This window comes from Dendropsophus ebraccatus, chromosome 7, assembly GCF_027789765.1.
Source record: "Dendropsophus ebraccatus isolate aDenEbr1 chromosome 7, aDenEbr1.pat, whole genome shotgun sequence".
In the NCBI taxonomy this organism is placed as follows: domain Eukaryota; kingdom Metazoa; phylum Chordata; class Amphibia; order Anura; family Hylidae; genus Dendropsophus; species Dendropsophus ebraccatus.
In genome coordinates, this window is record NC_091460.1 from 115,602,562 (window position 1) to 115,736,471 (window position 133,910).

The 133,910-nt window shown below is 40.9% G+C and overlaps 92 non-coding genes across 92 annotated transcripts; all 92 read left to right on the forward strand.

Annotated features, from left to right (window-relative positions):
* The first annotated feature begins 28,571 nt into the window (after positions 1-28,571).
* On the forward strand, positions 28,572-28,644 carry TRNAK-UUU (transfer RNA lysine (anticodon UUU)). Its single transcript has one exon. It is a non-coding gene; the product is annotated as a tRNA-Lys (tRNA).
* Positions 28,645-31,362: 2,718 nt separating this feature from the next.
* On the forward strand, positions 31,363-31,435 carry TRNAK-UUU (transfer RNA lysine (anticodon UUU)). Its single transcript has one exon. It is a non-coding gene; the product is annotated as a tRNA-Lys (tRNA).
* A 760-nt stretch (positions 31,436-32,195) lies between these two features.
* Positions 32,196-32,268, forward strand: TRNAK-UUU (transfer RNA lysine (anticodon UUU)). Its single transcript has one exon. It is a non-coding gene; the product is annotated as a tRNA-Lys (tRNA).
* Positions 32,269-33,248: 980 nt separating this feature from the next.
* On the forward strand, positions 33,249-33,321 carry TRNAK-UUU (transfer RNA lysine (anticodon UUU)). The gene has a single exon. It is a non-coding gene; the product is annotated as a tRNA-Lys (tRNA).
* Positions 33,322-33,860: 539 nt separating this feature from the next.
* TRNAK-UUU (transfer RNA lysine (anticodon UUU)) lies at positions 33,861-33,933 on the forward strand. The gene has a single exon. It is a non-coding gene; the product is annotated as a tRNA-Lys (tRNA).
* Positions 33,934-34,081: 148 nt separating this feature from the next.
* TRNAK-UUU (transfer RNA lysine (anticodon UUU)) lies at positions 34,082-34,154 on the forward strand. Its single transcript has one exon. It is a non-coding gene; the product is annotated as a tRNA-Lys (tRNA).
* Positions 34,155-34,693: 539 nt separating this feature from the next.
* On the forward strand, positions 34,694-34,766 carry TRNAK-UUU (transfer RNA lysine (anticodon UUU)). Its single transcript has one exon. It is a non-coding gene; the product is annotated as a tRNA-Lys (tRNA).
* Positions 34,767-35,746: 980 nt separating this feature from the next.
* TRNAK-UUU (transfer RNA lysine (anticodon UUU)) lies at positions 35,747-35,819 on the forward strand. Its single transcript has one exon. It is a non-coding gene; the product is annotated as a tRNA-Lys (tRNA).
* A 148-nt stretch (positions 35,820-35,967) lies between these two features.
* TRNAK-UUU (transfer RNA lysine (anticodon UUU)) lies at positions 35,968-36,040 on the forward strand. Its single transcript has one exon. It is a non-coding gene; the product is annotated as a tRNA-Lys (tRNA).
* Positions 36,041-36,800: 760 nt separating this feature from the next.
* On the forward strand, positions 36,801-36,873 carry TRNAK-UUU (transfer RNA lysine (anticodon UUU)). Its single transcript has one exon. It is a non-coding gene; the product is annotated as a tRNA-Lys (tRNA).
* Positions 36,874-37,221: 348 nt separating this feature from the next.
* Positions 37,222-37,294, forward strand: TRNAK-UUU (transfer RNA lysine (anticodon UUU)). Its single transcript has one exon. It is a non-coding gene; the product is annotated as a tRNA-Lys (tRNA).
* A 2,939-nt stretch (positions 37,295-40,233) lies between these two features.
* TRNAK-UUU (transfer RNA lysine (anticodon UUU)) lies at positions 40,234-40,306 on the forward strand. The gene has a single exon. It is a non-coding gene; the product is annotated as a tRNA-Lys (tRNA).
* A 760-nt stretch (positions 40,307-41,066) lies between these two features.
* On the forward strand, positions 41,067-41,139 carry TRNAK-UUU (transfer RNA lysine (anticodon UUU)). The gene has a single exon. It is a non-coding gene; the product is annotated as a tRNA-Lys (tRNA).
* Positions 41,140-42,119: 980 nt separating this feature from the next.
* On the forward strand, positions 42,120-42,192 carry TRNAK-UUU (transfer RNA lysine (anticodon UUU)). The gene has a single exon. It is a non-coding gene; the product is annotated as a tRNA-Lys (tRNA).
* Positions 42,193-42,731: 539 nt separating this feature from the next.
* Positions 42,732-42,804, forward strand: TRNAK-UUU (transfer RNA lysine (anticodon UUU)). The gene has a single exon. It is a non-coding gene; the product is annotated as a tRNA-Lys (tRNA).
* A 149-nt stretch (positions 42,805-42,953) lies between these two features.
* On the forward strand, positions 42,954-43,026 carry TRNAK-UUU (transfer RNA lysine (anticodon UUU)). The gene has a single exon. It is a non-coding gene; the product is annotated as a tRNA-Lys (tRNA).
* A 5,044-nt stretch (positions 43,027-48,070) lies between these two features.
* Positions 48,071-48,143, forward strand: TRNAK-UUU (transfer RNA lysine (anticodon UUU)). The gene has a single exon. It is a non-coding gene; the product is annotated as a tRNA-Lys (tRNA).
* A 385-nt stretch (positions 48,144-48,528) lies between these two features.
* On the forward strand, positions 48,529-48,601 carry TRNAK-UUU (transfer RNA lysine (anticodon UUU)). Its single transcript has one exon. It is a non-coding gene; the product is annotated as a tRNA-Lys (tRNA).
* A 3,975-nt stretch (positions 48,602-52,576) lies between these two features.
* Positions 52,577-52,649, forward strand: TRNAK-UUU (transfer RNA lysine (anticodon UUU)). Its single transcript has one exon. It is a non-coding gene; the product is annotated as a tRNA-Lys (tRNA).
* A 540-nt stretch (positions 52,650-53,189) lies between these two features.
* TRNAK-UUU (transfer RNA lysine (anticodon UUU)) lies at positions 53,190-53,262 on the forward strand. The gene has a single exon. It is a non-coding gene; the product is annotated as a tRNA-Lys (tRNA).
* A 148-nt stretch (positions 53,263-53,410) lies between these two features.
* On the forward strand, positions 53,411-53,483 carry TRNAK-UUU (transfer RNA lysine (anticodon UUU)). Its single transcript has one exon. It is a non-coding gene; the product is annotated as a tRNA-Lys (tRNA).
* A 583-nt stretch (positions 53,484-54,066) lies between these two features.
* TRNAK-UUU (transfer RNA lysine (anticodon UUU)) lies at positions 54,067-54,139 on the forward strand. The gene has a single exon. It is a non-coding gene; the product is annotated as a tRNA-Lys (tRNA).
* A 150-nt stretch (positions 54,140-54,289) lies between these two features.
* Positions 54,290-54,362, forward strand: TRNAK-UUU (transfer RNA lysine (anticodon UUU)). The gene has a single exon. It is a non-coding gene; the product is annotated as a tRNA-Lys (tRNA).
* A 148-nt stretch (positions 54,363-54,510) lies between these two features.
* TRNAK-UUU (transfer RNA lysine (anticodon UUU)) lies at positions 54,511-54,583 on the forward strand. The gene has a single exon. It is a non-coding gene; the product is annotated as a tRNA-Lys (tRNA).
* A 619-nt stretch (positions 54,584-55,202) lies between these two features.
* TRNAK-UUU (transfer RNA lysine (anticodon UUU)) lies at positions 55,203-55,275 on the forward strand. The gene has a single exon. It is a non-coding gene; the product is annotated as a tRNA-Lys (tRNA).
* A 1,594-nt stretch (positions 55,276-56,869) lies between these two features.
* On the forward strand, positions 56,870-56,942 carry TRNAK-UUU (transfer RNA lysine (anticodon UUU)). The gene has a single exon. It is a non-coding gene; the product is annotated as a tRNA-Lys (tRNA).
* Positions 56,943-57,090: 148 nt separating this feature from the next.
* TRNAK-UUU (transfer RNA lysine (anticodon UUU)) lies at positions 57,091-57,163 on the forward strand. Its single transcript has one exon. It is a non-coding gene; the product is annotated as a tRNA-Lys (tRNA).
* Positions 57,164-57,900: 737 nt separating this feature from the next.
* TRNAK-UUU (transfer RNA lysine (anticodon UUU)) lies at positions 57,901-57,973 on the forward strand. Its single transcript has one exon. It is a non-coding gene; the product is annotated as a tRNA-Lys (tRNA).
* A 464-nt stretch (positions 57,974-58,437) lies between these two features.
* TRNAK-UUU (transfer RNA lysine (anticodon UUU)) lies at positions 58,438-58,510 on the forward strand. The gene has a single exon. It is a non-coding gene; the product is annotated as a tRNA-Lys (tRNA).
* Positions 58,511-58,658: 148 nt separating this feature from the next.
* Positions 58,659-58,731, forward strand: TRNAK-UUU (transfer RNA lysine (anticodon UUU)). The gene has a single exon. It is a non-coding gene; the product is annotated as a tRNA-Lys (tRNA).
* Positions 58,732-60,086: 1,355 nt separating this feature from the next.
* Positions 60,087-60,159, forward strand: TRNAK-UUU (transfer RNA lysine (anticodon UUU)). The gene has a single exon. It is a non-coding gene; the product is annotated as a tRNA-Lys (tRNA).
* Positions 60,160-60,307: 148 nt separating this feature from the next.
* TRNAK-UUU (transfer RNA lysine (anticodon UUU)) lies at positions 60,308-60,380 on the forward strand. The gene has a single exon. It is a non-coding gene; the product is annotated as a tRNA-Lys (tRNA).
* A 747-nt stretch (positions 60,381-61,127) lies between these two features.
* Positions 61,128-61,200, forward strand: TRNAK-UUU (transfer RNA lysine (anticodon UUU)). The gene has a single exon. It is a non-coding gene; the product is annotated as a tRNA-Lys (tRNA).
* Positions 61,201-61,961: 761 nt separating this feature from the next.
* Positions 61,962-62,035, forward strand: TRNAK-UUU (transfer RNA lysine (anticodon UUU)). Its single transcript has one exon. It is a non-coding gene; the product is annotated as a tRNA-Lys (tRNA).
* Positions 62,036-62,575: 540 nt separating this feature from the next.
* TRNAK-UUU (transfer RNA lysine (anticodon UUU)) lies at positions 62,576-62,649 on the forward strand. The gene has a single exon. It is a non-coding gene; the product is annotated as a tRNA-Lys (tRNA).
* A 757-nt stretch (positions 62,650-63,406) lies between these two features.
* Positions 63,407-63,481, forward strand: TRNAK-UUU (transfer RNA lysine (anticodon UUU)). Its single transcript has one exon. It is a non-coding gene; the product is annotated as a tRNA-Lys (tRNA).
* Positions 63,482-64,243: 762 nt separating this feature from the next.
* Positions 64,244-64,316, forward strand: TRNAK-UUU (transfer RNA lysine (anticodon UUU)). The gene has a single exon. It is a non-coding gene; the product is annotated as a tRNA-Lys (tRNA).
* Positions 64,317-64,462: 146 nt separating this feature from the next.
* On the forward strand, positions 64,463-64,535 carry TRNAK-UUU (transfer RNA lysine (anticodon UUU)). The gene has a single exon. It is a non-coding gene; the product is annotated as a tRNA-Lys (tRNA).
* Positions 64,536-65,298: 763 nt separating this feature from the next.
* On the forward strand, positions 65,299-65,371 carry TRNAK-UUU (transfer RNA lysine (anticodon UUU)). The gene has a single exon. It is a non-coding gene; the product is annotated as a tRNA-Lys (tRNA).
* Positions 65,372-65,910: 539 nt separating this feature from the next.
* Positions 65,911-65,984, forward strand: TRNAK-UUU (transfer RNA lysine (anticodon UUU)). Its single transcript has one exon. It is a non-coding gene; the product is annotated as a tRNA-Lys (tRNA).
* A 758-nt stretch (positions 65,985-66,742) lies between these two features.
* TRNAK-UUU (transfer RNA lysine (anticodon UUU)) lies at positions 66,743-66,816 on the forward strand. Its single transcript has one exon. It is a non-coding gene; the product is annotated as a tRNA-Lys (tRNA).
* A 147-nt stretch (positions 66,817-66,963) lies between these two features.
* On the forward strand, positions 66,964-67,036 carry TRNAK-UUU (transfer RNA lysine (anticodon UUU)). The gene has a single exon. It is a non-coding gene; the product is annotated as a tRNA-Lys (tRNA).
* Positions 67,037-67,574: 538 nt separating this feature from the next.
* Positions 67,575-67,647, forward strand: TRNAR-UCU (transfer RNA arginine (anticodon UCU)). Its single transcript has one exon. It is a non-coding gene; the product is annotated as a tRNA-Arg (tRNA).
* Positions 67,648-68,713: 1,066 nt separating this feature from the next.
* TRNAK-UUU (transfer RNA lysine (anticodon UUU)) lies at positions 68,714-68,786 on the forward strand. The gene has a single exon. It is a non-coding gene; the product is annotated as a tRNA-Lys (tRNA).
* A 759-nt stretch (positions 68,787-69,545) lies between these two features.
* TRNAK-UUU (transfer RNA lysine (anticodon UUU)) lies at positions 69,546-69,618 on the forward strand. Its single transcript has one exon. It is a non-coding gene; the product is annotated as a tRNA-Lys (tRNA).
* A 1,231-nt stretch (positions 69,619-70,849) lies between these two features.
* Positions 70,850-70,922, forward strand: TRNAK-UUU (transfer RNA lysine (anticodon UUU)). The gene has a single exon. It is a non-coding gene; the product is annotated as a tRNA-Lys (tRNA).
* A 148-nt stretch (positions 70,923-71,070) lies between these two features.
* Positions 71,071-71,143, forward strand: TRNAK-UUU (transfer RNA lysine (anticodon UUU)). Its single transcript has one exon. It is a non-coding gene; the product is annotated as a tRNA-Lys (tRNA).
* Positions 71,144-71,529: 386 nt separating this feature from the next.
* Positions 71,530-71,603, forward strand: TRNAK-UUU (transfer RNA lysine (anticodon UUU)). The gene has a single exon. It is a non-coding gene; the product is annotated as a tRNA-Lys (tRNA).
* Positions 71,604-71,752: 149 nt separating this feature from the next.
* Positions 71,753-71,825, forward strand: TRNAK-UUU (transfer RNA lysine (anticodon UUU)). The gene has a single exon. It is a non-coding gene; the product is annotated as a tRNA-Lys (tRNA).
* A 1,524-nt stretch (positions 71,826-73,349) lies between these two features.
* On the forward strand, positions 73,350-73,422 carry TRNAK-UUU (transfer RNA lysine (anticodon UUU)). The gene has a single exon. It is a non-coding gene; the product is annotated as a tRNA-Lys (tRNA).
* A 762-nt stretch (positions 73,423-74,184) lies between these two features.
* TRNAK-UUU (transfer RNA lysine (anticodon UUU)) lies at positions 74,185-74,257 on the forward strand. The gene has a single exon. It is a non-coding gene; the product is annotated as a tRNA-Lys (tRNA).
* A 914-nt stretch (positions 74,258-75,171) lies between these two features.
* TRNAK-UUU (transfer RNA lysine (anticodon UUU)) lies at positions 75,172-75,244 on the forward strand. The gene has a single exon. It is a non-coding gene; the product is annotated as a tRNA-Lys (tRNA).
* Positions 75,245-76,004: 760 nt separating this feature from the next.
* Positions 76,005-76,077, forward strand: TRNAK-UUU (transfer RNA lysine (anticodon UUU)). The gene has a single exon. It is a non-coding gene; the product is annotated as a tRNA-Lys (tRNA).
* Positions 76,078-76,992: 915 nt separating this feature from the next.
* TRNAK-UUU (transfer RNA lysine (anticodon UUU)) lies at positions 76,993-77,065 on the forward strand. The gene has a single exon. It is a non-coding gene; the product is annotated as a tRNA-Lys (tRNA).
* Positions 77,066-77,978: 913 nt separating this feature from the next.
* TRNAK-UUU (transfer RNA lysine (anticodon UUU)) lies at positions 77,979-78,051 on the forward strand. Its single transcript has one exon. It is a non-coding gene; the product is annotated as a tRNA-Lys (tRNA).
* A 981-nt stretch (positions 78,052-79,032) lies between these two features.
* TRNAK-UUU (transfer RNA lysine (anticodon UUU)) lies at positions 79,033-79,105 on the forward strand. The gene has a single exon. It is a non-coding gene; the product is annotated as a tRNA-Lys (tRNA).
* A 1,525-nt stretch (positions 79,106-80,630) lies between these two features.
* TRNAK-UUU (transfer RNA lysine (anticodon UUU)) lies at positions 80,631-80,703 on the forward strand. The gene has a single exon. It is a non-coding gene; the product is annotated as a tRNA-Lys (tRNA).
* Positions 80,704-80,851: 148 nt separating this feature from the next.
* Positions 80,852-80,924, forward strand: TRNAK-UUU (transfer RNA lysine (anticodon UUU)). Its single transcript has one exon. It is a non-coding gene; the product is annotated as a tRNA-Lys (tRNA).
* Positions 80,925-81,464: 540 nt separating this feature from the next.
* Positions 81,465-81,537, forward strand: TRNAK-UUU (transfer RNA lysine (anticodon UUU)). Its single transcript has one exon. It is a non-coding gene; the product is annotated as a tRNA-Lys (tRNA).
* Positions 81,538-83,117: 1,580 nt separating this feature from the next.
* TRNAK-UUU (transfer RNA lysine (anticodon UUU)) lies at positions 83,118-83,190 on the forward strand. Its single transcript has one exon. It is a non-coding gene; the product is annotated as a tRNA-Lys (tRNA).
* Positions 83,191-83,337: 147 nt separating this feature from the next.
* Positions 83,338-83,410, forward strand: TRNAK-UUU (transfer RNA lysine (anticodon UUU)). The gene has a single exon. It is a non-coding gene; the product is annotated as a tRNA-Lys (tRNA).
* Positions 83,411-84,171: 761 nt separating this feature from the next.
* Positions 84,172-84,244, forward strand: TRNAK-UUU (transfer RNA lysine (anticodon UUU)). The gene has a single exon. It is a non-coding gene; the product is annotated as a tRNA-Lys (tRNA).
* Positions 84,245-85,771: 1,527 nt separating this feature from the next.
* Positions 85,772-85,844, forward strand: TRNAK-UUU (transfer RNA lysine (anticodon UUU)). Its single transcript has one exon. It is a non-coding gene; the product is annotated as a tRNA-Lys (tRNA).
* Positions 85,845-85,992: 148 nt separating this feature from the next.
* TRNAK-UUU (transfer RNA lysine (anticodon UUU)) lies at positions 85,993-86,065 on the forward strand. The gene has a single exon. It is a non-coding gene; the product is annotated as a tRNA-Lys (tRNA).
* A 539-nt stretch (positions 86,066-86,604) lies between these two features.
* Positions 86,605-86,677, forward strand: TRNAK-UUU (transfer RNA lysine (anticodon UUU)). The gene has a single exon. It is a non-coding gene; the product is annotated as a tRNA-Lys (tRNA).
* Positions 86,678-88,257: 1,580 nt separating this feature from the next.
* Positions 88,258-88,330, forward strand: TRNAK-UUU (transfer RNA lysine (anticodon UUU)). The gene has a single exon. It is a non-coding gene; the product is annotated as a tRNA-Lys (tRNA).
* A 148-nt stretch (positions 88,331-88,478) lies between these two features.
* TRNAK-UUU (transfer RNA lysine (anticodon UUU)) lies at positions 88,479-88,551 on the forward strand. Its single transcript has one exon. It is a non-coding gene; the product is annotated as a tRNA-Lys (tRNA).
* A 539-nt stretch (positions 88,552-89,090) lies between these two features.
* Positions 89,091-89,163, forward strand: TRNAK-UUU (transfer RNA lysine (anticodon UUU)). Its single transcript has one exon. It is a non-coding gene; the product is annotated as a tRNA-Lys (tRNA).
* Positions 89,164-89,311: 148 nt separating this feature from the next.
* Positions 89,312-89,384, forward strand: TRNAK-UUU (transfer RNA lysine (anticodon UUU)). Its single transcript has one exon. It is a non-coding gene; the product is annotated as a tRNA-Lys (tRNA).
* An 846-nt stretch (positions 89,385-90,230) lies between these two features.
* On the forward strand, positions 90,231-90,303 carry TRNAR-UCU (transfer RNA arginine (anticodon UCU)). Its single transcript has one exon. It is a non-coding gene; the product is annotated as a tRNA-Arg (tRNA).
* A 148-nt stretch (positions 90,304-90,451) lies between these two features.
* Positions 90,452-90,524, forward strand: TRNAK-UUU (transfer RNA lysine (anticodon UUU)). Its single transcript has one exon. It is a non-coding gene; the product is annotated as a tRNA-Lys (tRNA).
* A 539-nt stretch (positions 90,525-91,063) lies between these two features.
* TRNAK-UUU (transfer RNA lysine (anticodon UUU)) lies at positions 91,064-91,136 on the forward strand. Its single transcript has one exon. It is a non-coding gene; the product is annotated as a tRNA-Lys (tRNA).
* Positions 91,137-91,284: 148 nt separating this feature from the next.
* On the forward strand, positions 91,285-91,357 carry TRNAK-UUU (transfer RNA lysine (anticodon UUU)). The gene has a single exon. It is a non-coding gene; the product is annotated as a tRNA-Lys (tRNA).
* A 914-nt stretch (positions 91,358-92,271) lies between these two features.
* TRNAK-UUU (transfer RNA lysine (anticodon UUU)) lies at positions 92,272-92,344 on the forward strand. The gene has a single exon. It is a non-coding gene; the product is annotated as a tRNA-Lys (tRNA).
* A 693-nt stretch (positions 92,345-93,037) lies between these two features.
* TRNAK-UUU (transfer RNA lysine (anticodon UUU)) lies at positions 93,038-93,110 on the forward strand. Its single transcript has one exon. It is a non-coding gene; the product is annotated as a tRNA-Lys (tRNA).
* Positions 93,111-93,258: 148 nt separating this feature from the next.
* TRNAK-UUU (transfer RNA lysine (anticodon UUU)) lies at positions 93,259-93,331 on the forward strand. Its single transcript has one exon. It is a non-coding gene; the product is annotated as a tRNA-Lys (tRNA).
* Positions 93,332-94,090: 759 nt separating this feature from the next.
* TRNAK-UUU (transfer RNA lysine (anticodon UUU)) lies at positions 94,091-94,163 on the forward strand. Its single transcript has one exon. It is a non-coding gene; the product is annotated as a tRNA-Lys (tRNA).
* A 538-nt stretch (positions 94,164-94,701) lies between these two features.
* On the forward strand, positions 94,702-94,774 carry TRNAK-UUU (transfer RNA lysine (anticodon UUU)). Its single transcript has one exon. It is a non-coding gene; the product is annotated as a tRNA-Lys (tRNA).
* Positions 94,775-95,753: 979 nt separating this feature from the next.
* Positions 95,754-95,826, forward strand: TRNAK-UUU (transfer RNA lysine (anticodon UUU)). Its single transcript has one exon. It is a non-coding gene; the product is annotated as a tRNA-Lys (tRNA).
* Positions 95,827-96,364: 538 nt separating this feature from the next.
* Positions 96,365-96,437, forward strand: TRNAR-UCU (transfer RNA arginine (anticodon UCU)). The gene has a single exon. It is a non-coding gene; the product is annotated as a tRNA-Arg (tRNA).
* Positions 96,438-96,585: 148 nt separating this feature from the next.
* Positions 96,586-96,658, forward strand: TRNAK-UUU (transfer RNA lysine (anticodon UUU)). The gene has a single exon. It is a non-coding gene; the product is annotated as a tRNA-Lys (tRNA).
* Positions 96,659-97,504: 846 nt separating this feature from the next.
* Positions 97,505-97,577, forward strand: TRNAK-UUU (transfer RNA lysine (anticodon UUU)). Its single transcript has one exon. It is a non-coding gene; the product is annotated as a tRNA-Lys (tRNA).
* A 148-nt stretch (positions 97,578-97,725) lies between these two features.
* On the forward strand, positions 97,726-97,798 carry TRNAK-UUU (transfer RNA lysine (anticodon UUU)). Its single transcript has one exon. It is a non-coding gene; the product is annotated as a tRNA-Lys (tRNA).
* Positions 97,799-98,338: 540 nt separating this feature from the next.
* On the forward strand, positions 98,339-98,411 carry TRNAK-UUU (transfer RNA lysine (anticodon UUU)). Its single transcript has one exon. It is a non-coding gene; the product is annotated as a tRNA-Lys (tRNA).
* A 1,385-nt stretch (positions 98,412-99,796) lies between these two features.
* Positions 99,797-99,869, forward strand: TRNAK-UUU (transfer RNA lysine (anticodon UUU)). Its single transcript has one exon. It is a non-coding gene; the product is annotated as a tRNA-Lys (tRNA).
* A 148-nt stretch (positions 99,870-100,017) lies between these two features.
* TRNAK-UUU (transfer RNA lysine (anticodon UUU)) lies at positions 100,018-100,090 on the forward strand. The gene has a single exon. It is a non-coding gene; the product is annotated as a tRNA-Lys (tRNA).
* Positions 100,091-100,476: 386 nt separating this feature from the next.
* Positions 100,477-100,549, forward strand: TRNAK-UUU (transfer RNA lysine (anticodon UUU)). Its single transcript has one exon. It is a non-coding gene; the product is annotated as a tRNA-Lys (tRNA).
* A 148-nt stretch (positions 100,550-100,697) lies between these two features.
* TRNAK-UUU (transfer RNA lysine (anticodon UUU)) lies at positions 100,698-100,770 on the forward strand. The gene has a single exon. It is a non-coding gene; the product is annotated as a tRNA-Lys (tRNA).
* Positions 100,771-101,528: 758 nt separating this feature from the next.
* On the forward strand, positions 101,529-101,601 carry TRNAK-UUU (transfer RNA lysine (anticodon UUU)). The gene has a single exon. It is a non-coding gene; the product is annotated as a tRNA-Lys (tRNA).
* A 694-nt stretch (positions 101,602-102,295) lies between these two features.
* On the forward strand, positions 102,296-102,368 carry TRNAK-UUU (transfer RNA lysine (anticodon UUU)). The gene has a single exon. It is a non-coding gene; the product is annotated as a tRNA-Lys (tRNA).
* A 148-nt stretch (positions 102,369-102,516) lies between these two features.
* Positions 102,517-102,589, forward strand: TRNAK-UUU (transfer RNA lysine (anticodon UUU)). The gene has a single exon. It is a non-coding gene; the product is annotated as a tRNA-Lys (tRNA).
* A 1,137-nt stretch (positions 102,590-103,726) lies between these two features.
* On the forward strand, positions 103,727-103,799 carry TRNAK-UUU (transfer RNA lysine (anticodon UUU)). The gene has a single exon. It is a non-coding gene; the product is annotated as a tRNA-Lys (tRNA).
* Positions 103,800-133,910: the final 30,111 nt, after the last annotated feature.

Here is a 133,910-nt window from a genome sequence, read left to right on the forward strand (position 1 = left end):
TAATATCAGCAGCTCTAAACATCCACACAACCAACACGGCAGTGTCATACAAGGCAAAACAGAAGGCATAATAAATGTCATGCAGGTTATAAAAGAGAGAAGAGAAAGAGAAGAGAAGGAGAAACCGGAGTAAAGAGCAGGAGAATAAGAGAAGCGCAGAGGAGGCAGGCAGGGGGCAGACCATGAAATCGAACACTGCAGTAGTTACAGTGTCTTAAAAGTATAAGGGTCCCATACCTAACGGAGGAGAGCAGGAAAGGCCTCTGAGTCCATAAACAAACGCCATGGAAACAACACTTTTTCAAATTTACTAGACTGATCATGAGCCTCTGCAACCGGTTCCTCCATTCTACCCAGATCCCAGGCACTACAGGTGTTTTCCAGTGTCAGGGGATAACCATACGTGCCGCAGTCAGAAAATGTCTCAACATCGGACAGCTGTCGGACAGAGCGAGAATTCCAAATCTACCCACCGTTTAGAGCCCCGGCTATGCACCCAATCCAGAACCCCATGCAGGACAGCCACCTCATGATAAAGATGCAAGTCAGGTAAACCCATACCTCCCATAGATTTAAATTGGGTCAGGGTAGAGTACGCAATCCTGGGTTTGCTGTCTCCCCAAATGAATTTTGAGATAGCCCTGCGCAGGGTTCTGAAGAAGGCAACGGGGACTACTATAGGAATAGTTTGAAAAATGTACAATAGCTTAGGGAGGATGTCCATCTTTATAATGGCCATCCTGCCAAACCATGAGGTCGGTTTCAGAAAGTAAGAGGTCATGTCCATTAGGACCCTGTTCAACATAGGGGTATAGTTCAGATCAAAAAGAGAGCTAAGAGCAGGCAGGAGTTTTATTCCCAGGTAGACAATGAAATCTGTGTGCCACTGGAAAGGGAAGGAAGCTCTGACCGCATCAAACACAGCCTGCGGGACTGAGATGTTAAGCCCCTCAGTCTTTGTCAAGTTGACCCTAAAATTACTAAGGTCGCCAAACTGTTGAAACTCCTGCAGAATAGAAGGAAGTGACATGGTGGGGGATGAGAGATAGAGCAGGAGATCATCTGCATATAATGCAAGCTTGTGGTGGTCCCGACCAAGGGCGACCGCCAGGTGTTCCATTGTTAATATGTAGAGCATGGGGGACAAGGGACAACCTTGGCGTGTACCATTGTAAATTTCGAAGGAGCTGGACAGCAGGCCATTAGCTCGTACACGTGCCGAGGGACAAGAATACAATGCCATTATTCTGTCCACTATAAGCGGACCAAGTCCCACTCCTCGCAAGACCAGCCGCAGGAATCCCCAATGCAGTTGATCAAAAGCCTTCTCTGCATCGATGTAAAGCAATCACAAAGGGGATCCCGAACGGCCAGCCCACGAAATCAGTGTGAGAGTCCGCAGCGTGTTGTCCCTTGCCTCCCTGCCAGGAACAAATCCCACCTGGTCGGTATGAATGAGTTGAGAGATATAGCCATTCAAACGAGTGGCCAGCATTTTGGAATAGAGTTTGAGATCACAGTTAATGAGCGAGATGGGACGATAATTCTTGCAGTATTTAGGGTCATGCCCCGGTTTAGGCAGGACCACCACATGTGCTTCCAGCGACTGACAAAGAAAGGGGCACGTCACAGAGATGCTATTAAAGCACTTAGTCTTAACCGGCACCAAGAGGTCCTTGAAAGTTTTGAAAAAGCATGTGGTGAAACCATCCGGCCCCGGGCTTTTCCCCCCCTTAGTATCAGCAATAGCACTCTGGAGTTCATGATCAGTAAAGGGAGACTCCAGATCCTCAACAGAGTCCTTAGGCACCTTAGGTAGTTCTGTTTCTGACAAGTACGCAAATATCCTAGACTCCAAGGCTGACTGTCATGATCGCGCCTGAAAAGGCATCAGTGCCACCCTCTGCTGCGAAGATTAGATCTCTGCGCCAAAGACTGCGATTTTGGCCATAATCTTCCATTTATTCTGTGTTTAGTTTGCCTTGTTTTTGCCCTGTCTGAACTGTGTCTTATTCCTTCTGGTCTGCTAATTTTTTTCCCTGCCACACCCGTGTCTGTTCTGCTAAGTTTCTTCTGGTCTTGTAACAGTTAACCTGCCTTTGCCTCAGTGATTGACAGCTGGTCCCTCCTATCAGTTTCTGGACATGGTTCCTGGTCTCCTATTTAAGATTTCTGTTTCTGCCTATGCCTTGCCGGTTATTGACTTAGTCTCTGCCTGCTTGTGTGTTCTGTTTTCTCCTGATTCCTGCTTTGTATCTCTGACCTCCTTTGCTTGCTGCCTGCCCCCAACCATATTGCCTGTTATTTGACTACTCTTTTGGATCCTGATTTTGTACTTTTGCTGCCAGACTGTTGTGACCCGGATTGCTGACCATTCTTATTGTGTTTGTTCGTTTTGTCTTGTCTATTGTTTCACGTATCCAGGCCAGGGATCGCCACCAAGTTGTCCGCTGCCATTTTAGGGCAGATTGCGGCAATTAGGTAGGGACAGTGGGAGGGGCTGAGCTCAGGGCTCACTGTCTCTTTGTGTTTGGTGTGACTGGTCCTGACATAATAACCGGCCATACAAAATTTTTTACTCCTTACCTGAAGCCAGTATGGATTCAGCACAGGAGTTTTCTGCCCGTTTTGAGGGTCTTGCTACCCTTGTTTTTGAGCTGGCCAAACAAGTCCAGATATTAGCCCAGCAACTACCTGCTACCACGCCTGCCTCCGCAGTGGTCACGCTCAAGGAGCCTGACAAGTGTTCAGGGGACCTGAACACATTTTTGACCTTTAAAGAGGCTTGGCTTAGTCACCCCACCCCTAGCTCCTTTGAACAGGCCATTGCTCTAGCGATTTCTATTGATCGCACGCAGGGGCTGGCTGGCAAATTTTAGCACACAGCACTGGCCCATAAGTAGCAGGCTGGCGGCCCATCCTTTAAGGACCACTCTGGCCCTTACCTATAACATCTTCGTCATTTGTGACCAAATATCCTACTGTGCCCTGTGAAGGGATCAGAAGTCACTTTCCTGTATAAGTCTATGGGGCGGCTCAGCGATGACACGGAACGTACCCATAGACAGATGCAAGGAATGCTGGGTGACCTCTATCGTACTGAGTATATGATGCTGGAAAGCTGGTTGACCTTCATCAAACTGAGTATAAGATGCTGTGAAAGCTGGGTGATCTCCATCATACTGAGTATAAGATGCTGGAAAGCTGGGTGACCTCCATCCTACTGACTATAAGATGCTGGGAAAGCTGGGTGACCTCCATCAAATGCAGTATAAGATGGTGGAAAAGCTGGGTGATCTCCATCATACTGAGTATAAGATGGTGAGAAAGCTGGGTGACCTCCATCCTACTGACTATAAGATGCTGGGAAAGCTGGGTGACCTCCATCATACTGAGTATAAGATGGTGGAAAAGCTGGGTGACCTCCATTATACTGACTACAAATACAAGATGCTGGGAAAGCTGGGGTTTCTGTATTTTTTTTTTTACAATAGTTTATATCACTGCTGTGGTCCTGTGGGTATAGGCATTCCTCTTTTTAGAACACCCCCCTCGTGTGTGCACCCCCCATTAGTAAAAATAATAATAAACAAAACAACAAACACACATACTTATATGTATCCTCTATGTACTCCTGTATATATGTATCCTCTATGTACTGCTGTGTAGGTCTCCTCCTGTGTGTGCGTATATACATATATGTATATATATATATAATATATATATACATATATATTCACGAGGGAATATGCAATGCAGGAAAATTTGGATCAGTGTAACTATATATATATATATATATATATATATATACACACACACACAGGAGGAGACCTACACAGCAGTACATAGAGGATGCATATATACAGGAGTACATAGAGGAGACATATATACAGCAGTACATAGAGGAGACATATATACAGCAGTACAGAGGAGACATATATACAGCAGTACATAGAGGATGCATATATACAGGAGTACATAGAGGATATATGATGTATCCTCTATGTACTCCTGTATATATGTATCATCTATATACTTCTGTATATATGTCTCCTCTATGTACTACTGTATATACTGTATGTATCATCTATATACTTCTGTATATATGTCTTCTCTATGTACTCCTGTATATATGCATACCCCCCAACTTTTGCTGGGGGGAAAGAGGGACATAGCCACGCCCATAACTGCGCTCTATGACCCCATAGCCACATCATCTATTACCATTATATAAGTAACAAATATTATCACCACTCCTTCACCACATAGTTACTTATACCACCATACTACTGGTGCCTCCATCTAGGTAGGGTGTAGTAGTGGAGGTATAGTGAATAAGTGGTGTAGTAGTACAGGTAAAGATGAGGGGTGAGGTAGTATAGGTATAGATATGGGGGGTATTAGTAATACAGATGAGGGGCATTAGTAGTAGTAGTACAGGTAAAGATGAGGGGTATGGTAGTACAGGTTTAAACGAGGGGTGTATTAGTAGTACAGATGAGGGGGATTAGTAGTACAGGTACAGATGTGGGCTGTAGTAGTACAGGTAAAGATGAGGGGTGTAGTAGTAATACGGGTATAGCTGAGGGGTCACTGGGGGAAACTGGGGCAGCTGGGGGTGACTGGGAGAGCTGGGGGTGTATGGGGCAAACTGGGGGAGCTGGGGGTGACTGGGAGAGCTGGGGGTGTACGGGGCAAACTGGGGGAGCTGGGGGTGACTGGGAGAGCTGGGGGTGTATGGGGCAAACTGGGGGAGCTGAGGGTGACTGGGGGTGTATGGGGCAAACTGGGGTTGACTGAAGGGGGACTGGGGACAGTTGGAGTTGACTGAAGGGGGACTGGGGCAGACTGGGGATGACGGAGGGGAAATGGGAAAGACTGGGGGTGACTGAGGGGGACTGGGGCAGACTGGGGGTGATTGAGGGGCACTGAGGCAGACTGGGGGTGACTCTAGGGGGACTAGGGCAGCTGGAGGTGATTGGGGCAGGAGTGCACATAGCCCTCCTCCTCTTCCTCTCACCCTGGCACACAAGTTCCCCTCCCCGCCACACATGCAGGTCCCCAGTCTTTGAAGGAGGCAGCAGGGACTGTAGTGGTGATATCACCACTACAGTCCCTGCGGCCTGCTCCAGAGACCGGGGACCTGCATGTGTGGCCAGGAGGGGAGCAGGACGTGATATGTATAGCTCGGGCAGGTCAGTTGCGGCTCTGTTAGGCGGACTGCCCGACCGCCTTGCACCTCACCTCCAGCCCAACACTCCACGCACCGCCATAAGCCCGCCATGCACCTCACCTCTGCGCCGCCTGCTTGACCTGCACCTCTTGCCCGGCCGCCAACCCGACAATCCATGCTGCTCCGCCTGCAATGATTTTTTGTGAAAATTTAATTTAAGATTTTTACAAAAATCTAATCGATTCTAACCTTCTGGGCGAATTAATTTGTTTACTCACCCAGCCCTAACTCCTCTGTATGTCTCCTCTTGTATATATGTATCCTCCATGTACCCCTGTATATATGTCTCCTCCTGTATATATGTATCCTCTATATACTCCTCTGTATGTATCCTCCTGTATATATGTATCCTCTATATACTCCTCTGTATGTCTCCTCCTGTATATATGTATCCTCTATATACTCCTCTGTATGTCTCCTCCTGTATATATGTATCCTCTATATACTCCTCTGTATGTCTCCTCCTGTATATATGTATCCTCCTGTGTAGGTCTCCTGTATATATGTATCCTCCTGTGTAGGTCTCCTGTGTATATGTATCCTCTATGTCAGGGATAGGGAACCTTGGCTCTTCAGCTGTTGCAAAACTACAACTCCCATCATGCATGGACAGCCTATGGCTGCCCAGGTATGATGGTAGTAGTAGTTCTGCAACAGCTGGAGAGCCTTGGTTCCCTCCCCCTGCCCTATGGCCTGCTGTGTAGATGTCCAGCTGTGTAGGTACCTGGCTTCCTGCAGACACCATCTTCTCTGTCTTCAGGCTCTTCTAGCCCAGACACAGGAGAACCAGGAGGAGAGAGCGGCCTCTGGTGGCCGGAGGAAGATACTGCGTACAGCAGTTTGCTTTTTACCATAAGCCTCATAGGCTTATAGAAAGCATAATGGCCATAAAGGGGGTGGGGCTTGCCGTCATGGGGGCGGGGCTTCAGCGGCCGCTTCCAGCACAGACCGGATCCACAGCACAGCCACAGGTAAATATGACTGAAGAGGGCGGGGGCTGTAAGCAGGGGAGGCACTGAGGACTCCAGCCAGCTGTCAGCAGCCAGGCGGCCCTGACAACTGGGGGAAGAGCGGCCCGGGGGGCATGTGCACCACTGCCCCCCGGCCCAGCCCGCCCCTGATCGCACGCTCAGGGAACATAAAAATAAATCAAACCAAAATTCCCCCTGTGTCATTGATGTGCCTTCCTCTGTCCCCGCTAAACCTTTGCCTTCTATAACTTGTCCTCTGGTCACCCTGGAGGAACCTTCGAAACTGGACAAAGTTAAAAGCTCCCTGGTACACAAAGAACACAGAAGAAGGAATGGACTCTGTTTTTACTGCGGTGACAGTGGACATTTTATCAGCTTTTTACCAAGCGTCCTGCAAGGCCAGATCATCAGCATCCAGATGACTACCAGGAGGGTCATCTGGGCGCGCAGGTGGGTGGAGTTTGTGTGCATTGTCCTGTTGATGATGCCATCTCTATGAATTTGTGTAATGTGGAAGTTGGTTCTGTGCATCCCGCTGAGGTTGCCATATCTTTAAGTTCATGTAATGCGGAACTTGGCTCTGTGACTGGTACTAATTTGAGTAGTGATGAGAGATTTGTCAGGAGACCAGCTATCCGTCACCTGGATTCTGACTCTGATGAGTGGGAGACGGACGATGACATTTCCAGTGACATCGAGACATGCATTGTAAGAGGTCCTTTCCCTCCTAGGTCTGGTGAGGGTCCAGAGGCCCCTCATAAAAGGGGGGGTAATGTCATGATCGCGCCTGAAAAGGCATCAGTGCCACCCTCTGCTGCGAAGATTAGACCTCTGCGCCAAAGACTGCGATTTTGGCCATAATCTTCCATTTATTCTGTGTTTAGTTTGCCTTGTTTTTGCCCTGTCTGAACTGTGTCTTATTCCTTCTGGTCTGCTAATTTTTTTCCCTGCCACACCCGTGTCTGTTCTGCTAAGTTTCTTCTGGTCTTGTAACAGTTAACCTGCCTTTGCCTCAGTGATTGACAGCTGGTCCCTCCTATCACTTTCTGGACATGGTTCCTGGTCTCCTATTTAAGATTTCTGTTTCTGCCTGTGCCTTGCCGGTTATTGACTTAGTCTCTGCCTGCTTGTGTGTTCTGTTTTCTCCTGATTCCTGCTTTGTATCTCTGACCTCCTTTGCTTGCTGCCTGCCCCCAACCATATTGCCTGTTATTTGACTACTCTTTTGGATCCTGATTTTGTACCTTTGCTGCCAGACTGTTGTGACCCGGATTGCTGACCATTCTTATTGTGTTTGTTCGTTTTGTCTTGTCTATTGTTTCACGTATCCAGGCCAGGGATCGCCGCCAAGTTGTCCGCTGCCATTTTAGGGCAGATTGCGGCAATTAGGTAGGGACAGTGGGAGGGGCTGAGCTCAGGGCTCACTGTCTTTGTGTTTGGTGTGACTGGTCGTGACACTGACGCTGGCATCTCTGAATAGCGCCCCTTGATGTTATACAGAGACGAGAAGAAAGATCGAAACATATCAGAGATCTCCTTAGGATTGTGTATAGCATTTCCAGATCGGTCAAGGAGGCTAGGAATGTGCGTAACCCGTGTCCTCTGGTGAATCAGTCTAGCCAACGTTCTGCCACACTTGTTGGCATGCTCGTAAAGATAGCCGTGGTACCGCTCCTGTTGGGAAGATGATGACTTATTAAGGAGATCTTTTAGCTGTTCCCTAGATAGCGTCAATGCGTCCAGAGCTTCGTCAGTGGCATTCTGCTTATGCGCTTTGGAAAGAGTATCAAGTTTACCTGCTAGTTGGACAATTTTGGCACTCCTGTCCTTCTTGATCCTAGCCCCCTGTTGAATCAGGGTCCCCCTAACAACAGACTTCAATTCCTCCCACTGCAAAGGCAGGGCAGTAACATCATTAGAGTGGTCACTGATGAAGTTAGTGATTGTCTGAGCAACAGCCGCCTTGCGTGCTGTGTCTTTAAGGAGCGACTCGTTCAGCTTCCACGTCCATTCCCTGGGCACCACCCCCGGCAAAAGCAATGACAAGAAGACAGGAGAATGATCAGACCACGAAGCATTACCTATTGTGGCCGTGGGAGTAAACGTAAGAGCATACTGCGCAATGAAAAACATGTCCAGCCTGCCATAGGTGAGATGCGCATCTGAGTAGTGGGTAAAGTCCCTGTCCCTGGGATGAAGGATGCGCCAGACATCCACCAGACCATGAAGACCAAGGACTGACCATGCCATAGCATATTCGGAGCGTGGCACAGCGGTTTTGCCAGAGGAGGTATCCAAGGAAGGGTGCATGACCAGATTGAAGTCCCCCCCAGTATCAGAACGCCTTCTATAAACGCAGAGGCCGCTCTGAGTATGGTCCTCAGGGTACTGCCCTGACGGGAATTAGGGAGATAGATGTTGCCAATGGTATAAATCCGGGCCTGAATGTCTATCCTAATGAAGGTGTACCTCCCTTTACGGCAGGTTAGTGTATCAAGCAGTGTGTGTGACAGCGACTTGTGCAGTGGTATGGAGACCCCCTTGGATTTGGCATCAGGGTTAGTGCTATGTGTCCATACATTATAGTAATTAATCCGCATACGAGGGGCATAGGCAGTCTGGAAGTGTGTTTCCTGTAAGAGTAAGATATGCACTCTCTGTCTATGCATGGAGTATAGGATCTGAGACCGTTTTTGTGGGACATTCAGTCCCCTAACATTAACCCCTTAACGACATTGGGCGTAAATTTACGCCCTGATGCCGGTAAGGGACTTCAGAGCGGGGCCGCGCGGCGACCCCGCTCTGAACCGCGGCGGTCCCGTGTGCCACTTGTAGCCCAGGACCGCTAGTATTAGCGGGCACGGTCAGATCGCCGTGCCCGCTAATACAGTAATCAGATGCAGCTGTCAAACATGACAGCTGCATCCAAATTACCGGACGCAGCTTCATCCCTGGTGTCTAGTGGGGAGATCGCTCCTCCGGGATGTTATCCCGGAGGAGCGATCTCCGTAACTGAAGCCGGCCGGGGACCGCTCCAAGATGGCGCCGTCCCCAGCTCGGCACTCGTTTGTTTTCGGCTGCAGCAGCCGAAAGCAAACGAGTGCCGATCTCATGGATCTCTGCAGCATATCTATGCTGCAGAGATCTCTATGAGAGATCAAAGCACTTATACTAGAAGTCCCCCAGGGGGGCTTCTAGTATAAGTGTAAAAGTAAAAAAAAAAGTGTCATTATTAGTAAAAAGCCCCCTCCCCTAATAAAAGTCTGAATCACCCCCCTTTTCCCAGGTTATAAATAAAAGTAAATAAATAAATAAACATGTTTGCTATCGCCGCGTGCGTAATCGCCCAAACTATTAATTAATCACATTCCTGATCTCGCACGGTAAACGGCGTCAGCGCCAAAAAATCCCAAAGTGCAAAATTGCGCATTTTTGGTCGCATCAAATCCAGAAAAATTGTTATAAAAAGCGATCAAAAAGTCGTATATGTGCAATCAAGATACCGATAGAAAGATCACATCATGGCGCAAAAAATGACACCTCACACAGCCCCATAGACCAAAGGATAAAAGCGATATAAGCCTGGGAATGGAGCGGTTTTAAGTGACGTATATTTGTTGACAATGCTTTAAATTTTTTCCAGGCCATCCGATACAATATAAGTTATACATGTTATATATCGTTTTAATCGTAACGACTTGAGGAACATATATAACAAGTCAGTTTTACCCCAGGGCTAATGGCGTAAAAACACATTTCCCCCAAATAAACAAAATGCGTTTTTTTTTTCAATTTCACCACACTTTGAATTTTTTTCTGGTTTTGCAGTGTACTTTATGCAAAAATTCAGCCTGTCATTGCAAAGAACAATTAGTGACGCAAAAAATAAGGGCTCATGTGGGTCTCTAGGTGGAAAAATGCAAGCGCTATGGCCTTTGATGCACAAGGAGGAAAAACCGAAAACGCAAAAATCGAAATTGGCTCTGTCCTTAAGGGGTTAATAGAGGCAAGCTTGACAGCCGCCCCTGACATGTCTCCCCCCTCACCCGCCACGTGGGACAAAGAAAGAAAAGGAGGGTAGGAAAAGAAAGAAAGGGGTAAATAAAGAAAAAGGAAGATAGAAAAGAAGGAGAGAAAAAAAAAGAGGAAAAGAGACTGCAGTCAGAAAAAGAGGATTACCAAGAAAGATAACCCCGTATCCGGGCAGTTATATACTACCAGGAGTAACCCAAATGGGTACAGCAACGCTCTAGGCATTTACAGATGTAGCCACCTTTAACATGATCCCTAACGCGTCAATATTGTGATTTAATGCGTCAGGATGCTTCTAACGAAAGGAGGCTAAGTGCAGTTCCAGACATGGCCAGTAGGCAGTATAATAGTTGAAATGAATTACTGGAAGATTTTGGCCATGACCACACTAAGAAGCTGTGCCACGATCTGCTGGCTCTCCCCTCTCTCCCCTGAAGATGTCAAAAATTCTCCTGAGCTTGTGGCATATTTAAATCCCTTACTGTAATAACAAAACTTGTTATAGAAGCATTATATGGGCTTCTTATTGCAATGACAAAACTGATTGGGTTCTGTCATTACAGTAAATGAAATGAATATGCCCCGAGTTTTTAACATCTGAAGGGTGCCCCCACCTGTGCCACCTGGTTGCTGCCCCTGCTGTTAATGTGACTGGTGGCCAGAGTAGTCTGCTGGCTTCTCCCGCAGTACAGTGTACTGTATGATAGAAACTGTCCTGGAATTAAGATCATTTGGAGCTATATTTAATTTTCTTTCTGGTTGCATTTTTTTGTATATTTCGTTCCATTAGAGGATATTTGAATGACATATACAAACATTAGACCGAAAAAATGCCAGAGCTTTCTGCAAGATACATTACTAATAAAACCGGATTTTAATTGCAGAATCCGCCTGATTAGTAATGTGTTTTGCATTTTTTTCATTCTAATGTTTGTATATTTCTATCAAATATCCCCTAATGGAACGAAATATACAAAAAATTTAATAGTTTTTAATAGACAGCCAGCTCCTCCTCCCGGTGTTAGCAGTCCCCGGCAGTCTCCCTTTAGCCATTGCTGTCTGTATACTGTATACTCCAACTTTGGACACACTGGCTTTAGAACATTCAGAACATCAAACAAGTCTGTGACCTGGGAAGCCAACCAAACCATCAACCCCAAGATCGTACAGCTGCTGGAAGTGAGAGCAACCAAGAAAGTACTGGGCATCAGCAGCCTTTTTAGAACATTGTAAAGATGGGTGCACATCAGCATACAGAACCAATGTATACAATAATAACAAAAGAAGAGCAAATATGCTAAATAAGCAAACTGGCACACCAAAATTATACAATAAAATTCTTATTATATACCTATTAAAGCACCTACAATGACACTACTAGGTAAAAAGTCAATACAGTAAATATGGCAGTTTGCCTCTTTATTATATTTGCATTTCTTTTGTTCTAGATGGAGGTCAGAGGAGGCAGAGGAGGTGGAGGAGGCAAAGGAGGCTGGTCTCTGCATCTTGCTTCATTCCCAGCTCCTTCCCAGCACCTCAGAACCCTCTGCCCCCAGCACCCACTCCCCAGGTGTAGACCTGATCCCCCCCAAATAAAAGTAGAGAACACATAATCCTAACATACTAGAATAAAGCTAATAACGTGTCCATGATCAGCTAGATGTGTGATGTTCGTATAGGCTTTATTGATCAACATGGGGCTGTACTGAAGTAGCTTTAACATTAATGGACAAGCACCTCTGTGAGTGAAAAGGACGGCTGGTACAGAGGTAAGGAGGCTGTCTTTGATGCACAGGTTCATGAGTTTGAAACTCAACTCTGTCAGTTTATTTCTTATCTTCTAATTGTACATTGACTGTCAATCATCATTAATATGTAACAAGATCGTTCTGTAAATGAATTGAAGCTTATTAACTCAATTGGTAATTACAAGAAACATGAATGAACCAATAAAAAGTTGTATGAAACAAACAATTCTGAGATGATTCGATGAGAATGAGCTTATGGGTGGCCCCATCCTATTCACTCACAGAGCTGCTTGTCTACTAATGTTAAAGCTTTTTCAGTACAGCCCAATGTTAATCAATACAGCCTATACTGATATCACACATCTAGCTAATGGGATAAAGAACACATACAGTATGTTATTAGCTTTATTCTAGTATGTTATGATTATGTAGTTTCTACTTTTACTTGGGGGGGGATCATGTCTAGGGGGGAGTTGCTTAAGCTCTAGGGAGGGGTGCGGGTTATGAGGGGGAGTTTTTGAGGTGCTGGGAAGGAGATGGGCAAGGAGCTCCCTGATGCTCCAATGAAGCAAGAAGCCGAGACCAGCCTCCTTTGCCTCCTCTGCCTCCTCTGACCTCCATCTATAACAAAAGAAATGCAAATATACTAAATAGGCAAACTGCCATATTTACTAAATTGACTTTTTACCTAGTAGTGTTATTGTAGGTGCTTTAATAGGTATATAATAAGAACTTTTATTGTATAATTTTGGTGTGCCAGTTTGCTTATTTAGCATATTTGCTCTTTTTTTGTTATTATTGTATACATTGGTTCTGTATGCTGGTAGTGTGCACCCATCTTTACAATGTTCTAAAAAGGCTGCTGATGCCCAGTACTTTCTTGGTTGCTCTCACTTCCAGCAGCTGTACGATCTTGGGGTTGATGGTTTGGTTGGCTTCCCAGCAGGGGGATCAGGACGCTGACTTGTTTTAAATGTTCTAAAGTCAGTGGGGGAGATTTATCAAACTGGTGTAAAGTAGAATTGGCTCAGTTGCCCCTAGCAACCAATCAGATGACACTTTTCTTTCTTCAAAGACTCCCTGGAAAATCAATGGTGGAATCTGATTGGTTGCTAGGGGCAACTGAGCTAAATCTACTTTACACTAGTTTGATAAATCTCCCCCAGTGTGTCCAGGGTTGGAGTACACAGGGAGCAATGGCTGCAGGGAGAATGCCGGGGACCGCTAACACCAGGAGGAGGAGCTGGCTGTCTATTAAAAACTATTACATTTTTTGTATATTTCGTTCCATTAGGGGATATTTGATAGAAATATACAAACATTAGAATGAAAAAAAAAATGCAAAACACATTACTAATCAGGCGGATTCTGCAATTAAAATTCGTTTTTTTTTTTTTTTTAAACAATATTTTATTAGTGGCTTATGTAATATTTGAACATACATCTTGAAAATTCATTACATATTCAAAAAGAAAGTCGCTCACAGGCAACAAAGGATTGTATGTTTACAATATCATACAGATACAATGAGCCTTTGTAATAACCTTAAAAGATATATTATCATATACAATACAACGTAATCTTACCAAAAACACAAGCAGAAAAACAGCAATTTATAATATCACCTTAAAACATGGTATAGATGTCAGATATTTAAATATGCTGCCAATAGAATAGAGAGAATTGTCTTTAACAGAGAAAGGGAAAAGCTTAAGATATTTGGAGTGCTCCCAGAGTTCCCTTTTGGGCGGCCATGCAATACCAATCAGTGTCCTTAAATTGATTAATGACAGAGTCTCTCTCTTCTATAGTAAAATCATGAATTAGAAATTGTGTCCATTTGGACATAAATGTTTTAGTTGATTTTTCTTTGGTGCGCAATACATCCAAAAGTTCCCAATGAAACATCTCCTTCAGAGCAGAGATTACCTCAGAAATGTCTGGTAGAGTATCCAGTATCCAGTGTCTTAATAAACATTTCAGGGAAACTAATAGAGTTAAATGAATTCCTTTAGAAGTAAGTAATTTAGGAGAGGGAGTAGTAGAGTCTATATCAATAAAATGAAAAAGATAACTAAGAGGGAGAAGTGGTATGGCATGGCCCCAAGTGGACAAAAGATAGAGCCGCACAGAGTCCCAAAATTCCTGCACTCGCTTGCAGGCCCAGGCACAGTGAAACAAGTCTGCTTTAGGAAGTGAACATTTCGGGCAACTGTTTATGTGAGCAGTGTGGGAGTTGGAAAAAGGAATATTAAAGGCATATATAGCCTTGTGTATAAAGCGGAAATGTATTTCACGTAGAACCACATTAGGAGTGGCAGAATGCACTAGTTGAGATCCTCTCAATATTTGTTGGGTCAGATCCTCTGAAAAAATTACGGAGGACCATTTTTTGAAAAAAATTTGTCTAGATAAATTCTTTTGAGGGTACAAACACACACAGCGTATACGCAGCAGATACGCAGCAGATTTGATGCTGTGTTCAGTTATTTAGATCTAATCTGCTGCGTATCGCAGCAGTAAATACGCAGCGTATATGCCGTGTGTGTTTGTACCCTGAGAGCGTGATCTAAGTTCTCCATATGAATGTGATAAAGAATTATGAACCGGTGGTGTTGGGAATAGATTATCAAATTCTATATCACTTTCTGCTTCTGCTATGTCCCGTACTCTGGAAGTAAGAAATTCAATTATAGAATCGTATTGAGGTAAATTAAAGGAAGACAATTTAAATCGTGTTCTGACGATATCCCATGATAAGAAAGTGCTGGAATTAGGATCCAGCAGATCCCCAACAGAAGAAACATGTGCACTCTGCCACTCCGAGTAGTCCAATTTGTCTGAGTCAGGTGGGTAAAGTGGTGAATGCCACAGAGGAAATCTTTTCGATAGGCAAAAGGGTAAACCATATAATTTTCGTATCGCCTTCCATGTGGCAATGGTGTCTTTAAAGATAACACTTCTCTTAATTTCTGGGGGTAGTACTGGTAATTTAGCATGTAGCAGGGTGGGTAAAGGCCAAGGTGCTGCTAAAGCTTTCTCAATTAAAATATTGGAGAAATATGACGTGTCCATAATCCAATCTTTAGCATGACGAAAGAGAGCGGCTAAATTATATAATCTAATATCTGGGCATTGAGCGCCACCTTTAGAAGTAGGGAGAGAGTGGAATAGGCAATACGAGGTCTCTTTGATTGCCAAATAAATTTAGTGAAATATGATTGGAGTAGGGAAACGTCAGAATGTTTGAGTAAAAGGGGTATTGTTTGCATTGGATATAACAGTTTTCCAAAACACATCATTTTGATTAAGTGGGTACGGCCTAGGATTGACAATGGTAGAGATTCCCATCTCTGGAGATCTTGTTTTATTCTCTTAATTATAGGGCGATAGTTCAGGGAATATAGTGAGGAGGGAGTTCTGCCAATCTGGATTCCAAGATAAGTAATATAGGATTTAGCGATGGAGACCCCCGCAGGACCCGAAGTAGACCTCTTATGTGGAGTTAGGTAAAGAAGTTGACTTTTTTGTATATTGATTGTATACTCAGAGAAGGAACCAAAACATTTTAAGGCATCTAATACTGCCGGAACATGTAGATCTGGGTTATCTAAATATATTATAGTATCATCAGCAAAGCATGTAACTTTGATGATTTGGGAACCAACCCGTATGCCTGAGAAAAAGTCAGAAGAAATAAGATATCTAGCAAGAGGCTCCATCGCCAAATTGAACAATAGAGGGGATAGGGGGCAACCCTGTCTGGTACCTTTTTGTAAGGGAAAGCTATCTGAAAGGAAACCCGGGGTATGAATTCTAGCTTTCGGAGATGTGTATATGTGGAATATGTGTATATGTGGAAATAAAATCTTTGAATTGACCTGTGATACCAAATTTTGTTAAGGTCATGTCCAGCCACTCCCAGCTGATATTATCAAAAGCCTTTTCAGCGTCAATTGCCAACAGACCTGGAGAGTGGCTGGAACGACCCCCAGATTGGACACCAGACTGGGCCGCTAGTACCGTTCTTATATTAGTGACACCAGAACGTCCTTTTATAAAGCCAACTTGATGGCTGCCTATTAGTGATGGTAGGATGTCTGCCAATCTATTGGTCATAATCTTTGCCAACAATTTTAGGTCTACATTTATTAAAGAGATTGGCCTGTACGAATTAGGAGATGTTGGATCCTTCCCCTGTTTATGTAGTATTTTGATATATGCAGTATCTCCCGAGGGGAGCATGTGATGGTCAGTCAGAATAGTTTGGAAAGTAGAAAGAAGAGTGGGGGAGATGACAGAAGACATAGATTTATAAAATTCCGCACTATAGCCATCAGGGCCTGGAGCTTTGTTATTTTTAAGTGTAGAGATAGTGGCAGTAATGTGACTCCAATGTGACTGGGGCGTTGAGAGAATCAAGAGAAGGTGTATCAAGAGAAGGTAGAGTTAATGACTCTAGAAAGTTCTTACCAGCAGCTAGATCAAGCCTATCTTTGGAGTATAGTGAGCGGTAAAATTGTTGTAAAAGTTGTGATAAGACTTTAGGATCTTTTTGTATATTACCCGCTGTATCTTTGAGAGCAGGGATATGTGTAGTAGGTCTACGTCCTTTAGCAAGGTTAGCTAACATTTTCCCTGATTTATTACCATAGCGGAATAAACGGGATATGTATTGATCTCTATATATAGCATTGAGTTTTTCCTGTGCAATTTCGAAAGCTTGTCTAGCTGCTGTCCATTTAGATTTATTGTCATCTGTAGGGGAAAACAGGAAAAGAGTGTATGTAGAGCGCAGATCTTGGGAAAGTTGAAGATAGTTTTTACGTGCTTCACGTTTCTGGGCAGCCACATAAGAAATTATTTGGCCCCTTAGAACTGCTTTTGCAGTCTCCCAGAAAAGTATTGGGGATTGTGTATGTTCAGCATTGTTAGAATAAAAGTCTGACCACCATTTTTTTAATAGTTTGATAAATGATTCATCATTAGCTAAATAAGAAGGAAATCTCCAAATAATATCGGATCCCTTCTGAAAAATATCTCTTAATTGTAAACTAACGGGAGTGATCCGAAATTACTATATCATGAATTTCAGAGTCTTCTACTCTGCCAAGAGAGTCCGGTGACACTAAACAGTAGTCTATTCTTGACCAGGCAGTTTGGGAGTGAGAGTTAAAAGAGTATTCTCTACCATCTGGGTGTAGATGACGCCAAGAATCAGATAGGGAGGTAGAATTAAGGAAGTTGGATAAAATATTATCTGATGAAGTATATACAGTAGGGGTCTTAGTTCTTTTTCTATCTTCACTTGTATTAAGAACAGTATTTAGGTCTCCACCAACTATTTTAAGATTATTGTCATCTTGCAGAATGAGGTTTTCCAATTTTTAAAAAAAATCAGGTCTCTGAGTGTTGGGACCATAGACGTTATATATGCTATATTTGCCCACTGGAGTGTCAATAAGAAGATGACATATCCTGCCTTCATCATCTTGATATTGAGATAATACCGTACAGGCTAAATTTTTATGTGTAAGAATAACTACCCCGCCTTTACGGTTAATAGCTGGTGAACCATAAACAGCACCCACCCAAAAACGTTTGAGTCTAAAATAATCCGATTCAGTTAAATGTGTTTCTTGCAATAATACTATATCGGCCCTAAGTCTCTTAAGGTGTTTCAGTATAGAAGTCCTCTTAGATGGGGAACGTAGTCCCTTAACATTCCAAGTGATTAATTTCATAAAATATTAATAGAAGAGGAGGTGTTAAGAAGAGACCCTGGAAGCACAATAACATAGTGGGTAACCCTTTCAGGCAGAAAAAGAGGATAGCATGTAGCATTTTCAGAATATATAAACTAAGCGAATAAAGTGAGATGTGGACTTCACTTTTTTCGTATTGTCCAATGTTCGGAGCATTAGCAAACTCCGCATTATGGAGAAGAAATAAAGAGAAAGAAATAACTGGTGGAGAGGTCACATCAACCTCCGCTCCACTAAATGAGTATATATTAAAATTAAAGACATACACATCCCTACCCTCCTGAGAAATGTGGGAGTTGTCACAGGGAAGCAAATAAATAAAATAAAATAAATTAAAAGGGAGAGCCAGTATATAATGATTAGTACTTAAAGAAGTTGTACTTAAACCTAAAACCATACAAGGTTGAATTATACATATACATACATATACATGCACACACACATATACATATATACATACATAAATACATACTTACACACAGACACACACACCACCAAATGCATTACTGCCTAGACTAAAGAAAATAATAATGTAGTAACAAGGTGTCCCTGGAGACAGGGGCGGATGACGTGATGACGTAGCACGTCACGCGGAGTGGTGTTCGGTTGCGCCATGTGAGAGGGATGGAGAGCGTGGACTGTTAGCCGCATGTAGTGCTGGGGGAACGATCTTGGAAGCCGGAGTGCCGTGGAGCTGCCAAAGCGTTTGCTGGAGGAGGTGACGGTGGAGCGGTCGGGAGTTGCCGGTTGCCGGTTGCCGGTGGAAACGTGTGGGGGACGGCCCTTCGGGAGTACGTGGAGAAGTAGGCGCAGTGGCGTAGGAGGTCACCGACGCAGCATCGGGCAAGTGGAAGCGGGGTGCAGACCGAGTCCTCGAAAGGCTGGAGCGTGAGAAGCGGAGGAGTAGATACGGGACAAAGAGACACCGGCTTGCGGAAACCAAAGCGTGTGGGGGAAGCTGCGGGACTCCTGGGGGGACAGACAACGGCCTTTCACATAAGGAGATTTGGGTGAGATCTAACCACACTTATGTACTGTTGCTACCTTGGGGAGGAATGGCGAAGTTTTGCTTATTTTACATTTTTCCTTCTCTTTTTTGTCCCTTTCTGCTTGAATATGGATGGGTCACACACATTGAAGAAACTCAGGGTAGATGGTTAATTTAGTAGTATGGAATGTTAGGGGTATTAATGACAGGCTGAAGAGGTTTGCTGTGTCTAGAGAAATCTCCAGGTTTTTGCCAGCAATAGTGTGCTTGTTGGAGACGCATCTGGATCTAGAGCGTGTTAATATATTAGCACACAAGTGGGTGGTGCACCAGTATCACTCAACATATTCTGTGTACTCAAGGGGGGTTAGTGTGCTGGTGCATCAGAGTATCAGCTTCAAACCGAAGGAGGTCAGAATAGATCCAGGGGGTCGTTACATTTTTATTTACGCAGAGCTTGAGGGATGTAATGTAGTTCTCGCCTTTGTGTATATACCCCCACCGTTTGCTACGGACGTATTGACTCAATGTTTCCAATTTGCTGCGAAATTTGATAGAAGTATGTTAATAATAATGGGAGACCTAAATGCAGTAATGGATGAGGGCAGAGATAGGAAGAGAGATACATTAAAGATAGTTGGAACCGGTAATTCCCCTTTGAGTAAAATAGTGAAGGAGTATGGATGGATTGATGTGTGGCGCTACTTGAATCCCCAGGGTCAGGAGTTCACATGCTACAGCGCTACGCATAAAGTGCTCTCGAGGATTGACCTGGTGCTCGCAAATGAGGTGGCTCTCCTTAGAATTAAAAAAGTGGTGCATGAGGCTCGCAGTATCTCAGACCACGTTCCGGTGAGAGTAGAATTGGAACTGGATAGTAATAGTGGGAGAAGGAGAGAGTTCAAATGTAACCAGCATTGGTTGAAGTTATTGACTACCCATGATGTGATACAGAAGGAGATGAGGGAGTTCTTTAGTATCAATAGTTGGCACCGCGAGCCTGCCGTGTGGTCTGGGATACTGCAAAAGCCTACTTGAGGGGGTTGTTAAAAAGGGAGGTTGGGAGACAAAGGAAAATCCTATAGGGAACAGGAAGATAGCTTGAGAAATAAAGTTAAAAAGACAGAGAGTGAGTATGTGTGTAACCAGACGGGTAATTAAGCAGAAGGAATGGCATAGTTGCGGTGGGAGAGCTTAAGGAGTTCTTGCAAGTGAAAGGCCCAAAATCAGTGTTGGTTCCGGGGGGCGGATTATTACACAGCAGGGGGGGAAGCCTGGCAAATATCTAGCTAACCTGATTAAATGTAATAAGGGGAGAAGGGTGATATCTGAGGTCAGGGATCCAAATGGAATAATAGTAAGGGAAAAGGGGAGCATACAGAGGGTGTTCTTACAATATTACGCAAGGATATATTCGGCAAGGGAAGATATTGTGAGTCAGAAGTGTATGGAATATCTGGAAGAGATAGAGCTTGCCGGTCCTTGACCTTGGAAAGAGGGAATGGCTGGAGAGACCATTGGAGGAAGAGGAGGTTAATCAGGTTGTGAAGAGTATGGCTAGTGGTAAAGGCATCAGGGCCCAGACGGGCTCCCCTGTGGAAGTGTATCGGTGTTATGGGGACGTTCTCCTCAAACAGCTATATGAAGTACTCCGTTGTGCATGTGACGAAGGGTATCTGCCGGAGACAATGTACGATGCGAATATTGTATTAATACCTAAGGAGGGGAAGGACCCAGCGGACCCGGGGGCATATCGTCCGATATCATTGATAAATACCGATATCAAGATATTGGCAAGGGTCTTGGCAATTAGGATGGCGAGAGTAATGGAAGAATTGATAGGTTATGAGCAAACTGGTTTTATAGGGGGCAGGACAACCCATGATAACATTATGAGAGTTCAGGCCAATATTCAGGGTGTCGGGTCTGGGGGGGGCCACTCCATACTGTCATTAGATGCAGCCAAGGCGTTCGATAGTGTGGAGTGGCCCTACATGTGGGCCGTATTGCAGAGGTTTGGTTTCGGGGAGGGATTTATTGGGTGGTTAAAGATGATATACCAGCACCCTAGGGCCAGGATTGTGGTTAATGGGGAAACATCAGAGCCTTTACACTTGAAGAGGGGGACTAGGCAGGGTTGTCCTCTCTCCCCCTTGCTATTTGCATTGGTTATGGAACCATTGGCACATAGAATAAATGCCAATAAAGGGATAGATGGTTTTGGAGTGAAGGGGAGAGAGGACAAGATAGCCTTATACGCAGACGATGTGTTGATTTTCTTAGGAGACACAAAGAAAGGGCTAGAAGTGGCAATGAACGAGGTGAAAAGATTTGGGGACCACTCTGGTTTAGTTATTAACTGGGATAAGTCAGTTTTGTTGCCAATTAAAAGTGAAGTAGTAGTGGATACTAGGCTTCGTGTTGAGGGGGAGAATGGAGCATGTAAATATCTGGGGATATGGTTATCGGCTGACCCTAAAAGATTTGTTGAACTTAATGTGGATCCCAGGTTAAGCAGGATGAGACAGCAAGTGAGTATATGGAATAAAATGCATTTAGTCAAGGGCGGATAAAACTGGTCTGATAAAAATGATCTGGCTCCCTCAGCTATTGTATATAATAAAAGCCTCCCCAGTATGGTTAGGGAAAACGGTGTTTAGAAAGATAGAGAGGGTGATGAATGAACTGTTTTGGAACAGAAAGAGGGTGCGCCTTAAGATGAGGGCTCTTACTCTCCCGGAGGCGAAAGGGGGATTGGCACTTCCGGATTTTTTTGGTTATTATGTCTCTGCGATGGCTTGCTGGATGACGAATTGGGATAAAGTGGCTTTCCTGGCCCGATGGGTGGGGAGGCAAGAGGGAGTTGCCAATGATATTTTTGACACGCTGGAGATAAATACATGTAGTAGATACCCTAGGTATTTGTTGGAATACATGTTTTGTAAATCCTGGGAACATATCAGGAAGGCTGAGGGGGTAAGTGGGATATATGATTTTACTCCGCTCTTAGGGAATACTAGACTCTTGGGACAAGATGCCATTCCTGACACAAACTATTGGAGAAGCAAGGGGCCTAATTAAGGTATTGCAATTTAAGGAAGGTGATAGCCTTAAAAGATATGAGGACCTATCGCAGGTAGCTGAAGGTGGACTATGTCCACTTAGATATATGCAGATGCAGCAGCGCAACCCGGGGGGTGGTGGGGACACATAAGTGGAATGTACATAAAGTTAAGTTGGTAACCCGTATGATGGGCACGGTAGGGAATAAAGGGAAACTGGCAAGAGTTTATAGATGGTGGGGGTAGTTGACGATAGGGAACACGGAGATAATTTCACAGAAGAAATGGGAAAGTGTGATAGGGGAGAGAACGGAACAAGGTGTCCCTAATATAGTATTTAGTCAACATATATAGGGCTAAATAGAGAAAAAATACTCAGTTTTAATGAGCAGCATAGCGTCCAACAGAATAGAGATGGAGTTCATAATCATTCCATTTTTTTCTACTGTGTCAGTAGGACTATCCAAACGTCGTCTCTTGTGCTTGTCTTGGATAGGTGGAGTGAGACCCTTTACATCTTTAAGGGAAGAAATGGCTTCCTCAGGAGAACTGTAAAGAGAGGCTGAACCATCCGATTTGAAAACTTTCAGTATGGCAGGATAAAGAAGAGCAAATCGTATTTGATTTTTTACCAATGTCGAGCAAATGTGTGCGAAAGCTTTACGTTTTTGAACCACTGCTGCGGAGTAGTCATTAACATCAACTGTAGATTTTTTAAAGCTTTGTAAAATGTTGTTTTTATCATTATAATTCAGATACTTGACAATCACTTGTCTGGGTTTCTGTTCTTTTTTATTTGCATCTTGCTTTTGTTTCGCTGGTGGGGGTCCCACACGGTGAGCTCTTTCCACAGTAATGTGACCGGGGATACCCAAGGCTTGGGGAATTTCTAGAGAACATATAGCATGTAATTGCATGGCTGGAATGGATTCAGGTAAACCTATAATACGTAAATTATTGCGCCTAGAGCGGTTCTCTAGATCATCGGTCTTTGTTTGCAATGAAGCTGTGACATTCATATTCTGTTGTAGTTTTATTTTTGTAGAATGTATTTCATCTTCTAACAAGCTGACTCTCTCCTGAAGTTCAGTAATCTGTGAGGTATGCGTTGCTATATCTCCCTGTATGGTTGCTAGGGAGGAAACTATAGTGGCCTCAAGAGAGGATTTTATGTAATTTAATATCATCTTGGACACTTGAATTGCCAGTGCCTTGCAAGACATATTTAGTCCTGGTATTATGGTGTCACAGAGGTCCGGCACCGGGGTTTGTGAGGTATGTGTTTCCTATGTGTGTGCCTCAGCAGCAGCACCTCGTGTCGGCGTCATCTTAGGTGTCCCTGTGACAGAGCTGTGAGGTAAATGAAGGAGGGCTTATGGGAAGGTGTATAACTGGTTCCCCGCTTAATGAAGTGGTGCCTCCGACTCCTCGGCACTTAGAGAAGTCAGAGATGTGGTCCGGCAGAGCCAGTAATGTCAGGAGTCAGAGCGGGGAGCGATATTATGAGCGGAGGGTGGAGAAGCTCACTCACACTGCTGCCAACCCATACGCGCCGGAACCGGAAGTCTCCATTAAAATCCGGTTTTATTAGTAATGTGTCTTGCAGAAAGCTCTGGCATTTTTTCGGCCTAATGTTTGTATATGTCATTCAAATATCCTCTTATGGAACGAAATAAAAAAAAAATGCAACCAGAAAGAAAATTAAATATAGCTCCAAATGATCATTCCTATCATAGAGTACACATCACTGCACCCCCCTGCTCCACATGCGTTTCAGAGGCAGAGGAGGCTCCTGGAGGTGGCTGCTGGTGGTGGTGCGTTCTTAAGTTGTGGGGGTGGGGGTTATACAGTGCATGGGAAGGGTTTTTTTTTCGACCTGCTGGGAGGGGGTTTTACAGTGTAGCGGGAGAGAAATCTCTGAAGTGCTGGGTACTGTATAGGTGTAGGATCGTGTCTACACATGGGTGGGGTTTATAGGGCAGGGGAATGGGGTCCCTGAAGTGCTGGGGAGGAGTGGGGAGTTATACAGTGTGTGTGTGTGTGTGGGGGGGGGGGGGGGGTGTTCTGAAGTGCTGGGAAGGAGATACGCAAGAAGCTCCCTCCTGCAACAACGAAACAAGAAGCTGAGACCAGCCACCTCCAGGAGCCTTTCTCTGCCTCTAAACTGCATGTTGAGCAGGGGGATGGGGTGATGTGTACTGTAACTATCCTAGCCTAATGATCAGCCTGTAAGAGACTGCCATACAGTAAACAAGCTTCCCAATGTTATGGGGAACTTCATATCAGACCTCCCTCCCTCTGCACTGTATAACCCCCCCAACACACACACACACACAGCACTTCAGGACCCCCCCCCCCCCCCAGCACCCACTCCCAAAGTGCCGACCAGATTCACCCCCCCCCCCCCCAAGGGAAAATAAAAAAAACATAATCATAACATACTAGAATAAAGCTAATGATGTGTGATATCAGTATAGGCTGTATTGATTAACATTGGGCTGTACTGAAATAGCTTTAACATTGGTAGACAAGCAGCTCTGTGAGTGAATAGGACGGAGCCACCCATAAGCTCATTCTCATTGATTCATCTCAGAATTGTTTGTTTCATACAACTTTTTATTGGTTCATTCATGTTTCTTGTAATTACCAATTGAGCTAATAAGCTTCAATTCATTTACAGAACGATCTTGTTACATATTAATCATGATTGACAGTCAATGTACAATTAGAAGATAAGAAATAAACTTACAGAGTTGAGTTTCGAACTCATGACCCCGTGCACCTAAGACAGTATTCTTACTTCTGTACCAGCCGTCCTATTCGCTCACAGAGGTTCTTGTCCATTAATGTTACAGCTACTTCAGTACAGCCCCATGTTGATCAATAAAGCCTATACGGACATCACACATCTAGCTGATCATGGACACGTTATTAGCTTTATTCTAGTATGTTAGGATTATGTATTCTCTACTGTTATTTGGGGGATCAGGTCTGCACCTGGGGAGTGGGTGCTGGGGGCAGAGGGTTCTAAGGTGCTGGGAAGGAGCTGGGCAAGCAGCTCCCTGATGCTCCACTGAAGCAAGAAGCCGTGACCAGCAATCACCAGGGAAGTGGGTGCTGGGGGTGGGTGGATAGTTTCTTAAGTTCTGGGGAGGGGTGGTGGGGTTATACAGTGGAGGGGGAGGGGGTTCCTAAAGTGCTGTGAAGGAGCTATATAAAGCAAGAAGCCGAGACCAGTAACTTTCTACAGCCCTCCTCTGCCTTTGAAGAGCACATAGTGTTGGGGGATGCAACTTCTTTATTATTTTGTATTTGTAGCTAAACTGTCAATCATCATTACCAATTAATATAAATTATACAATGATCAATTATAACTTAGATTGAGGTTAGTGAAAGTATAAATGAATCAATTAAGAGTTAAGTGACCAGTGAACTCAATAGACGGCAATAAGATGGGATAGGGAATAGTGCTGGCTAAACAGAAATACATTTGGTGTATGTTTTTGCTCAGTGTCTGACAGAATATAGTGACAAGGGTCAGTGACTACTGCAGAAAGATAAAGATTTTTTTTCTTAGCTGAGGTGCCAATAGTCCGGTTATCATTGCAATTTGCAACTTCTAAAAACGATCACCTATTGGCACTTCAGCTCACAAAATCATCTTTATCTTTCTCCAGTATTCATTGACCCTTGCCATTATATTTTTTCAGACACTGAACAAAAACAGGTCTGTACCTGGGAGGGAACTTTCTGAAGTGCTGGGGAGGGGGGTGTCACAGTGCAGAGTAAGGGAGGGAACAGAACAGTTTACAGGGTGATGCTAATAGTGGTTGGTGAATGGTGCTGGTGTGTATGAGAAGCTTCTTAGTCGGCAGTAACAAGCTCATACATTACTATCACCTACAATAGTATCTATTCTTCTGTTGTAATACGTTTTGTAACAGAAAAAAAATTGTTACTATTGCAGGTGATAGTAATGTATGAGCTTGTTACTGCCGACTTACTGTAGAAGATTCTCCTACAGACAGCAACTAACCTTCCCAGCAGCTTCCTATCTGTCAGTACAGTATACAGGATAATGCAAATCCCTACAGCCACTGGCATCTTTAGGAAAGTAGCTGTCCTGCAGGGGATGGTTGGTGTCTTGTTTGTTGACTTTTATTTCAGCAGTGAAGCAGTTAATGTGAACCTTGTACTTAGGAAGGGCTACTGTTGTATGTTGCCAGCCTGCTTCACTATGTAACTGCTGTGTAATGTAACATGTGGAGGACTCTGCAGCCACATGTGTGAGATATGACATTATTACTTATTATACTGTGGTCATTATCTTCAGTGCACCTGTTTTTATGTACACCTTTATGATGAGCTCTGGAGATCAGAGCTGTCAGCAGCTTCAGTACGGGGAGAGGGAGACTTCAACAGCAAAATGGCTGATGCACCCCTGTTCTGAGCTCTGCATGCAGCTGCTAGTGCTTTCCTACTAACTGGTGTTGAGTAAGAGTTTCAGTGGTGTCAGCTGCAGTGGGCGATTGGTCCACATGTTTTGTGTATGTGTGTATTAGGGGGTGGCGGCTGACCAGTATTTGACACCAGAATGTATGTGCAACAATGTACTGTATGTGGCAACCAGTTTCTTGCATTAATTTATTTATTTTGTTGTCACAGTAACATAGTTAGGAGTACTTGCTTTAATATTTAATGTATTAATATTTAATTTTTTTTATGTTAATTTTGTATATTTCGTTCAATCTGAGGATGTTTGAATGGAATATACAAAAATGAAAACGAAATAAATGTAATAGATCTCTTTAAAACACATTAAAAGTCAGGCGGCAAGGAGCAGAAGCTTTCTGACTTTGGGTATAAGCAGTAGCTTCTAATTGTGAGTATAGCGTAGTGTACAATTGTTTCAAGCGCCACCTGGTGGTGAAGTGTAGAAACTACAAGTTAAAAGCTTACATTTCTTTTCACGCGTCAAGATAACGCTGACACAAGAGTTACTGTGACGCTCTAGCCCGTCAACCCGATCATGGTGACGATAGATACATCTGTATTCTAGAGAGGGATGGATTAACAGATGAAGGTCTTAAATCCGTGACAGAACACCAGAAATGAAAACTAAATATGTAACATGAGCACACTCTATACACGTATGAAACATTCTAAATTAGAAAGCACCCCATAAGAAACTAGCTAAATAGGCACACAGAAGATCCCAACTCCCCCCTCCCCCACATCCTGAAACACAGAAACTAATATAATCATGCATCCAAAATACCGTAGCCATGTGGCCCCGGACATATGCCCAACAAGCAGCAAAAGGCATAAAAAGACAATCAAAAACTGAAAAAGATGCAGCCTATTAGATTAAGGCACTTCAAGGCAGCATGAAACCCGCCCCCCGGAATGCCCTCAGTCACCCGAAGTTGCCAAGCCAGTAAGGCGGGAAGATCTGCTTAGGGTTGTCGGCGGAACTGGATCCCAATTCGGTAGAGTCATCTGAGGCAAATCCAAAGCGTATAGAAAGGCAGGCAAATCCTCTGGTGTATGCAGCTCCAATCGTTTGCCGCCCCTACGGACCACCAGCTGAAACGGTAAGCCCCAGGAGTACTGGATTTCACGCTCTCTTAGCAGTTCCAGCAGGGGTTTAACAGCCCGTCGTTGAGATAAGGTAGCTCTGGAAAGGTCCTGGAAGAAAATCAGCTGAGCTACATCAGAATCGACAAACTCCATGCCGCGCACTGCCTTCATAGTTTTGTCTTTTATTTGGTAGTGGTGAAGCCTGCAGATGACATCACGAGGCCGGTTCACATCATTAGAGACTGGTCCCAGAGTACGATGGGCTCTGTCAATCTCAAACTCAGCCCCCGGCGGTCGACGTAGAATAGTAGCGAACAAATCCTGAAGTGACGGAATGAGATCAGCAGCTCTGGTCGCCTCAGGAAGCCTTCTAATATGGATGTTGTTCCTTCTGCTGTGATTCTCTGCATCATCATGAAGCCTGTAAAGATGACGGATTTGCCTCTCTTGATTAGCAAGTGTAGCCTGGACAAAATCCACCGTGGTAACTAGGGAATCATGTTCAGCAGCAATATCAGTAACTTTCATCTCCAGAGTGTGCACATCAGATTTGAGGGAATTTAGTTCCTGTTTGTATGAAGTTTCCAAGTGATCCACAAGCTTTTCCATATCTGAGCGTGTAGGTAGCAGTTTCATGTATTCTTTCCAGTCCCACTCTGTACCATCCTGCATAGGGTTAACAGATGCAGCAGAGCTGGTGGGGTGCAGATCACTGCCCCTAGTGGTGGAGAAGGGAAGTGCAGCAGGGGACAAAGAAGACATGTTGCCTGCCAATACCGAACCTGTAGCTGGGGAACAGGCTGTGTCTCTGCAGGGAGCAGTATTTGGGGATCCCTCAGGTACCCTCTGACTGAGACTGGGGGGTAATTCTGCGTTGGGACTGAGGCCGGAGAACACTGCCACACCAGGATGAGGGCCAGGTGACACTGCTCCCCAGAGGTGAGGACCGGAGGAGACTGCTTCCCCAAGGTGGGGGCAACGACTCGCGGTGGTGAAAAAGTGGTCCAGGCTACCCGTGGCGGGGTTCAAGTCCCTGTTCGGGCGTGCTTTTCGCTCGCAATGTCTTGTTTAGTGGTCAAGGGTTGAAGTTCCTGTTCAGATGTGCATTTCAGTTTAGTGCATCTGCCTATAAATATTGCCTTCTTTAAAAAGCTATCGTTTTTTCTTTTGTGATTAAAAGACACTTTTCAGAGCCTGGATAGTTCAGTTGGTAGAGCATCAGACTTTTAATCTGAGGGTCCAGGGTTCAAGTCCCTGTTCAGGCGTGATGTTCTTTAGGAAATTCTCGTTTACTGACTGAGGTTTCAATTTCAATCTTTACGTCCATATTCTACCAACTTTTCGAAAACTCACTTTGTACATATGCATCACTAGTGGACTATTTTCTTATTTACTCATAGCCAGCTTTCCTAGAACCTGAATAGTTCTTTAGGAAATTCTCATTTACTGACTGAGGTTTTATTTTCAATCTTTATGTCCATATTCTACCAACATTTCGAAAACTGACTTTGTACATATGCATCACTAGTGGACAATTCTCCTATTTACTCATAGCCAGCTTTACTAGAACCAGAATAGTTCCGTCGGGAGACCATCAGACCTTTATTCTGAGGATCCAGAATTTAAATCCCTATTCAGATTTAACAGTAAACATTTGCTAAAACCTCAATGAAAAGTTGGAAATCATCTTTGTTGGCTTCTTTGCAAAACTATTGTGTTTGTTTAAAAGTTTAGAATCATCTATAGTGCTGTCTTTCGAAAAGTTACACTTTTTTTACCCCTACAAACTAAAGTTTGCAGAGCCTGGATAGCTCAGACGGTAGACCATCAGGCTTTTAATCTGAGGGTTCAGGTTTCAAGTCTCTGTTCAGGTGTGCTTTTCATCTGCAATGTCTTGTTTAGTGATCAAGGGTTGAAGTTCCTGTTCAGATGTGCTTTTCAGTTTAGTGCATCTGTCTATTAATATTGCGTTCTTTAAAAAGCTATCGTTTTTCCTTTTGTGATTATAAGTAACTTTTCAGAGCCTGGCTAGCTCAGTCGGAAGAGCATCAGACTTTTAATCTAAGAGTGCAGGGTTCAAGTCCCTATTCGCGCATGCTTTTCATCTGCTATGTCTTGTTTAGTGGTCAAGGGTTGAAATTCCTGTTGAGATGTGCTTTTCAGTTTAGTGCATCTGTCTATAAATATTGCTTTCTTTAAAAAGCTATCGTTTTTTCTTTTGTGATTACAAGATAACTTTCAGAGCCTGGATAGTTCAGTCGGTAGAGCATCAGATGTTTAATCTGAGGGTCCAGGGTTCAAGTCCCTGTTCGGGCGTCCTTTTCATCCACAATGTCTTGTTTAGTGGTCCAGGGTTCAAGTCCCTGTTCAGGCGTGATGTTCTTTAGGAAATTTTCGTTTACTGACTGAGGTTTTAATTTCAATCCTTATGTCCATATTCTACCAACGTTTCGAAAAATGACTTTCTACATATGCATCACTAGTGGACAATTCTCTTATTTACTCATAGCCAGCTTTCCTAGAACCTAAATAGTTCTTTAGGAAATTCTCATTTACTGACTGAGGTTTTAATTTCAATCTTAATGTCATATTCTACCAACATTTCGAAAATTGACTTTGTACATATGCATCACTAGTGGACAATTCTCCTATTTACTCATAGGCAGCTTTCCTAGAACCTGAAAAGTTCCATCGGGAGACCATCAGACCTTTATTCTGAGGATCCAGAATTTAAATCCCTATTCAGATTTAACAGTAAACATTTGCTAAAACCTCAATGAAAAGTTTGAATTCATCTTTGTTGGCTTCTTTGCAAAACTATCGTGTTTGTTTAAAAGTTTAGAAACATCCATAGTGCTATCTTTCGAAAAGTTACACATTTTTTTTGCCCCCTACAAACTCAAGTTTTCAGAGCCTGGATAACTCAGTCGGTAGAACTTCAGACTTTTAATCTGGTGGTCCAGGGTTAAAGTCCCTGTTCGGGCGTGCTTTTCATCCGCAATGTCTTGTTTAGTGGTCAAGAGTTAAAGTTCCTGTTCAGATGTGCTTTTTAGTTTAGTGCATCTGCATATAAATATTGCATTCTTTAAAAAGCTATTGTTTTTTCTTTTGTGATTAAAAGATACTTTTCAGAGCCTGGATAGCTCAGTCGGTAGAGCATCAGACGTTTAATCGGAGGGTCCACGGTTCAAGTCTCTGTTCAGGCGTGATGTTCTTTAGGAAATTCTCGTTTACTGACTGAGGTTTTAATTTCAATCTTTATGTCCATATTCTACCAACGTTTCGAAAACTGACTTTGTACATATGCATCACTAGTGGACAATTCTCTTATTTACTCATAGCCAGCTTTCCTACAACCTAAATAGTTCTTTAGGAAATTCCCATTTACTGACTGAGATTTTAATTTCAATCTTTATGTCCATATTCTACCAACATTTAGAAAATTGACTTTGTACATATGCATCACTAGTGGACAATTCTCCTATTTACTCATAGTCAGCTTTCCTAGAACCTGAAAAGTTCCGTCGGGAGACCATCAGACCTTTATTCTGAGGATCCAGAATTTAAATCCCTATTCAGATTTAACTGTAAACATTTGCTAAAACCTCAATGAAAAGTTTGAATTCATCTTTGTTGGCTTCTTTGCAAAACTATCGTGTTTGTTTAAAAGTTTAGAATCATCTATAGTGCTGTCTTTCGAAAAGTTACACATTTTTTTTGCCCCCTACAAATTAAAGTTTTCCTAGAACCTGAAAAGTTCCGTTGGGAGACCATCAGACCTTTATTCTGAGGATCCAGAATTTAAATCCCTATTCAGATTTAACAGTAAACATTTGCTAAAACCTCAATGAAAAGTTTGAATTCATCTTTGTTGGCTTCTTTGCAAAACTATTGTGTTTGTTTAAAAGTTTAGAATCATCTATAGTGCTGTCTTTCGAAAAGTTACACATTTTTTTTGCCCCCTACAAATTAAAGTTTTCAGAGCCTGGATAGCTCAGTCGGTAGAGCATCAGACTTTTAATCTGAGGGTCCAGGGTTCAAGTCTCTGTTCGGGCGTGCTTTTCATCCGCAATGTCTTGTTTAGTGGTCAAGGGTTGAAGTTCCTGTTCAGATGTGCTTTTCAGTTTAGTGCATCTGTCTATAAATATTGCTTTCTTTAAAAAGCTATTGTTTTTCCTTTTGTGATTAAAAGCGAGTTTTCAGAGCCTGGATAGCTCAGTCGGTAGAGCATCAGAATTTTAATCTGAGGGTGCAGGGTTCAAGTCCCTGTTCAGGCGTGATGTTCTTTAGGAAATTCTCGTTTACTGACTGAGGTTTTAATTTCAATCTTTATGTCCATATTCTACCAACGTTTTGAAAACTGACTTTGTACATATGCATCACTAGTGGACAATTCTCTTATTTACTCATAGCCAGCTTTCCTACAACCTAAATAGTTCTTTAGGAAATTCTCATTTACTGACTGAGGTTTTAATTTCAATCTTTATGTCCATATTATACCAACATTTCGAAAATTGACTTTGTAAATATGCATCACTAGTGGACAATTCTCCTATTTACTCATAGCCAGCTTTCCTAGAACCTGAAAAGTTCCGTTGGGAGACCATCAGACCTTTATTCTGAGGATCCAGAATTTAAATCCCTATTCAGATTTAACAGTAAACATTTGCTAAAACCTCAATGAAAAGTTTGAATTCATCTTTGTTGGCTTCTTTGCAAAACTATTGTGTTTGTTTAAAAGTTTAGAATCATCTATAGTGCTGTCTTTCGAAAAGTTACAAATTTTTTTGGCCCCCTACAAATTAAAGTTTTCAGAGCCTGGATAGCTCAGTCGGTAGAGCATCAGACTTTTAATCTGGTGGTCCAGGGTTAAAGTCCCTGTTCAGGCGTGCTTTTCATCTGCAATTTCTTGTTTAGTGGTCAAGAGTTAAAGTTCCTGTTCAGATGTGCTTTTTAGTTTAGTGCATCTGCATATAAATATTGCATTCTTTAAAAAGCTATCGTTTTTTCTTTTGTGATTAAAAGATACTTTTCAGAGCCTGGATAGCTCAGTCGGTAGAGCATCAGACGTTTAATCGGAGGGTCCACGGTTCAAGTCCCTGTTCAGGCGTGATGTTCTTTAGGAAATTCTCGTTTACTGACTGAGGTTTTAATTTCAATCTTTATGTCCATATTCTACCAACGTTTCGAAAACTGACTTTGTACATATGCATCACTAGTGGACAATTCTCTTATTTACTCATAGCCAGCTTTCCTACAACCTAAATAGTTCTTTAGGAAATTCTCATTTACTGACTGAGGTTTTAATTTCAATCTTTATGTCCATATTCTACCAACATTTCGAAAATTGACTTTGTACATATGCATCACTAGTGGACAATTCTCCTATTTACTCATAGCCAGCTTTCCTAGAACCTGAAAAGTTCCGTTGGGAGACCATCAGACCTTTATTGTGAGGATCCAGAATTTAAATCCCTATTCAGATTTAACAGTAAACATTTGCTAAAACCTCAATGAAAAGTTTGAATTCATCTTTGTTGGCTTCTTTGCAAAACTATTGTGTTTGTTTAAAAGTTTAGAATCATCTATAGTGCTGTCTTTCGAAAAGTTACACATTTTTTTTGCCCCCTACAAATTAAAGTTTTCAGAGCCTGGATAGCTCAGTCGGTAGAGCATCAGACTTTTAATCTGAGGGTCCAGGGTTCAAGTTCCTGTTCGGGTGTGCTTTTCATCCGCAATGTCTTGTTTAGTGGTCAAGGGTTGAAGTTCCTGTTCAGATGTGCTTTTCAGTTTAGTGCATCTGTCTATAAATATTGCTTTCTTTAAAAAGCTATCGTTTTTCCTTTTTGATTAAAAGTGAATTTTCAGAGCCTGGATAGCTCAGTCGGTAGAGCATCAGACTTTTAATCTGAGGGTCCAGGGTTCAAGTCCCTGTTCAGGCGTGATGTTCTTTAGAAAATTCTCGTTTACTGACTGAGGTTTTAATTTCAATCTTTATGTCCATATTCTACCAACGTTTCGAAAACTGACTTTGTACATATGCATCACTAGTGGACAATTCTCTTATTTACTCATAGCCAGCTTTCCTACAACCTAAATAGTTCTTTAGGAAATTCTCATTTACTGACTGAGGTTTTAATTTCAATCTTTATGTCCATATTCTACCAACATTTCGAAAATTGACTTTGTACATATGCATCACTAGTGGACAATTCTCCTATTTACTCATAGCCAGCTTTCCTATAACCTGAAAAGTTCCGTTGGGAGACCATCAGACCTTTATTCTGAGGATCCAGAATTTAAATCCCTGTTCAGATTTAACAGTAAACATTTGCTAAAACCTCAATGAAAAGTTTGAATTCATCTTTGTTGGCTTCTTTGCAAAACTATTGTGTTTGTTTAAAAGTTTAGAATCATCTATAGTGCTGTCTTTCGAAAAGTTACACATTTTTTTTGCCCCCTACAAATTAAAGTTTTCAGAGCCTGGATAGCTCAGTCGGTAGAGCATCAGACTTTTAATCTGAGGGTCCAGGGTTCAAGTCCCTGTTCGGGCGCGCTTTTCATCCGCAATTTCTTGTTTAGTGGTCAAGGGTTGAAGTTCCTGTTCAGATGTGCTTTTCAGTTTAGTTCATCTGTCTATAAATATTGCTTTCTTTAAAAAGCTATCTTTTTTCCTTTTGTGATTAAAAGCGAGTTTTCAGAGCCTGGATAGCTCAGTCGGTAGAGCATCAGACTTTTAATCTGAGGGTCCAGGGTTCAAGTCCCTGTTCAGGCGTGATGTTCTTTAGGAAATTCTCGTTTACTGACTGAGGTTTTAATTTCAATCTTTATGTCCATATTCTACCAACGTTTCAAAAACTGACTTTGTACATATGCATCACTAGTGGACAATTCTCTTATTTACTCATAGCCAGCTTTCCTACAACCTAAATAGTTCTTTAGGAAATTCTCATTTACTAACTGAGGTTTTAATTTCAATCTTTATGTCCATATTCTACCAACATTTCGAAAATTGACTTTGTACATATGCATCACTAGTGGACAATTCTCCTATTTACTCATAGCCAGCTTTCCTAGAACCTGAAAAGTTCCGTTGGGAGACCATCAGACCTTTATTCTGAGGATCCAGAATTTAAATCCCTATTCAGATTTAACAGTAAACATTTGCTAAAACCTCAATGAAAAGTTTGAATTCATCTTTGTTGGCTTCTTTGCAAAACTATTGTGTTTGTTTAAAAGTTTAGAATCATCTATAGTGCTGTCTTTCGAAAAGTTACACATTTTTTTTGCCCCTTAAAAATTAAAGCTTTCAGAGCCTGGATAGCTCAGTCGGTAGAGCATCAGACTTTTAATCTGAGGGTCCAGGGTTCAAGTCCCTGTTCGGGCGTGCATTTCATGCGCAATTTCTTGTTTAGTGGTCAAGGGTTGAAGTTCCTGTTCAGATGTGCTTTTCAGTTTAGTGCATCTGTCTATAAATATTGCTTTCTTTAAAAAGCTATCGTTTTTCCTTTTGTGATTAAAAGCGAGTTTTCAGAGCCTGGATAGCTCAGTCGGTAGAGCATCAGACTTTTAATCTGAGGGTCCAGGGTTCAAGTCCCTTTTCCGGCGTGATGTTCTTTAGGAAATTCTCGTTTACTGACTGAGGTTTTAATTTCAATCTTTATGTCCATATTCTACCAACGTTTCGAAAACTGACTTTGTACATATGCATCACTAGTGGACAATTCTCTTATTTACTCATAGCCAGCTTTCCTACAACCTAAATAGTTCTTTAGGAAATTCTCATTTACTGACTGAGGTTTTAATTTCAATCTTTATGTCCATATTCTACCAACATTTCGAAAATTAACTTTGTACATATGCTTCACTAGTGGACAACTCTCCTATTTACTCATAGCCAGCTTTCCTAGAACCTGAAAAGTTCCGTTGGGAGACCATCAGACCTTTATTCTGAGGATCCAGAATTTAAATCCCTATTCAGATTTAACAGTAAACATTTGCTAAAACCTCAATGAAAAGTTTGAATTCATCTTTGTTGGCTTCTTTGCAAAACAATTGTGTTTGTTTAAAAGTTTAGAATCATCTATAGTGCTGTCTTTCGAAAAGTTACACATTTTTTTTGCCCCCTACAAATTAATGCCTTCAGAGCCTGGATAGCTCAGTCGGTAGAGCATCAGACTTTTAATCTGAGGGTCCAGGGAAAAGTCCCTGTTCGGGCGCGCTTTTCATCCGCAATGTCTTGTTTAGTGGTCAAGGGTTGAAGTTCCTGTTCAGATGTGCTTTTCAGTTTAGTGCATCTGTCTATAAATATTGCTTTCTTTAAAAAGCTATCGTTTTTCCTTTTGTGATTAAAAGAGAGTTTTCAGAGCCTGGATAGCTCAGTCGGTAGAGCATCAGACTTTTAATCTGAGGGTCCAGGGTTCAAGTCCCTGTTCAGGCGCGCTTTTCATCCGCAATTTCTTGTTTAGTGGTCAAGAGTTAAAGTTCCTGTTCAGATGTGCTTTTTAGTTTAGTGCATCTGCATATAAATATTGCATTCTTTAAAAAGCTATCGTTTTTCCTTTTGTGATTAAAAGTGAACTTTCAGAGCCTGGATAGCTCAGTCGGTAGAGCATCAGACTTTTAATCTGAGGGTCCAGGGTTCAAGTCCCTGTTCAGGCGTGATGTTGTTTAGGAAATTCTCGTTTACTGACTGAGGTTTTAATTTCAATCTTTATGTCCATATTCTACCAACGTTTCGAAAACTGACTTTGTACATATGCATCACTAGTGGACAATTCTCTTATTTACTCATAGCCAGCTTTGCTACAACCTAAATAGTTCTTTAGAAAATTCTCATTTACTGACTGAGGTTTTAATTTCAATCTTTATGTCCATATTCTACCAACATTTCGAAAATTGACTTTGTACATATGCATCACTAGTGGACAATTCTCCTATTTACTCATAGCCAGCTTTCCTAGAACCTGAAAAGTTCCGTCGGGAGACCATCAGACCTTTATTCTGAGGATCCAGAATTTAAATCCCTATTCAGATTTAACAGTAAACATTTGCTAAAACCTCAATGAAAAGTTTGAATTCATCTTTGTTGGCTTCTTTGCAAAACTATTGTGTTTGTTTAAAAGTTTAGAATCATCTATAGTGCTGTCTTTCGAAAAGTTACACATTTTTTTTGCCCCCTACAAATTAAAGGTTTCAGAGCCTGGATAGCTCAGTCGGTAGAGCATCAGACTTTTAATCTGAGGGTCCAGGGTTCAAGTACCTGTTCGGGCGTGCTTTTCATCCGCAATGTGTTGTTTAGTGGTCAAGGGTTGAAGTTCCTGTTCAGATGTGCTTTTCAGTTTAGTGCATCTGTCTATAAATATTGCTTTCTTTAAAAAGCTATCGTTTTTCCTTTTGTGATTAAAAGTACATTTTCAGAGCCTGGATAGCTCAGTCGGTAGAGCATCAGACTTTTAATCTGAGGGTCCAGGGTTCAAGTCCCTGTTCAGGCGTGATGATCTTTAGGAAATTCTCGTTTACTGACTGAGGTTTTAATTTCAATCTTTATGTCCATATTCTACCAACGTTTCGAAAACTGACTTTGTACATATTCTTCACTAGTGGACAATTCTCTTATTTACTCATATCCAGCTTTCCTACAACCTAAATAGTTCTTTAGGAAATTCTCATTTACTGACTGAGGTTTTAATTTCAATCTTTATGTCCATATTCTACCAACATTTCGAAAATTGACTTTGTACATATGCATCACTAGTGGACAATGGACAAATGGACATCACTAGTGGACAGTGGACAAAGTTACACATTTTTTTTGCCCCCTACAAATTAAAGTTTTCAGAGCCTGGATAGCTCAGTCGGTAGAGCATTAGACTTTTAATCTGAGGGTCCAGGGTTCAAGTCCCTGTTCGGGCGCGCTTTTCATCCGCAATGTCTTGTTTAGTGGTCAAGGGTTGAAGTTCCTGTTCAGATGTGCTTTTCAGTTTAGTGCATCTGTCTATAAATATTGCTTTCTTTAAAAAGCTATCGTTTTTCCTTTTGTGATTAAAAGCGAGTTTTCAGAGCCTGGATAGCTCAGTCGGTAGAGCATCAGACTTTTAATCTGAGGGTGCAGGGTTCAAGTCCCTGTTCAGACGTGATGTTCTTTAGGAAATTCTCGTTTACTGACTGAGGTTTTAATTTCAATCTTTATGTCCATATTCTACCAACGTTTCGAAAACTGACTTTGTACATATGCATCACTAGTGGACTATTTTCTTATTTACTCATAGCCAGCTTTCCTAGAACCTGAATAGTTCTTTAGGAAATTCTCATTTACTGACTGAGGTTTTATTTTCAATCTTTATGTCCATATTCTACCAACATTTCGAAAACTGACTTTGTACATATGCATCACTAGTGGACAATTCTCCTATTTACTCATAGCCAGCTTTACTAGAACCAGAATAGTTCCGTTGGGAGACCATCAGACCTTTATTCTGAGGATCCAGAATTTAAATCCCTATTCAGATTTAACAGTAAACATTTGCTAAAACCTCAATGAAAAGTTGGAAATCATCTTTGTTGGCTTCTTTGCAAAACTATTGTGTTTGTTTAAAAGTTTAGAATCATCTATAGTGCTGTCTTTCGAAAAGTTACACTTTTTTTACCCCTACAAACTAAAGTTTGCAGAGCCTGGATAGCTCAGACGGTAGACCATCAGGCTTTTAATCTGAGGGTTCAGGGTTCAAGTCTCTGTTCAGGTGTGCTTTTCATCTGCAATGTCTTGTTTAGTGATCAAGGGTTGAAGTTCCTGTTCAGATGTGCTTTTCAGTTTAGTGCATCTGTCTATTAATATTGCGTTCTTTAAAAAGCTATCGTTTTTTCTTTTGTGATTATAAGTAACTTTTCAGAGCCTGGCTAGCTCAGTCGGAAGAGCATCAGACTTTTAATCTAAGAGTGCAGGGTTCAAGTCCCTATTCGCGCATGCTTTTCATCTGCTATGTCTTGTTTAGTGGTCAAGGGTTGAAATTCCTGTTGAGATGTGCTTTTCAGTTTAGTGCATCTGTCTATAAATATTGCTTTCTTTAAAAAGCTATCGTTTTTTCTTTTGTGATTACAAGATAACTTTCAGAGCCTGGATAGTTCAGTCGGTAGAGCATCAGACGTTTAATCTGAGGGTCCAGGGTTCAAGTCCCTGTTCGGGCGTCCTTTTCATCCACAATGTCTTGTTTAGTGGTCCAGGGTTCAAGTCCCTGTTCAGGCGTGATGTTCTTTAGGAAATTTTCGTTTACTGACTGAGGTTTTAATTTCAATCCTTATGTCCATATTCTACCAACGTTTCGAAAAATGACTTTCTACATATGCATCACTAGTGGACAATTCTCTTATTTACTCATAGCCAGCTTTCCTAGAACCTAAATAGTTCTTTAGGAAATTCTCATTTACTGACTGAGGTTTTAATTTCAATCTTAATGTCATATTCTACCAACATTTCGAAAATTGACTTTGTACATATGCATCACTAGTGGACAATTCTCCTATTTACTCATAGGCAGCTTTCCTAGAACCTGAAAAGTTCCATCGGGAGACCATCAGACCTTTATTCTGAGGATCCAGAATTTAAATCCCTATTCAGATTTAACAGTAAACATTTGCTAAAACCTCAATGAAAAGTTTGAATTCATCTTTGTTGGCTTCTTTGCAAAACTATCGTGTTTGTTTAAAAGTTTAGAAACATCCATAGTGCTATCTTTCGAAAAGTTACACATTTTTTTTGCCCCCTACAAACTCAAGTTTTCAGAGCCTGGATAACTCAGTCGGTAGAACATCAGACTTTTAATCTGGTGGTCCAGGGTTAAAGTCCCTGTTCGGGCGTGCTTTTCATCCGCAATGTCTTGTTTAGTGGTCAAGAGTTAAAGTTCCTGTTCAGATGTGCTTTTTAGTTTAGTGCATCTGCATATAAATATTGCATTCTTTAAAAAGCTATTGTTTTTTCTTTTGTGATTAAAAGATACTTTTCAGAGCCTGGATAGCTCAGTCGGTAGAGCATCAGACGTTTAATCGGAGGGTCCACGGTTCAAGTCCCTGTTCAGGCGTGATGTTCTTTAGGAAATTCTCGTTTACTGACTGAGGTTTTAATTTCAATCTTTATGTCCATATTCTACCAACGTTTCGAAAACTGACTTTGTACATATGCATCACTAGTGGACAATTCTCTTATTTACTCATAGCCAGCTTTCCTACAACCTAAATAGTTCTTTAGGAAATTCCCATTTACTGACTGAGATTTTAATTTCAATCTTTATGTCCATATTCTACCAACATTTAGAAAATTGACTTTGTACATATGCATCACTAGTGGACAATTCTCCTATTTACTCATAGTCAGCTTTCCTAGAACCTGAAAAGTTCCGTCGGGAGACCATCAGACCTTTATTCTGAGGATCCAGAATTTAAATCCCTATTCAGATTTAACTGTAAACATTTGCTAAAACCTCAATGAAAAGTTTGAATTCATCTTTGTTGGCTTCTTTGCAAAACTATCGTGTTTGTTTAAAAGTTTAGAATCATCTATAGTGCTGTCTTTCGAAAAGTTACACATTTTTTTTGCCCCCTACAAATTAAAGTTTTCCTAGAACCTGAAAAGTTCCGTTGGGAGACCATCAGACCTTTATTCTGAGGATCCAGAATTTAAATCCCTATTCAGATTTAACAGTAAACATTTGCTAAAACCTCAATGAAAAGTTTGAATTCATCTTTGTTGGCTTCTTTGCAAAACTATTGTGTTTGTTTAAAAGTTTAGAATCATCTATAGTGCTGTCTTTCGAAAAGTTACACATTTTTTTTGCCCCCTACAAATTAAAGTTTTCAGAGCCTGGATAGCTCAGTCGGTAGAGCATCAGACTTTTAATCTGAGGGTCCAGGGTTCAAGTCTCTGTTCGGGCGCGCTTTTCATCCGCAATGTCTTGTTTAGTGGTCAAGGGTTGAAGTTCCTGTTCAGATGTGCTTTTCAGTTTAGTGCATCTGTCTATAAATATTGCTTTCTTTAAAAAGCTATCGTTTTTCCTTTTGTGATTAAAAGCGAGTTTTCAGAGCCTGGATAGCTCAGTCGGTAGAGCATCAGAATTTTAATCTGAGGGTGCAGGGTTCAAGTCCCTGTTCAGGCGTGATGTTCTTTAGGAAATTCTCGTTTACTGACTGAGGTTTTAATTTCAATCTTTATGTCCATATTCTACCAACGTTTTGAAAACTGACTTTGTACATATGCATCACTAGTGGACAATTCTCTTATTTACTCATAGCCAGCTTTCCTACAACCTAAATAGTTCTTTAGGAAATTCTCATTTACTGACTGAGGTTTTAATTTCAATCTTTATGTCCATATTATACCAACATTTCGAAAATTGACTTTGTAAATATGCATCACTAGTGGACAATTCTCCTATTTACTCATAGCCAGCTTTCCTAGAACCTGAAAAGTTCCGTTGGGAGACCATCAGACCTTTATTCTGAGGATCCAGAATTTAAATCCCTATTCAGATTTAACAGTAAACATTTGCTAAAACCTCAATGAAAAGTTTGAATTCATCTTTGTTGGCTTCTTTGCAAAACTATTGTGTTTGTTTAAAAGTTTAGAATCATCTATAGTGCTGTCTTTCGAAAAGTTACAAATTTTTTTGGCCCCCTACAAATTAAAGTTTTTAGAGCCTGGATAGCTCAGTCGGTAGAGCGTCAGACTTTTAATCTGGTGGTCCAGGGTTAAAGTCCCTGTTCAGGCGTGCTTTTCATCTGCAATTTCTTGTTTAGTGGTCAAGAGTTAAAGTTCCTGTTCAGATGTGCTTTTTAGTTTAGTGCATCTGCATATAAATATTGCATTCTTTAAAAAGCTATCGTTTTTTCTTTTGTGATTAAAAGATACTTTTCAGAGCCTGGATAGCTCAGTCGGTAGAGCATCAGACGTTTAATCGGAGGGTCCACGGTTCAAGTCCCTGTTCAGGCGTGATGTTCTTTAGAAAATTCTCGTTTACTGACTGAGGTTTTAATTTCAATCTTTATGTCCATATTCTACCAACGTTTCGAAAACTGACTTTGTACATATGCATCACTAGTGGACAATTCTCTTATTTACTCATAGCCAGCTTTCCTACAACCTAAATAGTTCTTTAGGAAATTCTCATTTACTGACTGAGGTTTTAATTTCAATCTTTATGTCCATATTCTACCAACATTTCGAAAATTGACTTTGTACATATGCATCACTAGTGGACAATTCTCCTATTTACTCATAGCCAGCTTTCCTAGAACCTGAAAAGTTCCGTTGGGAGACCATCAGACCTTTATTCTGAGGATCCAGAATTTAAATCCCTATTCAGATTTAACAGTAAACATTTGCTAAAACCTCAATGAAAAGTTTGAATTCATCTTTGTTGGCTTCTTTGCAAAACTATTGTGTTTGTTTAAAAGTTTAGAATCATCTATAGTGCTGTCTTTCGAAAAGTTACACATTTTTTTTGCCCCCTACAAATTAAAGTTTTCAGAGCCTGGATAGCTCAGTCGGTAGAGCATCAGACTTTTAATCTGAGGGTCCAGGGTTCAAGTTCCTGTTCGGGTGTGCTTTTCATCCGCAATGTCTTGTTTAGTGGTCAAGGGTTGAAGTTCCTGTTCAGATGTGCTTTTCAGTTTAGTGCATCTGTCTATAAATATTGCTTTCTTTAAAAAGCTATCGTTTTTCCTTTTTGATTAAAAGTGAATTTTCAGAGCCTGGATAGCTCAGTCGGTAGAGCATCAGACTTTTAATCTGAGGGTCCAGGGTTCAAGTCCCTGTTCAGGCGTGATGTTCTTTAGAAAATTCTCGTTTACTGACTGAGGTTTTAATTTCTATCTTTATGTCCATATTCTACCAACGTTTCGAAAACTGACTTTGTACATATGCATCACTAGTGGACAATTCTCTTATTTACTCATAGCCAGCTTTCCTACAACCTAAATAGTTCTTTAGGAAATTCTCATTTACTGACTGAGGTTTTAATTTCAATCTTTATGTCCATATTCTACCAACATTTCGAAAATTGACTTTGTACATATGCATCACTAGTGGACAATTCTCCTATTTACTCATAGCCAGCTTTCCTAGAACCTGAAAAGTTCCGTTGGGAGACCATCAGACCTTTATTCTGAGGATCCAGAATTTAAATCCCTATTCAGATTTAACAGTAAACATTTGCTAAAACCTCAATGAAAAGTTTGAATTCATCTTTGTTGGCTTCTTTGCAAAACTATTGTGTTTGTTTAAAAGTTTAGAATCATCTATAGTGCTGTCTTTCGAAAAGTTACACATTTTTTTTGCCCCTTACAAATTAAAGTTTTCAGAGCCTGGATAGCTCAGTCGGTAGAGCATCAGACTTTTAATCTGAGGGTCCAGGGTTCAAGTCCCTGTTCGGGCGCGCTTTTCATCCGCAATTTCTTGTTTAGTGGTCAAGGGTTGAAGTTCCTGTTCAGATGTGCTTTTCAGTTTAGTTCATCTGTCTATAAATATTGCTTTCTTTAAAAAGCTATCGTTTTTTCCTTTTGTGATTAAAAGCGAGTTTTCAGAGCCTGGATAGCTCAGTCGGTAGAGCATCAGACTTTTAATCTGAGGGTCCAGGGTTCAAGTCCCTGTTCAGGCGTGATGTTCTTTAGGAAATTCTCGTTTACTGACTGAGGTTTTAATTTCAATCTTTATGTCCATATTCTACCAACGTTTCAAAAACTGACTTTGTACATATGCATCACTAGTGGACAATTCTCTTATTTACTCATAGCCAGCTTTCCTACAACCTAAATAGTTCTTTAGGAAATTCTCATTTACTAACTGAGGTTTTAATTTCAATCTTTATGTCCATATTCTACCAACATTTCGAAAATTGACTTTGTACATATGCATCACTAGTGGACAATTCTCCTATTTACTCATAGCCAGCTTTCCTAGAACCTGAAAAGTTCCGTTGGGAGACCATCAGACCTTTATTCTGAGGATCCAGAATTTAAATCCCTATTCAGATTTAACAGTAAACATTTGCTAAAACCTCAATGAAAAGTTTGAATTCATCTTTGTTGGCTTCTTTGCAAAACTATTGTGTTTGTTTAAAAGTTTAGAATCATCTATATTGCTGTCTTTCGAAAAGTTACACATTTTTTTTGCCCCCTACAAATTAAAGTTTTCAGAGTCTGGATAGCTCAGTCGGAAGAGCATCAGACTTTTAATCTGAGGGTCCAGGGTTCAAGTCCCTATTCGGGCGTGCTTTTCATCCGCAATTTCTTGTTTAGTGGTCAAGGGTTGAAGTTCCTGTTCAGATCTGCTTTTCAGTTTAGTGCATCTGTCTATAAATATTGCTTTCTTTAACCCCTTCACGTCAGCCATCTGTATATATACGTTCCTATTGCACATGCCCCGTGCAGTAGGAATGTACATATACGTTCCTGACTGACAGGGGCTTTGTGATGAGAACGGGATCGCTGCAGGGACAGCGATCCCGCTCTCATCTGTGTACAGCACCGGAGATAATGAGGATCAGCTGCGATTCCACAGCTGACCCCCATTAACCCCTTAGTGACCGCCGAAACGGCGATCACTAATGGGCCGGTGCCGCCGCTGTATTTCATCTCCCCCCACCGTGAATCCACGGTGGGGGGAGATGAAATAAGTAAAAATCAGACCCCAGATCAGCCCCCTAGTGCCCCAGTCACTAACCCCCCCTCCCGCGGCGGCCATCGGATCCAAGATGGCCGCCGCGATCACTGTGAACAGACTAATGTCTGTTCACAGTGATCAAGCAAGAAAAATGAATGAAAGCCCCATGCTCTCCGCCACCGGAGGTAGCGGAGAGCATGGGGCAGTCATCGGGACCCCCCCTGTGGGGTCCCGGTACAAGCGATCAGCGGTATATACTATATACCGCTGATCGCTTGTGCCATGTGCCGCCGGCACTTTTTATCCCCTGTCACCATGAATGATTTGTGACAGGGGATAAAAAGTGATGTCCCCCCACCCCCCAAGTCGCCCCCCACCCCCCCCTGTCACCCCCGTCCCCCAGTCACCCCCCCTTCCCCATATACTCACCGGAACCGACGGAGCTCCTTCCTCCTCGACGTCCTGACTGCTTCTGATGTGCGCATGCGCGCCAGAAGCAGCCAGCTCTAAAAATTTAAAGTGACAGAGACCAATTTGGTCTCTGTCACTGAACTATGATTACTGTGATAGAAAATATCACAGTAATCATAGTAATACAGTGAAAATGAATGTATAAAGTACAAAAAGTGACAAACATACAAAAAAATAAAACACACACTTTTTATTATAGTAATAATTACAGTTTACTCCCAAATTACCCCTAACCCCCCCCCAGATTACCCTTAACCACCGCAGGTTGCCCGTAACCACCCCAGGTTGTCCGTAATCACGTCAGATTGCACGTAACCCCCCAGATTACCCGTAACCACCGCACGTTGCCCATAACCACCGCACGTTGCCCGTAACCACCACACGTTGCCAGTGACCCCCTCCAGATTGTTCGTAATCACCCCAGATTGCCTGTAACCACCCCAAATTACATGTAACCACCCCACTCTATCCGTAACAATTCTAGATTGTCTGTAACCCCTCCAGGTTGCCCCTAACCACCGCAGGTTGGGCATAACCACCGCAGGTTGGGCATAACCACCCCAGATTGCCTGTAATCATGCCAGATTACATGTAACCCCCCAGATTGCACGCAACCACCGCACGTCGCCTCTGACCACCGCACGTCGCCTCTGACCACCGCACGTCGCCTCTGACCACCGCACGTCGCCTCTGACCACCGCACGTCGCCTCTGACCACCGCACGTCGCCTATGACCACCGCACGTCGCCTATGACCACCGCACCTTGCCTCTGACCACTGCACGTCGCCTATGACCACCGCACATCGCCTATGACCACCGCACCTTGCATCTGACCACCGCACCTTGCCTCTGAACACTGCACCTTGCCTCTAACCACCCCAAATTGCCAGTGACCCCCTCCTGATTGCCCGTAACCACGCCAGATTACAGGTACCCACCTCAGATTACCTATTAGCACTTCAGTTTATCCGTAACCACAGCAGGTTGCCTGTAACCACAGCAGGTTGCCTGTAACCACCCCAGATTGTCCGCAACCACCCCAGATTGTCCGTAACCACAGCAGGTTGCCTGTAACCATACCAGATTGTCTGTAACCACAGCAGGTTGTCCGTATTCACCCCACGTTGCCCATAACCACCCCAGGTTGCCTCTAACCACCCCAGGTTGCCTCTAACCACACCAGGTTGCCTCTAACCACACCAGGTTGCCTGTAACCACCCCAGGTTGCCGTAACCACAGCAGGTTGCCTGTGACCACCCCATGTTGACCGTATCCACCCCAGATTATCCATAACCACCCCAGATTACCCGTAACCACCTCAGACTGCCCGTAACCACCCCAGACTGCCCATTACCACCCCAGACTGCCCGTAACCACCCCAGACTGCCCGTAACCACCCCAGACTGCCCGAAACCACCTCTAGATTACCCGTAACCACCCCAGATTACCCGTAACCACCCCACATTACCTGTAATCTAATTTTTTTTATTGTATTTTAGTAACTGCGCTATTTTAATAACTGTTACTAGCTGCGGTTTTGCTCCAGCAAATTGGCGCTCCTTCCCTTCTGAGCCCTGCTGTGTGCCCATACAGTGGTTTATGCCCACATATGGGGTACCGTTGTACTCAGGAGAACCTGCGTTACAGATTTTGGGGTACATTTTTTATCCTGTTCCTTGTGAAATTTAGAAATTTCAAACTAAACCAACATATTATTGGAAAAATTCAAGTTTTTCATTTTTACTGGCCAATTTTGAATACTTTCCTCTAATACCTGTGGGGCCAAAATGCTCATCCTACCCCAAGATGAATTCTTTGAGGGGTGTACTTTCCGAAATGGGGTGATTTTTGGGGGGATTCTATTCTGTAGACACTACAGGGGCGCTGCAAACGCACCTGGTGCTCAGAAATTTCTTCAGAAAAATCTGCAGAGAAAATGCTAATTGGCGCTCCTTCCCTTCTGAGCCCGGCTGTGTGCCCATACAGTGGTTTATGCCCACATATGGGGTACCGTTCTACTCAGGAGAACCTGCGTTACAGATTTTGGGGTGAATTTTCTCTCCTGTTCCTCGTGAAATTGAGAAATTTCCAACTAAAGGAACATATTATTGGAAAAATTCGAGTTTTTCATTTTTACTGTCTACTTTTGAATACTTTCCTCTAATACCTGTGGGGTCAAAATGCTCACCACACACCAAGATGAATTCTTTGAGGGGTGCACTTTCCAAAATGGGATGACTTATGGCGAGATTTTACTCCGCTGGCACTACAGGGGCTCTGCAAACCCACCTGGCGCTCAGAAACTTCTTCAGCAAAATCTGCATTGAAAAAGCTAATTGGCGCTCCTTCCCTTCTGAGCCCCGCTGTGTGCCCATACAGTGGTTTATACCGACATATGAGGTACCTTTTTACTCAGGAGAACCTGCGTTACAAATTTTGGGGTACTTTTTTTCTCTTATTCCTCGTGAAATTGAGAAATTTCAAACTAAACGAACATATTATTGGGAAAATTTGAGTTTTTCATTTTTACTGTCTACTTTTGAATACTTTCCTCTAATACCTGTGGGGTCAAAATGCTCACCACACCCCAAAATGAATTCTTTGAGGGGTGCACTTTCCAAAATGGGGTGACTTATGGCGAGATTTTACTCCGCTGGCACTACAGGGGCTCTGCAAACACACCTGGCGCTCAGAAACTTCTTCAGCAAAATCTGCAATGGAAAAGCTAATTGGCGCTCCTTCCCTTCTGAGCCCCGCTGTGTGCCCATGCAGTGGTTTACGCCCACATATGGGGTACCGTAGTACTCAAGAGAACATGTGTTACAAATTTTGGGGTGCTTTTTCTCTCATGTTCCTTTTGAAAATGAGAAACTTTAATCTAAATGTATATATTATTGGAAAATTTTAATTTTTCATTTTTTTACAGCCTAATGGTGAATACTTTCCTCCAGCCCCTGTAGGGTTAAAATGCTCATTATACCCCTAGATTAATTCTTTAAGGTGTCTAGTTTCCAAAATGGGGTCACTTATGGGGGTTTCCAGTATACAAACCTCCTAAATCAACTTAAAATAAGAACTGGTCCCTAAAAAAAATCAGTTTTGGAAACTTTCACGAAAATGTGGTAATTTGCTGATACATTTCTAACCCCCGTAACACCCTAAAAAAGTAAAATATGTTTATGAAATGAAGCCAGAATAAAGAGGACATATTGGTAATGTGACTTAGTTACTAATTTATTTAATACAACTTTCTTTTTTTAGAAGCAGAGAATTTCAAAGTTCATAAAATGCAAATTTTTTCAATTTTTCATGATATTTTGATGTTTTTCACAAAAAACACACAAAGTAGTGACCAAATTTTGCCACTAATATAAAGTGCCATATGTGACGAAAAAACAATCTCAGAATCGCTAGCATACGTTAAAGCATCACTGAGCTATAAGCGCATAAAGTGAGACAGGTCAGATTTTGAAAAATGAGCCTGGTCTTTTAGGTGCAAATAGGCTCGGTCTTGAAGGGGTTAAAAAGCTATCGTTTTTCCTTTTGTGATTAAATGCGTGTTATCAGAGCCTGGATAGCTCAGTCGGTAGAGCATCAGACTTTTAATCTGAGGGTCCAGGGTTCAAGTCCCTGTTCAGGCGTGATGTTCTTTAAGAAATTCTCATTTACTGACTGAGGTTTTAATTTCAATCTTTATGTCCATATTCTACCAACATTTCGAAAATTGACTTTGTACATATGCATCACTAGTGGACAATTCTCCTATTTACTCATAGCCAGCTTTCCTAGAACCTGAAAAATTCTGTTGGGAGACCATCAGACCTTTATTCTGAGGATCCAGAATTTAAATCCCTGTTCAGATTTAACAGTAAACATTTGCTAAAACCTCAATGAAAAGTTTGAATTCATCTTTGTTGGCTTCTTTGCAAAACTATTGTGTTTGTTTAAAAGTTTAGAATCATCTATAGTGCTGTCTTTCGAAAAGTTACACATTTTTTTTGCCCCCTACAAATTAAAGTTTTCAGAGCCTGGATAGCTCAGTCGGTAGAGCATCAGACTTTTAATCTGAGGGTCCAGGGTTCAAGTCCCTGTTCGGGCGTGCTTTTCATCCGCAATGTCTTGTTTAGTGGTCAAGGGTTGAAGTTCCTGTTCAGATGTGCTTTTCAGTTTAGTGCATCTGTCTATAAATATTGCTTTCTTTAACCCCTTCACGTCAGCCATCTGTATATATACGTTCCTATTGCACATGCCCCGTTAAGTAGGAATGTACATATACGTTCCTGACTGACAGGGGCTTTGTGATGAGAACGGGATCGCTGCAGGGACAGCGATCCCGCTCTCATCTGTGTACAGCACCGGAGATAATGAGGATCAGCTGCGATTCCGCAGCTGACCCCCATTAACCCCTTAGTGACCGCCGAAACGGCGATCACTAATGGGCCGGTGCCGCCGCTGTATTTCATCTCCCCCCACCGTGAATCCACGGTGGGGGGAGATGAAATAAGTAAAAATCAGACCCCAGATCAGCCCCCTAGTGCCCCAGTCACTAACCCCCCCTCCCGCGGCGGCCATCGGATCCAAGATGGCCGCCGCGATCACTGTGAACAGACTAATGTCTGTTCACAGTGATCAAGCAAGAAAAATGAATGAAAGCCCCATGCTCTCCGCCACCGGAGGTAGCGGAGAGCATGGGGCAGTCATCGGGACCCCCCCTGTGGGGTCCCGGTACAAGCGATCAGCGGTATATACTATATACCGCTGATCGCTTGTGCCATGTGCCGCCGGCACTTTTTATCCCCTGTCACCATGAATGATTGGTGACAGGGGATAAAAAGTGATGTCCCCCCACCCCCCAAGTCGCCCCCCCACCCCCCCCTGTCACCCCCGTCCCCCAGTCACCCCCCCTTCCCCATATACTCACCGGAACCGACGGAGCTCCTTCCTCCTCGACGTCCTGACTGCTTCTGATGTGCGCATGCGCGCCAGAAGCAGCCAGCTCTAAAAATTTAAAGTGACAGAGACCAATTTGGTCTCTGTCACTGAACTATGATTACTGTGATAGAAAATATCACAGTAATCATAGTAATACAGTGAAAATGAATGTATAAAGTACAAAAAGTGACAAACATACAAAAAAATAAAACACACACTTTTTATTATAGTAATAATTACAGTTTACTCCCAAATTACCCCTAACCCCCCCCCAGATTACCCTTAACCACCGCAGGTTGCCCGTAACCACCCCAGGTTGTCCGTAATCACGTCAGATTGCACGTAACCCCCCAGATTACCCGTAACCACCGCACGTTGCCCTATGACCACCGCACCTTGCATCTGACCACCGCACCTTGCCTCTGAACACTGCACCTTGCCTCTAACCACCCCAAATTGCCAGTGACCCCCTCCTGATTGCCCGTAACCACGCCAGATTACAGGTACCCACCTCAGATTACCTATTAGCACTTCAGTTTATCCGTAACCACAGCAGGTTGCCTGTAACCACAGCAGGTTGCCTGTAACCACCCCAGATTGTCCGCAACCACCCCAGATTGTCCGTAACCACAGCAGGTTGCCTGTAACCATACCAGATTGTCTGTAACCACAGCAGGTTGTCCGTATTCACCCCACGTTGCCCATAACCACCCCAGGTTGCCTCTAACCACCCCAGGTTGCCTCTAACCACACCAGGTTGCCTCTAACCACACCAGGTTGCCTGTAACCACCCCAGGTTGCCGTAACCACAGCAGGTTGCCTGTGACCACCCCATGTTGACCGTATCCACCCCAGATTATCCATAACCACCCCAGATTACCCGTAACCACCTCAGACTGCCCGTAACCACCCCAGACTGCCCATTACCACCCCAGACTGCCCGTAACCACCCCAGACTGCCCGTAACCACCCCAGACTGCCCGAAACCACCTCTAGATTACCCGTAACCACCCCAGATTACCCGTAACCACCCCACATTACCTGTAATCTAATTTTTTTTATTGTATTTTAGTAACTGCGCTATTTTAATAACTGTTACTAGCTGCGGTTTTGCTCCAGCAAATTGGCGCTCCTTCCCTTCTGAGCCCTGCTGTGTGCCCATACAGTGGTTTATGCCCACATATGGGGTACCGTTGTACTCAGGAGAACCTGCGTTACAGATTTTGGGGTACATTTTTTATCCTGTTCCTTGTGAAATTTAGAAATTTCAAACTAAACCAACATATTATTGGAAAAATTCAAGTTTTTCATTTTTACTGGCCAATTTTGAATACTTTCCTCTAATACCTGTGGGGCCAAAATGCTCATCCTACCCCAAGATGAATTCTTTGAGGGGTGTACTTTCCGAAATGGGGTGATTTTTGGGGGGATTCTATTCTGTAGACACTACAGGGGCGCTGCAAACGCACCTGGTGCTCAGAAATTTCTTCAGAAAAATCTGCAGAGAAAATGCTAATTGGCGCTCCTTCCCTTCTGAGCCCGGCTGTGTGCCCATACAGTGGTTTATGCCCACATATGGGGTACCGTTCTACTCAGGAGAACCTGCGTTACAGATTTTGGGGTGAATTTTCTCTCCTGTTCCTCGTGAAATTGAGAAATTTCCAACTAAAGGAACATATTATTGGAAAAATTCGAGTTTTTCATTTTTACTGTCTACTTTTGAATACTTTCCTCTAATACCTGTGGGGTCAAAATGCTCACCACACACCAAGATGAATTCTTTGAGGGGTGCACTTTCCAAAATGGGATGACTTATGGCGAGATTTTACTCCGCTGGCACTACAGGGGCTCTGCAAACCCACCTGGCGCTCAGAAACTTCTTCAGCAAAATCTGCATTGAAAAAGCTAATTGGCGCTCCTTCCCTTCTGAGCCCCGCTGTGTGCCCATACAGTGGTTTATACCGACATATGAGGTACCTTTTTACTCAGGAGAACCTGCGTTACAAATTTTGGGGTACTTTTTTTTCTCTTATTCCTCGTGAAATTGAGAAATTTCAAACTAAACGAACATATTATTGGGAAAATTTGAGTTTTTCATTTTTACTGTCTACTTTTGAATACTTTCCTCTAATACCTGTGGGGTCAAAATGCTCACCACACCCCAAAATGAATTCTTTGAGGGGTTGCACTTTCCAAAATGGGGTGACTTATGGCGAGATTTTACTCCGCTGGCACTACAGGGGCTCTGCAAACACACCTGGCGCTCAGAAACTTCTTCAGCAAAATCTGCAATGGAAAAGCTAATTGGCGCTCCTTCCCTTCTGAGCCCCGCTGTGTGCCCATGCAGTGGTTTACGCCCACATATGGGGTACCGTAGTACTCAAGAGAACATGTGTTACAAATTTTGGGGTGCTTTTTCTCTCATGTTCCTTTTGAAAATGAGAAACTTAATCTAAATGTATATATTATTGGAAAATTTAAATTTTTCATTTTTTTACAGCCTAATGGTGAATACTTTCCTCCAGCCCCTGTAGGGTTAAAATGCTCATTATACCCCTAGATTAATTCTTTAAGGTGTCTAGTTTCCAAAATGGGGTCACTTATGGGGGTTTCCAGTATACAAACCTCCTAAATCAACTTAAAATAAGAACTGGTCCCTAAAAAAAATCAGTTTTGGAAACTTTCACGAAAATGTGGTAATTTGCTGATACATTTCTAACCCCCGTAACACCCTAAAAAAGTAAAATATGTTTATGAAATGAAGCCAGAATAAAGAGGACATATTGGTAATGTGACTTAGTTACTAATTTATTTAATACAACTTTCTTTTTTTAGAAGCAGAGAATTTCAAAGTTCATAAAATGCAAATTTTTTCAATTTTTCATGATATTTTGATGTTTTTCACAAAAAACACACAAAGTAGTGACCAAATTTTGCCACTAATATAAAGTGCCATATGTGACGAAAAAACAATCTCAGAATCGCTAGCATACGTTAAAGCATCACTGAGCTATAAGCGCATAAAGTGAGACAGGTCAGATTTTGAAAAATGAGCCTGGTCTTTTAGGTGCAAATAGGCTCGGTCTTGAAGGGGTTAAAAAGCTATCGTTTTTCCTTTTGTGATTAAATGCGTGTTATCAGAGCCTGGATAGCTCAGTCGGTAGAGCATCAGACTTTTAATCTGAGGGTCCAGGGTTCAAGTCCCTGTTCAGGCGTGATGTTCTTTAAGAAATTCTCATTTACTGACTGAGGTTTTAATTTCAATCTTTATGTCCATATTCTACCAACGTTTCGAAAACTGACTTTGTACATATGCATCACTAGTGGACAATTCTCTTATTTACCCATAGCCAGCTTTCCAACAACCTAAATAGTTCTTTAGGAAATTCTCATTTACTGACTGAGGTTTTAATTTCAATCTTTATGTCCATATTCTACCAACATTTCGAAAATTGACTTTGTACATATGCATCACTAGTGGACAATTCTACTATTTACTCATAGCCAGCTTTCCTAGAACCTGAAAAATTCTGTTGGGAGACCATCAGACCTTTATTCTGAGGATCCAGAATTTAAATCCCTGTTCAGATTTAACAGTAAACATTTGCTAAAACCTCAATGAAAAGTTTGAATTCATCTTTGTTGGCTTCTTTGCAAAACTATTGTGTTTGTTTAAAAGTTTAGAATCATCTATAGTGCTGTCTTTCGAAAAGTTACACATTTTTTTTTGCCCCCTACAAATTAAAGTTTTCAGAGCCTGGATAGCTCAGTCGGTAGAGCATCAGACTTTTAATCTGAGGGTCCAGGGTTCAAGTCCCTGTTCGGGCGTGCTTTTCATCCGCAATGTCTTGTTTAGTGGTCAAGGGTTGAAGTTCCTGTTCAGATGTGCTTTTCAGTTTAGTGCATCTGTCTATAAATATTGCTTTCTTTAAAAAGCTATCGTTTTTCCTTTTGTGATTAAATGCGAGTTTTTAGAGCCTGGATAGCTCAGTCGGTAGAGCATCAGACTTTTAATCTGAGGGTCCAGGGTTCAAGTCCCTGTTCAGGCGTGATGTTCTTTAGGAAATTCTCATTTACTGACTGAGGTTTTAATTTCAATCTTTATGTCCATATTCTACCAACATTTCGAAAATTGACTTTGTACATATGCATCACTAGTGGACAATTCTCCTATTTACTCATAGCCAGCTTTCCTAGAACCTGAAAAGTTCCGTTGGGAGACCATCAGACCTTTATTCTGAGGATCCAGAATTTAAATCCCTATTCAGATTTAACAGTAAACATTTGCTAAAACCTCAATGAAAAGTTTGAATTCATCTTTGTTGGCTTCTTTGCAAAACTATTGTGTTTGTTTAAAAGTTTAGAATCATCTATAGTGCTGTCTTTCGAAAAGTTACACATTTATTTTGCCCCCTACAAATTAAAGTTTTCAGAGCCTCAGACTTTTAATCTGAGGGTCCAGGGTTCAAGTCCCTGTTCGGGCGCGCTTTTCATCTGCAATTTCTTGTTTAGTGGTCAAGGGTTGAAGTTCCTGTTCAGATGTGCTTTTCAGTTTAGTGCATCTGTCTATAAATATTTCTTTCTTTAAAAAGCTATCGTTTTTCCTTTTGTGATTAAAAGCGAGTTTTCAGAGCCTGGATAGCTCAGTCGGTAGAGCATCAGACTTTTAATCTGAGGGTCCAGGGTTCAAGTCCCTGTTCGGGCGCGCTTTTTTTATCCGCAATGTCTTGTTTAGTGGTCAAGGGTTGAAGTTCCTGTTCAGATGTGCTTTTCAGTTTAGTGCATCTGTCTATAAATATTGCTTTCTTTAAAAAGATATCGTTTTTCCTTTTGTGATTTAACAAGAGTTTTCAGAGCCTGGATAGCTCAGTCGGTAGAGCATCAGACTTTTAATCTGAGGGTCCAGGGTTCAAGTCCCTGTTCGGGCGCGCTTTTCATCCGCAATTTCTTGTTTAGTGGTCAAGGGTTGAAGTTCCTGTTCAGATGTGCTTTTCAGTTTAGTGCATCTGTCTATAAATATTGCTTTCTTTAAAAAGCTATCGTTTTTCCTTTTGTGATTAAAAGCAAGTTTTCAGAGCCTGGATTGCTCAGTCGGTAGAGCATCAGACTTTTAATCTGAGGGTCCAGGGTTCAAGTCCCTGTTCAGGCGTGATGTTCTTTAGGAAATTCTCGTTTACTGACTGAGGGACAATTCTCTTATTTACTCATAGCCAGCTTTCCTACAACCTAAATAGTTCTTTAGGAAATTCTCATTTACTGACTGAGGTTTTAATTTCAATCTTTATGTCCATATTCTACCAACATTTCGAAAATTGACTTTGTACATATGCATCACTAGTGGACAATTCTCTTATTTACTCATAGCCAGCTTTCCTACAACCTAAATAGTTCTTTAGGAAATTCTCATTTACTGACTGAGGTTTTAATTTCAATCTTTATGTCCATATTCTACCAACATTTCGAAAATTGACTTTGTACATATGCATCACTAGTGGACAATTCTCCTATTTACTCATAGCCAGCTTTCCTAGAACCTGAAAAGTTCCGTTGGGAGACCATCAGACCTTTATTCTGAGGATCCAGAATTTAAATCCCTGTTCAGATTTAACAGTAAACATTTGCTAAAACCTCAATGAAAAGTTTGAATTCATCTTTGTTGGCTTCTTTGCAAAACTATTGTGTTTGTTTAAAAGTTTAGAATCATCTATAGTGCTGTCTTTCGAAAAGTTACACATTTTTTTTGCCCCCTACAAATTAAAGTTTTCAGAGCCTGGATAGCTCAGTCGGTAGAGCATCAGACTTTTAATCTGAGGGTCCAGGGTTCAAGTCCCTGTTCGGGTGTGCTTTTCATCCGCAATGTCTTGTTTAGCGGTCAAGGGTTGAAGTTCCTGTTCAGATGTGCTTTTCAGTTTAGTGCATCTGTCTATAAATATTGCTTTCTTTAAAAAGCTATCGTTTTTCCTTTTGTGATTAAAAGCAAGTTTACAGAGCCTGGATAGCTCAGTCGGTTAGAGCATTAGACTTTTAATCTGAGGGTCCAGAGTTCAAGTCCCTGTTCAGGCGTGATGTTCTTTAGGAAATTCTCATTTACTGACTGAGGATTTAATTTCAATCTTTATGTCCATATTCTACCAACGTTTCGAAAACTGACTTTGTACATATGCATCACTAGTGGACAATTCTCTTATTTACTCATAGCCAGCTTTCCTACAACCTAAATAGTTCTTTAGGAAATTCTCATTTACTGACTGAGGTTTTAATTTCAATCTTTATGTCCATATTCTACCAACATTTCGAAAATTGACTTTGTACATATGTATCACTAGTGGACAATTCTCCTATTTACTCATAGCCTGCTTTCCTAGAACCTGAAAAGTTCCGTTGGGAGACCATCAGACCTTTATTCTGAGGATCCAGAATTTAAATCCCTATTCAGATTTAACAGTAAACATTTGCTAAAACCTCAATGAAAAGTTTGAATTCATCTTTGTTGGCTTCTTTGCAAAACTATTGTGTTTGTTTAAAAGTTTAGAATCATCTATATTGCTGTCTTTCGAAAAGTTACACATTTTTTTTGCCCCCTACAAATTAAATGTTTCAGAGTCTGGATAGCTCAGTCGGAAGAGCATCAGACTTTTAATCTGAGGGTCCAGGGTTCAAGTCCCTATTCGGGCGCGCTTTTCATCCGCAATTTCTTGTTTAGTGGTCAAGGGTTGAAGTTCCTGTTCAGATGTGCTTTTCAGTTTAGTGCATCTGTCTATAAATATTGCTTTCTTTAAAAAGCTATCGTTTTTCCTTTTGTGATTAAATGCGTATTATCAGAATCTGGATAGCTCAGTCGGTAGAGCATCAGACTTTTAATCTGAGGGTCCAGGGTTCAAGTCCCTGTTCAGGCGTGATGTTCTTTAAGAAATTCTCATTTACTGACTGAGGTTTTAATTTCAATCTTTATGTCCATATTCTACCAACGTTTCGAAAACTGACTTTGTACATATGCATCACTAGTGGACAATTCTCTTATTTACTCATAGCCAGCTTTCCTACAACCTAAATAGTTCTTTAGGAAATTCTCATTTACTGACTGAGGTTTTAATTTCAATCTTTATGTCCATATTCTACCAACGTTTCGAAAACTGACTTTGTACATATGCATCACTAGTGGACAATTCTCCTATTTACTCATAGCCAGCTTTCCTAGAACCTGAAAAGTTCCGTTGGGAGACCATCAGACCTTTATTCTGAGGATCCAGAATTTATATCCCTATTCAGATTTAACAGTAAACATTTGCTAAAACCTCAATGAAAAGTTTGAATTCATCTTTGTTGGCTTCTTTGCAAAACTATTGTGTTTGTTTAAAAGTTTAGAATCATCCATAGTGCTGTCTTTCGAAAAGTTACACATTTTTTTTGCCCCCTACAAATCAAAGTTTTCAGAGCCTAGATAGCTCAGTTGGTAGAGCATCAGTCTTTTAATCTGAGGGTCCAGGGTTCAAGTCCCTGTTCGGGCGCGCTTTTCATCCGCAATGTCTTGTTTAGTGGTTAAGGGTTGAAGTTCCTGTTCAGATGTGCTTTTCAGTTTAGTGCATCTGTCTATAAATATTGCTTTCTTTAAAAAGATATCGTTTTTCCTTTTGTGATTTAACAAGAGCTTTCAGAGCCTGGATAGCTCAGTCGGTAGAGCATCAGACTTTTAATCTGAGGGTCCAGGGTTCAAGTCCCTGTTCAGGCGTGATGTTCTTTAGGAAATTCTCATTTACTGACTGAGGTTTTAATTTCAATCTTTATGTCCATATTCTACCAACGTTTCGAAAACTGACTTTGTACATATGCATCACTAGTGGACAATTCTCTTATTTACTCATAGCCAGCTTTCCTACAACCTAAATAGTTCTTTAGGAAATTCTCATTTACTGACTGAGGTTTTAATTTCAATCTTTATGTCCATATTCTACCAACATTTCGAAAATTGACTTTGTACATATGCATCACTAGTGGACAATTCTCCTATTTACTCATAGCCAGCTTTCCTAGAACCTGAAAAGTTCTGTTGGGAGACCATCAGACCTTTATTCTGAGGATCCAGAATTTAAATCCCTATTCAGATTTAACAGTAAACATTTGCTAAAACCTCAATGAAAAGTTTGAATTCATCTTTGTTGGCTTCTTTGCAAAACTATTGTGTTTGTTTAAAAGTTTAGAATCATCTATAGTGCTGTCTTTCGAAAAGTTACACATTTTTTTTGCCCCCTACAAATTAAAGTTTTCAGAGCCTCAGACTTTTAATCTGAGGGTCCAGGGTTCAAGTCCCTGTTCGGGCGCGCTTTTCATCCGCAATTTCTTGTTTAGTGGTCAAGGGTTGAAGTTCCTGTTCAGATGTGCTTTTCAGTTTAGTGCATCTGTCTATAAATATTGCTTTCTTTAAAAAGCTATCGTTTTTCCTTTTGTGATTAAAAGCGAGTTTTCAGAGCCTGGATTGCTCAGTCGGTAGAGCATCAGACTTTTAATCTGAGGGTCCAGGGTTCAAGTCCCTGTTCAGGCGTGATGTTCTTTAGGAAATTCTAGTTTACTGACTGAGGGACAATTCTCTTATTTACTCATAGCCAGCTTTCCTACAACCTAAATAGTTCTTTAGGAAATTCTCATTTACTGACTGAGGTTTTAATTTCAATCTTATGTCCATATTCTACCAACATTTCGAAAATTGACTTTGTACATATGCATCACTAGTGGACAATTCTCCTATTTACTCATAGCCAGCTTTCCTAGAACCTGAAAAGTTCCGTTGGGAGACCATCAGACCTTTATTCTGAGGATCCAGAATTTAAATCCCTATTCAGATTTAACAGTAAACATTTGCTAAAACCTCAATGAAAAGTTTGAATTCATCTTTGTTGGCTTCTTTGCAAAACTATTGTGTTTGTTTAAAAGTTTAGAATCATCTATAGTGCTGTCTTTCGAAAAGTTACACATTTTTTTTGCCCCCTACAAATCAAAGTTTTCAGAGCCTAGATAGCTCAGTCGGTAGAGCATCAGACTTTTACTCTGAGGGTCCAGGGTTCAAGTCCCTGTTCGGGCGCGCTTTTCATCCGCAATGTCTTGTTTAGTGGTTAAGGGTTGAAGTTCCTGTTCAGATGTGCTTTTCAGTTTAGTGCATCTGTCTATAAATATTGCTTTCTTTAAAAAGCTATCGTTTTTCCTTTTGTGATTAAATGCGAGTTTTCAGAGCTTGGATAGCTCAGTCGGTAGAGCATCAGACTTTTAATCTGAGGGTCCAGGGTTCAAGTCCCTGTTCAGGCGTGATGTTCTTAGGAAATTCTCATTTACTGACTGAGGTTTTAATTTCAATCTTTATGTCCATATTCTACCAACGTTTCGAAAACTGACTTTGTACATATGCATCACTAGTGGACAATTCTCTTATTTACTCATAGCCAGCTTTCCTACAACCTAAATAGTTCTTTAGGAAATTCTCATTTACTGACTGAGGTTTTAATTTCAATCTTTATGTCCATATTCTACCAACATTTCGAAAATTGACTTTGTACATATGCATCACTAGTGGACAATTCTCCTATTTACTCATAGCCAGCTTTCCTAGAACCTGAAAAGTTCTGTTGGGAGACCATCAGACCTTTATTCTGAGGATCCAGAATTAAATCCCTATTCAGATTTAACAGTAAACATTTGCTAAAACCTCAATGAAAGTTTGAATTCATCTTTGTTGGCTTCTTTGCAAAACTATTGTGTTTGTTTAAAAGTTTAGAATCATCTATAGTGCTGTCTTTCGAAAACTTACACATTTTTTTGCCCCCTACAAATTAAAGTTTTCAGAGCCTGGATAGCTCAGTCGGAAGAGCATCAGACTTTTAATCTGAGGGTCCCTGTTCGGGCCCGCTTCTTCATCCGCAATTTCTTGTTTAGTGGTCAAGGGTTGAAGTTCCTGTTCAGATGTGCTTTTCAGTTTAGTGCATCTGTCTATAAATATTGCTTTCTTTAAAAAGCTATCGTTTTTCCTTTTGTGATTAATGCAAGTTTTCAGAGCCTGGATAGCTCAGTCGGTAGAGCATCAGACTTTTAATCTAAGGGTCCAGGGTTCAAGTCCCTGTTCAGGTGTGATGTTCTTTAGGAAATTCTCATTTACTGACTGAGGTTTTAATTTCAATCTTTATGTCCATATTCTACCAACGTTTCGAAAACTGACTTTGTACATAGGCATCACTAGTGGACAATTCTCTTATTTACTCATAGCCAGCTTTCCTACAACCTAAATAGTTCTTTAGGAAATTCTCATTTACTGACTGAGGTTTTAATTTCAATCTTTATGTCCATATTCTACCAACATTTCGAAAATTGACTTTGTACATATGCATCACTAGTGGACAATTCTCCTATTTACTCATAGCCAGCTTTCCTAGAACCTGAAAAGTTCCGTTGGGAGACCATCAGACCTTTATTCTGAGGATCCAGAATTTAAATTCCTATTCAGATTTAACAGTAAACATTTGCTAAAACCTCAATGAAAAGTTTGAATTCATCTTTGTTGGCTTCTTTGCAAAACTATTGTGTTTGTTTAAAAGTTTAGAATCATCTATAGAGCTGTCTTTCGAAAAGTTACACATTTTTTTTGCCCCCTACAAATCAAAGTTTTCAGAGCCTAGATAGCTCAGTCGGTAGAGCATCAGACTTTTAATCTGAGGGTCCAGGGTTCAAGTCCCTGTTCGGGCGCGCTTTTCATCCGCAAAGTCTTGTTTAGTGCTTAAGGGTTGAAGTTCCTGTTCAGATGTGCTTTTCAGTTTAGTGCATCTGTCTATAAATATTGCTTTCTTTAAAAAGCTATCGTTTTTCCTTTTGTGATTAAATGCGAGTTTTCAGAGCCTGGATAGCTCAGTCGGTAGAGCATCAGACTTTTAATCTGAGGGTCCAGGGTTCAAGTCCCTGTTCAGGCGTGATGTTCTTTAGGAAATTCTCATTTACTGACTGAGGTTTTAATTTCAATCTTTATGTCCATATTCTACCAACGTTTCGAAAACTGACTTTGTACATATGCATCACTAGTGGACAATTCTCTTATTTACTCATAGCCAGCTTTCCTACAACCTAAATAGTTCTTTAGGAAATTCTCATTTACTGACTAAGGTTTTAATTTCAATCTTTATGTCCATATTCTACCAACATTTCGAAAATTGACTTTGTACATATGCATCACTAGTGGACAATTCTCCTATTTTCTCATAGCCAGCTTTCCTAGAACCTGAAAAGTTCCGTTGGGAGACCATCAGACCTTTATTCTGAGGATCCAGAATTTAAATCCCTATTCAGATTTAACAGTAAACATTTGCTAAAACCTCAATGAAAAGTTTGAATTCATCTTTGTTGGCTTCTTTGCAAAACTATTGTGTTTGTTTAAAAGTTTAGAATCATCTATAGTGCTGTCTTTCGAAAAGTTACACATTTTTTTTGCCCCCTACAAATTAAAGTTTTCAGAGCCTGGATAGCTCAGTCGGAAGAGCATCAGACTTTTAATCTGAGGGTCCCTGTTCGGGCCCGCTTTTCATCCGCAATTTCTTGTTTAGTGGTCAAGGGTTGAAGTTCCTGTTCAGATGTGCTTTTCAGTTTAGTGCATCTGTCTATAATATTGCTTTCTTTAAAAAGCTATCGTTTTTTCCTTTTGTGATTAAATGCAAGTTTTCAGAGCCTGGATAGCTCAGTCGGTAGAGCATCAGACTTTTAATCTGAGGGTCCAGGGTTCAAGTCCCTGTTCAGGTGTGATGTTCTTTAGGAAATTCTCATTTACTGACTGAGGTTTTAATTTCAATCTTTATGTCCATATTCTACCAACGTTTCGAAAACTGACTTTGTACATAGGCATCACTAGTGGACAATTCTCTTATTTACTCATAGCCAGCTTTCCTACAACCTAAATAGTTCTTTAGGAAATTCTCATTTACTGACTGAGGTTTTAATTTCAATCTTTATGTCCATATTCTACCAACATTTCGAAAATTGACTTTGTACATATGCATCACTAGTGGACAATTCTCCTATTTACTCATAGCCAGCTTTCCTAGAACCTGAAAAGTTCCGTTGGGAGACCATCAGACCTTTATTCTGAGGATCCAGAATTTAAATCCCTATTCAGATTTAACAGTAAACATTTGCTAAAAACCTCAATGAAAAGTTTGAATTCATCTTTGTTGGCTTCTTTGCAAAACTATTGTGTTTGTTTAAAAGTTTAGAATCATCTATAGTGCTGTCTTTCGAAAAGTTACACATTTTTTTTTGCCCCCTACAAATCAAAGTTTTCAGAGCCTAGATAGCTCAGTCGGTAGAGCATCAGACTTTTAATCTGAGGGTCCAGGGTTCAAGTCCCTGTTCGAGCGCGCTTTTCATCCGCAATGTCTTGTTTAGTGTTAAGGGTTGAAGTTCCTGTTCAGATGTGCTTTTCAGTTTAGTGCATCTGTCTATAAATATTGCTTTCTTTAAAAAGCTATCGTTTTTTCCTTTTGTGATTAAATGCGAGTTTCAGAGCCTGGATAGCTCAGTCGGTAGAGCATCAGGACTTTTAATCTGAGGGTCCAGGGTTCAAGTCCCTGTTCAGGCGTGATGTTCTTTAGGAAATTCTCATTTACTGACTGAGGTTTTAATTTCAATCTTTATGTCCATATTCTACCAACGTTTCGAAACTGACTTTGTACATATGCCATCACTAGTGGACAATTCTCTTATTTACTCATAGCCAGCTTTCCTACAACCTAAATAGTTCTTTAGGAAATTCTCATTTACTGACTGAGGTTTTAATTTCAATCTTTATGTCCATATTCTACCAACATTTCGAAAATTGACTTTGTACATATGCATCACTAGTGGACAATTCTCCTATTTACTCATAGCCAGCTTTCCTAGAACCTGAAAAGTTCCGTTGGGAGACCATCAGACCTTTATTCTGAGGATCCAGAATTTAAATCCCTATTCAGATTTAACAGTAAACATTTGCTAAAACCTCAATGAAAGTTTGAATTCATCTTTGTTGGCTTCTTTGCAAAACTATTGTGTTTGTTTAAAAGTTTAGAATCATCTATAGTGCTGTCTTTCGAAAAGTTACACATTTTTTTTGCCCCCCTACAAATTCAAAGTTTTCAGAGCCTAGGATAGCTCAGTCGGTAGAGCATCAGACTTTTAATCTGAGGGTCCAGGGTTCAAGTCCCTGTTCGGGCGCGCTTTTCATCCGCAATGTCTTGTTTAGTGGTAAGGGTTGAAGTTCCTGTTCAGATGTGCTTTTCAGTTTAGTGCATCTGTCTAAATATTGCTTTCTTAAAAGCTATCGTTTTTTCCTTTTGTGATTAAATGCGAGTTTTCAGAGCATGGAGTAGCTCAGTCGGTAGAGCATCAGACTTTTAATCTGAGGGTCCAGGGTTCAAGTCCCTGTTCAGGCGTGATGTTCTGTTAGGAAATTCTCATTTACTGACTGGAGGTTTTAATTTCAATCTTTATGTCCATATTCTACCAACGTTTCGAAAACTGACTTTGTACATATGCATCACTAGTGGACATTTCTCTTATTTACTCATAGCCAGCTTTCAAGAAACCTAAATAGTTCTTTAGGAAATTCTCATTTACTGACTGAGGTTTTAATTTCAATCTTTATGTCCATATTCTACCAACATTCGAAATTGACTTTGTACCTATGCATCACTAGTGGACAATTCTCCTATTTACTCATAGCCAGCTTTCCTAGAACCTGAAAAGTTCGTTGGGAGACCATCAGACCTTTATTCTGAGGATCCAGAATTTAAATCCCTATTCAGATTTAACAGTAAACATTTGCTAAAACCTCAATGAAAAGTTTGAATTCATCTTTGTTGGCTTCTTTGCAAAACTATTGTGTTTGTTTAAAAGTTTAGAATCATCTATAGTGCTGTCTTTCGAAAAGTTACACATTTTTTTTGCCCCCTACAAATTATAAGTTTTCAGAGCCTGGATAGCTCAGTCGGTAAGAGCATCAGACTTTTAATCTGAGGGGTCCAGGGTTCAAGTCCCTGTTCGGGCGCGCTTTTCATCCGCAATGTCTTGTTTAGTGGTCAAGGGTTGAAAGTTCCTGTTCAGATGTGCTTTTCAGTTTAGTGCATCTGTCTATTAAATATTGCTTTCTTTAAAAAGCTATCGTTTTTCCTTTTGTGATTAAAGTGAAGTTTCAGAGCCTGGATAGCTCAGTCGGTAGAGCATCAGACTTTTAATCTGAGGGTCCAGGGTTCAGTCCCTGTTCAGGCGTGATGTTCTTTAGGAAATTCTCGTTTACTGACTGAGGTTTTAATTTCAATCCTTTATGTCCAGTATTCTACCAACGTTTCGAAAACTGACTTTGTACATATGCATCACTAGTGGACTAATTCTCTTATTTACTCATAGCCAGCTTTCCTACACCTAAATAGTTCTTTAGGAAATTCTCATTTACTGACTGAGGTTTTAATTTCAATCTTTATGTCCATATTCTACCACATTTCGAAAATTGACTTTGTACATATGCATCACTAGTGGACAATTCTCCTATTTACTCATAGCCAGCTTTCCTAGAACCTGAAAAGTTCAGTTCGGGAGACCATCAGACCTTTATTCTGAGGATCCAGAATGTAATCCCTATTCAGATTTAACAGTAAATATTTGCTAAAACCTCAATGAAATGTTTGAATTCATCTTTGTTGGCTTCTTTGCAAACTATTTGTGTTTGTTTAAAAGTTTAGAATCATCTATAGTGCTGTCTTTCGAAAAGTTACACATTTTTTTTGCCCCCTACAAATTAATAGTTTTCAGAGCCTGGATAGCTCAGTCGGTAGAGCATCAGACTTTTAATCTGAGGGTCCAGGGTTCAAGTCCCTGTTCGGGCGCGCTTTTCATCCGCAATGTCTTGTTTAGTGGTAAGGGTTGAAGTTCCTGTTCAGATGTGCTTTTCAGTTTAGTGCATCTGTCTATAATATTGCTTTCTTTAAAAAGCTATCGTTTTTCTTTTGTGATTAAAAGTGACGTTTTCAGAGCCTGGATAGCTCAGTCGGTAGAGCATCAGACTTTTAATCTGAGGGTCCAGGGTTCAAGTCCCTATTCAGGCGTGATGTTCTTTAGGAAATTCTCAGTTTACTGACTGAGGTTTTAATTTCAATCCTTATGTCCAGTATTCTACCAACGTTTCGAAAACTGACTTTGTACATATGCATCACTAGTGGACTAATTCTCTTATTTACTCATAGCCAGCTTTCCTACAACCTAAATAGTTCTTTAGGAAATTCTCATTTACTGACTGAGGTTTTAATTTCAATCTTTATGTCCATATTCTACCAACATTTCGAAAATTGACTTGTACATATGCATCACTAGTGGACAATTCTCCTATTGACTCATAGCCAGCTTTCCTAGAACCTGAAAAGTTCAGTCGGGAGACCATCAGACCTTTATTCTGAGGATCCAGAATGTAAATCCCTATTCAGATTTAACAGTAAATATTTGCTAAAACCTCAATGAAAAGTTTGAATTCATCTTTGTTGGCTTCTTTGCAAAACTATTTGTGTTTGTTTAAAAGTTTAGAATCATCTATAGTGCTGTCTTTCGAAAAGTTACACATTTTTTTTGCCCCCTACAAATTAAAGTTTTCAGAGCCTAGATAGCTCAGTCGGTAGAGCATCAGACTTTTAATCTGAGGGTCCAGGGTTCAAGTCCCTGTTCGAGCGCGCTTTCATCCGCAATGTCTTGTTTAGTGGTCAAGGGTTGAAGTTCCTGTTCAGATAGTGCTTTTCAGTTTAGTGCATCTGTCTATAAATATTGCTTTCTTTAAAAAGCTATCGTTTTTCCTTTTGTGATTAAAAGTGAGTTTTCAGAGCCTGGATAGCTCAGTCGGTAGAGCATCAGACTTTTAATCTGAGGGTCCAGGGTTCAAGTCCCTGTTCAGGCGTGATGTTCTTTAGGAAATTCTCGTTTACTGACTGAGGTTTTAATTTCAATCTTTATGTCCATATTCTACCAACGTTTCGAAAACTGACTTTGTACATATGCATCACTAGTGGACAATTCTCTTATTTACTCATAGCCAGCTTTCAAGAAACCTAAATAGTTCTTTAGGAAATTCTCATTTACTGACTGAGGTTTTAATTTCAATCTTTATGTCCATATTCTACCAACATTTCGAAAATTGACTTTGTACATATGCATCACTAGTGGACAATTCTCCTATTGACTCATAGCCAGCTTTCCTAGAACCTGAAAAGTTCCGTCGGGAGACCATCAGACCTTTATTCTGAGGATCCAGAATTTAAATCCCTATTCAGATTTAACAGTAATATTTGCTAAAACCTCAATGAAAATGTTTGAATTCATCTTTGTTGGCTTCTTTGCAAAACTATTGTGTTTGTTTAAAAGTTTAGAATCATCTATAGTGCTGTCTTTCGAAAAGTTACACATTTTTTTTGCCCCCTACAAATTATAGTTTTCAGAGCCTGTATAGCTCAGTTCGGTAGAGCATCAGACTTTTAATCTGAGGGTCCAGGGTTCAAGTCCCTGTTCGGGCGCGCTTTTCATCCGCAATGTCTTGTTTAGTGGTCAAGGGTTGAAGTTCCTGTTCAGATGTGCTTTTCAGTTTAGTGCATCTGTCTATAAATATTGCTTTCTTTAAAAAGCTATCGTTTTTCTTTTGTGATTAAAAGTGAATTTTCAGATCCTGGATAGCTCAGTCGGTAGAGCATCAGACTTTTAATCTGAGGGTCCAGGGTTCAAGTCCCTGTTCAGGCGTGATGTTCTTTAGGAAATTCTCGTTTACTGACTGAGGTTTTAATTTCAATCTTTATGTCCATATTCTACCAACGTTTCGAAAACTGACTTTGTACATATGCATCACTAGTGGACAATTCTCTTATTTACTCATAGCCAGCTTTCCTAGAACCTAAATAGTTCTTTAGGAAATTCTCATTTACTGACTGAGGTTTTAATTTCAATCTTTATGTCCATATTCTACCAACATTTCGAAAATTGACTTTGTACATATGCATCACTAGTGGACAATTCTCCTATTTACTCATAGCCAGCTTTCCTAGAACCTGAAAAGTTCCGTCGGGAGACCATCAGACCTTTATTCTGAGGATCCAGAATTTAAATCCCTATTCAGATTTAACAGTAAACATTTGCTAAAACCTCAATGAAATGTTTGAATTCATCTTTGTTGGCTTCTTTGCAAAACTATTGTGTTTGTTTAAAAGTTTAGAATCATCTATAGTGCTGTCTTTCGAAAAGTTACACATTTTTTTGCCCCCTACAAATTAAAGTTTTCAGAGCCAGGATAGCTCAGTCGGTAGAGCATCAGACTTTTAATCTGAGGGTCCAGGGTTCAAGTCCCTGTTTCGGGCGCGCTTTTCATCCGCAATGTCTTGTTTAGTGGTCAAGGGTTGAAGTTCCTGTTCAGATGTGCTTTTCAGTTTAGTGCATCTGTCTATTAATATTGCTTTCTTTAAAAAGCTATCGTTTTTCTTTTGTGATTAAAAGTGAACTTTCAGAGCCTGGATAGCTCAGTCGGTAGAGCATCAGATTTTTAATCTGAGGGTCCAGGGTTCAAGTCCCTGTTCAGGCGTGATGTTCTTTAGGAAATTCTCGTTTACTGACTGAGGTTTTAATTTCAATCTTTATGTCCGTATTCTACCAACGTTTCGAAAACTTACTTTGTACATATGCATCACTAGTGGACTATTCTCTTATTTACTCATAGCCAGCTTTCCTAGAACCTAAATAGTTCTTTAGGAAATTCTCATTTACTGACTGAGGTTTTAATTTCAATCTTTATGTCCATATTCTACCAACATTTCGAAAATTGACTTTGTACATATGCATCTAAGTGGACAATTCTCCTATTGACTCATAGCCAGCTTTCCTAGAACCTGAAAAGTTCCGTCGGGAGACCATCAGACCTTTATTCTGAGGATCCAGAATTTAAATCCCTATTCAGATTTAACAGTAAATATTTGCTAAAACCTCAATGAAATGTTTGAATTCATCTTTGTTGGCTTCTTTGCAAAACTATTGTGTTTGTTTAAAAGTTTAGAATCATCTATAGTGCTGTCTTTCGAAAAGTTACACATTTTTTTTGCCCCCTACAAATTAAAGTTTTCAGAGCCTGGATAGCTCAGTCGGTAGAGCATCAGACTTCTAATCTGACGGTCCAGGGTTCAAGTCCCTGTTCGGGCGTGCTTTTCATCCGCAATGTCTTGTTTAGTGGTCAAGGGTTGAAGTTCCTGTTCAGATATGCTTTTCAGTTTAGTGCATCTGTCTATAAATATTGCTTTCTTTAAAAAGCTATTGTTTTTTCTTTTGTGATTAAAAGTGAATTTTCAGAGCCTGGATAGCTCAGTCGGTAGAGCATCAGACTTTTAATCTGAGGGTCCAGGGTTCAAGTCCCTGTCAGGCGTGATGTTCTTTAGGAAATTCTCGTTTACTGACTGAGGTTTTAATTTCAATCCTTATGTCCATATTCTACCAACGTTTCGAAAACTGACTTTGTACATATGCATCACTAGTGGACAATTCTCTTATTTACTCATAGCCAGCTTTCCTAGAACCTAAATAGTTCTTTAGGAAATTCTCATTTACTGACTGAGGTTTTAATTTCAATCTTTATGTCCATATTCTACCAACGTTTCGAAAACTGACTTTGTACATATCCATCACTAGTGGACTATTCTCTTATTTACTCATAGCCAGCTTTCCTAGAACCTAAATAGTTCTTTAGGAAATTCTCATTTACTGACTGAGGTTTTAATTTCAATCTTTATGTCCATATTCTACCAACGTTTCGAAAACTGACTTTGTACATATCCATCACTAGTGGACTATTCTCTTATTTACTCATAGCCAGCTTTCCTAGAACCTAAATAGTTCTTTAGGAAATTCTCATTTACTGACTAAGGTTTTAATTTCAATCTTTATGTCCATATTCTACCAACATTTCGAAAATTGACTTTGTACATATGCATCTAAGTGGACAATTCTCCTATTGACTCATAGCCAGCTTTCCTAGAACCTGAAAAGTTCCGTCGGGAGACCATCAGACCTTTATTCTGAGGATCCAGAATTTAAATCCCTATTCAGATTTAACAGTAAATATTTGCTAAAACCTCAATGAAATGTTTGAATTCATCTTTGTTGGCTTCTTTGCAAAACTATTGTGTTTGTTTAAAAGTTTAGAATCATCTATAGTGCTGTCTTTCGAAAAGTTACACATTTTTTTTGCCCCCTACAAATTATAGTTTTCAGAGCCTGGATAGCTCAGTCGGTAGAGCATCAGACTTTTAATCTGAGGGTCCAGGGTTCAAGTCCCTGTTCGGGCGCCCTTTTCATCCGCAATGTCTTGTTTAGTGGTCAAGGGTTGAAGTTCCTGTTCAGATGTGCTTTTCAGTTTAGTGCATCTGTCTATTAATATTGCTTTCTTTAAAAAGCTATCGTTTTTCTTTGTGACTAAAAGTGAACTTTCAGAGCCTGGATAGCTCAGTCGGTAGAGCATCAGACTTTTAATCTGAGGGTCCAGGGTTCAAGTCCCTGTTAGAGGCGTGATGTTCTTTAGGAAATTCTCATTTACTGACTGAGGTTTTAATTTCAATCCTTATGTCCGTATTCTACCAACGTTTCGAAAACTGACTTTGTACATATGCATCACTAGTGGACTATTCTCTTATTTACTCATAGCCAGCTTTCCTAGAACCTAAATAGTTCTTTAGGAAATTCTCATTTACTGACTGAGGTTTTAATTTCAATCTTTATGTCCATATTCTACCAACATTTCGAAAATTGACTTTGTACATATGAATCACTAGTGGACAATTCTCCTATTTACTCATAGCCAGCTTTCCTAGAACCTGAAAAGTTCCGTCGGGAGACCATCAGACCTTTATTCTGAGGATCCAGAATGTAAATCCCTATTCAGATTTAACAGTAAATATTTGCTAAAACCTCAATGAAATGTTTGAATTCATCTTTGTTGGCTTCTTTGCAAAACTATTGTGTTTGTTTAAAAGTTTAGAATCATCTATAGTGCTGTCTTTCGAAAAGTTACACATTTTTTTTGCCCCCTACAAATTAAAGTTTTCAGAGCCTGGATAGCTCAGTCGGTAGAGCATCAGACTTTTAATCTGAGGGTCCAGGGTTCAAGTCCCTGTTCGGGCGCGCTTTTCATCCGCAATGTCTTGTTTAGTGGTCAAGGGTTGAAGTTCCTGTTCAGATGTGCTTTTCAGTTTAGTGCATCTGTCTGATAATATTGCTTTCTTTAAAAAGCTATAGTTTTTTCTTTGTGATTAAAAGTGTACTTCAGATCCTGGATAGCTCAGTCGGTAGAGCATCAGACTTTTATGCATCACTAGTGGACAATTCTCTTATTTACTCATAGCCAGCTTTCCTAAAACCTAAATAGTTCTTTAGGAAATTCTCATTTACTGACTGAGGTTTTAATTTCAATCTTTATGTCCATATTCTAACCAACGTTTCGAAAACTGACTTTGTACATATCCATCACTAGTGGACTAATCTCTTATTTACTCATAGCCAGCTTTCCTAGAACCTAAATAGTTCTTTAAAAAAGCTTTTAAAAAGCTATCGTTTTTTCTTTTGTGAATTAAAAAGTGAATTTTCAGATCTTGGATGGCTCAGTCGGTAGAGCATCAGACTTTTAATCTGAGGGTCCAGGGTTCAAGTCCCTGTTCAGGCGTGATGTTCTTTAGGAAATTCTCGTTTACTGACTGAGGTTTTAATTTCAATCTTTATGTCCATATTCTACCAACGTTTCGAAAACTGACTTTGTACATATGCATCACTAGTGGACAATTCTCTTATTTACTCATAGCCAGCTTTCCTAGAACCTAAATAGTTCTTTAGGAAATTCTCATTTACTGACTGAGGTTTTAATTTCAATCTTTATGTCCATATTCTACCAACGTTTCGAAAACTGACTTTGTACATATGCATCACTAGTGGACAATTCTATTATTTACTCATAGCCAGCTTTCCTAGAACCTAAATAGTTCTTTAGGAAATTCTCATTTACTGACTGAGGTTTTAATTTCAATCTTTATGTCCATATTCTACCAACATTTCGAAAATTGACTTTGTACATATGCATCACTAGTGGACAATTCTCCTATTTACTCATAGCCAGCTTTCCTAGAACCTGAAAAGTTCCGTCGGGAGACCATCAGAACCTTTATTCTGAGGATCCAGAATTTAAATCCCTATTCAGATTTAACAGTAAACATTTGCTAAAACCTCAATGAAATGTTTGAATTCATCTTTGTTGGCTTCTTTGCAAAACTATTGTGTTTGTTTAAAAGTTTAGAATCATCTATAGTGCTGTCTTTCGAAAAGTTACACATTTTTTTGCCCCCTACAAATTAAAGTTTTCAGAGCCTGGATAGCTCAGTCGGTAGAGCATCAGACTTTTAATCTGAGGGTCCAGGGTTCAAGTCCCTGTTTGGGCGTGCTTTTCATCCGCAATGTCTTGTTTAGTGGTCAAGGGTTGAAGTTCCTGTTCAGATGTGCTTTTCAGTTTAGTGCATCTGTCTATTAATATTGCTTTCTTTAAAAAGCTATCGTTTTTTCTTTTGTGATTAAAAGAGAACTTTCAGAGCCTGGATAGCTCAGTCGGTAGAGCATCAGATTTTTAATCTGAGGGTCCAGGGTTCAAGTCCCTGTTCAGGCGTGATGTTCTTTAGGAAATTCTCGTTTACTGACTGAGGTTTTAATTTCAATCTTTATGTCCATATTCTACCAACGTTTTCGAAAACTGACTTTGTACATATGCATCACTAGTGGACAATTCTCCTATTTACTCATAGCCTGCTTTCCTAGAACCTGAAAAGTTCCGTCGGGAGACCATCAGACCTTTATTCTGAGGATCCAGAATTTAATTCCCTATTCAGATTTAACAGTTAACATTTGCTAAAACCTCAATGAAATGTTTGAGTTCATCTTTGTTGGCTTCTTTGCAAAACTATTGTGTTTGTTTAAAAGTTTAGAATCATCTATAGTGCTGTCTTTCGAAAAGTTACACATTTTTTTTGCCCCCTTCAAACTATAGTTTTCAGAGCCTGGATAGCTCAGTCGGTAGAGCATCAGACTTTTAATCTGAGGGTCCAGGGTTCAAGTCCCTGTTTGGGGCGTGCTTTTCATCCGCAATGTCTTGTTTAGTGGTCAAGGGTTGAAGTTCCTGTTCAGGATGTGCTTTTCAGTTTAGTGCATCTGTCTATTAATATTGCTTTCTTTAAAAAGCTATCGTTTTTTCTTTTGTGATTAAAAGTGAACTTTCAGAGCCTGGATAGCTCAGTCGGTAGAGCATCAGACTTTTAATCTGAGGGTCCAGGGTTCAAGTCCCTGTTCAGGCGTGATGTTCTTTAGGAAATTCTCGTTTACTGACTGAGGTTTTAATTTCAATCCTTATGTCCGTATTCTACCAACGTTTCGAAAACTGACTTTGTCATATGCATCACTAGTGGACTATTCTCTTATTTACTCATAGCCAGCTTTCCTAGAACCTAAATAGTTCTTTAGGAAATTCTCATTTACTGACTGAGGTTTTAATTTCAATCTTTATGTCCATATTCTACCAACATTTCGAAAATTGACTTTGTACATATGCATCACTAGTGGACAATGCTCCTATTGACTCATAGCCAGCTTTCCTAGAACCTGAAAAGTTCAGTCGGGAGACCATCAGACCTTTATTCTGAGGATCCAGAATTTAAATCCCTATTCAGATTTAACAGTTAACATTTGCTAAAACCTCAATGAAATGTTTGAATTCATCTTTGTTGGCTTCTTTGCAAAACTATTGTGTTTGTTTAAAAGTTTAGAATCATCTATAGTGCTGTCTTTCGAAAAGTTACACATTTTTTTTGCCCCCTACAAATTAAAGTTTTCAGAGCTTGGATAGCTCAGTCGGTAGAGCATCAGACTTTTAATCTGAGGGTCCAGGGTTCAAGTCCCAGTTCGGGCGTGCTTTTCATCCGCAATGTCTTGTTTAGTGGTCAAGGGTTGAAGTTCCTGTTCAGATGTGCTTTTCAGTTTAGTGCATCTGTCTATAAATATTGCTTTCTTTAAAAAGCTATCGTTTTTTCTTTTGTGATTAAAAGAGGATTTTCAGAGCCTGGATAGCTCAGTCGGTAGAGCATCAGATTTTAATCTGAGGGTCCAGGGTTCAAGTCCCTGTTCAGGCGTGATGTTCTTTAGGAAATTCTCGTTTACTGACTGAGGTTTTAATTTCAATCTTTATGTCCATATTCTACCAACGTTTTCGAAAACTGACTTTGTACATATGCATCACTAGTGGACAATTCTCTTAATTACTCATAGCCAGCTTTCCTAGAACCTAAATAGTTCTTTAGGAAATTCTCATTTACTGACTGAGGTTTTAATTTCAATCTTTATGTCCATATTCTACCAACGTTTCGAAAACTGACTTTGTACATATGCATCACTAGTGGACAATTCTCTTATTTACTCATAGCCAGCTTTCCTAGAACCTAAATAGTTCTTTAGGAAATTCTCATTTACTGACTGAGGTTTTAATTTCAATCTTTATGTCCATATTCTACCAACATTTCGAAAATTGACTTTGTACATATGCATCACTAGTGGACAATTCTCTTATTTACTCATAGCCAGCTTTCCTAGAACCTGAAAAGTTCCGTCGGGAGACCATCAGACCTTTATTCTGAGGATCCAGAATTTAAATCCCTATTCAGATTTAACAGTAAATATTTGCTAAAACCTCAATGAAATGTTTGAATTCATCTTTGTTGGCTTCTTTGCAAAACTATTGTGTTTGTTTAAAAGTTTAGAATCATCTATAGTGCTGTCTTTCGAAAAGTTACACATTTTTTTGCCCCCTACAAATTAAAGTTTTCAGAGCCTGGATAGCTCAGTCGGTAGAGCATCAGACTTTTAATCTGAGGGTCCAGGGTTCAAGTCCCTGTTCTGGCGTGCTTTTCATCCGCAATGTCTTGTTTAGTGGTCAAGGGTTGAAGTTCCTGTTCAGATGTGCTTTTCAGTTTAGTGCATCTGTCTATAAATAGTGCTTTCTTTAAAAAGCTATCGTTTTTTCTTTTGTGATTAAAAGTGAATTTTCAGATCCTGGATAGTTCAGTCGGTAGAGCACCAGACTTTTAATCTGAGGGTCCAGGGTTCAAGTCCCTGTTCAGGCGTGATGTTCTTTAGGAAATTCTCGTTTACTGACTGAGGTTTTAATTTCAATCTTTATGTCCATATTCTACCAACGTTTCGAAAACTGACTTTGTACATATGCATCACTAGTGGACAATTCTCTTATTTACTCATAGCCAGCTTTCCTAGAACCTAAATAGTTCTTTAGGAAATTCTCATTTACTGACTGAGGTTTTAATTTCAATCTTTATGTCCATATTCTACCAACATTTCGAAAATTGACTTTGTACATATGCATCACTAGTGGACAATTCTCCTATTTACTCATAGCCAGCTTTCCTAGAACCTGAAAAGTTCCGTCGTGAGACCATCAGACCTTTATTCTAAGGATCCAGAATGTAAATCCCTATTCAGATTTAACAGTAAATATTTGCTAAAACCTCAATGAAATGTTTGAATTCATCTTTGTTGGCTTCTTTGCAAAACTATTGTGTTTGTTTAAAAAGTTTAGAATCATCTATAGTGCTGTTTTTTCGAAAAGTTACACATTTTTTTTGCCCCCCACAAATTAAAGTTTTCAGAGCCTGGATAGCTCAGTCGGTAGAGCATCAGACTTTTAATCTGAGGGTCCAGGGTTCAAGTCCCTGTTCGGGCGCGCTTTTCATCCGCAATGTCTTGTTTAGTGGTCAAGGGTTGAAGTTCCTGTTCAGATGTGCTTTTCAGTTTAGTGCATCTGTCTATAAATAGTGCTTTCTTTAAAAAGCTATCGTTTTTTCTTTTGTGATTAAAAGTGAATTTTCATATCCTGGATAGTTCAGTCGGTAGAGCATCAGACTTTTAATCTGAGGGTCTAGGGTTCAAGTCCCTGTTCAGGCGTGATGTTCTTTAGGAAATTCTCGTTTACTGACTGAGGTTTTAATTTCAATCTTTATGTCCATATTCTACCAACGTTTCGAAAACTGACTTTGTACATATGCATCACTAGTGGACAATTCTCTTATTTACTCATAGCCAGCTTTCCTAGAACCTAAATAGTTCTTTAGGAAATTCTTATTTACTGACTGAGGTTTTAATTTCAATCTTTATGTCCATATTCTACCAACGTTTCGAAAACTGACTTTGTACATATCCATCACTAGTGGACTATTCTCTTATTTACTCATAGCCAGCTTTCCTAGAACCTAAATAGTTCTTTAGGAAATTCTCATTTACTGACTGAGGTTTTAATTTCAATCTTTATGTCCATATTCTACCAACATTTCGAAAATTGACTTTGTACATATGCATCACTAGTGGACAATTCTCCTATTTACTCATAGCCAGCTTTCCTAGAACCTGAAAAGTTCCGTCGGGAGACCATCAGACCTTTATTCTGAGGATCCAGAATTTAAATCCCTATTCAGATTTAACAGTAAATATTTGCTAAAACCTCAATGAAATGTTTGAATTCATCTTTGTTGGCTTCTTTGCAAAACTATTGTGTTTGTTTAAAAGTTTAGAATCATCTATAGTGCTGTCTTTCGAAAAGTTACACATTTTTTTTGCCCCCTACAAATTATAGTTTTCAGAGCCTGGATAGCTCAGTCGGTAGAGCATCAGACTTTTAATCTGAGGGTCCAGGGTTCAAGTCCCTGTTCGGGCGCGCTTTTCATCCGCAATGTCTTGTTTAGTGGTCAAGGGTTGAAGTTCCTGTTCAGATGTGCTTTTCAGTTTAGTGCATCTGTCTATTAATATTGCTTTCTTTAAAAAGCTATCGTTTTTTCTTTTCTGATTAAAAGTGAACTTTCAGAGCCTGGATAGCTCAGTCGGTAGAGCATCAGACTTTTAATCTGAGGGTCCAGTGTTCAAGTCCCTGTTCAGGCGTGATGTTCTTTAGGAAATTCTCGTTTACTGACTGAGGTTTTAATTTCAATCCTTATGTCCGTATTCTACCAACGTTTCGAAAACTGACTTTGTACATATGCATCACTAGTGGACTATTCTCTTATTTACTCATAGCCAGCTTTCCTAGAACCTAAATAGTTCTTTAGGAAATTCTCATTTACTGACTGAGGTTTTAATTTCAATCTTTATGTCCATATTCTACCAACATTTCGAAAATTGACTTTGTACATATGCATCACTAGTGGACAATTCTTCTATTTACTCATAGCCAGCTTTCCTAGAACCTGAAAAGTTCCGTCGGGAGACCATCAGACCTTTATTCTGAGGATCCAGAATGTAAATCCCTATTCAGATTTAACAGTAAATATTTGCTAAAACCTCAATGAAATGTTTGAATTCATCTTTGTTGGCTTCTTTGCAAAACTATTGTGTTTGTTTAAAAGTTTAGAATCATCTATAGTGCTGTCTTTCGAAAAGTTACACATTTTTTTTGCCCCCTACAAATTAAAGTTTTCAGAGCCTGGATAGCTCAGTCGGTAGAGCATCAGACTTTTAATCTGAGGGTCCAGGGTTCAAGTCCCTGTTCGGGCGTGCTTTTCATCCGCAATGTCTTGTTTAGTGGTCAAGGGTTGAAGTTCCTGTTCAGATGTGCTTTTCAGTTTAGTGCATCTGTCTATAAATAGTGCTTTCTTTAAAAAGCTATCGTTTTTTCTTTTGTGATTAAAAGTGAATTTTCAGATACTGGATAGTTCAGTCGGTAGAGCATCAGACTTTTAATCTGAGGGTCCAGGGTTCAAGTCCCTGTTCAGGCGTGATGTTCTTTAGGAAATTCTCGTTTACTGACTGAGGTTTTAATTTCAATCTTTATGTCCATATTCTACCAACGTTTCGAAAACTGACTTTGTACATATGCATCACTAGTGGACAATTCTCTTATTTACTCATAGCCAGCTTTCCTAGAACCTAAATAGTTCTTTAGGAAATTCTCATTTACTGACTGAGGTTTTAATTTCAATCTTTATGTCCATATTCTACCAACGTTTCGAAAACTGACTTTGTACATATCCATCACTAGTGGACTATTCTCTTATTTACTCATAGCCAGCTTTCCTAGAACCTAAATAGTTCTTTAGGAAATTCTCATTTACTGACTGAGGTTTTAATTTCAATCTTTATGTCCATATTCTACCAACATTTCGAAAATTGACTTTGTACATATGCATCACTAGTGGACAATTCTCCTATTTACTCATAGCCAGCTTTCCTAGAACCTGAAAAGTTCCGTCGTGAGACCATCAGACCTTTATTCTAAGGATCCAGAATGTAAATCCCTATTCAGATTTAACAGTAAATATTTGCTAAAACCTCAATGAAATGTTTGAATTCATCTTTGTTGGCTTCTTTGCAAAACTATTGTGTTTGTTTAAAAGTTTAGAATCATCTATAGTGCTGTTTTTTCGAAAAGTTACACATTTTTTTTGCCCCCCACAAATTAAAGTTTTCAGAGCCTGGATAGCTCAGTCGGTAGAGCATCAGACTTTTAATCTGAGGGTCCAGGGTTCAAGTCCCTGTTCGGGCGCGCTTTTCATCCGCAATGTCTTGTTTAGTGGTCAAGGGTTGAAGTTCCTGTTCAGATGTGCTTTTCAGTTTAGTGCATCTGTCTATAAATAGTGCTTTCTTTAAAAAGCTATCGTTTTTTCTTTTGTGATTAAAAGTGAATTTTCATATCCTGGATAGTTCAGTCGGTAGAGCATCAGACTTTTAATCTGAGGGTCTAGGGTTCAAGTCCCTGTTCAGGCGTGATGTTCTTTAGGAAATTCTCGTTTACTGACTGAGGTTTTAATTTCAATCTTTATGTCCATATTCTACCAACGTTTCGAAAACTGACTTTGTACATATGCATCACTAGTGGACAATTCTCTTATTTACTCATAGCCAGCTTTCCTAGAACCTAAATAGTTCTTTAGGAAATTCTTATTTACTGACTGAGGTTTTAATTTCAATCTTTATGTCCATATTCTACCAACGTTTCGAAAACTGACTTTGTACATATCCATCACTAGTGGACTATTCTCTTATTTACTCATAGCCAGCTTTCCTAGAACCTAAATAGTTCTTTAGGAAATTCTCATTTACTGACTGAGGTTTTAATTTCAATCTTTATGTCCATATTCTACCAACATTTCGAAAATTGACTTTGTACATATGCATCACTAGTGGACAATTCTCCTATTTACTCATAGCCAGCTTTCCTAGAACCTGAAAAGTTCAGTCGGGAGACCATCAGACCTTTATTCTGAGGATCCAGAATTTAAATCCCTATTCAGATTTAACAGTAAATATTTGCTAAAACCTCAATGAAATGTTTGAATTCATCTTTGTTGGCTTCTTTGCAAAACTATTGTGTTTGTTTAAAAGTTTAGAATCATCTATAGTGCTGTCTTTCGAAAAGTTACACATTTTTTTTCCCCCTACAAATTATAGTTTTCAGAGCCTGGATAGCTCAGTCGGTAGAGCATCAGACTTTTAATCTGAGGGTCCAGGGTTCAAGTCCCTGTTCAGGCGCGCTTTTCATCCGCAATGTCTTGTTTAGTGGTCAAGGGTTGAAGTTCCTGTTCAGATGTGCTTTTCAGTTTAGTGCATCTGTCTATTAATATTGCTTTCTTTAAAAAGCTATCGTTTTTTCTTTTGTGATTAAAAGTGAACTTTCAGAGCCTGGATAGCTCAGTCGGTAGAGCATCAGACTTTTAATCTGAGGGTCCAGTGTTCAAGTCCCTGTTCAGGCGTGATGTTCTTTAGGAAATTCTCGTTTACTGACTGAGGTTTTAATTTCAATCCTTATGTCCGTATTCTACCAACGTTTCGAAAACTGACTTTGTACATATGCATCACTAGTGGACTATTCTCTTATTTACTCATAGCCAGCTTTCCTAGAACCTAAATAGTTCTTTAGGAAATTCTCATTTACTGACTGAGGTTTTAATTTCAATCTTTATGTCCATATTCTACCAACATTTCGAAAATTGACTTTGTACATATGCATCACTAGTGGACAATTCTTCTATTTACTCATAGCCAGCTTTCCTAGAACCTGAAAAGTTCCGTCGGGAGACCATCAGACCTTTATTCTGAGGATCCAGAATGTAAATCCCTATTCAGATTTAACAGTAAATATTTGCTAAAACCTCAATGAAATGTTTGAATTCATCTTTGTTGGCTTCTTTGCAAAACTATTGTGTTTGTTTAAAAGTTTAGAATCATCTATAGTGCTGTCTTTCGAAAAGTTACACATTTTTTTTGCCCCCTACAAATTAAAGTTTTCAGAGCCTGGATAGCTCAGTCGGTAGAGCATCAGACTTTTAATCTGAGGATCCCTGGTTCAAGTCCCTGTTCGGGCGCGCTTTTCATCCGCAATGTCTTGTTTAGTGGTCAAGGGTTGAAGTTCCTGTTCAGATGTGCTTTTCAGTTTAGTGCATCTGTCTATAAATATTGCTTTCTTTAAAAAGCTATCGTTTTTTCTTTTGTGATTAAAAGTGAACTTTCAGAGCCTGGATAGCTCAGTCGGTAGAGCATCAGACTTTTAATCTGAGGGTCCAGGGTTCAAGTCCCTGTTCAGGCGTGATGTTCTTTGGGAAATTCTCATTTACTGACTGAGGTTTTAATTTCAATCCTTATGTCCGTATTCTACCAACGTTTCGAAAACTGACTTTGTACATATGCATCACTTGTGGACTATTCTCTTATTTACTCATAGTCAGCTTTCCTAGAACCTAAATAGTTCTTTAGGAAATTCTCATTTACTGACTGAGGTTTTAATTTCAATCTTTATGTCCATATTCTACCAACATTTCGAAAATTGACTTTGTACATATGCATCACTAGTGGACAATTCTCCTATTTACTCATAGCCAGCTTTCCTAGAACCTGAAAAGTTCCGTCGGGAGACCATCAGACCTTTATTCTGAGGATCTAGAATGTAAATCCCTATTCAGATTTAACAGTAAATATTTGCTAAAACCTCAATGAAATGTTTGAATTCATCTTTGTTGGCTTCTTTGCAAAACTATTGTGTTTGTTTAAAAGTTTAGAATCATCTATAGTGCTGTCTTTCGAAAAGTTACACATTTTTTTTGCCCCCTACAAATTAAAGTTTTCAGAGCCTGGATAGCTCAGTCGGAAGAGCATCAGACTTTTAATCAGAGGGTCCAGGGTTCAAGTCCCTGTTCGGGCGCGCTTTTCATCCGCAATGTCTTGTTTAGTGGTCAAGGGTTGAAGTTCCTGTTCAGATGTGCTTTTCAGTTTAGTGCATCTGTCTATAAATAGTGCTTTCTTTAAAAAGCTATCGTTTTTTCTTTTGTGATTAAAAGTGAATTTTCAGATCCTGGATAGCTCAGTCGGTAGAGCATCAGACTTTTAATCTGAGGGTCCAGGGTTCAAGTCCCTGTTCAGGCGTGATGTTCTTTAGGAAATTCTCGTTTACTGACTGAGGTTTTAATTTCAATCTTTATGTCCATATTCTACCAACGTTTCGAAAACTGACTTTGTACATATGCATCACTAGTGGACAATTCTCTTATTTACTCATAGCCAGCTTTCCTAGAACCTAAATAGATCTTTAGGAAATTCTCATTTACTGACTGAGGTTTTAATTTCAATCTTTATGTCCATATTCTACCAACGTTTCGAAAACTGACTTTGTACATATCCATCACTAGTGGACTATTCTCTTATTTACTCATAGCCAGCTTTCCTAGAACCTAAATAGTTCTTTAGGAAATTCTCATTTACTGACTGAGGTTTTAATTTCAATCTTTATGTCCATATTCTACCAACATTTCAAAAATTGACTTTGTACATATGCATCACTAGTGGACAATTCTCCTATTTACTCATAGCCAGCTTTCCTAGAACCTGAAAAGTTCCGTCGGGAGACCATCAGACCTTTATTCTGAGGATCCAGAATTTAAATCCCTATTCAGATTTAACAGTAAATATTTGCTAAAACCTCAATGAAATGTTTGAATTCATCTTTGTTGGCTTCTTTGCAAAACTATTGTGTTTGTATAAAAGTTTAGAATCATCTATAGTGCTGTCTTTCGAAAAGTTACACATTTTTTTGCCCCCTACAAATTATAGTTTTCAGAGCCTGGATAGCTCAGTCGGTAGAGCATCAGACTTTTAATCTGAGGGTCCAGGGTTCAAGTCCCTGTTCGGGCGCGCTTTTCATCCGCAATGTCTTGTTTAGTGGTCAAGGGTTGAAGTTCCTGTTCAGATGTGCTTTTCAGTTTAGTGCATCTGTCTATTAATATTGCTTTCTTTAAAAAGCTATCGTTTTTTCTTTTGTGATTAAAAGTGAACTTTCAGAGCCTGGATAGCTCAGTCGGTAGAGCATCAGACTTTTAATCTGAGGGTCCAGGGTTCAAGTCCCTGTTCAGGCGTGATGTTCTTTAGGAAATTCTCGTTTACTGACTGAGGTTTTAATTTCAATCCTTATGTCCGTATTCTACCAACGTTTCGAAAACTGACTTTGTACATATGCATCACTAGTGGACTATTCTCTTATTTACTCATAGCCAGCTTTCCTACAACCTAAATAGTTCTTTAGGAAATTCTCATTTACTGACTGAGGTTTTAATTTCAATCTTTATGTCCATATTCTACCAACATTTCGAAAATTGACTTTGTACATATGCATCACTAGTGGACAATTCTCCTATTTACTCATAGCCAGCTTTCCTAGAACCTGAAAAGTTCCGTCGTGAGACCATCAGACCTTTATTCTGAGGATCCAGAATGTAAATCCCTATTCAGATTTAACAGTAAATATTTGCTAAAACCTCAATGAAATGTTTGAATTCATCTTTGTTGGCTTCTTTGCAAAACTATTGTGTTTGTTTAAAAGTTTAGAATCATCTATAGTGCTGTCTTTCGAAAAGTTACACATTTTTTTTGCCCCCCTACAAATTAAAGTTTTCAGAGCCTGGATAGCTCAGTCGGTAGAGCATCAGACTTTTAATCTGAGGGTCCAGGGTTCAAGTCCCTGTTCGGGCGCGCTTTTCATCCGCAATGTCTTGTTTAGTGGTCAAGGGTTGAAGTTCCTGTTCAGATGTGCTTTTCAGTTTAGTGCATCTGTCTATAAATAGTGCTTTCTTTAAAAAGCTATCGTTTTTTCTTTTGTGATTAAAAGTGAATTTTCAGATCCTGGATAGTTCAGTCGGTAGAGCATCAGACTTTTAATCTGAGGGTCTAGGGTTCAAGTCCCTGTTCAGGCGTGATGTTCTTTAGGAAATTCTCATTTACTGACTGAGGTTTTAATTTCAATCTTTATGTCCATATTCTACCAACGTTTCGAAAACTGACTTTGTACATATGCATCACTAGTGGACAATTCTCTTATTTACTCATAGCCAGCTTTCCTAGAACCTAAATAGTTCTTTAGGAAATTCTCATTTACTGACTGAGGTTTTAATTTCAATCTTTATGTCCATATTCTACCAACGTTTCGAAAACTGACTTTGTACATATCCATCACTAGTGGACTATTCTCTTATTTACTCATAGCCAGCTTTCCTAGAACCTAAATAGTTCTTTAGGAAATTCTCATTTACTGACTGAGGTTTTAATTTCAATCTTTATGTCCATATTCTACCAACATTTCGAAAATTGACTTTGTACATATGCATCACTAGTGGACAATTCTCCTATTTACTCATAGCCAGCTTTCCTAGAACCTGAAAAGTTCCGTCGGGAGACCATCAGACCTTTATTCTGAGGATCCAGAATGTAAATCCCTATTCAGATTTAACAGTAAATATTTGCTAAAACCTCAATGAAATGTTTGAATTCATCTTTGTTGGCTTCTTTGCAAAACTATTGTGTTTGTTTAAAAGTTTAGAATCATCTATAGTGCTGTCTTTCGAAAAGTTACACATTTTTTTTGCCCCCTACAAATTAAAGTTTTCAGAGCCTGGATAGCTCAGTCGGTAGAACATCAGACTTTTAATCTGAGGGTCCAGGGTTCAAGTTCCTGTTCAGGCGCGCTTTTCATCCGCAATGTCTTGTTTAGTGGTCAAGGGTTGAAGTTCCTGTTCAGATGTGCTTTTCAGTTTAGTGCATCTGTCTAATAATATTGCTTTCTTTAAAAAGCTATAGTTTTTTCTTTTGTGATTAAAGTGTACTTTCAGTGCCTGGATAGCTCAGTCGGTAGAGCATCAGACTTTTAATATGATGGTCCAGGGTTCAAGTCCCTGTTCAGGTGTGATGTTCTTTAGGAAATTCTCGTTTACTGACTGAGGTTTTAATTTCAATCCTTATGTCCATATTCTACCAACGTTTCGAAAACTGACTTTGTACATATGCATCACTAGTGGACAATTCTCCTATTGACTCATAGCCAGCTTTCCTAGAACCTGAAAAGTTCCGTCGGGAGACCATCAGACCTTTATTCTGAGGATCCAGAATTTAAATCCCTATTCAGATTTAACAGTAAATATTTGCTAAAACCTCAATGAAATGTTTGAATTCATCTTTGTTGGCTTCTTTGCAAAACTATTGTGTTTGTTTAAAAGTTTCGAAAATCATCTATAGTGCTGTCTTTCGAAAAGTTACTGAGCTATCCAGGCTATTTCAGAGCCTGGATAGCTCAGTCGGTAGAGCATCAGACTTTTAATCTGAGGGTCCAGGGTTCAAGTCCCTGTTCGGGCGCGCTTTTCATCCGCAATGTCTTGTTTAGTGGTCAAGGGTTGAAGTTCCTGTTCAGATGTGCTTTTCAGTTTAGTGCATCTGTCTATTAATATTGCTTTCTTTAAAAAGCTAGCGTTTTTCTTTTGTGATTAAAAGTGAACTTTCAGAGCCTGAATAGCTCAGTCGGTAGAGCATCAGACTTTTAATCTGAGGGTCCAGGGTTCAAGTCCCTGTTCAGGCGTGATGTTCTTTAGGAAATTCTCGTTTACTGACTGAGGTTTTAATTTCAATCCTTATGTCCGTATTCTACCAACGTTTCGAAAACTGACTTTGTACATATGCATCACTAGTGGACAATTCTCTTATTTACTCATAGCCAGCTTTCAAGAAACCTAAATAGTTCTTTAGGAAATTCTCATTTACTGACTGAGGTTTTAATTTCAATCTTTATGTCCATATTCTACCAACATTTCGAAAATTGACTTTGTACATATGCATCACTAGTGGACAATTCTCCTATTTACTCATAGCCAGCTTTCCTAGAACCTGAAAAGTTCCGTCGGGAGACCATCAGACCTTTATTCTGAGGATCCAGAATTTAAATCCCTATTCAGATTTAACAGTAAACATTTGCTAAAACCTCAATGAAATGTTTGAATTCATCTTTGTTGGCTTCTTTGCAAAACTATTGTGTTTGTTTAAAAGTTTAGAATCATCTATAGTGCTGTCTTTCGAAAAGTTACACATTTTTTTTTGCCCCCTACAAATTAAAGTTTTCAGAGCCTGGATAGCTCAGTCGGTAGAGCATCAGACTTTTAATCTGAGGATCCCTGGTTCAAGTCCCTGTTCGGGCGCGCTTTTCATCCGCAATGTCTTGTTTAGTGGTCAAGGGTTGAAGTTCCTGTTCAGATGTGCTTTTCAGTTTAGTGCATCTGTCTATTAATATTGCTTTCTTTAAAAAGCTATCGTTTTTTCTTTTGTGATTAAAAGTGAACTTTCAGAGCCTGGATAGCTCAGTCGGTAGAGCATCAGACTTTTAATCTGAGGGTCCAGGGTTCAAGTCCCTGTTCAGGCGTGATGTTCTTTGGGAAATTCTCATTTACTGACTGAGGTTTTAATTTCAATCCTTATGTCCGTATTCTACCAACGTTTCGAAAACTGACTTTGTACATATGCATCACTTGTGGACTATTCTCTTATTTACTCATAGTCAGCTTTCCTAGAACCTAAATAGTTCTTTAGGAAATTCTCATTTACTGACTGAGGTTTTAATTTCAATCTTTATGTCCATATTCTACCAACATTTCGAAAATTGACTTTGTACATATGCATCACTAGTGGACAATTCTCCTATTTACTCATAGCCAGCTTTCCTAGAACCTGAAAAGTTCCGTCGGGAGACCATCAGACCTTTATTCTGAGGATCTAGAATGTAAATCCCTATTCAGATTTAACAGTAAATATTTGCTAAAACCTCAATGAAATGTTTGAATTCATCTTTGTTGGCTTCTTTGCAAAACTATTGTGTTTGTTTAAAAGTTTAGAATCATCTATAGTGCTGTCTTTCGAAAAGTTACACATTTTTTTGCCCCCTACAAATTAAAGTTTTCAGAGCCTGGATAGCTCAGTCGGAAGAGCATCAGACTTTTAATCAGAGGGTCCAGGGTTCAAGTCCCTGTTCGGAGCGCGCTTTTCATCCGCAATGTCTTGTTTAGTGGTCAAGGGTTGAAGTTCCTGTTCAGATGTGCTTTTCAGTTTAGTGCATCTGTCTATAAATAGTGCTTTCTTTAAAAAGCTATCGTTTTTTCTTTTGTGATTAAAAGTGAATTTTCAGATCCTGGATAGCTCAGTCGGTAGAGCATCAGACTTTTAATCTGAGGGTCCAGGGTTCAAGTCCCTGTTCAGGCGTGATGTTCTTTAGGAAATTCTCGTTTACTGACTGAGGTTTTAATTTCAATCTTTATGTCCATATTCTACCAACGTTTCGAAAACTGACTTTGTACATATGCATCACTAGTGGACAATTCTCTTATTTACTCATAGCCAGCTTTCCTAGAACCTAAATAGATCTTTAGGAAATTCTCATTTACTGACTGAGGTTTTAATTTCAATCTTTATGTCCATATTCTACCAACGTTTCGAAAACTGACTTTGTACATATCCATCACTAGTGGACTATTCTCTTATTTACTCATAGCCAGCTTTCCTAGAACCTAAATAGTTCTTTAGGAAATTCTCATTTACTGACTGAGGTTTTAATTTCAATCTTTATGTCCATATTCTACCAACATTTCAAAAATTGACTTTGTACATATGCATCACTAGTGGACAATTCTCCTATTTACTCATAGCCAGCTTTCCTAGAACCTGAAAAGTTCCGTCGGGAGACCATCAGACCTTTATTCTGAGGATCCAGAATTTAAATCCCTATTCAGATTTAACAGTAAATATTTGCTAAAACCTCAATGAAATGTTTGAATTCATCTTTGTTGGCTTCTTTGCAAAACTATTGTGTTTGTTTAAAAGTTTAGAATCATCTATAGTGCTGTCTTTCGAAAAAGTTACACATTTTTTTTGCCCCCTACAAATTATAGTTTTCAGAGCCTGGATAGCTCAGTCGGTAGAGCATCAGACTTTTAATCTGAGGGTCCAGGGTTCAAGTCCCTGCTCGGGCGCGCTTTTCATCCGCAATGTCTTGTTTAGTGGTCAAGGGTTAAAGTTCCTGTTCAGATGTGCTTTTCAGTTTAGTGCATCTGTCTATTAATATTGCTTTCTTTAAAAAGCTATCGTTTTTTCTTTTGTGATTAAAAGTGAACTTTCAGAGCCTGGATAGCTCAGTCGGTAGAGCATCAGACTTTTAATCTGAGGGTCCAGGGTTCAAGTCCCTATTCAGGCGTGATGTTCTTTAGGAAATTCTCGTTTACTGACTGAGGTTTTAATTTCAATCCTTATGTCCGTATTCTACCAACGTTTCGAAAACTGACTTTGTACATATGCATCACTAGTGGACTATTCTCTTATTTACTCATAGCCAGCTTTCCTAGAACCTAAATAGTTCTTTAGGAAATTCTCATTTACTGACTGAGGTTTTAATTTCAATCTTTATGTCCATATTCTACCAACATTTCGAAAATTGACTTTGTACATATGCATCACTAGTGGACAATTCTCCTATTTACTCATAGCCAGCTTTCCTAGAACCTGAAAAGTTCCGTCGTGAGACCATCAGACCTTTATTCTGAGGATCCAGAATGTAAATCCCTATTCAGATTTAACAGTAAATATTTGCTAAAACCTCAATGAAATGTTTGAATTCATCTTTGTTGGCTTCTTTGCAAAACTATTGTGTTTGTTTAAAAGTTTAGAATCATCTATAGTGCTGTCTTTCGAAAAGTTACACATTTTTTTGGCCCCCCACAAATTAAAGTTTTCAGAGCCTGGATAGCTCAGTCGGTAGAGCATCAGACTTTTAATCTGAGGGTCCAGGGTTCAAGTCCCTGTTCGGGCGCGCTTTTCATCCGCAATGTCTTGTTTAGTGGTCAAGGGTTGAAGTTCCTGTTCAGATGTGCTTTTCAGTTTAGTGCATCTGTCTATAAATAGTGCTTTCTTTAAAAAGCTATCGTTTTTTCTTTTGTGATTAAAAGTGAATTTTCAGATCCTGGATAGTTCAGTCGGTAGAGCATCAGACTTTTAATCTGAGGGTCTAGGGTTCAAGTCCCTGTTCAGGCGTGATGTTCTTTAGGAAATTCTCATTTACTGACTGAGGTTTTAATTTCAATCTTTATGTCCATATTCTACCAACGTTTCGAAAACTGACTTTGTACATATGCATCACTAGTGGACAATTCTCTTATTTACTCATAGCCAGCTTTCCTAGAACCTAAATAGTTCTTTAGGAAATTCTCATTTACTGACTGAGGTTTTAATTTCAATCTTTATGTCCATATTCTACCAACGTTTCGAAAACTGACTTTGTACATATCCATCACTAGTGGACTATTCTCTTATTTACTCATAGCCAGCTTTCCTAGAACCTAAATAGTTCTTTAGGAAATTCTCATTTACTGACTGAGGTTTTAATTTCAATCTTTATGTCCATATTCTACCAACATTTCGAAAATTGACTTTGTACATATGCATCACTAGTGGACAATTCTCCTATTTACTCATAGCCAGCTTTCCTAGAACCTGAAAAGTTCCGTCGGGAGACCATCAGACCTTTATTCTGAGGATCCAGAATGTAAATCCCTATTCAGATTTAACAGTAAATATTTGCTAAAACCTCAATGAAATGTTTGAATTCATCTTTGTTGGCTTCTTTGCAAAACTATTGTGTTTGTTTAAAAGTTTAGAATCATCTATAGTGCTGTCTTTCGAAAAGTTACACATTTTTTTTGCCCCCTACAAATTAAAGTTTTCAGAGCCTGGATAGCTCAGTCGGTAGAACATCAGACTTTTAATCTGAGGGTCCAGGGTTCAAGTTCCTGTTCAGGCGCGCTTTTCATCCGCAATGTCTTGTTTAGTGGTCAAGGGTTGAAGTTCCTGTTCAGATGTGCTTTTCAGTTTAGTGCATCTGTCTAATAATATTGCTTTCTTTAAAAAGCTATAGTTTTTTCTTTTGTGATTAAAGTGTACTTTCAGTGCCTGGATAGCTCAGTCGGTAGAGCATCAGACTTTTAATATGATGGTCCAGGGTTCAAGTCCCTGTTCAGGTGTGATGTTCTTTAGGAAATTCTCGTTTACTGACTGAGGTTTTAATTTCAATCCTTATGTCCATATTCTACCAACGTTTCGAAAACTGACTTTGTACATATGCATCACTAGTGGACAATTCTCCTATTGACTCATAGCCAGCTTTCCTAGAACCTGAAAAGTTCCGTCGGGAGACCATCAGACCTTTATTCTGAGGATCCAGAATTTAAATCCCTATTCAGATTTAACAGTAAATATTTGCTAAAACCTCAATGAAATGTTTGAATTCATCTTTGTTGGCTTCTTTGCAAAACTATTGTGTTTGTTTAAAAGTTTCGAAAATCATCTATAGTGCTGTCTTTCGAAAAGTTACTGAGCTATCCAGGCTATTTCAGAGCCTGGATAGCTCAGTCGGTAGAGCATCAGACTTTTAATCTGAGGGTCCAGGGTTCAAGTCCCTGTTCGGGCGCGCTTTTCATCCGCAATGTCTTGTTTAGTGGTCAAGGGTTGAAGTTCCTGTTCAGATGTGCTTTTCAGTTTAGTGCATCTGTCTATTAATATTGCTTTCTTTAAAAAGCTAGCGTTTTTTCTTTTGTGATTAAAAGTGAACTTTCAGAGCCTGAATAGCTCAGTCGGTAGAGCATCAGACTTTTAATCTGAGGGTCCAGGGTTCAAGTCCCTGTTCAGGCGTGATGTTCTTTAGGAAATTCTCGTTTACTGACTGAGGTTTTAATTTCAATCCTTATGTCCGTATTCTACCAACGTTTCGAAAACTGACTTTGTACATATGCATCACTAGTGGACTATTCTCTTATTTACTCATAGCCAGCTTTCCTAGAACCTAAATAGTTCTTTAGGAAATTCTCATTTACTGACTGAGGTTTTAATTTCAATCTTTATGTCCATATTCTACCAACATTTCGAAAATTGACTTTGTACATATGCATCACTAGTGGACAATTCTCCTATTTACTCATAGCCAGCTTTCCTAGAACCTGAAAAGTTCCGTCGGGAGACCATCAGACCTTTATTCTGAGGATCCAGAATTTAAATCCCTATTCAGATTTAACAGTAAACATTTGCTAAAACCTCAATGAAATGTTTGAATTCATCTTTGTTGGCTTCTTTGCAAAACTATTGTGTTTGTTTAAAAGTTTAGAATCATCTATAGTGCTGTCTTTCGAAAAGTTACACATTTTTTTTGCCCCCTACAAATTAAAGTTTTCAGAGCCTGGATAGCTCAGTCGGTAGAGCATCAGACTTTTAATCTGAGGGTCCAGGGTTCAAGTCCCTGTTCGGGCGCGCTTTTCATCCGCAATGTCTTGTTTAGTGGTCAAGGGTTGAAGTTCCTGTTCAGATGTGCTTTTCAGTTTAGTGCATCTGTCTATTAATATTGCTTTCTTTAAAAAGCTATCGTTTTTTCTTTTGTGATTAAAAGTGAACTTTCAGAGCCTGGATAGCTCAGTCGGTAGAGCATCAGATTTTTAATCTGAGGGTCCAGGGTTCAAGTCCCTGTTCAGGCGTGATGTTCTTTAGGAAATTCTCGTTTACTGACTGAGGTTTTAATTTCAATCCTTATGTCCGTATTCTACCAACGTTTCGAAAACTTACTTTGTACATATGCATCACTAGTGGACTATTCTCTTATTTACTCATAGCCAGCTTTCCTAGAACCTAAATAGTTCTTTAGGAAATTCTCATTTACTGACTGAGGTTTTAATTTCAATCTTTATGTCCATATTCTACCAACGTTTCGAAAACTGACTTTGTACATATCCATCACTAGTGGACTATTCTCTTATTTACTCATAGCCAGCTTTCCTAGAACCTAAATAGTTCTTTAGGAAATTCTCATTTACTGACTGAGGTTTTAATTTCAATCTTTATGTCCATATTCTACCAACGTTTCGAAAACTGACTTTGTACATATCCATCACTAGTGGACTATTCTCTTATTTACTCATAGCCAGCTTTCCTAGAACCTAAATAGTTCTTTAGGAAATTCTCATTTACTGACTGAGGTTTTAATTTCAATCTTTATGTCCATATTCTACCAACATTTCGAAAATTGACTTTGTACATATGCATCTAAGTGGACAATTCTCCTATTGACTCATAGCCAGCTTTCCTAGAACCTGAAAAGTTCCGTCGGGAGACCATCAGACCTTTATTCTGAGGATCCAGAATTTAAATCCCTATTCAGATTTAACAGTAAATATTTGCTAAAACCTCAATGAAATGTTTGAATTCATCTTTGTTGGCTTCTTTGCAAAACTATTGTGTTTGTTTAAAAGTTTAGAATCATCTATAGTGCTGTCTTTCGAAAAGTTACACATTTTTTTTGCCCCCTACAAATTAAAGTTTTCAGAGCCTGGATAGCTCAGTCGGTAGAGCATCAGACTTCTAATCTGACGGTCCAGGGTTCAAGTCCCTGTTCGGGCGTGCTTTTCATCCGCAATGTCTTGTTTAGTGGTCAAGGGTTGAAGTTCCTGTTCAGATATGCTTTTCAGTTTAGTGCATCTGTCTATAAATATTGCTTTCTTTAAAAAGCTATTGTTTTTTCTTTTGTGATTAAAAGTGAATTTTCAGAGCCTGGATAGCTCAGTCGGTAGAGCATCAGACTTTTAATCTGAGGGTCCAGGGTTCAAGTCCCTGTTCAGGCGTGATGTTCTTTAGGAAATTCTCGTTTACTGACTGAGGTTTTAATTTCAATCTTTATGTCCATATTCTACCAACGTTTCGAAAACTGACTTTGTACATATGCATCACTAGTGGACAATTCTCTTATTTACTCATAGCCAGCTTTCCTAGAACCTAAATAGTTCTTTAGGAAATTCTCATTTACTGACTGAGGTTTTAATTTCAATCTTTATGTCCATATTCTACCAACATTTCGAAAATTGACTTTGTACATATGCATCACTAGTGGACAATTCTCCTATTTACTCATAGCCAGCTTTCCTAGAACCTGAAAAGTTCCGTCGGGAGACCATCAGACCTTTATTCTGAGGATCCAGAATTTAAATCCCTATTCAGATTTAACAGTTAACATTTGCTAAAACCTCAATGAAATGTTTGAATTCATCTTTGTTGGCTTCTTTGCAAAACTATTGTGTTTGTTTAAAAGTTTAGAATCATCTATAGTGCTGTCTTTCGAAAAGTTACACATTTTTTTTGCCCCCTACAAATTATAGTTTTCAGAGCCTGGATAGCTCAGTCGGTAGAGCATCAGACTTTTAATCTGAGGGTCCAGGGTTCAAGTCCCTGTTCGAGCGCGCTTTTCATCCGCAATGTCTTGTTTAGTGGTCAAGGGTTGAAGTTCCTGTTCAGATATGCTTTTCAGTTTAGTGCATCTGTCTATAAATATTGCTTTCTTTAAAAAGCTATTGTTTTTTCTTTTGTGATTAAAAGTGAATTTTCAGAGCCTGGATAGCTCAGTCGGTAGAGCATCAGACTTTTAATCTGAGGGTCCAGGGTTCAAGTCCCTGTTCAGGCGTGATGTTCTTTAGGAAATTCTCGTTTACTGACTGAGGTTTTAATTTCAATCTTTATGTCCATATTCTACCAACGTTTCGAAAACTGACTTTGTACATATGCATCACTAGTGGACTATTCTCTTATTTACTCATAGCCAGCTTTCCTAGAACCTAAATAGTTCTTTAGGAAATTCTCATTTACTGACTGAGGTTTTAATTTCAATCTTTATGTCCATATTCTACCAACGTTTCGAAAACTGACTTTGTACATATCCATCACTAGTGGACTATTCTCTTATTTACTCATAGCCAGCTTTCCTAGAACCTAAATAGTTCTTTAGGAAATTCTCATTTACTGACTGAGGTTTTAATTTTAATCTTTATGTCCATATTCTACCAACATTTCGAAAATTGACTTTGTACATATGCATCACTAGTGGACAATTCTCCTATTGACTCATAGCCAGCTTTCCTAGAACCTGAAAAGTTCAGTCGGGAGACCATCAGACCTTTATTCTGAGGATCCAGAATGTAAATCCCTATTCAGATTTAACAGTAAATATTTGCTAAAACCTCAATGAAATGTTTGAATTCATCTTTGTTGGCTTCTTTGCAAAACTATTGTGTTTGTTTAAAAGTTTAGAATCATCTATAGTGCTGTCTTTCGAAAAGTTACACATTTTTTTTGCCCCCTACAAATTAAAGTTTTCAGAGCCTGGTTAGCTCAGTCGGTAGAGCATCAGACTTTTAATCTGAGGGTCCAGGGTTCAAGTCCCTGTTCGGGCGCGCTTTTCATCCGCAATGTCTTGTTTAGTGGTCAAGGGTTGAAGTTCCTGTTCAGATATGCTTTTCAGTTTAGTGCATCTGTCTATAAATATTGCTTTCTTTAAAAAGCTATTGTTTTTTCTTTTGTGATTAAAAGTGAATTTTCAGAGCATGGATAGCTCAGTCGGTAGAGCATCAGACTTTTAATCTGAGGGTCCAGGGTTCAAGTCCCTGTTCAGGCGTGATGTTCTTTAGGAAATTCTCGTTTACTGACTGAGGTTTTAATTTCAATCTTTATGTCCATATTCTACCAACGTTTCGAAAACTGACTTTGTACATATGCATCACTAGTGGACAATTCTCTTATTTACTCATAGCCAGCTTTCCTAGAACCTAAATAGTTCTTTAGGAAATTCTCATTTACTGACTGAGGTTTTAATTTCAATCTTTATGTCCATATTCTACCAACGTTTCGAAAACTGACTTTGTACATATCCATCACTAGTGGACTATTCTCTTATTTACTCATAGCCAGCTTTCCTAGAACCTAAATAGTTCTTTAGGAAATTCTCATTTACTGACTGAGGTTTTAATTTCAATCTTTATGTCCATATTCTACCAACATTTCGAAAATTGACTTTGTACATATGCATCACTAGTGGACAATTCTCCTATTTACTCATAGCCAGCTTTCCTAGAACCTGAAAAGTTCCGTCGGGAGACCATCAGACCTTTATTCTGAGGATCCAGAATTTAAATCCCTATTCAGATTTAACAGTTAACATTTGCTAAAACCTCAATGAAAGGTTTAAATCCATCTTTGTTGGCTTTTTTGCAAAACTATTGTGTTTGTTTAAAAGTTTAGAATCATCTATAGTGCTGTCTTTCGAAAAGTTACACATTTTTTTTGCCCCCTACAAATTATAGTTTTCAGAGCCTGGATAGCTCAGTCGGTAGAGCATCAGACTTTTAATCTGAGGGTCCAGGGTTCAAGTCCCTGTTCGGGCGCGCTTTTCATCCGCAATGTCTTGTTTAGTGGTCAAGGGTTGAAGTTCCTGTTCAGATGTGCTTTTCAGTTTAGTGCATCTGTCTATTAATATTGCTTTCTTTAAAAAGCTATCGTTTTTTCTTTTGTGATTAAAAGTGAACTTTCAGAGCCTGAATAGCTCAGTCGGTAGAGCATCAGGCTTTTAATCTGAGGGTCCAGGGTTCAAGTCCCTGTTCAGGCGTGATGTTCTTTAGGAAATTCTCGTTTACTGACTGAGGTTTTAATTTCAATCCTTATGTCCGTATTCTACCAACGTTTCGAAAACTGACTTTGTACATATGCATCACTAGTGGACTATTCTCTTATTTACTCATAGCCAGCTTTCCTAGAACCTAAATAGTTCTTTAGGAAATTCTCATTTACTGACTGAGGTTTTAATTTCAATCTTTATGTCCATATTCTACAACATTTCGAAAATTGACTTTGTACATATTCATCACTAGTGGACAATTCTCCTATTGACTCATAGCCAGCTTTCCTAGAACCTGAAAAGTTCCGTCGGGAGACCATCAGACCTTTATTCTGAGGATCCAGAATTTAAATCCCTATTCAGATTTAACAGTAAATATTTGCTAAAACCTCAATGAAATGTTTGAATTCATCTTTGTTGGCTTCTTTGCAAAACTATTGTGTTTGTTTAAAAGTTTAGAATCATCTATAGTGCTGTCTTTCGAAAAGTTACACATTTTTTTGCCCCCTACAAATTATAGTTTTCAGAGCCTGTATAGCTCAGTCGGTAGAGCATCAGACTTTTAATCTGAGGGTCCAGGGTTCAAGTCCCTGTTCGGGGCGCGCTTTTCATCCGCAATGTCTTGTTTAGTGGTCAAGGGTTGAAGTTCCTGTTCAGATGTGCTTTTCAGTTTAGTGCATCTGTCTATTAATATTGCTTTCTTTAAAAAGCTATCGTTTTTTCTTTTGTGATTAAAAGTGAACTTTCAGAGCCTGAATAGCTCAGTCGGTAGAGCATCAGGCTTTTAATCTGAGGGTCCAGGGTTCAAGTCCCTGTTCAGGCGTGATGTTCTTTAGGAAATTCTCGTTTACTGACTGAGGTTTTATTTTAATCCTTATGTCCGTATTCTACCAACGTTTCGAAAACTGACTTTGTACATATGCATCACTAGTGGACTATTCTCTTATTTACTCATAGCCAGCTTTCCTAGAACCTAAATAGTTCTTTAGGAAATTCTCATTTACTGACTGAGGTTTTAATTTCAATCTTTATGTCCATATTCTACCAACATTTCGAAAATTGACTTTGTACATATTCATCACTAGTGGACAATTCTCCTATTGACTCATAGCCAGCTTTCCTAGAACCTGAAAAGTTCCGTCGGGAGACCATCAGACCTTTATTCTGAGGATCCAGAATTTAAATCCCTATTCAGATTTAACAGTAAATATTTGCTAAAACCTCAATGAAATGTTTGAATTCATCTTTGTTGGCTTCTTTGCAAAACTATTGTGTTTGTTTAAAAGTTTAGAATCATCTATAGTGCTGTCTTTCGAAAAGTTACACATTTTTTTTGCCCCCTACAAATTATAGTTTTCAGAGCCTGTATAGCTCAGTCGGTAGAGCATCAGACTTTTAATCTGAGGGTCCAGGGTTCAAGTCCCTGTTCGGGCGCGCTTTTCATCCGCAATGTCTTGTTTAGTGGTCAAGGGTTGAAGTTCCTGTTCAGATGTGCTTTTCAGTTTAGTGCATCTGTCTATAAATATTGCTTTCTTTAAAAAGCTATCGTTTTTTCTTTTGTGATTAAAAGTGAATTTTCAGATTCTGGATAGCTCAGTCGGTAGAGCATCAGACTTTTAATCTGAGGGTCCAGGGTTCAAGTCCCTGTTCAGGCGTGATGTTCTTTAGGAAATTCTCGTTTACTGACTGAGGTTTTAATTTCAATCTTTATGTCCATATTCTACCAACGTTTCGAAAACTGACTTTGTACATATGCATCACTAGTGGACAATTCTCTTATTTACTCATAGCCAGCTTTCCTAGAACCTAAATAGTTCTTTAGGAAATTCTCATTTACTGACTGAGGTTTTAATTTCAATCTTTATGTCCATATTCTACCAACATTTCGAAAATTGACTTTGTACATATGCATCACTAGTGGACAATTCTCCTATTTACTCATAGCCAGCTTTCCTAGAACCTGAAAAGTTCCGTCGGGAGACCATCAGACCTTTATTCTGAGGATCCAGAATTTAAATCCCTATTCAGATTTAACAGTAAACATTTGCTAAAACCTCAATGAAATGTTTGAATTCATCTTTGTTGGCTTCTTTGCAAAACTATTGTGTTTGTTTAAAAGTTTAGAATCATCTATAGTGCTGTCTTTCGAAAAGTTACACATTTTTTTTGCCCCCTACAAATTAAAGTTTTCAGAGCCAGGATAGCTCAGTCGGTAGAGCATCAGACTTTTAATCTGAGGGTCCAGGGTTCAAGTCCCTGTTCGCGCGCTTTTCATCCGCAATGTCTTGTTTAGTGGTCAAGGGTTGAAGTTCCTGTTCAGATGTGCTTTTCAGTTTAGTGCATCTGTCTATTAATATTGCTTTCTTTAAAAAGCTATCGTTTTTTCTTTTGTGATTAAAAGTGAACTTTCAGAGCCTGGATAGCTCAGTCGGTAGAGCATCAGATTTTTAATCTGAGGGTCCAGGGTTCAAGTCCCTGTTCAGGCGTGATGTTCTTTAGGAAATTCTCGTTTACTGACTGAGGTTTTAATTTCAATCTTTATGTCCGTATTCTACCAACGTTTCGAAAACTTACTTTGTACATATGCATCACTAGTGGACTATTCTCTTATTTACTCATAGCCAGCTTTCCTAGAACCTAAATAGTTCTTTAGGAAATTCTCATTTACTGACTGAGGTTTTAATTTCAATCTTTATGTCCATATTCTACCAACATTTCGAAAATTGACTTTGTACATATGCATCTAAGTGGACAATTCTCCTATTGACTCATAGCCAGCTTTCCTAGAACCTGAAAAGTTCCGTCGGGAGACCATCAGACCTTTATTCTGAGGATCCAGAATTTAAATCCCTATTCAGATTTAACAGTAAATATTTGCTAAAACCTCAATGAAATGTTTGAATTCATCTTTGTTGGCTTCTTTGCAAAACTATTGTGTTTGTTTAAAAGTTTAGAATCATCTATAGTGCTGTCTTTCGAAAAGTTACACATTTTTTTTGCCCCCTACAAATTAAAGTTTTCAGAGCCTGGATAGCTCAGTCGGTAGAGCATCAGACTTCTAATCTGACGGTCCAGGGTTCAAGTCCCTGTTCGGGCGTGCTTTTCATCCGCAATGTCTTGTTTAGTGGTCAAGGGTTGAAGTTCCTGTTCAGGTATGCTTTTCAGTTTAGTGCATCTGTCTATAAATATTGCTTTCTTTAAAAAGCTATTGTTTTTTCTTTTGTGATTAAAAGTGAATTTTCAGAGCCTGGATAGCTCAGTCGGTAGAGCATCAGACTTTTAATCTGAGGGTCCAGGGTTCAAGTCCCTGTTCAGGCGTGATGTTCTTTAGGAAATTCTCGTTTACTGACTGAGGTTTTAATTTCAATCCTTATGTCCATATTCTACCAACGTTTCGAAAACTGACTTTGTACATATGCATCACTAGTGGACAATTCTCTTATTTACTCATAGCCAGCTTTCCTAGAACCTAAATAGTTCTTTAGGAAATTCTCATTTACTGACTGAGGTTTTAATTTCAATCTTTATGTCCATATTCTACCAACGTTTCGAAAACTGACTTTGTACATATCCATCACTAGTGGACTATTCTCTTATTTACTCATAGCCAGCTTTCCTAGAACCTAAATAGTTCTTTAGGAAATTCTCTTTTACTGACTGAGGTTTTAATTTCAATCTTTATGTCCATATTCTACCAACGTTTCGAAAACTGACTTTGTACATATCCATCACTAGTGGACTATTCTCTTATTTACTCATAGCCAGCTTTCCTAGAACCTAAATAGTTCTTTAGGAAATTCTCATTTACTGACTAAGGTTTTAATTTCAATCTTTATGTCCATATTCTACCAACATTTCGAAAATTGACTTTGTACATATGCATCTAAGTGGACAATTCTCCTATTGACTCATAGCCAGCTTTCCTAGAACCTGAAAAGTTCCGTCGGGAGACCATCAGACCTTTATTCTGAGGATCCAGAATTTAAATCCCTATTCAGATTTAACAGTAAATATTTGCTAAAACCTCAATGAAATGTTTGAATTCATCTTTGTTGGCTTCTTTGCAAAACTATTGTGTTTGTTTAAAAGTTTAGAATCATCTATAGTGCTGTCTTTCGAAAAGTTACACATTTTTTTTGCCCCCTACAAATTATAGTTTTCAGAGCCTGGATAGCTCAGTCGGTAGAGCATCAGACTTTTAATCTGAGGGTCCAGGGTTCAAGTCCCTGTTCGGGCGCCCTTTTCATCCGCAATGTCTTGTTTAGTGGTCAAGGGTTGAAGTTCCTGTTCAGATGTGCTTTTCAGTTTAGTGCATCTGTCTATTAATATTGCTTTCTTTAAAAAGCTATCGTTTTTTCTTTTGTGACTAAAAGTGAACTTTCAGAGCCTGGATAGCTCAGTCGGTAGAGCATCAGACTTTTAATCTGAGGGTCCAGGGTTCAAGTCCCTGTTAAGGCGTGATGTTCTTTAGGAAATTCTCATTTACTGACTGAGGTTTTAATTTCAATCCTTATGTCCGTATTCTACCAACGTTTCGAAAACTGACTTTGTACATATGCATCACTAGTGGACTATTCTCTTATTTACTCATAGCCAGCTTTCCTAGAACCTAAATAGTTCTTTAGGAAATTCTCATTTACTGACTGAGGTTTTAATTTCAATCTTTATGTCCATATTCTACCAACATTTCGAAAATTGACTTTGTACATATGAATCACTAGTGGACAATTCTCCTATTTACTCATAGCCAGCTTTCCTAGAACCTGAAAAGTTCCGTCGGGAGACCATCAGACCTTTATTCTGAGGATCCAGAATGTAAATCCCTATTCAGATTTAACAGTAAATATTTGCTAAAACCTCAATGAAATGTTTGAATTCATCTTTGTTGGCTTCTTTGCAAAACTATTGTGTTTGTTTAAAAGTTTAGAATCATCTATAGTGCTGTCTTTCGAAAAGTTACACATTTTTTTTTGCCCCCTACAAATTAAAGTTTTCAGAGCCTGGATAGCTCAGTCGGTAGAGCATCAGACTTTTAATCTGAGGGTCCAGGGTTCAAGTCCCTGTTCGGGCGCGCTTTTCATCCGCAATGTCTTGTTTAGTGGTCAAGGGTTGAAGTTCCTGTTCAGATGTGCTTTTCAGTTTAGTGCATCTGTCTGATAATATTGCTTTCTTTAAAAAGCTATAGTATTTTCTTTTGTGATTAAAAGTGTACTTTCAGATCCTGGATAGCTCAGTCAGTAGAGCATCAGACTTTTATGCATCACTAGTGGACAATTCTCTTATTTACTCATAGCCAGCTTTCCTAAAACCTAAATAGTTCTTTAGGAAATTCTCATTTACTGACTGAGGTTTTAATTTCAATCTTTATGTCCATATTCTACCAACGTTTCGAAAACTGACTTTGTACATATGCATCACTAGTGGACAATTCTCTTATTTACTCATAGCCAGCTTTCCTAGAACCTAAATAGTTCTTTAGGAAATTCTCATTTACTGACTGAGGTTTTAATTTCAATCTTTATGTCCATATTCTACCAACGTTTCGAAAACTGACTTTGTACATATCCATCACTAGTGGACTAATCTCTTATTTACTCATAGCCAGCTTTCCTAGAACCTAAATAGTTCTTTAAAAAAGCTTTTAAAAAGCTATCGTTTTTTCTTTTGTGATTAAAAGTGAATTTTCAGATCTTGGATAGCTCAGTCGGTAGAGCATCAGACTTTTAATCTGAGGGTCCAGGGTTCAAGTCCCTGTTCAGGCGTGATGTTCTTTAGGAAATTCTCGTTTACTGACTGAGGTTTTAATTTCAATCTTTATGTCCATATTCTACCAACGTTTCGAAAACTGACTTTGTACATATGCATCACTAGTGGACAATTCTCTTATTTACTCATAGCCAGCTTTCCTAGAACCTAAATAGTTCTTTAGGAAATTCTCATTTACTGACTGAGGTTTTAATTTCAATCTTTATGTCCATATTCTACCAACGTTTCGAAAACTGACTTTGTACATATGCATCACTAGTGGACAATTCTATTATTTACTCATAGCCAGCTTTCCTAGAACCTAAATAGTTCTTTAGGAAATTCTCATTTACTGACTGAGGTTTTAATTTCAATCTTTATGTCCATATTCTACCAACATTTCGAAAATTGACTTTGTACATATGCATCACTAGTGGACAATTCTCCTATTTACTCATAGCCAGCTTTCCTAGAAACCTGAAAAGTTCCGTCGGGAGACCATCAGACCTTTATTCTGAGGATCCAGAATTTAAATCCCTATTCAGATTTAACAGTAAACATTTGCTAAAACCTCAATGAAATGTTTGAATTCATCTTTGTTGGCTTCTTTGCAAAACTATTGTGTTTGTTTAAAAGTTTAGAATCATCTATAGTGCTGTCTTTCGAAAAGTTACACATTTTTTTTGCCCCCTACAAATTAAAGTTTTCAGAGCCTGGATAGCTCAGTCGGTAGAGCATCAGACTTTTAATCTGAGGGTCCAGGGTTCAAGTCCCTGTTTGGGCGTGCTTTTCATCCGCAATGTCTTGTTTAGTGGTCAAGGGTTGAAGTTCCTGTTCAGATGTGCTTTTCAGTTTAGTGCATCTGTCTATTAATATTGCTTTCTTTAAAAAGCTATCGTTTTTTCTTTTGTGATTAAAAGTGAACTTTCAGAGCCTGGATAGCTCAGTCGGTAGAGCATCAGATTTTTAATCTGAGGGTCCAGGGTTCAAGTCCCTGTTCAGGCGTGATGTTCTTTAGGAAATTCTCGTTTACTGACTGAGGTTTTAATTTCAATCTTTATGTCCATATTCTACCAACGTTTTCGAAAACTGACTTTGTACATATGCATCACTAGTGGACAATTCTCCTATTTACTCATAGCCAGCTTTCCTAGAACCTGAAAAGTTCCGTCGGGAGACCATCAGACCTTTATTCTGAGGATCCAGAATTTAATTCCCTATTCAGATTTAACAGTTAACATTTGCTAAAACCTCAATGAAATGTTTGAGTTCATCTTTGTTGGCTTCTTTGCAAAACTATTGTGTTTGTTTAAAAGTTTAGAATCATCTATAGTGCTGTCTTTCGAAAAGTTACACATTTTTTTTGCCCCCTTCAAACTATAGTTTTCAGAGCCTGGATAGCTCAGTCGGTAGAGCATCAGACTTTTAATCTGAGGGTCCAGGGTTCAAGTCCCTGTTTGGGCGTGCTTTTCATCCGCAATGTCTTGTTTAGTGGTCAAGGGTTGAAGTTCCTGTTCAGATGTGCTTTTCAGTTTAGTGCATCTGTCTATTAATATTGCTTTCTTTAAAAAGCTATCGTTTTTTCTTTTGTGATTAAAAGTGAACTTTCAGAGCCTGGATAGCTCAGTCGGTAGAGCATCAGACTTTTAATCTGAGGGTCCAGGGTTCAAGTCCCTGTTCAGGCGTGATGTTCTTTAGGAAATTCTCGTTTACTGACTGAGGTTTTAATTTCAATCCTTATGTCCGTATTCTACCAACGTTTCGAAAACTGACTTTGTCATATGCATCACTAGTGGACTATTCTCTTATTTACTCATAGCCAGCTTTCCTAGAACCTAAATAGTTCTTTAGGAAATTCTCATTTACTGACTGAGGTTTTAATTTCAATCTTTATGTCCATATTCTACCAACATTTCGAAAATTGACTTTGTACATATGCATCACTAGTGGACAATGCTCCTATTGACTCATAGCCAGCTTTCCTAGAACCTGAAAAGTTCAGTCGGGAGACCATCAGACCTTTATTCTGAGGATCCAGAATTTAAATCCCTATTCAGATTTAACAGTTAACATTTGCTAAAACCTCAATGAAATGTTTGAATTCATCTTTGTTGGCTTCTTTGCAAAACTATTGTGTTTGTTTAAAAGTTTAGAATCATCTATAGTGCTGTCTTTCGAAAAGTTACACATTTTTTTTGCCCCCTACAAATTAAAGTTTTCAGAGCTTGGATAGCTCAGTCGGTAGAGCATCAGACTTTTAATCTGAGGGTCCAGGGTTCAAGTCCCAGTTCGGGCGTGCTTTCATCCGCAATGTCTTGTTTAGTGGTCAAGGGTTGAAGTTCCTGTTCAGATGTGCTTTTCAGTTTAGTGCATCTGTCTATAAATATTGCTTTCTTTAAAAAGCTATCGTTTTTTCTTTTGTGATTAAAAGAGGATTTTCAGAGCCTGGATAGCTCAGTCGGTAGAGCATCAGATTTTTAATCTGAGGGTCCAGGGTTCAAGTCCCTGTTCAGGCGTGATGTTCTTTAGGAAATTCTCGTTTACTGACTGAGGTTTTAATTTCAATCTTTATGTCCATATTCTACCAACGTTTTCGAAAACTGACTTTGTACATATGCATCACTAGTGGACAATTCTCTTATTTACTCATAGCCAGCTTTCCTAGAACCTAAATAGTTCTTTAGGAAATTCTCATTTACTGACTGAGGTTTTAATTTCAATCTTTATGTCCATATTCTACCAACGTTTCGAAAACTGACTTTGTACATATGCATCACTAGTGGACAATTCTCTTATTTACTCATAGCCAGCTTTCCTAGAACCTAAATAGTTCTTTAGGAAATTCTCATTTACTGACTGAGGTTTTAATTTCAATCTTTATGTCCATATTCTACCAACATTTCGAAAATTGACTTTGTACATATGCATCACTAGTGGACAATTCTCCTATTTACTCATAGCCAGCTTTCCTAGAACCTGAAAAGTTCCGTCGGGAGACCATCAGACCTTTATTCTGAGGATCCAGAATTTAAATCCCTATTCAGATTTAACAGTAAACATTTGCTAAAACCTCAATGAAATGTTTGAATTCATCTTTGTTGGCTTCTTTGCAAAACTATTGTGTTTGTTTAAAAGTTTAGAATCATCTATAGTGCTGTCTTTCGAAAAGTTACACATTTTTTTTGCCCCCTACAAATTAAAGTTTTCAGAGCCTGGATAGCTCAGTCGGTAGAGCATCAGACTTTTAATCTGAGGGTCCAGGGTTCAAGTCCCTGTTCGGGCGTGCTTTTCATCCGCAATGTCTTGTTTAGTGGTCAAGGGTTGAAGTTCCTGTTCAGATGTGCTTTTCAGTTTAGTGCATCTGTCTATAAATATTGCTTTCTTTAAAAAGCTATCGTTTTTTCTTTTGTGATTAAAAGAAAATTTTCAGAGCCTGGATAGCTCAGTCGGTAGAGCATCAGATTTTTAATCTGAGGGTCCAGGGTTCAAGTCCCTGTTCAGGCGTGATGTTCTTTAGGAAATTCTCGTTTACTGACTGAGGATTTAATTTCAATCTTTATGTCCATATTCTACCAACGTTTTCGAAAACTGACTTTGTACATATGCATCACTAGTGGACAATTCTCTTATTTACTCATAGCCAGCTTTCCTAGAACCTAAATAGTTCTTTAGGAAATTCTCATTTACTGACTGAGGTTTTAATTTCAATCTTTATGTCCATATTCTACCAACGTTTCGAAAACTGACTTTGTACATATGCATCACTAGTGGACAATTCTCTTATTTACTCATAGCCAGCTTTCCTAGAACCTAAATAGTTCTTTAGGAAATTCTCATTTACTGACTGAGTTTTTAATTTCAATCTTTATGTCCATATTCTACCAACATTTCGAAAATTGACTTTGTACATATGCATCACTAGTGGACAATTCTCCTATTTACTCATAGCCAGCTTTCCTAGAACCTGAAAAGTTCAGTCGGGAGACCATCAGACCTTTATTCTGAGGATCCAGAATTTAAATCCCTATTCAGATTTAACAGTTAACATTTCCTAAAACCTCAATGAAATGTTTGAATTCATCTTTGTTGGCTTCTTTGCAAAACTATTGTGTTTGTTTAAAAGTTTAGAATCATCTATAGTGCTGTCTTTCGAAAAGTTACACATTTTTTTTTGCCCCCTACAAATTAAAGTTTTCAGAGCCTGGATAGCTCAGTCGGTAGAGCATCAGACTTTTAATCTGAGGGTCCAGGGTACAAGTCACTGCTCGGGCGTGCTTTTCATCCGCAATGTCTTGTTTAGTGGTCAAGGGTTGAAGTTCCTGTTCAGATGTGCTTTTCAGTTTAGTGCATCTGTCTATAAATATTGCTTTCTTTAAAAAGCTATCGTTTTTTCTTTTGTGATTAAAAGTGAACTTTCAGACCCTGGATAGCTCAGTCGGTAGAGCATCAGACTTTTAATCTGAGGGTCCAGGGTTCAAGTCCCTGTTCGGGTGCGCTTTTCATCCGCAATGTCTTGTTTAGTGGTCAAGGGTTGAAGTTCCTGTTCAGATGTGCTTTTCAGTTTAGTGCATCTGTCTATAAATATTGCTTTCTTTAAAAAGCTATCGTTTTTTCTTTTGTGATTAAAAGTGAATTTTCAGAGCCTGGATAGCTCAGTCGGTAGAGCATCAGACTTTTAATCTGAGGGTCCAGGGTTCAAGTCCCTGTTCAGGCGTGATGTTCTTTAGGAAATTTTCGTTTACTGACTGAGGTTTTAATTTCAATCTTTATGTAAATATTCTATCAACGTTTCGAAAAACTGACTTTGTAAATATGCATCACTAGTGGACAATTCTCTTATTTACTCATAGCCAGCTTTCCTAGAACCTAAATAGTTCTTTAGGAAATTCTCATTTACTGACTGAGGTTTTAATTTCAATCTTTATGTCCATATTCTACCAACATTTCGAAAATTGACTTTGTACATATGCATCACTAGTGGACAATTCTCCTATTTACTCATAGCCAGCTTTCCTAGAACCTATATACACACACCAATATACACACATCGTATACGCTCCAGCCGGGATCTGTGCGGCGCCGGAAAAAACTGACAGGCCTGTCAGTTCACAGAGTGAACCGAGCGGCTCCGGCCGCTCGCTTCACTGTGGACTATGGGAAGCTCTGATGCGGGCACACGCTGATGCGTCCACATCAGAGCTCTGCGGCCGGAAAGATCGTGCGTCCGGTACTTAAGTACCGGCTGAGATGATCCGGCCAGAGACCGGCCATTCCGTGACCCGGCCGGGGTCACGGAACGGCCGGTCTCATACGTAATGTGAACATAGCCCTATACTGCATGGAGGAAGAAAAGAGAGGACATAAAGTATGTTGCTCCATGCGGCTAGGACCAAAAGCCAGAAGAACCAAGGCCACAATGGTGAGTAAGAGGATGGCATCTGGAATACTCGGCTGTCGTTACATTCCTCTTTCAAGAGTATGAAGGCCTTTCGTATTGATGACTTTATTTCTGACCTTATTAAGGCTAAATGGAAGAAGCCTCATAAGGTTCTTGCTATAAATATTTTGTTAGATAACTTAGTTAACTTCCCCTAAGGTTGACAGGGCTATCTCAAAGTTGTCTAGAGGAACTATTGTACTAGCTGATGACAGTTCAAACCTTAGAGCTCCTATGGATCGTAGGATTGAGGTGTCATTGAAAAGAGCAGGGCAGTTTTCTATTGCCATTGCTAATCATGACACATCTTTAGCCTTGAGGAAATGGTTATTGAGAATTCAATATGACATAGACTCTGGCATAAACAGAGAAAATATCTTGGCTTCATTTAAGTAAGTCTCATTAGTGGTTGACTACTTATGTGATTCAGCCTCTCTTCCTGACAGAATGGCCTCTAGGGTTTTAGCCCTATCCTCTGCAGCCAGGAGAGCACTTTGGCTTCATCCCTGGCCAGGGGACAATCTTTCAAATCCTATGTAATTTAGAAATTACCGCGGGTAGATGTTTTGGGTCAGAACTATGGTGTTTGGGTCTTCAATTATGGAAGATTTGTCTGACAAAAAAGGTAAATCCTTACCTTATGTCTGTAGGTCCTTTTGTCTGAGACAGGAGAAGTCTCCTCAAAGAGATAGACAAAATAGATTTTGTGGCAGAGATTCAGGATTCTCCAGAAGAGGAGGTGTGTCCAAAAATAAGAAGACCTCTTCCAAGAGAAAGGGCTTCTGATGCCAACCCTTCTGTGGGCGGTCACCTTTCTTTCTTCCTGTCCACATAGGAAAGGTTGATCTCGGATAAGTGGGTCTTATATATTGTAAGATGAGGTTATGTCTTGCCTCTTCACCCACTAGCCAAAGAAAGCTTTGTAATTTCTTCAAGTCTGTCAGAAATAAAGTAAGAGATTCTGGAAAACTCTATTCTCGAGTTGATAGATATTTTGGCATTACAGCCAGTACCTCTCAAGGAAAGAGGTATGGGAGTATACTTTTTCCGTTTTCTTGGTGCCGAAACCATTGGGCAAGTGGCGTTGATCATAGATCTAAGATTTCTCAACAGGTTCATTCGGAAAGACAAGTTCAGAATGGAGACTAGGTTTCGATTTCTGAAAGTTCCTCGTCAGGTGTCCCTCAGAACTCTTATGCGTTTCCTAGGTCTCCTGTCATCTGCTGCAGAGGCAGTCTCCTGGGCGCTCTGGCATATGAGACCACTACAAGCAGAAGTTCTCCATACTTAAACCAAACGGTGTTCAGATCTGGACAGAAAGATCACACTCTCTTCTTTAGTAGGGAATTCCATCCTGTGGTCGTCAGAAGTAAAAGATGGAGCCAGCTTGGAAGATCCTCCATGGATAGTCGTTACAACAGACATCTCAGGCTCAGGTTGGGGGCCTATGTGGCAGAGCTAACAGCTCAAGGAACCTGATCAGACTCAGAAAAAAACCCTCTCTTACAAGAGAGCTGAGAGCTATATTTAGAGCTCTGCAACAGTTTACTCCTCAACTCCAGAATCAAGTGGTGAAAGTAAAGAAGGACAACATAACGTCCATCTTCTAAATAAACAAGAAGGGAGACACCCGATCAAAAGTCCTTCTGTCGGAAGTTGGGAAGATTATGAGTTGGGCAAAATCCTATGTACCAAGGATAATGGCTGTGTAAGGACAGGGGAGGCAGGGACAAGACAAACAGTGAGCCCTGATGCTGAACCCCCCCCAAATGTCCCTACCTACTTGCCTCAATCGGCCTTAGGCGGCCGTGGACAACCACAAAGACGTTCCCTATACTGAGTACGTGAAACACAGAACAAGACAGACGGACAAACACAATATAGGATAGTCAAACAGGCAGGGTCAAAACCAAACAGGCAGCGCAGTACAAAACAAGTAGCAATCGGATAGTCAAAAGTCAAAGCCAGAGGTCAGGTAACACAGACGAGCAAGCAGAGGGAGTAGGACAGGGATCGCAGGAATAGACAAGGGGAAGCTGGGATCAGGGTGTTAATCTAATAGCCAGCGCTGGGACTCTGCCTCAGCTTTGTTTTATGCTGACCAAGAGTCTGCTCAGGATCCCCATTGGACCAGCGCTCTGATCTTCCAGGTTGCAGACAGGCAGAGGAATCCGTCAATCCCACAGACAACATAGGTGCATTATCAAGTTCAGCAGCTTTTCAGCTTAACTCCTGCATTGCTAGAAGCTGAGAAGCAATCGGGTGTGCCACACAAAAGCCAACACCAGGCCCAGTTCACACCAGGCTACTGCACATTCCTGACAGTACCCTTATTGAACGGACCTGGCTTAGACGGATTACGTGCGTGAAATTGTCGAACTAGACATGGGACATGCATGTCCTTCCCAGAAACCCACGTACACTCCTCTGGACCAAAGCCCTTCAAGTGGACCAGATACTGTATGGAACCCTGTACCCAACGAGAATTGAGAATTTTCTCCACCTCATACTCCAACTCCCCCTGGATGACAAGTGGAGCAGGAGGAGTAGATGGAGACACTGGAGGAACGTACCTTTTCAGGAGTGCTTTATGAAACACATTATGAATGCAAAACAACGCAGGCAATTTCAATCTAAAAGTAACAGGATTTATCATCTCCACAACAGTGTATGGACCGATATACTTGGGTGCCAGTTTGCCAGACTGTACCCGTAACCTCAGGTTCTTAGTAGAGAGCCAAACCTTTTCCCCTACTACATATTGATGGCCAGGTATGTGTCTTTTATTGGCATGTTTCTGAAAAAGCTCTTGGGCTTTAACCAGGTTCTGATGAGCCTGGGCCCAAACTGTGCACAGTTTTGAAAAAATAGCTTCTGCTGAGGTGTTAACTGACTCGGTGGCATGAGTCGACGAGTACCTGGGGTTAAAACCATAGTTGCGGAAGAGACCAGCGCTCTGATCTTCCAGGTTGCAGACAGGCAGAGGAACCCGTCAATCACACAGACAACACAGGTGCATTATCAAGTTCAGCTGCTTCTCAGCTTAACTCCTTTATTGCCAGAAGCTGAGAAGCAATCTGGTGTGGCACACAAAAGCAAACACCAGGCCAAGTTCAGACCAGGCTACTGCACATTCCTGACTGATTACATCAAAGGGACCCACAAAATTCTAGCAGACTACCTAAGAACAACATGAAAATCCCAGGGGAGTGGTCATTGAACCTGTTAATGTTCAAGCAGATAGTGGCCAAGTGGGGATCCCAGGAGATAGATCTGATGACTACCCATCACAATACCAAGGTACCAAGATTCTGCTTCCCTTACCAGGCGGACAATCCAGAGGTCACAGATGCAATGTTCATAACTTGGAACTTCGGACTGGCCTACATCTTTCGGCCAACTGCCATGATCCCCCAAGTCTTGATTAAAATCAGACAGGATCAGGCCTCGGTCATAGCAGTCATTCCATTCTGGATGAAAAGATCCTGGTTTGCTCAACTCATGACAATGAGCCGGGGAAATTATTGGAAATTTCCAACATTGCAGAACCTGGTGCATCAGAGCACTCAGCTCTGCCGAAATCTGGGGACTCTGAATATGACAGCATGGAGATTGACCGCTCCCAATTAAGAGCCAAATTGTTTTATAACCAACTATTGGATACGCTATCTAACACCAGAAGTAAGGTGACCAACAGGGCTTATGCTAGAGTCAGAAGAGTTTTCCAAGCTTGCGGCTCTTCTAGACAAGTAGACCCCAGTGATCCTTCAGTGCAGCAGATTTTAAAATTTCTTCAGGACGGACTTGACAAGGGGTTAACACCTGCAACCTTCAGACTCCAACTTGCAGCCATATCAGTTTTTCTAAACAGAAGACTTTTACAAGTGCCTGAGGTAATGAACTATGTTAGAGCAGTGACTCGTCTCCATCCTCGGATTTGCAGACCAGTTAACCCCTTAGACTTATCCATAGTATTGAAGGTGCTAGATGATCAGCCTTTTGAACCTCTTCCTGAAGTTCATTTGAAGATGTTGACTCTGAAGACCGTATTCCTGTTAGCCATAACATCTGCTAAAAGAATCTGAGAGCTTCGGGGGCTCACTTTTGCCGAACCTTATACAACCTTCTTCCTGGATAGAGTGTTGTTAAAATTTTTGCCTACCTTCTCTCCTAAAGTTCCTTCTATTTTGAATCTAAACCAGATGATTTTTATTCCAGTTCTCTCTCCAGAGTCTGTCGTAGAGGATCACTTACTGAACAGTTTGGAAGTGATAAAATGTCTAAGACTTAATTCTCAGAGGACAGAAGTAGGGATGGTCCGAACCTGGTTCGGTTCGGGTTCGTACGAACCTGAACTCTCGGCAATGATTCCTGCCGTGGAGAGGGTGGATACAGCGGGAGGACCGCCTGGAAAACTGGGATACAGCCATAGCCATAGGCTGTATCCCAGTTTTCCAGGCGGTCCTCCCGCTGTATCCACCCGCTGCACGGAGCGGGCAGGCAGCGGGAATCTGATGCCGAGAGTTCAGGTTTATACGAACCCGGACCATCCCTAGACAGAAGGCTTTAGACTGTCGGAAAACCTGTTTGTAAAAACGGTAAAAACAGAGATAAGAAAGCCTCAAAACCTACCATATCTAGATGGATATTGGAATGTATCAACCTCAGTGGTCAGGATTAGGGATGGTCCGAATCTGCCGAGATTCGGGTTCGTATGAACCTGAACTCTCGGCATCAGATTCCCGCTGTCTGCCCGCTCCATGCAGCGGGTGGATACAGCAGGAGGACCGCCTGGAAAACTGTGATACAGCCTATGGTTATGGCTGTATCCCAGTTTTCCAGGAGGTCCTCCCGCTGTATCCCCTCTCTCCATGGAGAGGGCAGACAGCGGGATTCATTTCTGAGGGTTTGGGTTCGTACGAACCCGACCCGAACCAGGTTCGGACCATCCCTAGTCAGGATGCTGCTGAATTCACTAAGGCTCATTCGACCCATTCAGGGTCTACTTCCTGGGTGGAGAAAGCCCTAATTGCTTTAACCCCTTAAGGACCGGGCCTAAAATGGCCTTAAGGACCGGAGCAAATTTTATGAATATGACCTGTGTCACTTTATTCATTAATAACTTCGGGATGCTTTTACCTATCCGGCTGATTCTGAGATTGTTTTCTCGTGACATATTGTACTTCACATTTCTTGTAAATTGGAGTCGATACTTATAACGAATCTTTATGAAAAAAACCAAAATAACGTGAAAAATTGTAAAAAATGCATTTTTCCAACTTTAAACCTTTTCTGCTTATACAGAAAATGGTTATGCCACATAAATTATATATTAAATAACATTAGCAACATGTCTACTTTATGTTGGCAGCATTTATTAAACTATATTTCATTTTTTTTAGACAATAGTAAGCGTAAAACATTAGCAGCAAATTTCCAAATTTTCTGTAAAATTTCAAAATCAGATATTTTTAGGGACCTGTTCAGGTTTAAAGTGTATTTGAGGGGCCTGTATGTTAGAAAGCCCCACAAAGTACCCCATTTCAGAAACTGCACCCCCCAAACTCTGCAAAAGCAGATCAAGAAAGTTTTTTAACCCTTTAGGGGAGTCACAGAAATAAAAGCTAAGTGTGTAAGAAATTTGAAAATCTTAATTTTCTGTGCAGAGATTTTATTGTAATCCAATATTTTTCATAATTATAAACTTATTACCAGAGAAATGCACCCCAATATTTATTGCCCCGTTTCTGCAGTTTATAGAAATACCCCATATGTGGCCCTATAGCGCTATTTGACGCAACCACAAGCCTCAGATATAAGGGAGCGCCTAGTGCATTTCAATGGCTCCGTTATATTTGGTCATTTCTGACTGTACCACTTCAGCTTGGCAGAGGCTCTGGGGTGCCAAAACCTAAAAAACACCACTAAAGGGACACCATTCAGAAAACTACACCCCTCAAAGAATGTAACTAGGGGTGCGGTGAGCATCTGGACCCCACAGGTGCTTCACAGATTTTCCCAACAATATGGCGTGAAAAAAGACAAAAGTATTTTTTACACTAAAACGTTGTTCTAGACTTCAATTTTTCATTTTCACAAAGGGATAAAAGGAAGAAAAAAAACACAAAACATGTAGCGCAGTTTCTCCCGAGTACGGAAATACCCCACATGTGGACATAAAGTGCCAAGGGGGCGCAGGACGAGCCTCCAAAGGGAAGGAGCGCCAATTGGAGCTGGATTTCACTGGAATGGATTTCAAGGGCCACGTCGCATTTACAGAGCCCTCGTGCTGCCAAAACACTGGAAACACCCCACAAGTGACCCCATTCTGGAAACTACACCCCTCAAGGAATCTAACAAGGGGTGCAGTGAGCATATGGACCCCACTGGTGACGGGCACAAATGTGGAACAATGTGACGTGAAAGTGAAAAATTTCATTTTTTCACTTTCACGGCACAAATGTGCCCGTCATCAAGGGGTCCATATCCTCATTGCACCCCTTGTTAGATTCCTTAAGGTGTGTATTTTCCAGAATGGGGTCACTTGTGTTGGGTTTCCACTGTCCTGGCAGCACAAGGGCTCTGTAAATGCGACATGGCGTTCATCATCCATTCTAGCCAAATCCAACCTCCAAAATCCAAATGGCGCTCCTTCCCTTGAGAGGCTTGCCCTGCGCCCACATGGCGCTTTATGTCCACATGTGGGGTATTTACGGACTCGGGGGAAATTGCTCTAAACATTTTGTGTGTTTTTTTCTCTTTTAACCCCTTGTGAAAATGATAAATTCAAGGCTAGACCAACATTATAGTGTAAAAAATGTAATATTTCATTTTCACGCCACATTGTTCCACATTTGTGCCCGTCACCAGTGGGGTCCATATGCTCACTACACCCCTTGTTACATTCCTTGAGGGGTGTAGTTTCCATAATGGGGTCACTTGTGGGGGGTTTCAACTGTCTTGGCAACACAGGGGCCTTTTAAATACAACATGGCCCCTCGAAATTCATTCCAGCCAAATCCAGCCTCAAAAAACCAAATGGCGCTCCTTCCCTTCGGAGGCTTACCCTGCACCCGCATGGCGCTTTATGTCCACATGTCGAGGTGCCTTCCCAAAGAAGGCCTACTGTTGTTGGCTGTTTCCTAATTAAGTTGGAGAATGGGTCCGGATCCCCTCTCCAACACCATGCACTTAGAATGAGGACACAGACTACGTATCTTGCAAACAAGTCTGGTGTGTTTTCATCTCTGAGAACCCACCTTTATTTATACAGGAAAAAAACCAATGGATATGAATGTAAAATGCAAAGTCATACACCATGCACGTCATCAACTTCAAAAGAACGAATAACTACGGATATATTTTGATACAATAAGATTAAATGTTCAATTAAAATTGTTTACATAAGGATGTTGATACATACATAAGGATGCTAATACTAAAACATTTGTTATCTGCATGTGAATTCTAGAATAACATTTATTATCTGCTGGGAACAGACGGTGGACCAGCTATATGTCCTTGAACAGGATTCAGTCTCATAATCTGAAGTTCGTGAGAAAAGAGTTCATGAGAAAAGAATTTATTTTTCTTCCTTCAAACTTTGGATGGATTAACTCATTCCTCTCAGTGTCCCCCCTTTTTGGCGATGATGAAGAAATCTGGGTCCTGGACAGGATTAAATCCCAATATGTACCCTAAACACTCTCTGACCGCCGCGGGTTGTCAGGGTGCGGATGCTTCTGGGTCCAACACCATCACCTAGAGCCACATGGGCATATCCTCCTCCAAGAGATTTTCTCATCATAACGCCAATCTAGAAGGAAAAGAAACAAACATCATTACTTATAGAGTATAAGATTCAGTCTTTGTAACTTGTTGACAACAACAGCATAATCCTTTGATTACACAATAGACCAATAAAAGAAACAACATGATCTGAAAAACTGTTTGTAGTATTCCCATGAACCATCCTCCCATACCATTGAACCAATTTGCAGGATTTAAGCTAGCTAATGCCCCTGACCACCATTTATCCTGGTCTGCCAAAATCATCTCATCATGTTTTTTCCTTAGTTGTGCAATTTTATCCAGTCCTGCTGTGATTTGCACTATTCCCTGATCATTTACATAATGACAACATGTAGGGCCAACTACCTGACACATCCCCCCTTGAGCAGCAGTTAGATAATCAAGCACCACAGTGTGCTGGTTAGTAACTACCATAAGTTGCCTCTGCACTGCTACTGAGGTGTTGAGTATATCCAGTATGTCAAATATCTGATCATCTAAATAGTCTGTGGCTTCAACTAATTTGTCCCAAGTTTGCATCACCATAGGATACAGAAATAAAGTACTAAAAAATTTGTTGGCCGCTGACTGACATCTGTACTAGATGAGGTCTTCCATTGTGTCGCGGTTTATTGTCCTTGGCCCTTTTTGTCAGTGAATGTCTAGGGATCTTACCTATTGGGAGGTCGTCAGTCTGTACTATAAAAGTAGCAGGTGTCAATCTTACCACTGTACAGGTACCATTTATTCCCACAGGGAGCCATTTGTAAGTGTTCCTTCCACAGACCCAATACACTCCTCCTGGAAGGTCCCATAGGTGAGAATGCTGTAAAACTAGATGATGGGCAAGATCAATCAATTTGTTTACACTCTTTATTGCACACCACTCAGGATCTTGTCCCAAAGGGCTACAATACCCTACATCTGGGTTACCACAGGTGGGTGCGAATGGCGTATACTCAGAGGATTCATTGCACCATAAATTATCTATCTCATCCATACAGGTGGTCTCATTACCATCTTTAAATAGGGATGCCCTCTTCCATTCAGGGTCTAGAATTTTCCTTTCTAATAGAGATGGTTTCCATGCATCTGAAGTCCCCACACTATTCTCCGTTCTGTTGAATATTATTTTTACTCCCTCTAAAGGAATATCTCCTACTTGCACAATTTGTGTGTAATTTCTTCTTACCCAACTACCTCCTTTGAAGGTTAAATATTGGTGGTGACACTTAGTTATGGATACTAAAGCTCCCGCCCACCATGGGGGTGATGTCCATCCCACTACTGGAATTGGTACACTAACATTCCATTGACTGCTATACTGTGTGTCGTTGTTAGCTCTCTGATCCCAACATGTGTCTGAATTAAGGAATTCTTCAAACGGGACAGGTATAGCCAAATACGCTAGAGAACAATCAGTCACTGGTGAGTGGGTACATATCCAGCAATCTGATACATTTAATTCCATGTTAAGTAATTTGTGATGTGTTAGTAACATGTTTTCTCGAAACTCAGAGTTTTTTAACAAGAATACACTTGACCCAGTCAGGATCAAAATCATGATGCAAATTTGCAATGGCTGGCATGGATCCATGTCTCCTTTCCTTCCAACTTGACAGAGGTAGGCGTTGTCAGAAGCACTTGGAATGGACCATCAAATCTGGGCTCAAGACTTTTTCGAGTATGCTTCTTTACATAGACAAGATCACCAGGTTGTAATTTATGGGCTCCAGTATCAGCCTCAGGGTCTGGAAGGGAAGAGAAAACTCGAGAATGGTTATTATTTAGTTGCTTTTGCAAACTGATAACATATGCAGATAGGTTATCGCAATTCATTTCCAACTGCTGTGGTAGATAACACCCCAACTGTGGTGCCCGCCCGAACAATATTTCGTATGGAGAGAGTTTAGTCTTGCCCTGAGGAGCTGTTCTCACTGAATACAAAGCAATTGGTAAGCACTGTGGCCATGGTTTATGTGTCTCTTGCATTGTTTTTTGTATTTTCAGCTTAAGGGTACCATTCAGCCTTTCCACCTTTCCTGAGGCCTGTGGCCTGTAGGGGGTGTGTAGTGCTGAGTCTATACCCAAAGCTTGACACACATTTTGGAACACTTGACCAGTAAAGTGCGTTCCTCGATCCGATTCAATGACTTCTGGTAGGCCAAATCTTGGAACCAGTTCCATAGCAATCTTAGCTGCTGTATTTCTGGCATTGGCTGACTTTACCGGATATGCCTCCGGCCATCCAGAAAAGAGATCCACACAGACAAGTACATACTCATGTGGACCAGACTTTGGCATCTGGATGTAGTCAATTTGAAGTCTCTGAAAGGGATAATAAGCCCTTGGTAAATGTTTTTGTGGGACTTTTACTGTCTGTCCAGGGTTATTGGCCTGGCAAATGTGACATACCCTTAGGCGTTCATTCACATAATGCCTGAATCCTGGTGCATACCAGAATTTTCTGCTTTGTTGCAACATCACATTTGCACTGACATGGCTAGGTAGATGTAAGGTTGAGTAAAGGGTTGGAAACCAGGCTTTTGGCAAAACTGGTAACCCTTCAATATGCCATATTCCATCCACCAACACCCCTTTTCTTGTGCATTCGTCAAGCTCTTCCTCCGTCATGGACCGAATGACTTTTTGTAATTCTGTTTGATCACTCACAGTATCCACTTCTTCATCAGGTTCTAGTGGAAGAAGAGCTGCTTTCTTTGCAGTTTTGTCGGCCAAATCATTCCCTCTGGCCTCCTTGGTATCTGCTCGTGTGTGAGCAGCTACTTTTATCACTGCAAGATCTCTGGTTTTTGCAGCTGTCTCTATGAGTTCTTTGATCAGAGTCCCATGCTTAATAGGGTTTCCTGCTGCAGTCAGAAACCCTCTCACTGCCCAAATGTGGCCTGAGTCATGGATTACGCCATGTGCGTATGCTGAATCAGTGTAGATATTGGTGGCATCATCTCCTGCTTGTTCTATGGCCTTTTTCAGTGCTGTTAATTCTGCAACCTGGGCAGAACAGCCTGGCGGCAAAGGGCCACATATCACTGTCTCATGCAGGGTTACCACAGCATATCCAGTATGGAATTTGCCATGCTCATCAGCAAACCTGCTGCCATCAATGAAAAATTCATGCACAGGATTTGGCAATGGGATTCTTGAAATATTGTGAATAGGTTGTGACTCTGCTTCTATTAGTTCAGCACAGTCGTGTTCCATGATTTCAAGTGTTTCTTCACCATTGTCACTGTCCTTTTCCCCCCTGTCCAAATCTGTGAATATGAGAAGTTCAGCCAGATTTAGACTTGTGAGTTTTTGAAAGATGAAATTAGGAGGAAGGAGAAGTGCACATTGCATACGGACTTGTCTAGCCATTGACAGATGCTTAGTTTGGACCTGTGTTAGTATGGCATAGACGTCATGAGTAGTTAGAATGGTGGTAGGATAATCTAGAGATACATCTGATGCTTTATCCACAATGACTTGTACTGATATAACAGTCCTTAGGCAAGTGGGAGCTGCTTTGACCACTGAGTCCAATTTGACTGAATAGTACCCCAGAGGTCTATGTTTGCCATCATGTTTCTGAGTAAGGACTCCCAAAGCGTACCCATCTATTTCTCTGATAAAGAGAAAGAAAGGATACTCGTAATTTGGCAAACTCAAAGCAGGGGCTCTCAACAATTCTTGCTTGAGAGTTTGAAATGCAGCTGCCGCTTCTGCTGGAAATTTGAAAGGAATTTCTTTTGTGCAGTCATACAATGGTTGCATTAGTTTTGAAGCATTTGGTATCCACTGCCTACAGTAAGATACGAGTCCCAGAAAAGCACGAAGCTTCTTCACATTGGTTGGAGGTTTGGCTTGCTGTACAGTTTGTATGCGACTTGGACTTAGATGTTTCTGGCCAGCTGATAGACAATGTCCTAGAAAAATGACCTTCTCTTGGACAAATTGTAATTTGTCTCTGGACACTTTGCAGTGTATTGTAACAAGGAAATTCAGTAATTCCATGCTTGTTTTTTCACAAACTTCTTTTGTTGGACAGCAAAGAAGTAAGTCATCAACGTACTGTAAGAGCACAGTCTCTGGTGGCAACTGAAAGGCTTCTAGGACAGATGCCATTGCTGCAGAGTACAAAGTTGGTGAATGAACCATTCCCTGTGGCAATCTTGTCCATGCATATTGGACACCCTTGTGTGTGAATGTGAACAGGTGGTAGCAATCCAGGTGCAATGGCACTGACCAGTAGGCATTGACCAAGTCAATGACAGTATAATACTGTGTTCCAGATGGTATTTGATTGAGCAGCGTATGGGGATTTGGGACTACTGGAGTGAGGGGTTCCAGTATTGCATTTATGGCTCTGAGATCATGAACCATTCGGTAAACAGTTGGTTGTCCCTTGATGGTCTTCTTTTTAACAGGGAATAATGGAGTATTGGCTGCAGATTTTAATCTAATCAGTACCCCCCTTTGCAACAACGGTTCTATTTGCTCAGATAATGACTTTTCTTGAGCAGAGTTAAGAGGGTACTGTTGAAGTTGAGGCAGTGTGATATTTTCTTTCCATTTCACTTTTACTGGTGCTACTGGCATGTCTCCTACATCAATTTTATCCTTAGCCCATAAAATGGGAGGTAAGGAATCAAGGAGTGTAGACTGAGAAGTAGCAGGAATGCTGTCATTCTGCTCTTCAAGGCTGAGTATTTGACACAGTGCCTCAGGTTGTAGGTCTGAGGGAATTTTCAACATAACATTCCCATCTTCCATATATTGTATGTTCCCCTGCAGGCGGGACAAAAGATCAGCACCCAAAAGTGCCATTGTCCCAGATCCACCCACAAGAAATCTGGATACCAATATATGTGGACCTATTTTTGTTTTTAGTGGGTGGGTAAGAGAAATTTGTTGTAGTTGACCATCAAAGCCAGATACACTTACTACATCATTTGATATATCATTGGGAGACAACTTATCAGAGGGTATCATTGATCTTGAGGCTCATGAATCTACTAGAGCTTGGGTTTGAACTCCAGAGACTTGTATGGGTATTTTGACAAATGGTCCTCTAGTGTCTTTATCCTCTGCTACATATAGTCATTGTTGTCTCTTTGGCTCTGACTCCTCCTTTTCTCCTTCTTTATCGTCCCATTTCCTTTTTCTGCATTCCTTAATCACATGTCCTATCTTCCCACAATAGTAGCAAGTGGGACCTCTCCGTGGTTTCTGGCCAGGTTGCTGTTCATTGGCCACAGCTACCACGACTCTTTTTTGTTTTCCTTCTTGCAAATCCAATTGGATTCCACATGCTTTTGTAACCATATCATCCACATTATCTGCCTGTCTCCACTCTGGGCAACATAATTTCAGTTTATCTGCAATTGGGTGTTTTAAACCATCTATGAAAGCTCTTGCTAGCAATCTTCTGACTGCTGCATCTTGTATATCCAGTCCCTCATCTTGATATGACTGGTTTAGTCTGAAAGAATAGTCAGTCACTGATTCCTGAGGACCTTGTATTACTGGTCCTGCAGATCCCTTTTGTCTCTGTTGCATTTGGCAAAAAGCATTTAAATGTGCCATAAACTGTTGTCCTGATGCCGTTGACCTTATGTCATGAGGTACACGATTGCCAATATGTGCCTGGAGTTGGGAAAATTGAACCGGGCTCATTTTCATTCTACAGAGATCCATCATGTCTATCCAAGCAGCTCTATATGTACCTTGAATTTGATTTAGGTACCTCCAAAAACTAACAGGAGCTATTCCAGGATTTGGTGCATTCTGTAACAGGGACATTTGATCCCCAGGTTGCCAGGGTTTATATTCATCAAATGTCCTTAGTTGGTAATCTCGTGGAGCATCAGGATTGTCAGGATCTACTGGTCCCTTAATAAATGCCCTTCTCTCAATCACAGGGTGCAAAGAATCAGGCTGAGGCTTGTGTGCCCCACATGCCAAGCAAGTGTCCTCCCAGTCTGGGTTTTGTTGACCACAGTTACAACATACCCATCCCGGGGGTCCGTTTACTGTTTTTATGTAAGAAGGGGGGGGATTTGGAGCTGAAGTAAGGCTCAGTTCCTTTTTGTTATCTCCCCTCTGGGTTATATCCCAGGTTCCCTCTGTCCAGTCATACATCCATTGTTGGTCTTTTGCCTGTTGAGATAGATCTTTCATATGGGTAACTGTGATTTCCCATCCATTATCAATTATTAATCCTCCCCTTATTTCTTGGACTTTAGTCCACGTATAGGGGTTAAAAACAGCATCGTCTTGGATGTTAAAATATTTCAACATTGCTTTTGCCCTTTTTGCTTGTTCTTTGCCATATCGGCAGGTCACTATGTGGGTTGCAGAAACCCCTTTTGATTCTGTTTGTCCCATTTTATATTACTTTGTGATCGTATAACAGGAGGCACCCAGAATGATCAACTGATGATTTTCTTTCTTGTGTTCTGTACACTTATGACCACGGATCACTACCAAAAGCTGGGACTTAGAATATTCCACGGTTCAGGGCTTCTGTCTCTTATGTTGAAATACACTCTTGCTGCTATGTAAATTGCAAAACAAGTTACCCCAAGTATACAGAAGACAGTAGTTAGCATATTACAGATCTTTCCCTTGGAAACAACCAGACCACTGTCCAGCGTCCTTGTATAGTTAGGCTACTAGGCTCATTCCAAAGTGGTTCTAGCACTGGCACTGTTCCCACCGCACAACGCTCCGTGTCTATGAGGACCTGTGACAACCACGGCCGGGCTCTGGGTAACAGTTTTAGCCTGAATGAGCAATTCTTCGCCTACTATATACTATCCCTCACAGGTTAGGACAAACAGACATAGAACAGCCAACAAGAGGAGAACAAAGTTCAAATTGACACGCCTATCGTGAGTTCACTTTGATAACTTACTCTGCAGAGGTAGGTAAGAAAGATGTGAAGGAGGAGAGCACAGAAAAGAGCAAACAAATTTTTTACTCATACCTGGCCAGGTTTTGTGGTCTCCTTGTTCACCCCTCTCTCTCCTGGTACAGCAGTGTAGGTCATCCGATCTCCCGATGTAATGGGCGTGTCCCTGTTCGGGCGCCAATAATGTCGAGGTGCCTTCCCAAAGAAGGCCTACTGTTGTTGGCTGTTTCCTAATTAAGTTGGAGAATGGGTCCGGATCCCCTCTCCCACACCATGCACTTAGAATGAGGACACAGACTACGTATCTTGCAAACAAGTCTGGTGTGTTTTCATCTCTGAGAACCCACCTTTATTTATACAGGAAAAAACCAATGGATATGAATGTAAAATGCAAAGTCATACACCATGCACGTCATCAACTTCAAAAGAACGAATAACTACGGATATATTTTGATACAATAAGATTAAATGTTCAATTAAAATTGTTTACATAAGGATGTTGATACATACATAAGGATGCTAATACTAAAACATTTGTTATCTGCATGTGAATTCTAGAATAACATTTATTATCTGCTGGGAACAGACGGTGGACCAGCTATATGTCCTTGAACAGGATTCAGTCTCATAATCTGAAGTTCGTGAGAAAAGAGTTCATGAGAAAAGAATTTATTTTTCTTCCTTCAAACTTTGGATGGATTAACTCATTCCTCTCACACATGTGGGATATTTCCGTACTCAGGGGAAATTGCTCTACAAATTTTGTGTTTTTTTTTATTTTTTAGCCCCTTGTGAAAATGAAAAAATCAAGACAAGATTAATGATTTAGAGTAAAAATTTAAAACAAATTACACCAAATGTTGGTCTAGCCTTGATTTTTTTCCATTTCCACAAGGGGTTAAAAAAGAAAATAAACGCAAAGCGTGTAGGGTAATTTCCCCTGAGTACGAAAATACCCCACATGTGGACATAATGTGCCATATGGGCAAGCCACCAAAGGGACAGAGCGCCATTTAGAGGCTGGAATGGAGGATGGAGGCCATGTCGCAATTACAAAGCTCCTGTGCTGCCAGGACAGTAGAAACCCCCTACAAGTGACCTGGAAACTACACCCCATAAGGAATCTAACAAGGGGTGCAGTGAGCATATGGGCCCCACTGGTAACAGGCACATATGTAGAACATGTGCCGTGAAAATAAAAAATATATTTTTTTTCATTTTCACGTCCCAAATGTGGCCGTCACCAGGGGGCCATATCCCCGCTGCCCCCCTTATGGGGTGTAGTTTCCAGAATGGGGTCACTTGTCGGGGGTTTCTACTGTCCTGGCCGCACAGAGGCTTTGTAATTGCATCATGGCATCCTCTAATGGGAATGGTGGCCATACCTATTTAGCTGGGGAAAAAGGGGCAATTCTAATTTATTTGGGGGTATTAGGCCAATTATTGGTTTATAAGGTTGGAAATGACAGGTGTCCATCAAATTCAACCTGTGTTGATCCAGAGGAAGGCAAAAAACCCTCGTAAGGCAGACGACAGTAACGTCATCACAGGGGAAAAATTCCTTCCTGACTCCATAATGGCGATCAGAATAATCCCTGGATCAACGTGACCCCTGAAATAGGAATAAGGGACAGAATTTAGATAATGTAGAACCCCAGTGACGTGTGGTACGCCTTGAAGCGATCCAGTATGCAGAGGAGGGGGGGATCAGGACAGGTGTCACATGGGAAAATGGTGTCCTTCCTGATCCCCCTGTTACCCCACAGTCTGCACTTCTTCTGGGGTCTCCTGTTCTCCAGTGTGGGGGACGTCACCTGGAAAATGTTGTCCTGGTGCGATACGGGGTCCCTTATATCCAGAAGCGCTGGGTCCGCTCCATGGCTGCTAAATATTAGGGCTCTATTACTACTTCTGATATGTTCGGATCGTGCCGCAAGCTACAGGGCAGCGAGGGACCGGAAGAGGGGGTGCTGGTATAAAAGTTATCGCCGTATAGGTGGTAACCTTTATCCAGCAGTGGGAAGATCAGTTCCCGAACAATCTCCCCACTAACGCCGAGGATGGGGGGGGGCATCTGGGGGCTGGATTCGGGTGTCCCTTCCTTCATACACTCTAAGTGCACGTGCACACTGCGGAATGGCAAAGGATAACCCTTTGTGCATTCCGCAGCTGGCACCCACCGGCAGACTGATGCGGGCGCGCGTCTCCGTCCGTGTCATAGACTCCATTCTATGCACGGGCGGATTCCGCTCTCCGTCAAATGTGTTCATTCTTTGGACGGACGATGGAATCCGCCCATGCATAACATGGAGTCTATGACACGGGTGGAGACGCGCGCCAGCATCAGTCTGCCGGTGGGTGCCAGCTGCGGAATGCACAAAGGGTTATCCTTCTCCATTCCGCAGTGTGCACGTACCCTAAATCTGTAAGTGTACCCTGAGGTACTCTCACAGAGTTTGTAGAATTTCACGCCATACCGTGATCTCTTATTGGGACGGTACTGGCGGAAAAGACATGTCTGGGGGGCAGCGTACGCTACGCTACCCCCAGATACGTCATTGGATGATGAGGATGAGGATGAATGGAGGAACGAAGGATCCCCCCCCATTCATCCTCACTGGCTGTTTCGGTGTCGGAGGCAATAATAGCGTATGCGTCCGACACCGAAAACACCCTGGGGGCCATCTTTATACGGGGATTGGTATATGGGGTATGTAGTGGTGTAGTGTAAAACTTTATTCCGTGTAGTGTAATGGTGTTTTTTACATGTTTTTTTAACATTAAGTATAAAAAAAAAAAACTACACCAAGAAAGGAGTTGCTGATAAATGCCGCACTTCTGTGCGGCACTTATAAGCAGACCGTGGCTGTAGGATATAGGAAAAAAAGGAGGAGTTGCTGATCAGCGGCGCACTTACGTGCGATGCTGATCAGCACTCAGCGGCGATAGGGTGCGGAAAATAGAAAAAAAAAATTGGGGAAAAAAAAAAAAAAAAATCTTTCTTCAACCCTATAGCTACTGATATGTGTATTATATACACTTATCAGCCGCTAGGGGGCAGTAGAACGCCAATTCCGGAAAAAGCCGAAGTTTGACGACGCTGGAGCCGATGATTACCGATGGGGACCGCCGGAAAAAGACGAAGACGCCGACGAAGACGAGGACGCGTTCAGAACCCGGAAGACGCGTTCAGAACCCGGAAGACGCAATCGGGACGCTGGATCCGGTGAGTATGGGTCAATACCTGCTCTGGACACCTCAGCTACCTAGCTGAGGTGTCCACAGCAGGTATTTAACCCTTTCATGGGGTACTTATATCGCCGTGATCGGCCGGCCGCTCCCAGCCGGCCGGTCCCGGCGATCGGGACGTGGCACCGTGGCCACCATTACTTTTAACAGTAACAGTCGGACAGTCGGACAGCACCGACCGCCATTGCTTTCCGGGCCATCGGGTCACCGATGACCCGGAAAGCTGCAGATCGCCGCCATATGCTGATCTGAATTGATCAGCCAATAGCGGCGATCGTCAGCACAGGAGGGGTTAATCACCCCCCGTGCCGACAAGCAGGGATGGCCTGCTATACATTATAGCAGGCCATCTTCCCCGATCACTGCGTGTGTACACGCAGCGATCGGGGAAACCGCGGGCGTAAATGTACGGCCGTTTGCGTTAAGGCACGGGTTTTGGGGGCGTACACTTACGCCCGCGGTCGTTATGTGGTTAAAACAAATTTGCCTTTCGGCCTCTTGGTCTTCCCCAAGAACTTTCTTTAAATGTAACCATATTAATAATTTGTCCTCTACAGCAGCGCTTCTCAAACTTTTTCTACTGGAGCCTCACCCAACAGACCAAGGCAATGCTTGGGCCTCACCAGACTGACCAAGAGGGTGCCTGGGCCTCACTATCTATGGTGAAAGTCCATTTAAAAGCTGAATACAATGCTAGGGCTGCCTTTCACCCATCTACCAAGCTCTAGATACTAATAAAGTAAGTACAAAATAAATTAATAATGTTGCTAACAGCAAAAGGACAGTTGAGATTATCGTTACTTTTGTGAAAACTGGCTCCCCAGCTGGGCCTCACCAACAACTAGGGGGCGCCTCACTGGTGAGGTAGGGCTGGGCGGTATACTGCAAAAATACTGATACCGTCACTGGCGTCGGTTAACCGACCTCAACTCTGCCAGGACGGTATCTGCGGTATTTTTCCTCCCCTCACCCAGCGGCCGCTTGCTCTGCTCCCCTCAGGCTTCCTCGCGTCCCTCTTCCTCCGCTGCCTGGCCTGGGTAAAACTATTCTGCTGTCTGGGGGGGGGCGTGCGCCATGTGTGACGCTAGGCTCAGGACACTGTTAACAGTGCTGCTGGGGGTAAGGAAGAAGGCTGGAGATGTGACAGGCTGTTTCCAGGTAGCAGCTCCCCCTCCAGTGTGTGCTCATCGCTGCTGCTGCTGCCGGACGGCTCTAGAAGCTGCACTCACAGCGAGCCGTGACCCCCCTCTCCCTCACATACAGTGGCTGCAGGGGGTCAGGTATAGGTCAGCACATCCTCCCTCCACCGGGCACCGCACTCTGTCCCGCGCAGGAATCCTCGGGGCCTGTTATCATTTGTCAGTGTTGGAAGCAGCCGTGTGCGACGCTCTGCCCGGGACACTGACAGCAGATATATGTGACAGGGAGGATTCCTGTGCGGGAGAGAGAGAGCGGTGCCCGGGGGAGTAAGGAGGTGCCGACCCCATACCTGACCCCAAGGGGGTCAGGTCAGAACAGCAGGTAAGATAGATAGATAGATTGATATGAGAGAAATTAGATAGATTATAGATAGATATAGATATGTCTCATATATCTATCTATCTCCTATCTATCTATCTATCTATCTATCTATCTATCTATCTATCTATCTATCTATCTATGTCCTATCTATAATCTATCTATCTATCTCCTATCTATCTATCTATCTATCTATCTATCTATCTATATCCTATCTATCTATCTATCTATCTATCTATCTATCTATCTATGTCCTATCTATAACACAGGTCAACAAAAAAAAAAAATTTACTGGTGTCCAAAATATTTTAATGATTTTGGGGTATTTTGGGGGTTCTGATTCTGAATATGCTATCAGTTTTGCCAGATTGGCTCAAGTTTTTTTTCCATGTCTTGTTCATTTTTGAAGATTACTTTCTAAAACTAGTTAAAATAAACTAAAATCAACATTTACTTTGTAAAATTTATTGTATTCATGACAATAGCAATAAAGTTAATGCGCGTGTAGCAAATTACGTCTTTTTTTTTTTTACACATTTCACGAAAATTCTCAAAAACTTGAGCCAATCTGGCAAAACTGATGACATATTCAGAATCAGCACCCCAAAGTTACCCTAAATTCGTTGAAATATCTTTGGCCCCAAAAATGCTGTTGACCTGTGTAATCTATGTCCTATCTATAATCTATCTATCTATCTATCTATCTCCCATCTATCTATCCCTCTATCTATCTCCTATTATCTATCTATATCTATCTATCTATCTATCTATCTATCTAGTATCTACTATCTGTATATCATCTATCTTCTATCTACTATCTGTATATAATCTATCTCCTATCTATATATCATCTATCTCCTATCTATATAAAATCTATCTATATTAGATCGATAGATTATATATAGATAGGAGATAGATGAAATATAGATAGATATGAGAGAGGAGATATATTATAGATAGATGATATACAGATCGTAGATAGATACAAGATAGATAGATAGAACTCCTATCGATATATAATCTATCTATAATATATCTCCTCTCTCTAATATCTATTATCTATCTATCTATAATATATCTCCTCTCTCTAATATCTATTATCTATCTATCTATCTATCTATCTATCTATCTATCTATCTATCTATCTATCTCCTATCTATCTATCTATCTATCTTAGAAATTTAGAATGAATGCAGCACTCGTGTAGTAATGAATGTGGTGCCAGGCGGTATATACCAGTGACCACCCGGTATAGGTAATATAAATCAGAAGAATACCGCAGCACTCATGGGATAGAATTCAACACAACGTGTTTGGGGAAATAAACACGTTGTGTTGAATTCTATCCCATGAGTGCTGCGGTATTCTTCTGATTCATCTATCTATCTTAGATAGAGAGGCTGATTGATAGATAGCTATAGCAAACAATATAGGCAGCACTGTGGGGGCCAGCAGACAAATCCTAGACCTTGGATCAGCTAGTAAAAAATACTCTGCAGCACTCTGATTGTAATACAAATGTGAAAATGTGGATTTATTCCATAAAATGATGTGCAGCAAACTTCATAAGTAAACCACAGGGTTTTGGCGTCTCCTATGTCTCCTAAGTGCCACTTGAAAATGGCATAGGAGACGCCGAAAAGTCGTGTTTCAAATGGGTGTGGTTTTCAAAAAGGGGGCGTGTCATAATTATCGCTCAATTTATCGTTACCACGGCAATATGTACGATAAACCGCGATATTAATTTAGGCCATTATCGTCCAGCCCTATGGTGAGGCCCGCCTCACAGTTTGAGAAGCACTGCTCTACAGCCTTTTCTAGGGCTGTAGTCAATGTCAAGGTGCGTGATACCCTCCCATAGCGGTTGTGCCATATCCCTGTTATTGTGTTGCTGGGGGATGTAGGGGAAGATGACATTCTGAATGTTAATGTGTTTTTCTTCAGTCCCATCGTTACAAGCTTCCCTCCCTTTTATTCTTTTCTTTTATGTATATTGCTTTATAATCCCCTTCAGGGGAGTGGTTACCTATATACTCGGATGGGGAGGAGTGCGTTTCAATTTTGTAAAGTACTATTTGAATTCCTTTTTGTCCTGCCTAACTCACAGGGGCAAGAATACCCTGTTATTGTGCCCCTGATGGGACTAAGGGAAAACACATTAACATTCAGAATGTTATTATTCCACTGTAGCCCCTGCCCACTTAACCTGGGCTAATACATTTCGTGCACGTGATCCCGCTGCTTCTCTGGTTTCCTGGCGCCCCGCTCAGCCAATCAGTGTGCTGTCCCACCATAGCCACTAATTGGCTAAGCGGGACATCATGAAACCAGAAAAGCAGGCAGGAGCGGTAATGTATTAGCCTGGCAGTGGTGGGTTAAAGAAGTCCAGAAGTCCCAGAGCCCACGCTGCACTGCAACATGGTGCTCCCTGACCCCACCAGCTGTCATTTTCTCCCTGTTTCCAGGTATGTCAGAAGCCAGGATCCACATCACAGACTGGGGAGATTTAGCCTGCTCAGCCAATCAGTGACTGCATCAATCAGCCGAGTCATGACGTAGCAAACTGGGAGCTCAGAAGACAGCCGTCAGGGTCCTGGAGCGGGACACGGCTCTGTGCAGATGCCTGGATAGGTGACTACAACTTGTATTTTATTCCCCCCCCCCCCCCTTAATTTTTTACTTGTGAGGGGGACTTCTGAGATAAAGGGGTATTCCCCCCAAGAGCTAAAAATGAAATGCTCCCAAACCTAGCTGTTCTTACTCACCAAGTCTCCCATCATGCTATCTGCTGCCATTCCCGAGTTATAAGTTTTTCTAAAAGATGGTCTATAATCAAGATGGGAACTACATTTCCCGTCATGCAATGCTTATGCCTGATGATGGCGATGTAGCAGAGCTGAGACGATGGTGGTGATAGTGAGGTAGCCGAGCTTAGATAGCAATGGCAATGTAGCAGAGCTGAGATAATGGTGGTGATAGTGAGGTAGCAGAGCTGAGGTAGCGATGGCGATGTAGCAGAGCAGAGATAGCGATGTAGCAGAGCTGACATAGCGATGGCCAGTGGCGTAGCTACTATGAAGGCAGGGAAGGCGACTGCTATGTGGCCCCTGCAGGAAGGGGGCCCGAGGAAGCCTGCCCTGCCTTCATGGTAGGTACCCCGCTCCCCCAGGGGTCCAGAGAGGAAGAGGGACCCCCACTGCACTGTTCAGCCCCCTCACTGTAGTGCCCGGTAAGTATGTCAGTATGTGTATGTATCTGTGGCTATATATGCGTGTGTGTGTGTGTATGTCAGCAATGTCTGTAGCACTGGTGTATATGTGTGTGTTTGTGTATGTCAGTAGTGTCTCAAGTGATTGACAGGTTTGCTCCCAAAGATGTTCTGCAGCAGCTTCTATTAATGCTGGGCTCTAATAAAAGAACCCACCACTAATATCTGCTGCATTTTCTTTTATTTCTGGTTGAGTATTTCTTATTACACTGAGATAATTTCCCTGTGTACAGTCTACTCATGGTGTATACATCAGCACTAGTGTAATCACATTACAGCGTATATATGTGTGTATGTCAGTGGCGTATCTGTATATACGTTAATGGTGCCTCTGTGTGTGTATATGTGCGTCATTGTCTGTGTTTGGCGGGGGGGGGGGGGCGTACAGGATTCATGGGGTAGCGATGTAGCAGAGCTGAGATTATGCTGGTGATAGTGAGGTAACAGAGAGCTGAGATAGCGATGGCGATGTAGCAGAGCTGAGATAGCGATGGCGATGTAGCAGAGCTGAGATGATGATGTACTGGGTGAGTTGCCTGGGGGTGCGGATGTCGAGTGGCCGGTCGCTCTACTGAGGGGGGATGGTGGGGCAGGGAGATTGTGTGCCTGGGGGGGCTGCAGTCACCAAGTGAGCCGCAGGGGGGATGGGCGGATTTATGGTGATTGGGCTGCGGGGAGATCACACACTGGGGGGACTGCACTCACCAGGTGAGCTCTGGGCGGGTGGCGGCTGCGGGGCCGGGTGATCGTGCACCCGGAGAGCTGCACTCACAGGAGCTCCAGGGTGAGCGGCGGGTGGACAGGGGCTCCGGGGTGAGCGGCGGGTAGACAGGAGCTCCGGGGTGAGCGGCGGGCGGACAGGAGCTCCGGGGTGAGCGGCGGGCGGACAGGAGCTCCGGGGTGAGCGGCGGACAGACAGGAGCTCCAGGGTGAGCGGGGGGCTGACGCCGCGGGCTCTACTGAGGAAGGGATAGGGATCTGAGGGATATTGCCCACTTATGGGGCGGGGCTATGTGGCGATGACATCACTGATGGGGGCGGGGCTAAGTGGCACTAGTGGCGGGGCAATGTGGCGCTTGGGTTGCGAAAAACACTTTTTACCAGAACAAGCACCATGACGCATAATATAAAATAAGTAATGAAAGCTGTAAAATTTACCCTTTACACTTGTGGAGAGCAGTCAAAATGCAAAAAGGGGGTGACAGTGTCACTTTAAGTATTCGGTAGCTAACAGGACTGCGATACTGTATGTGTGAAGGCACCCTTAAGGTCTCTGTTTGAACCTAGGTCTTAGAGTGAAAAAGACTCTTGATATTTAACTAGCTGGGCAAGAGATTGTTAAAGGTGCCTATATAATGCAGCTATGTGTGGTGTCCCACCTCTTGGGTTCCCCCCAAGAATGTTTTGTAGAGGGGAGTCACATGAAATTGTTCAAAGTCCCTAGTTTGTTCAGAGTAGTAAATATAGGTCTGGGGCTTAGGGTCTCTCTAGCGGCAGTTTGGAGGTAGCATAGGTACAGCCAAAATTGTAGCCTAAAACACATGGCTTAGTTAAAGAATTAATAAGAATATTGGTTGTTGGCCACCAACACACCAATCAGGACGACTTTGAGGTAGTGGAGCATGGGGGACAAAATTGTGTGACCTTGCACCTCGCTCAAAGGTGCTGTTGATCCCAAGTCTCTGGAGGGTAGTGGCTGGTCAAGGAAGGCAGCAATAGCTTCGGCTTCAGGCATGCCCCACTGCTGCAGCAGCAGGTTGGAGGACAGACACGTGTTCCCCAAATGAGTTCCAGAGGTATGGGGGGGGGGCCTGGGGATAAGGCCTCTGATCAGTCCTGGATGTTTGGCGATCAAATGGTGAAGGCCCCCGACCTCCGTGCTGCAAATCAAGTCCATGGCTTCCTCTGATTCAGACAATACACCCATTCATTCTCTATGGACGCTGGATCTCTCTCCAGAGCGTGTGCGCCGGCTTCTGACTGGGATATCTCCGTCCCGGGACCGGCTCTGGCAGCGGGACTCGGTGGGATGAGGTACGTATAAGGGGATCTAACTGGGGGTCCGGAGCCTGTCCCCCCGACACGGTGGGGGTGACAGGTCTCCTTTAAAAGTTGGTATCTGGCTTCTGAGATGAGGATAGCAGCACGGGTACAGAGATTATAATTCTCTTTATGCTGGCTTCCTCTAAAGGGCAACTATGGTTTTTTTGCTCCCTAATAACTAGAGATGAGCGGACTTTTCGGATTTCTGGTTCGTGAGAACCAGAGCGATCGGCGTCGGATTCCCGCTGTCTGCTCGCTCCGTGCAGCGGGTGGATACCTCCTAAGGAACGCCTGGAAAACTGGGATACAGCCATCACAGACATTACAAATATATATATATATATATATATATATATACTGTATATCTTTCAATGTGTGTTAAGTAGCTTTCAAGTTCTGTTACGTACCTCTCCCCCCTCCCAACCATGTCCTCCATGCTGGGGGTCCGGCAATGAGTTCGAGACTATTTTGCACCTTCGCAGTACGGCGCGGACCGGACCCGCTGTACTGCGCATAAGCGTCACAGAAAGAACGTAGGCGTGCTGACGTTAGGGACAGCACACCTCTCGGTGACATCGCCACAATTATGCAGGCTAATCACGCCCAGAGGGGGATTACTGCTCCGGAACGCCCAGGGATCGTGACTACTTGCCGCAGCTCACCGCCCATCGTGACTACTTGGGGGTAATTTACATACAGGGCGCCAACTTTATAAAGTAAGGGACGGTGGGTGTAGAAGCAGGTTTGGGAAGTGTGCTGGGTGCTGCTACAGCAGATTCCCATAGCGTTATAGCTGTTTTTTAAGTGATTTGTTAACATGTTAAAGGGAACCAATCATCGTCCACCAACCATACATCGCTCCATGTAATAGGAGGTGCATGGTAAGCAGCTGATTATAGTATACAGAAAATAATATATACTTACATCTCAACACTCCACAGTGTCCTCTTGCAGTTGACATGACTGAAACCATCTGTGCAGTGAGAGGCTGCTCAGCCAATCATTGGCCACGACAAGTGACACACAGCATGCATTTACGTCATGGTCTGCAGGCCGCTTTGAAGCGAGCTCAGAAGCTGAGCTCTCTTCAAAGAGAGTGAGGACTGGGTGCTGTGAGCAGCGGGGTCCTCACTGTTTTTTTTTTTTTTTCAAACTTAATTTTTATTGTGTTTTAAAGTAAAGTAGTTTACAAGGGGGTAGTCCGCAATACAGAGGCTGTACGCAGACAGCCATATAAAAGAAAGATTTTAATAAACGTAACAAGTCACCATACAGTGAAAGAGCGGTGCCCATGGACACAAAGTAACGAAAATAATTGATAAAATAACAACCCCCAACCCCCCCTCTCCATTTCCCTCCCCCTACCTACCTCCCCCCCCCAGACTCGCGGACATAAGGGATGAACCAGAACCATCTTGTAAGACGTCAGTTGCCTACCCGGGCGTCAGGAATGCGCAATGCCCCCAGAGTACCAGCTACGTCCTTCCTCATGTACCATTTTGTGTCTTTGAACGGTCGGACAATCTCATGGATTTCCGAAGGTGAGAGAAAAGTAATAATAAACTTTTTCCATTTGTAAAAGAATGATTTGACTCTTCTTTCCCTAGCCGGCTCGGCATCTAGTTGGTCCAAGAGTAGGTATCTCCGGACCTGTTGGAGGACATGTTCCACTGAGGGCATATCTGACACCAACCAACGGGACAAGAGACAGCGTTTTGCCACTAAGATAAAGATGTGTATTAGCTGTGTTATTTGTAAATTATTTGGGGGGATATGTAGCATCAGCAGGTGTGGGTCTAGGGGTACAGTGAGGAGAAGCCTAGTGCCTATGAAGGAGAGCAAATGCCGCCAGAAAGTAGCTACCTTTGGACAAGAATAGAGACCATGGTAAAGATCGGTACCATATTCCGAGCAATTCGGGCATGCGTCTATTCTGTCTGGGTGTAGCTCAGTCCTGGGGAAGTTAAATCCGTACGTGGCATGATGCATGATACGGAATTGGGTCTCTCTCCACTGTTCACTGACAATAGCCCTCCTAACTGTCCCCCATCCCCGCAATATCAGGTCCGCTAGATTAGGAAGGGGAAGTTTCTCTCCCCAGTATCTGAACAAAGTATGGGACGTGCCTTTCGTGATGGCCGTTCTCAAGGTGACAGATAAAGAGGAAAGGGAGTGCACTGGGGTAGATGTCATAACATAGATTGCCAATGGGTTAGCCGTGAATTCCCTATCCAGGCTGCGTAATCTGGAGGAGAGAAAAGTATGCAGTTGATGGTATGCCAGGAAATGTCCCTGTCCCAAACCATATTTGGATTGCACCTCCGGGAAGGTCAAATATCCATGACCCGACAGCTGCATAACATCAGCCGCCGTCCGAACCCCTCTTTCCCTCCAGTGAGAAAACAATGCATTTTGGCGACCCTGTGAAAATTCAGGGAGGTGCCAAAGATCCATATGTTGGCTCACCAAGCTATGGAGACCCAGTAATTTTCTGCTGTGATGCCAGGCCTTAATGGTATCTCTAAAGAGGAGGCTGGATCTAATGTGAGATGGGAGCGCCCCGAACCTCGTATGAAGCACGCCATTTAATGACCAGGGGTGCGCTAAGCGGGATTCTAGTAGAAAATTGGAATAGTTGCTAGATCCTCTGAGCCAGTCCACTCCGTGCCTCAATAAACACGCTAAATTATAGCTCCGTACATCTGGTAGAGCCAGACCTCCCCTCTCCTTGGGCAGCACCAACTTCAGCCTCGCAATCCTGGGGCGTTTAGAGGCCCAAATAAATTTAGAGAAGGCTGAAGTCAATGCTGACACGTCTCTGTGACTAAGAAGGATCGGAATGGTCTGGAACGGGTATAGGAGTCTAGCAAACCCTATCATTTTTAGCAAGGCCACTCTGGCCATAAGAGATAATGGCAAAGCAGCCCACCTAAGCAACTCCGTTTAGATCTTATGTATCAGAGGAGAGTAATTCAGCCTGTATAGGGAACTGGGGGATCGCCCAATTTTAATGCCTAAATATGTGATGCTTTCAGTAGTGCAGCGGACCGGGAGAGTCAGTCTAATGGGGAAAGAAGTCAGTTTAAGCAAGTCACTTTTGTCTTTATTTACCTTAAAGCCAGCCATAAAGCCAAAGTCTTCCAGATGTCGAAAGACCGCACCCAGGTCTCTATTAGGGTCACTAAGGAAAATAAGTAAATCATCCGCAAATAATATGGCCCGCAGCTCTTCCCCCCCCCCACCTTGATCCCATCAAAGTCCCCGGCTAGACTCAGTCTACGAGACAGTGGCTCAACGGCTAGGTTAAAAAGCAAGGGGGATAACGGGCAACCCTGTCGTGTCCCCTTAAACAGGGGGAAAGAAGGAGAAAGAAAACCAGGAGTATGAATCCTGGCTACAGGAGAGTGGTACAGGTGTCGGACATAAGAAAGAAAAGTGCCAGAGAAGCCCATCATCCCCATCACCTTGAACATCCATCCCCAGCTCACATTATCAAAAGCTTTTTCAGCATCAATGGAGAGCAGAGCTGGGGATGGATGCTTCTCAGGGTGTGCCCCGACCTCGTCCAGCACGGCCATTACCTTGCGGACATTCATCACCGCGGATCTCCCCTTAATGAAGCCTACCTGTGAGGGAGAGATAAGGGAGGGCAAAATCACGGCTAAGCGGTTAGCTAAAATTTTAGACACTATTTTGATGTCCACGTTTAATAATGAAATAGGTCTATATGAGCTTGGAGTCTTAGGGTCTTTTCCAGGCTTCAGGAGAACCTTGATATAGGCCGTATTGGACGAGCTAGGTATTGGGGAGGTAGAGAGATAGGTGTCATAGAGAGATTTTAAGGTCGGTGTGATATCAGGGCCAAGAATTTTATAAAAGTCGCCCGACAGGCCGTCTGGACCAGGAGCCTTGTGGGATTTTAGGTGTGATATAGCGCCCTCAATCTCCTCCCCGGATATCGGGCTATTTAAAGATTCCCTGTCAGAGTCCGTTAACGTCGGTAAGTTAAGGTCAGATAACCAATCACAATTATCTAGGTCACCCCCCTCCCCTTTGTCATACAGGCGTCTATAGAAGTCTTGGAGCACCTCATTAATACGGGCTGGATGTCTCTGTGATGTTCCCTGGGGGTCAACTAGTTGCGTGATAGAGTGTTGTGAGAATGGTCCTTTAGCAAACCTAGCTAAAAGTCTACCCGCTTTGCTCCCATGCCTGAACAACAGGGCCTCATAGAAGGACCGATGTAGCTCCTCCCTCCTTTTCATCCATTGCTCATATTGGTCTCTGGATTGTTGCCAGGCCGCCCTCGTGGTATCAGTGGGGGTCACTAAGAATTTGGTATAGGCCTCCTTAAGGGAAGCACTATATTTAGAAATGTTGGCCGAAACCTTCTTTTGGAGAGATACCTTATAGGCCATAATTCGCCGCCGTAGGACAGCTTTAGCTGCGTCCCAAAACAACTGAGGCTGGGAGATGTGTTCAGCGTTAGAGGTAGAATATTCTAGCCACCATCCCCTAAGGAGGGTCTTAAAACCGTCATCTTTGGCGAGGCCTATAGGAAATCTCCAAATGAAGTCACTGCCTCTAGGTAGTTGTGTAGCTATAG